This window comes from Ambystoma mexicanum, chromosome 3p, assembly GCF_040938575.1.
Source record: "Ambystoma mexicanum isolate Mex_15411 chromosome 3p, UKY_AmexF1_1, whole genome shotgun sequence".
Taxonomy (NCBI): domain Eukaryota; kingdom Metazoa; phylum Chordata; class Amphibia; order Caudata; family Ambystomatidae; genus Ambystoma; species Ambystoma mexicanum.
This window is the reverse complement of record NC_090925.1, coordinates 715299052-715443230: the sequence shown is the minus strand read 5'-3', so window position 1 is coordinate 715443230 and position 144179 is coordinate 715299052.

Sequence of the window (144179 nt, the reverse complement as noted above, 5' to 3'; positions counted from 1 at the left end):
CTGCATTGACTGTGTATGACCCGTCACAGGGGTGATGTTATATATGGGTACGAAGCATCGAGCACAGATTGTCTGTTTGTAGAGTAGTTTGTTGCTATGGGGCATGTTTGGTGTTGTGTTTTTGTGTAATTGGCACGTACAGGTTGTTGACTGTGGCTCTCTTTGCAGCATTGCAGTGCTCCTGTAACCGGACCTGAGAGTGCGCAAGCAGGAGGCCAGCACTCAAAACCAGAGCTAAGTGTCTTGTTGTTTTTCTTTCGAACCACTCTGCATAGGCTTGCTGGGGAGTGTACTGATGCATGGATGTATGTGTGGTTCAATTTGGTATGTTTTTTCTCCCTAATCACCCGTGATCCTATGCAATTTTGAAACCTGTACCCTCTACCCGGTGTTCTTGCTTCCCGTGCCTATCCAAGCAACGTTCCCTGACCCTCTTTCCCCACTGGGGTTGCGGATGCCTGTGTAAGCCTCGAACTTGCAGGCGCCAAAACCCTAGAGGGGGTGGTTGGTTCGTACCACTCCTGAGCCTTGACTACAGAAGGCCATGACAATGATGTCCAAGTTTGTTTGGATGTGTATGTGTTCATGCAGGTTGTACATTTTCGTGCATTCCCTAGTTTCATGTGTCATTCCTCCTCCCCTCTCCTGCCACTCATTCCAGTCATCCAGTGTGTCAACACCTGTCCCGACTGCATATCCCTGAACCTCATTCCCCACCAGGGTCTCAGGGCCCTGTGTGAGTTTGACCTTGCAGGCACCCGGGACATGGTGGGGGTGGTTGTTTCGTGACACTCCCACGCCTGTACAGGGGACCTGTGACAGTACACATCCATTCATGGTGCATCATCCTATGTCATGTACCACACGTCTCACATCCTGTCGTGACATTGTTTTGCTGTGCTACCTTGGTTGTTGCATCATTGTGGTAGTGCTTGGCCTTTGTGAGGTACTGCTACATCAAGTCATCTACTGGAGGGTGTTCCGGTTCGTTTTTATGCCTTGGATTTTGTGATTTTGGAAATGAGTGTGGATTCTGAGGGTTCAGGCATCTTTTTACACACAAGGTGGGAGATGGTGACGAAGGGTAAAGGTGATCCTGTGGCCAGGTGGAATTGAGGTTTGGAGGCTCCATGACCCAGGTGCAGCTGTTCAGTGGGTCATGGTCATTTGTGAGGGAGGGGGGGGTTGTTGTCGATAGTTGCCTTGCCCTGCAGTGTGATGGGAACTCTGACATAGGGCCTCATTACACGGAAGGCGGTAATGGTTAAGGCGTTAAAAACCAACCCGCTAAGGGACCTCGGAGCTGATTACGGCACCGCAAAATTGCGGTGCCGTAATTAGCGCCTTCCCCATTCCCATAGAGCCCTATGGGGCAGAAATGGGAATGGGGAAGGGCAATGGCGGAAGGGGGATTTACCGCCCCACCAACCTTGGAATGGGGCGGTAAATCCCCTTTCCGCCAAGGCGGTGCCGGTATTTTACCGTCATGAGCCATGGCGCTAATAGCGCCATGGCTCACCGCCTTCCGTGTAATGAGGCCCATAGTAATGGTGGTATCCTATGTACATGTTGTGTTCTGCTGATCAATGCCTGTTCATGTGTTGTGTTTTCCTTTCAGGTGCGAGGGGATAGTTGTGGTTTGACATGCTGGGGTGTACACATGGTGGATGTTCACATGTGATGTGTAGGGAACACTGATGGTCACTTGAGTGCACATGCATTTGTGGAGTGCATGTCCTTGCAGAACCACACACTTGCACTCGGATGCACTACATGTACTCCCACCCTTGCATATCCATGTTTACACTGTTTGCCTTCTGGTGCCCACTGTGTCCCGGCAGCACATGTTCTGTGACCGATTATGGATCCAGTACATGCCTAATTTGATGTTTGATGTGGTCTGTCACTTAGATGTGATGCTCAGGGTGTGCATCACACACAATGGCTGTTCACTGTGCTGTGCGCTGAGCAGTGTGATGCAGGAGTAGGACACTGCACACATGAGTTGCAGTGTTGATTTTGCAATGCATACTGTGCATGTAGACAGGCATTCATTGTGATGTTACGTCTACGACTGTTGTAATGCATTTGGAAATGACTTATTTTGGGTGGGAGATTTTGTTTGTCTGTCATTTCATCTGATTCTGGGTCAGGCATCATTGTCCGATGCCACTGTACATTTAGGACATGGCAATGTGTACCTTATCGTTACTGCGTTGGTGTATGGGTATTGCTTGCCATGGCATGTTGATGTTTGGGAGGGTTTGAGTGACATGACAGTGATGGCCATGGCCTGTTTTGCAGGTGTGTGTGATGCACACCTTGCATGTCCGGGTCATCCGCTTCTCAGAGCAACTAGCTGGGGGTAGATTTCTCTCCGCAGCAGGGCCCTCCCCCTGGAACAGACTTCCTGCCTGACTTGAACTTGAGGGGAACCATCTCCAGTTCTGGAAGCACCTCAAGACCTTCCTCTTTGCTTCTGCTTACTCTCTGCCTCTCCCTTGCAGAATTCTTCACTGGAACTGCACAGGAGCTGCAACTGGGCCACTCTCACTGACCTCGGTCCCTGGCCCAGCCACTCTCCACTTGCACTGCCTCCCTGGAAACCCCTGCACTGCAGTACTGTCTCTCTATCCCTACAGCCCTCCCTTCCCAGCACTTGTCTGCACTTACCTTTGCAGTTGCCACCAGGCGACCTATGTATTATTTTTTTGGGCTACTTCCCCTGTACTGGACCCCCCCCCACCCTTCCCCTTGCACTTTTCCCTTCCCCCTACCCCTGCACTTGCATGATCTCAATGACACCTGGCCTAGTAGTACCGTTCTCTGTGTTCCCTTGTTCCCCCCTCCCTGCCTCATTGCGCCTTGGAATACTTGTGTATGGGCCATATCATGTCATATGTCATATGTGTGCCTTTTGGTCACACAGGATAGCTTGTGTTTAAGTAGCTAGGGATGCAGACGATGTGGCACTTCCATGGCAACTATCTCAGGGTGGTAGGGTTGTGACAGTTGACTGTCTCTTTGTCATCATTGATTGTCACCTGGTATGTGCCAGGCCTGTGTGCACTCCGCAGGGGTGGGAGTTTAGGTAAAAAATGTGGCCACAAGCTGGGTCCGGGCTTCCTCGCCACGTGCCCTGTCCCCTCCCATGGGCAGCACCTGTGCCTGTGGTTGGGGATGTGGGGGCACCACCATGTCCACCGGGACGCCCTGCCGTGTTGCAACATTGTGCAGGACACATGCTGCCACAATAATCCTGCACACTACTGGTGGTGCATAGAGTAGTGGCCCACCAGAGCGGTCAAGGGAGCGGAAACGTGACTTCAGCACTCCGAATGTGCGCTCCACTATGCCCCTGGTTGCAATATGGGCGCGTTGTATCTTACCTGGGGTGGTGTGGTGGGGTTCCAGATTGGCGTCATCATGTGGTTGCTCAAGGGTAGGCACTGTCCCCTGGGGAGGTGATAATAGTTGAGATTATTAGGGTTTGGATATTTGTCTGTGTGTGACTTGCATGCATGTGCAAGGGCATTTGTACTGACCTAGGAGCCATGTGTCGCCATGCTGCCCAGCTTCCAGGGCCCGGCTCAGGGCAGACATTCTGTATATGAAACTGTCATGGGTGGAGCCAGGGTAGGTTGCATAGACAGAGGTGATGATTCCCTTTGCATCACATACCACCTGTACATTGATGGAATGTCAGTGCTTGCGGTTTCGGTAGATGTGCTCAATGGCCCTAGGTGGCAGTAGGGCCACATGGGTGCAATCTATGGCACCGAGCACTTTGGGGAAGTGTGCCACCCTGAAAAAATCCAGGACAACGGCCTGCCTTTCTGCGGGTGTTCTGGGCATGTATATGTGCCTGCGGACTGAGGGGCGCGCTGTCATGATTGCCAGTACCTGGTGTAGGCAGCGTGACTGCGTGGCCTGTGAGACCCCCCCCACTATGGCAGTGGTCCGCTGAAATGACCCAGTGGCCAAAAAATGCAGGACATTGAGCAGCTTCTCCAAGGGGCTCAATGCTTGGGAGCAAAGGGTGGGGGATGTGAGGTCATCTTCCCACTCCCTGACCAGGTCTAGGATGATATGGGGTGGAAACCTATACCTGCCGTAGACCTGGTCGTCAGGCATCCCAAAAAGGCTTGTCCGTGGTGCAAAAATGCGTGCCCTGGCTATTCTCCTCCTCCTGCGGTGTCCCACGATCAGTGCAGCGACAAATGGGGCATTCATCGTAGCTGTATATACGCGTTTGTTGTTTGCGCGCACTTTTATGCTGTGCGAGGGGACGCCTCCGCCTGCCTTCGTGTGGGCGGACGCGTAGACGCCTGTGCACGTCTTTTGCCGTGCGCAGGTTTCCCATATTCGGATACGTGGGAAGACTGTAGGTCCGAGTGTCATCGCGTGTGATCGGAGGGAACTGAGAGTACACGCGATTGGCCTGGGTACTACTGTGTTTCGGGGTGCGCGGGAAGTTCCACACGCAATTAGCCTGGGTACGTGTGTTCCGGGGTGCCGGGAACTTTCAAACGCGATTGGTGGAAATCCACGTCTGTTCTGTCATCACGTGCAATGAGGGAAACACCCGCGCGTGTCACGTCACAGATGCGCTCACGCGCTAAGGGACTTTGGTCCAATGAAATCGCATATGCGTGCTGCCGTGCATACGCGCTAAGGGCCTTTCCTCGTAGTACACGCGGACGTGCAGTTTTCCATGCGCGCTTACGCGCATGGGCCCTTTCCTCGTATTACACGCGGACGTGCATTTTTTCACGCACTGAAATGCCCATGCACGTCTGTACACGTCACGTCACAGGGGCGCTTGCGCTTGAGGGGCTTTCTGTCCAATGAAAATGCGTATGCGTGCAGACGCGCTTACGCGCTAAGGGCCTTTCCTCGAATCACACGCTGACGTGCAGATTTTTCACGTGCCAAATCACTCCGTATCAAGCTGGCCACGCGTAAGCACACAGAAGACCACGCTCCTGCCCAGAAGGCCGAACTACTGCCCCCCAGAGCCCCGAGCACGCTCCCACCTGCCATCTGCTGCTGCCTGACTGCCTGCTGCCCACGTGCCCTGCCATTTGCTGCCTGCACATCAGCCAGGGGTGCTGTTGCTGTGACCACCCCTGCTGGAACCGAAGACTCCTGACTGGGATTCCATCGCTCCACAGCCCAGCCCCAGGACCCAGTTGCCCACCCACTCCTGCCTCTGGGGTTGTCATGTCGTGGCAAACACCATCTGAGACCACTGACAACCCCCGGCCAGAGAGGCACCAGCTTCAGTGCCACCGAAGTTGGTGTCCTGGTGGAGCAAGTCCTGGGGCAGTATGATGCCCTCTTCGGAAGTTCCCGCGCCGACAAGGAAGGACGGACTCGGATCTGGACTGACATCGTGACTGCCATCAACGCGGAGGCGGTGGCAGTCTGCGACTTACAACATGTCAAGAAGCGCTGGGAGGACTTCAGGTCCAGGACCCTGAACAAGGCCCGGCGCCTCTTGAAGGCAGCGGATGCCAAGGGGCGCCGGGGCCACTTGTCGGAAGAACAGATGAGGGTCCTGGAACGCATATCCCCAGCGCTCCACGTCCAGGTCCTTGAGTGGCAGACCCGTCTGGAGTCGAGCGGTGAGTGTACATGCATCCTGATTGTGAGCAGTGCGTGTGGTGATTATTCAGTAGTGTGCAGGTTGCACATCTGTTTGTATGGGGTCGAGTATGGGTGGGGGTGTACAGGGCCGTGGGGCTAACACATGCGAGGGCTGGAATGTGTGAGACATGGATGGTGCTTGTGTGTGTAGGCTTGCATGCCAAATGCAGTTGTGTGGGCACACATGTTTGGATGAATGTGTATGTAAGTAGACATGTCCGTGATGTCACGCATGTATGTTGTTTTCGGCTGCATGTATCAGCACTGTGTACATGTGCATGTGTGTGTATTTGACAAGGGTGCAACAGTGATGCAACATGGATGCATGTGACAGCGGTATGTGGAAGCCTGATTGGCAGATGTGACATGGACACCCGTCTGAACACTGCGACACTTGGCAGAGGTGTACACATGCATGCAAGTGTGGTGGTGTGTGTACATGTGTGGTGCACTTCCTGTGTTGCATGTGATGTCTGGCTCACCTTTGGCTGCTCATGCTGTTGTATGTGTATGGATGGTGGTGGCAGTTGCGATATGGCTGTGGTATGGCTCATGTGTGCGAGTTGTAATGACATGTGTGTTGGGGATTGTGATGACATGTCTGAGGTTTGCCAATGCCACTCATGTACAACTGGCATGTGTGTATGTGTCCATTGTACAGTGCCCTGATGCCTTGTTTTGTTTCTCCCTGTCTGCAGCGTCAACTGATGAAGAGGGCGGAGAAGGTGCTGTGGAGCACAGCGGCGGGGATCCCACCGCCAGCCGGAGACGCAAGGCCCGTCTCCCCTCCCATGTTGTGATCTCGTCAGAGAGTGAGGAGTCCGGTGCCGCGTCCCAGGCCGCAGCTGCCGGGGGGAGGTCCAAGAGGCGGAGGTTGGAGTTGGACTCCTCGGCAGCAGAAGGGGCAGCTGGGACCCCACAGGGCCCAACAGGGGAAGATGGCACTGAGTCATCCAGGTTGGTGGGGGGTTTGGTGGAGGAGGAGGCCGTGCAAGCACCAGAGACGGGGTCTGGAGGTGGGGATCCCACTGGTGCTAGTGGTGCAGTGCAGGACCAGGGACAGGAGGCAGCACAGGCCACCGCGGAGGTGCCTGTGTGCAATCCTGTCCCTGATCCTGTCCCTGCATCATCTTGCACCAGCAGGGATGCCTACATCCAGACCCGTTTTCAGGCAGGGGATGAGCTCACGTCAACTGGCCTTCCTCTGCCTGCAGACGTGGCTATCCGGGTCCGGGTTGAGCCTGTCCTGGCTGGTGTGGCGTTGCGTCAACGGGCCATGCGAGGTGACCTGCAGTCTTTTCATGAGGAGACTGCACGTCATCTCGAATGGCTCGTTGACCACGTCAGCCTGCTGGGACAGGTCACCCAGGCCGGATTCCTCCGTCTGATGGGGCTTGCTACGACCCCCTCCTCAACTGGACCCCCTACGCGCCAGTCGTCCTCCGTGCCATCTTCCCACCCATCAGTCACCTGGGTGCCCTGTGGAGCTGCCTCTGACGGTGCGGCCAGGCTGGTGGAGGAGGCATCCCTGCCACAGTCGGGAGTCAGACGTCCAGCAGGGGTGGCCACATCTACGACTGCACCCCAGCCGGCGGAGGTTGTGCAGGCAGCAGGAGGCAGTGCACGGGCAGAGGCACAGCAGCAGCAGCAACGTGGTGGGAGCCATGAAGGCTCGGTGCCTTCAACATCAGAGGGGCAGGCATCAGCCGGAGGGCAGGAGGACCCAGGACAGAGAGTGTCTTCCGTGTGGCAGCGGTTGGGCCACGCTATAGATGCGGAGCGGCAGCGAGCGGAAGAGGCACGGCTCACAATGGTCAGGGCGGAGAACTCCATGCGGAGGGCCCTGAGGCGGGCCGAGTGCCTCGAGGCAATCCGCAGGGGTTTGGAGGTGGACACGTCGACGGCCCTGTGGACCCTCGGGCCATGGAGGAGGACCGCCTCCGGGACATTGAGGAGTTCGATGATGCCCTGGCCCGGGACATCCACAAGTAAGCCGTGAAACTAGCCCGCTGCCCTTGTACATAGTTATGTAGGTAGTGTTAGGTTTCATTTTTATTTTGATTTTATTTGGACCTTTCGGACATTGGCCACATTTTTGTATATAGTTTATTTTATTAGTTAGTGTAGTTAGATAGGTTTCCTTTCTTTTGTTGGGATAATGGACCCTGGCTTGTTCCCATGTACATAGTTCACTGTTGGATTGTATTTTTTTTCACATTTTAACCATGGAGCAATGGCTTTCTTTTTTATTTCCCATTGGATTTTGTTTTTTGGACATTGACTTTGGACACCATTACTTTGGAATTTTATTTTTGGTTTTGCTTTTTTTCACGGACATGCTTCTTTTAATTTTTGTACATTCACATTTCTGTTTCTTCATTTTTGATTCTATTTATGTTTCTTTTAATACATATTTTTTTTGGTGAACTTCAATGTGTGGTATCTCATTGGTTTCATGCATTTCATGATATGTGTTTTGAAATTCACTGACACCCATTGGGTGTATGTGAGGGAAATGTGTTTGTTTCGGAACTTGCAATTGGTGTTCTGTGATGTAATTGCAAATTATGAGTGGGTGGATGCAATACTCGGGTGGGTGTTTTGCATTTGGAGGCTGACCATAGGGACCAGGGATCTAGATTGTGATGACATGTTGGCTGGGGAACATGAGTTGCACATGGGTGGGGGCCTGCTGGCAGGTGCCCCACAGTGCTGGGGGGTGGGGGTGGTGGGGAACATGAGTTGGACATGGGTGGGGGCCTGCTGGCAGGTGCCCCACAGTGCTGGGGGGTGGGGGTGGTGGGAGACATGGGTGGGGGCCTGGTGGAGGCTGCCCCTGGTGGCTGGGGGGTGGGGGTGCTGGGAGACATGGGTGGGGGCCTGGTAGAGGCTGCCCCTGCACTGCTGGGGGGGGTGGGGGTGGTGGGAGACATGGGTGGGGGCCTGGTGGAGGCTGCCCCTGGTTGCTGGGGGTGCTGGGAGACATGGGTGGGGGCCTGGTGGTGGGTGCCCCTGGTGGCTGGGTGGTGGGGGTGCTGTGAGACATGGGTGGGGGCCTGGTGGTGGGTGCCCCTGAACTGCTGGAGGGTGGGGGGGTGGGAGACATGGGTGGGGGCCTGGTGGAGGCCGCCCCTGGTGGCTGGGGGGTGGGGGTGCTGGGAGACATGGGTGGGGGCCTGGTGGAGGCTGCCCCTGCACTGCTGGGGGGTGGGGGTGGTGGGAGACATGGGTGGGGGCCTGGTGGAGGCTGCCCCTGGTGGCTGGGGGGGTGGGAGACATGGGTGGGGGGCCTGGTGGAGGCTGCCCCTGGTGACTGGGGGGTGGGGGTGGTGGGAGACATGGGTGGGGGCCTGGTGGAGGCTGCCCCTGGTGGCTGGGGGGTGGGGGTGCTGGGAGACATGGGTGGGGGCCTGGTGGAGGCTGCCCCTGGTGACTGGGGGGTGGGGGTGGTGGGAGACATGGGTGGGGGCCTAGTGGAGGCTTCCCCTGCACTGCTGGGGGGTGGGGGTGGTGGGAGACATGGGTGGGGGCCTGGTGGAGGCTGCTCCTGCACTGCTGGGGGGTGGGGGTGGTGGGAGATATGGGTGGGGGCCTGGTGGAGGCTGCCCCTGGTGGCTGGGGGGTGGGGGTGGTGGGGAACATGAGTTGGACATGGGTGGGGGCCTGCTGGCAGGTGCCCCACAGTGCTGGGGGGTGGGGGTGGTGGGAGACATGTGTGGGGGCCTGCTGGCAGGTGCCCCACAGTGCTGGGGGGTGGGGGCGGTGGGAGACATGGGTGGGGGCCTGGTGGAGGCTGCCCCTGGGGGGTGGGGGGTGGGGGTACTGGGAGACATGGGTGGGGGCCTGGTGGAGAGTGCCCCTGCACTGCTGGGGGGTGGGGGTGGTGGGAGACATGGGTGGGGGCCTGGTGGAGGCTGCCCCTGGTGGCTGGGGGGTGGGGGTGCTGGGAGACATGGGTGGGGGCCTGGTGGTGGGTGCCCCTGGTGGCTGGGGGTGGGGGTGCTGGGAGACATGGGTGGGGGCCTGGTGGTGGGTGCCCCTGCACTGCTGGCGGGTGGGGGGATGGGAGACATGGGTGGGGGCCTGGTGGAGGCTGCCCCTGGTGGCTGGGGGTGGGGGTGCTGGGAGACATGGGTGGGGGCCTGGTGGAAGCTGCCCCTGCACTGCTGGGGGGTGGGGGTGCTGGGAGACATGGGTGGGGGCCTGGTGGAGGCTGCCCCTGGTGGCTGGGGGTTGGGGGTGGTGGGAGACATGGGTGGGGGCCTGGTGGAGGCTGCCCCTGGTGGCTGGGGGGTGGGGGTGCTGGGAGACATGGGTGGGGGCCTGGTAGAGGCTGCCCCTGCACTGCTGGGGGGTGGGGGTGCTGGGAGACATGGGTGAGGGCCTGGTGGAGGCTGCCCCTGGTGGCTGGGGGTGGGGGTGGTGGGAGACATGGGTGGGGGCCTGGTGGAGGCTGCCCCTGGGGGGTGGGGGGTGGGGGTGCTGGGAGACATGGGTGGGGGCCTGGTGGAGGCTGCCCCTGCACTGCTGGGGGGTGGGGTTGGTGGGAGACATGGGTGAGGGCCTGGTGGAGGCTGCCCCTGGTGGCTGGGGGGTGGGGGTGCTGGGAGACATGGGTGGGGGCCTGGTGGAGGCTGCCCCTGGTGACTGGGGGGTGGGGGTGGTGGGAGACATGGGTGGGGGCCTGGTGGAGGCTGCCCCTGCACTGCCGGGGGGTGGGGGTGGTGGGAGACATGGGTGGGGGCCTGGTGGTGGGTGCCCCTGGTGGCTGGGGGGCGGGGGTGCTGGGAGACATGGGTGGGGGCCTGGTGGAGGCTACTCCTGCACTGCTGGGGTGTGGGGGTGGTGGGAGACATGGGTGGGGGCCTGGTGGAGGCTGCCCCTGGTGGCTGGGGGGTGGGGGTGGTGGGGAACATGAGTTGGACATGGGTGGGGGCCTGCTGGCAGGTGCCCCACAGTGCTGGGGGGTGGGGGTGGTGGGAGACATGGGTGGGGGCCTGGTGGAGGCTGCCCCTGGTGGCTGGGGGGTGGGGGTGCTGGGAGACATGGGTGGGGGCCTGGTGGAGGCTGCCCCTGGTGACTGGGGGGTGGGGGTGGTGGGAGACATGGGTGGGGGCCTGGTGGAGGCTTCCCCTGCACTGCTGGGGGGTGGGGGTGGTGGGAGACATGGGTGGGGGCCTGGTGGTGGGTGCCCCTGGTGGCTGGGGGGTGGGGGTGCTGGGAGACATGGGTGGGGGCCTGGTGGAGGCTGCCCCTGCACTGCTGGGGGGTGGGGGTGGTGGGAGACATGGGTGGGGGCCTGGTGGAGGCTGCCCCTGGTGGCTGGGGGGTGGGGGTGCTGGGAGACATGGGTGGGGGCCTGGTGGAGGCTGCCCCTGGTGGCTGGGGGTGGGGGTGCTGGGAGACATGGGTGGGGGCCTGGTGGAGGCTGCCCCTGCACTGCTGGGGGGTGGGGGTGCTGGGAGACATGGGTGGGGGCCTGGTGGAGGCTGCCCCTGGTGGCTGGGGGTTGGGGGTGGTGGGAGACATGGGTGGGGGCCTGGTGGAGGCTGCCCCTGGTGGCTGGGGGGTGGGGGTGCTGGGAGACATGGGTGGGGGCCTGGTAGAGGCTGCCCCTGCACTGCTGGGGGGTGGGGGTGCTGGGAGACATGGGTGGGGGCCTGGTGGAGGCTGCCCCTGGTGGCTGGGGGTGGGGGTGGTGGGAGACATGGGTGGGGGCCTGGTGGAGGCTGCCCCTGGGGGGTGGGGGGTGGGGGTGCTGGGAGACATGGGTGGGGGCCTGGTGGAGGCTGCCCCTGCACTGCTGGGGGGTGGGGTTGGTGGGAGACATGGGTGAGGGCCTGGTGGAGGCTGCCCCTGGTGGCTGGGGGGTGGGGGTGCTGGGAGACATGGGTGGGGGCCTGGTGGAGGCTGCCCCTGGTGACTGGGGGGTGGGGGTGGTGGGAGACATGGGTGGGGGCCTGGTGGAGGCTGCCCCTGCACTGCCGGGGGGTGGGGGTGGTGGGAGACATGGGTGGGGGCCTGGTGGTGGGTGCCCCTGGTGGCTGGGGGGCGGGGGTGCTGGGAGACATGGGTGGGGGCCTGGTGGAGGCTACTCCTGCACTGCTGGGGTGTGGGGGTGGTGGGAGACATGGGTGGGGGCCTGGTGGAGGCTGCCCCTGGTGGCTGGGGGGTGGGGGTGGTGGGGAACATGAGTTGGACATGGGTGGGGGCCTGCTGGCAGGTGCCCCACAGTGCTGGGGGGTGGGGGTGGTGGGAGACATGGGTGGGGGCCTGGTGGAGGCTGCCCCTGGTGGCTGGGGGGTGGGGGTGCTGGGAGACATGGGTGGGGGCCTGGTGGAGGCTGCCCCTGGTGACTGGGGGGTGGGGGTGGTGGGAGACATGGGTGGGGGCCTGGTGGAGGCTTCCCCTGCACTGCTGGGGGGTGGGGGTGGTGGGAGACATGGGTGGGGGCCTGGTGGTGGGTGCCCCTGGTGGCTGGGGGGTGGGGGTGCTGGGAGACATGGGTGGGGGCCTGGTGGAGGCTGCCCCTGCACTGCTGGGGGGTGGGGGTGGTGGGAGACATGGGTGGGGGCCTGGTGGAGGCTGCCCCTGGTGGCTGGGGGGTGGGGGTGCTGGGAGACATGGGTGGGGGCCTGGTGGTGGGTGCCCCTGGTGGCTGGGGGTGGGGGTGCTGGGAGACATGGGTGGGGGCCTGGTGGTGGGTGCCCCTGCACTGCTGGCGGGTGGGGGGGTGGGAGACATGGGTGGGGGCCTGGTGGAGGCTGCCCCTGGTGGCTGGGGGGTGGGGGTGCTGGGAGACATGGGTGGGGACCTGGTGGAGGCTGCCCCTGCACTGCTGGGTGGTGGGGGTGCTGGGTGACATGGGTTGGTGCCTGGTGGAGGCTGCCCCTGGTGGCTGGGGGTTGGGGGTGGTGGGAGACATGGGTGGGGGCCTGGTGGAGGCTGCCCCTGGTGGCTGGGGGGTGGGGGTGGTGGGAGACATGTGTGGGGGCCTGCTGGCAGGTGCCCCACAGTGCTGGGGGGTGGGGGCGGTGGGAGACATGGGTGGGGGCCTGGTGGAGGCTGCCCCTGCACTGCTGGGGGGTGGGGGTGGTGGGAGACATGGGTGGGGGCCTGGTGGAGGCTGCCCCTGGTGGCTGGGGGGTGGGGGTGCTGGGAGACATGGGTGGGGGCCTGGTGGTGGGTGCCCCTGGTGGCTGGGGGTGGGGGTGCTGGGAGACATGGGTGGGGGCCTGGTGGTGGGTGCCCCTGCACTGCTGGCGGGTGGGGGGGTGGGAGACATGGGTGGGGGCCTGGTGGAGGCTGCCCCTGGTGGCTGGGGGTGGGGGTGCTGGGAGACATGGGTGGGGGCCTGGTGGAGGCTGCCCCTGCACTGCTGGGGGGTGGGGGTGCTGGGAGACATGGGTGGGGGCCTGGTGGAGGCTGCCCCTGGTGGCTGGGGGTTGGGGGTGGTGGGAGACATGGGTGGGGGCCTGGTGGAGGCTGCCCCTGGTGGCTGGGGGGTGGGGGTGCTGGGAGACATGGGTGGGGGCCTGGTAGAGGCTGCCCCTGCACTGCTGGGGGGTGGGGGTGCTGGGAGACATGGGTGGGGGCCTGGTGGAGGCTGCCCCTGGTGGCTGGGGGTGGGGGTGGTGGGAGACATGGGTGGGGGCCTGGTGGAGGCTGCCCCTGGGGGGTGGGGGGTGGGGGTGCTGGGAGACATGGGTGGGGGCCTGGTGGAGGCTGCCCCTGCACTGCTGGGGGGTGGGGTTGGTGGGAGACATGGGTGAGGGCCTGGTGGAGGCTGCCCCTGGTGGCTGGGGGGTGGGGGTGCTGGGAGACATGGGTGGGGGCCTGGTGGAGGCTGCCCCTGGTGACTGGGGGGTGGGGGTGGTGGGAGACATGGGTTGGGGCCTGGTGGAGGCTGCCCCTGCACTGCCGGGGGGTGGGGGTGGTGGGAGACATGGGTGGGGGCCTGGTGGTGGGTGCCCCTGGTGGCTGGGGGGCGGGGGTGCTGGGAGACATGGGTGGGGGCCTGGTGGAGGCTACTCCTGCACTGCTGGGGTGTGGGGGTGGTGGGAGACATGGGTGGGGGCCTGGTGGAGGCTGCCCCTGGTGACTGGGGGGTGGGGGTGGTGGGGAACATGAGTTGGACATGGGTGGGGGCCTGCTGGCAGGTGCCCCACAGTGCTGGGGGGTGGGGGTGGTGGGAGACATGGGTGGGGGCCTGGTGGAGGCTGCCCCTGGTGGCTGGGGGGTGGGGGTGCTGGGAGACATGGGTGGGGGCCTGGTGGAGGCTGCCCCTGGTGACTGGGGGGTGGGGGTGGTGGGAGACATGGGTGGGGGCCTGGTGGAGGCTTACCCTGCACTGCTGGGGGGTGGGGGTGGTGGGAGACATGGGTGGGGGCCTGGTGGTGGGTGCCCCTGGTGGCTGGGGGGTGGGGGTGCTGGGAGACATGGGTGGGGGCCTGGTGGAGGCTGCCCCTGCACTGCTGGGGGGTGGGGGTGGTGGGAGACATGGGTGGGGGCCTGGTGGAGGCTGCCCCTGGTGGCTGGGGGGTGGGGGTGCTGGGAGACATGGGTGGGGGCCTGGTGGTGGGTGCCCCTGGTGGCTGGGGGTGGGGGTGCTGGGAGACATGGGTGGGGGCCTGGTGGTGGGTGCCCCTGCACTGCTGGCGGGTGGGGGGGTGGGAGACATGGGTGGGGGCCTGGTGGAGGCTGCCCCTGGTGGCTGGGGGGTGGGGGTGCTGGGAGACATGGGTGGGGGCCTGGTGGAGGCTGCCCCTGCACTGCTGGGGGGTGGGGGTGCTGGGAGACATGGGTGGGGGCCTGGTGGAGGCTGCCCCTGGTGGCTGGGGGTTGGGGGTGGTGGGAGACATGGGTGGGGGCCTGGTGGAGGCTGCCCCTGGTGGCTGGGGGGTGGGGGTGCTGGGAGACATGGGTGGGGGCCTGGTAGAGGCTGCCCCTGCACTGCTGGGGGGTGGGGGTGCTGGGAGACATGGGTGGGGGCCTGGTGGAGGCTGCCCCTGGTGGCTGGGGGGTGGGGGTGGTGGGAGACATGGGTGGGGGCCTGGTGGAGGCTGCCCCTGGGGGGTGGGGGGTGGGGGTGCTGGGAGACATGGGTGGGGGCCTGGTGGAGGCTGCCCCTGCACTGCTGGGGGGTGGGAGACATGGGTGGGGGCCTGGTGGAGGCTGCCCCTGGTGGCTGGGGGGTGGGGGTGCTGGGAGACATGGGTGGGGGCCTGGTGGAGGCTGCCCCTGGTGACTGGGGGGTGGGGGTGGTGGGAGACATGGGTGGGGGCCTGGTGGAAGCTGCCCCTGCACTGCTGGGGGGTGGGGGTAGTGGGAGACATGGGTGGGGGCCTGGTGGTGGGTGCCCCTGGTGGCTGGGGGGTGGGGGTGCTGGGAGACATGGGTGGGGGCCTGGTGGAGGCTACTCCTGCACTGCTGGGGTGTGGGGGTGGCGGGAGACATGGGTGGGGGCCTGGTGGAGGCTGCCCCTGGTGGCTGGGGGGTGGGGGTGGTGGGGAACATGTGTTGGACATGGGTGGGGGCCTGCTGGCAGGTGCCCCACAGTGCTGGGGGGTGGGGATGGTGGGAGACATGGGTGGGGGGTGCTGGGAGACATGGGTAGGGGCCTGGTGGAGGCTGCCCCTGGTGACTGGGGGGTGGGGGTGGTGGGAGACATGGGTGGGGGCCTGGTGGAGGCTTCCCCTGCACTGCTGGGGGGTGGGGGTGGTGGGAGACATGGGTGGGGGCCTGGTGGTGGGTGCCCCTGGTGGCTGGGGGGTGGGGGTGCTGGGAGACATGGGTGGGGGCCTGGTGGAGGCTGCCCCTGCACTGCTGGGGAGTGGGGGTGGTGGGAGACATGGGTGGGAGCCTGGTGGAGGCTGCCCCTGGTGGCTGGGGGGTGGGGGTGCTGGGAGACATGGGGGGGAGCCTGGTGGTGGGTGCCCCTGGTGGCTGGGGGTGGTGGGAGACATGGGTGGGGGCCTGGTGGTGGCTGCCCCTGGTGACTGGGGGGTGGGGTGCTTGGAGACATGGGTGGGGGCCTGGTGGAGGCTGCCCCTGGTGGCTGGGGGCTGGGGGTGCTGGGAGACATGGGTGGGGGCCTGGTGGTGGCTGCCCCTGCACTGCTGGGGGGTGGGGGTGGTGGGGGACATGGGTGGGGGCCTGGTGGAGGGTGCCCCTGGTGGCTGGGGGTGCAGGGGGACATGCGTTGGTGGGCAGTAGTGCAAGTTGACATGTGGGTTGGCTGGTGGGCATGGCCATGGTGGATGGGATGCCTGCAGGACATGTGCTGGGTAGGCCCCTGTGGTGTGAGCCACCTGCAGGGGCCGTGGAGGGTGTAGAGGGAACACCTGGGAGGACCCACACGTGCAATTCACGTGTGCTGCTCCCCGCGTACCCCTGTAATACACGTACCCTGATGAGATCACGTGTGGAACTTCCCGCGCACCCCTGTAATACACGTACCCTGATGGAATTGCGTGTGGAACTTCCCACGCACCCCTGGAATACACGTACCCTGCTGATGTTGCGTGGGATACTTCCCCCGCACCCCGAAATACACGTACCCTGATGAGATCGCGTGTGTGACTTCCCGCGCACCCCAGAAATACACGTACCCCGCTCAATTGCGTGTGTAACTTCCCGCGCACCCCCGAAATACACATACCCCGCTCAATCGCGTGTGTGACTTCCCGCACACCCCCGAAATACACGTACCCCGCTCAATCGCGTGTGTAACTTCCCGCGCACCCCCGAAATACACGTACCCCGCTCAATCGCGTGTGTGACTTCCCGCGCACCCCCGAAATACACGTACCCCGCTCAATCGCGTGTGTAACTTTCCGCCCACCCCCGAAATACACGTACCCCGTTCAATCGCATGTGGAACTTCCCGCGCACCCCTGTAATACACGTACCCTGATGGAATTGCGTGTGGAACTTCCCGCGCACCCCTGGAATACACGTACCCTGCTGATGTTGCGTGGGATACTTCCCCCGCACCCCGAAATACACGTACCCTGATGAGATCGCGTGTGTGACTTCCCGCGCACCCCAGAAATACACGTACCCTGCTGATGTTGCGTGGGATACTTCCCCCGCACCCCGAAATACACGTACCCTGATGAGATCGCGTGTGTGACTTCCCGCGCACCCCCGAAATACACGTACCCCGCTCAATCGCGTGTGCAACTTCCCGCCCGCCCCCGAAATACACATACCCCGCTCAATCGCGTGTGTAACTTCCCGCGCACCCCCGAAATACACGTACCCAGCTCAATCGCGTATCTAACTTCCCGCGCACCCCCGAAATACACATACCCCGCTCAATCGCGTGTGTAACTTCCCGCGCACCCCCGAAATACACGTACCCCACTCAATCGCATGTGTAACTTCCCGCGCACCCCAGAAATACACGTACCCCGCTCAATCGCGTGTGTAACTTCCCGCGCACCCCCGAAATACACGTACCCCGCTCAATCGCGTGTAACTTCCCGCGCGCCCCCGAAATACACGTACCCCGCTCGATCGCGTGTGTTGCTTCCCGCGCACCCCCGCAATACACGTGCCCCGCTCGCACAGGCCCAATTGCTGTATGTTGCCACTTTTGTGATGCGCTGGGACTCTACCGCCTGCCTTCGTGTGGCGGACGTGTTTCAGCTTGTGCGTGTCTTTGCCCTATTCGATTCCATGAATACGTGTGGTTCGAGTGCGTGAGGGCGTTCCGTCTGCTTCCAAGCAGTACATCCCCAGTTACACCCTTATTTTCGCGCGTTGTTCCCCATTCCGCGCGTTACGCCCCGTGTCCCGCCCACTTTCTGGTGTATGCGCCGAGGTTGTGCGCTTTCACTGTGCGCGTTGCGCACGCCTTTCGGGATGTTGCAGTGACTTGTGCGCCATGCACGTGTTTGGCGCACATCCCGAGGTGAACACGCGCAGGGACTTCCATGAATCACACGTGTTTTTTTCCGCTTGCGCCTGCTTGCGCCTCCTTGCGCGAAGATTTTCGGCGCACGTTTGTTCCATGAATCGGCCCTAAGATGTATACTGAAATTCACTGCTTTTCTGGCAAAGTTTCAACAGATGGTTGTGGCTCTATAAGGATAGGATAACTTCCATCAGTAGTTGGCTGTATGGTGAGTTCAAGTTTCAGCTGTCACAACATGTCTCAAAAGAGCTCGATTATTTTACTATCAAAAGACATTTGCTTGGAGGTGGTAACTAATCGCAGTATAGGATTCAGCTTAAGTATTTTAGATTTGTAAGAGGAAAAGAGGAACGGTTGCTAGTCTAAAGGGCGCAATCATCGTTTGACTTACCGTCACCGCGTCGGGACTTAAGGGACACAAACGGTTTTACCACAAAACCGGGACAGGGAGTTAAGGGACACAAACGGTTTTACCACAAAACCGGGACATAAGACAAACATACGGTTTACCATAAACCTAACCAACAACAAAAGTGCCAGTGAGGCAACTGGAATTTATAAAAAGAAATTTGTATAATTTAACTTGGTTGACCCTCAACCTAATCAACAACATAGCTCCAGTGAGGAAACTGGGGCCAACGAAACTGCAATTCAAGAGCATACAATAATCAATAAACCAAATCACAAGCTTAAATTGGAACAATAGTCCCAGTGACTTAACTGCGGATATCGAGCAAACTAAACCAGCTTGCAACAAAGTACTAGTATATCAACAATTGGAACAGTAATTCTCAGTGACGCAACTGCGACTACCCAGTACAAAAGTCATGCATAACAAAAAACCAAGCAAGAACTCACCTTCAAACAACTTCTGAATAAACCAGGACTTAAATAACACTCAGGTGAAACTAACAAAATAACAATAAAACATGCTGAATTAAATCATAATAAGATGGAGTGAGCAAGTCTCTAGAGGCCAAGAAGGGTAATGACACCCAATTCGATTGAATCAAATGGCAGTAAATAGACAAATTTGTGGTCTCCTCACACGTGATTCAGAATTTGAAAACAAGGGCTATTCGTTAAGCCCAAACGAAGATAATAGAGTGCCTACACTGCCTTGAATGTCCCAGAGCAGAGAACAGGTTTCGAGGTCAACTATAAAGGAGAAGCCTTGGCTTGAAACCTGACAGATGAGAGACAATGGACTAATTGGCAAAGTGGGGAGTAGTCTGACATTGCTTGCGGTACCTAAGTTTTGTTTTGCTTACGTGCTGCTAACAAGCCAAAAGTCTAATGTTTGGAAAGCATGCCAACTAATCAGAGGGTCTATGTAGCAGCATGCTATACAATGTTGCAAAGTCCAATCCTCCTGCGATTTATTTGCTATAATCAGTATTATACGTGTTTAGAGGTATTTTGAGGCGTGCCCACCAGACAAGGAGCAGCCAATGAAAATATGAACACTAATATGATATATAGGTACATATGTTCCCTAAACCAATCCATCCCTTAAATAGGTTTTAGTGTGCCACGCAGGTTGGCATCATAGATGACACATATCGAGGTATAAAGCCTTTATATAATCACATTTGAGCGTGAGTGTGTGAATTATTGCCAGTTATTCGGCAGATTGCCCTATTTTATTTCTATGCTGATAATAAAGTAGAACTTTGCCATATTCTTTGAGTCTGTACGGTTATTTGGGTCCGAGATCATTATTGGCAATTCCATCTAGCACATGAGATGCTTCAAGTCTCGACTTCTCTGCACTCGTTGCCACCCAGTCTTCCAGCACCACTGCCTGCCGTTCCAAGCGTCTTCGACCTGCAAGCTGTCACCGCTACTGAACAGCACCGCATGATTGGAACCATTGCTGTCGCTCCCTGAGTCAACCACGGCTCAGTGCCGTAAGTGCCCAGACTTCCAGTTAGACACAAAAAGCCTTGCTCAATGCTGTTGAGCCCTGAAAGACAAGAACTAAAGGTATTTGAAGTGGCCCTGTCGCTCTGGTCTGCCTTAAAGGGCCCTGATGACATTTAAGACCACTTACTACCTTTTTGAAAGACAAATCCAACAACTTTTAAATTTTGCTGCTTAAATATTCATCTCAGCACCCCTGTCTACTAATCCAGACTGCCCCTTAATGTAAAGTCTGCTTTTTGTGTTTTTATTGGTTGTATGCATTTTTGATAGTTTAATTAAAAACCTTTTTATTAGAGAACCTTAGTTGGACAATCTTTTATTCTGGGTCCACAGTACTATTGTAGTCTGGTCTGCTTCTGCGCCTGTTCACACCCCTCCTTGAGAGTATAGACTGGCCTTAGCCCGCGCTACCCTAAATGGCGAAGGAGGAATTCCGCCATCCGCATGTTGGGCGTGCACTCACCTGGGTTTTTTTAAAATGTTTAATTAAATGGAATGATGGTAGACCAACCTCAGGAAAATGTGTCGAGGTAATCCACCAAATGTTTCTATGCTCACAGCAGGACAAATGCACACACCTGTGTACTCTGGGTGGACATGGGGGTATATTTACCAGCCCCAACAGAAATCCCCTACAACAAAACCTGCATTTCAACAGTCACCCAAAAACAGCGTTGCTTTTGTCTGCTAAGCACATATGGGGCGAGATTGAACATAGCCACCCCAAGAATGGCTGCATTTTGTTTTCTTCATGTGAATCCAGAGAAAACAGCTTAAATGCAGAATGGCTCTGCACTGCTGTTCTGTCATTTCAAAAACCCAAGGCTCCACAAGAAAATGTCTTGCATTGCAGACTGCATCACACTGGTGCCTCCTTTCACTTCAAATATCACACAGTTTTGTAATATTTAAACACAGCCCTGCCATCTATTGCATGTGAATACCATCAAATAAGGCCATCCCTCACTGGACAATGCACTAGAGGGTATATCCCTACTCTGTCAAGGACCGGGAAATCACTAAACCACAAAACAAAAAAGTGTCCTGACAGGTTCACTAAACATATATATAAATTTAATTTATAATAAACTTCTCAATACCAGAAATATGGCACAAACTATCTAGTTTTCTGTGTCCACCTAAGTTTTCATAGGGATACATTTTACAAAAATCACCATTTCGTACTTCTGTTTAAGCATTATACAGAAGTGACTTTTTATTATTTCAATTATTACTCATAAGCAAGGTCTGTCAATTACCAAGCACTATTAACTCAACATAAATTCCAAATCAAGCACAATATGTACAAAAAAGAACCAATAAATATCCATGTTCATGTACACAGTATTTCATACAATGCAAAAGACAGTTATATACACACATTAGAAAAAAACATTTGAAAAAACTTTTTCTCAGAATAGTCAACACTATATAAATTTTGAAGTTGATAGGCCCCCACTCAGATGTTGAAACCATATGTCTCTGGATTATAAATGTTCAGTTCCATTGGGGGCATTTTCAATTGGTTAGCTAAACTCAAGGTCTACTAGCTAAACTCGGGGTCTGTATACTAGGGAAGAAAAAAGAGAAAGAAAAGGGAACAAAAAATGAACAATGGAAGAAAACCCTAAAGACAGCCCTGGCTGTCAGAAAGATAATGCACTAGAGGGTATATCCCTACTCTGTCAAGGACCGGGAAATCACTAAACCACAAAACAAAAAAGTGTCCTGACAGGTTCACTAAACATATATATAAATTTAATTTATAATAAACTTCTCAATACCAGAAATATGGCACAAGCTATCTAGTTTTCTGTGTCCACCTAAGTTTTCATAGGGATACATTTTACAAAAATCACCATTTCGTACTTCTGTTTAAGCATTATACAGAAGTGACTTTTTATTATTTCAATTATTACTCATAAGCAAGGTCTGTCAATTACCAAGCACTATTAACTCAACATAAATTCCAAATCAAGCACAATATGTACAAAAAAGAACCAATAAATATCCATGTTCATGTACACAGTATTTCATACAATGCAAAAGACAGTTATATACACACATTAGAAAAAAACATTTGAAAAAACTTTTTCTCAGAATAGTCAACACTATATAAATTTTGAAGTTGATAGGCCCCCACTCAGAGGTTGAAACCATATGTCTCTGGATTATAAATGTTCAGTTCCATTGGGGGCATTTTCAATTGGTTAGCTAAACTCAAGGTCTACTAGCTAAACTCGGGGTCTGTATACTAGGGAAGAAAAAAGAGAAAGAAAAGGGAACAAAAAATGAACAATGGAAGAAAACCCTAAAGACAGCCCTGGCTGTCAGAAAGATAATGCACTAGAGGGTATATCCCTACTCTGTCAAGGACCGGGAAATCACTAAACCACAAAACAAAAAAGTGTCCTGACAGGTTCACTAAACATATATATAAATTTAATTTATAATAAACTTCTCAATACCAGAAATATGGCACAAGCTATCTAGTTTTCTGTGTCCACCTAAGTTTTCATAGGGATACATTTTACAAAAATCACCATTTCGTACTTCTGTTTAAGCATTATACAGAAGTGACTTTTTATTATTTCAATTATTACTCATAAGCAAGGTCTGTCAATTACCAAGCACTATTAACTCAACATAAATTCCAAATCAAGCACAATATGTACAAAAAAGAACCAATAAATATCCATGTTCATGTACACAGTATTTCATACAATGCAAAAGACAGTTATATACACACATTAGAAAAAACATTTGAAAAAACTTTTTCTCAGAATAGTCAACACTATATAAATTTTGAAGTTGATAGGCCCCCACTCAGAGGTTGAAACCATATGTCTCTGGATTATAAATGTTCAGTTCCATTGGGGGCATTTTCAATTGGTTAGCTAAACTCAAGGTCTACTAGCTAAACTCGGGGTCTGTATACTAGGGAAGAAAAAAGAGAAAGAAAAGGGAACAAAAAATGAACAATGGAAGAAAACCCTAAAGACAGCCCTGGCTGTCAGAAAGATAATGCACTAGAGGGTATATCCCTACTCTGTCAAGGACCGGGAAATCACTAAACCACAAAACAAAAAAGTGTCCTGACAGGTTCACTAAACATATATATAAATTTAATTTATAATAAACTTCTCAATACCAGAAATATGGCACAAGCTATCTAGTTTTCTGTGTCCACCTAAGTTTTCATAGGGATACATTTTACAAAAATCACCATTTCGTACTTCTGTTTAAGCATTATACAGAAGTGACTTTTTATTATTTCAATTATTACTCATAAGCAAGGTCTGTCAATTACCAAGCACTATTAACTCAACATAAATTCCAAATCAAGCACAATATGTACAAAAAAGAACCAATAAATATCCATGTTCATGTACACAGTATTTCATACAATGCAAAAGACAGTTATATACACACATTAGAAAAAAACATTTGAAAAAACTTTTTCTCAGAATAGTCAACACTATATAAATTTTGAAGTTGATAGGCCCCCACTCAGAGGTTGAAACCATATGTCTCTGGATTATAAATGTTCAGTTCCATTGGGGGCATTTTCAATTGGTTAGCTAAACTCAAGGTCTACTAGCTAAACTCGGGGTCTGTATACTAGGGAAGAAAAAAGAGAAAGAAAAGGGAACAAAAAATGAACAATGGAAGAAAACCCTAAAGACAGCCCTGGCTGTCAGAAAGATAATGCACTAGAGGGTATATCCCTACTCTGTCAAGGACCGGGAAATCACTAAACCACAAAACAAAAAAGTGTCCTGACAGGTTCACTAAACATATATATAAATTTAATTTATAATAAACTTCTCAATACCAGAAATATGGCACAAGCTATCTAGTTTTCTGTGTCCACCTAAGTTTTCATAGGGATACATTTTACAAAAATCACCATTTCGTACTTCTGTTTAAGCATTATACAGAAGTGACTTTTTATTATTTCAATTATTACTCATAAGCAAGGTCTGTCAATTACCAAGCACTATTAACTCAACATAAATTCCAAATCAAGCACAATATGAACAAAAAAGAACCATTAAATATCCATGTTCATGTACACAGTATTTCATACAATGCAAAAGACAGTTATATACACACATTAGAAAAAAACATTTGAAAAAACTTTTTCTCAGAATAGTCAACACTATATAAATTTTGAAGTTGATAGGCCCCCACTCAGAGGTTGAAACCATATGTCTCTGGATTATAAATGTTCAGTTCCATTGGGGGCATTTTCAATTGGTTAGCTAAACTCAAGGTCTACTAGCTAAACTCGGGGTCTGTATACTAGGGAAGAAAAAAGAGAAAGAAAAGGGAACAAAAAATGAACAATGGAAGAAAACCCTAAAGACAGCCCTGGCTGTCAGAAAGATAATGCACTAGAGGGTATATCCCTACTCTGTCAAGGACCGGGAAATCACTAAACCACAAAACAAAAAAGTGTCCTGACAGGTTCACTAAACAAATATATAAATTTAATTTATAATAAACTTCTCAATACCAGAAATATGGCACAAGCTATCTAGTTTTCTGTGTCCACCTAAGTTTTCATAGGGATACATTTTACAAAAATCACCATTTCGTACTTCTGTTTAAGCATTGTACAGAAGTGACTTTTTATTATTTCAATTATTACTCATAAGCAAGGTCTGTCAATTACCAAGCACTATTAACTCAACATAAATTCCAAATCAAGCACAATATGTACAAAAAAGAACCAATAAATATCCATGTTCATGTACACAGTATTTCATACAATGCAAAAGACAGTTATATACACACATTAGAAAAAAACATTTGAAAAAACTTTTTCTCAGAATAGTCAACACTATATAAATTTTGAAGTTGATAGGTCCCCACTCAGAGGTTGAAACCATATGTCTCTGGATTATAAATGTTCAGTTCCATTGGGGGCATTTTCAATTGGTTAGCTAAACTCAAGGTCTACTAGCTAAACTCGGGGTCTGTATACTAGGGAAGAAAAAAGAGAAAGAAAAGGGAACAAAAAATGAACAATGGAAGAAAACCCTAAAGACAGCCCTGGCTGTCAGAAAGATAATGCACTAGAGGGTATATCCCTACTCTGTCAAGGACCGGGAAATCACTAAACCACAAAACAAAAAAGTGTCCTGACAGGTTCACTAAACATATATATAAATTTAATTTATAATAAACTTCTCAATACCAGAAATATGGCACAAGCTATCTAGTTTTCTGTGTCCACCTAAGTTTTCATAGGGATACATTTTACAAAAATCACCATTTCGTACTTCTGTTTAAGCATTATACAGAAGTGACTTTTTATTATTTCAATTATTACTCATAAGCAAGGTCTGTCAATTACCAAGCACTATTAACTCAACATAAATTCCAAATCAAGCACAATATGTACAAAAAAGAACCAATAAATATCCATGTTCATGTACACAGTATTTCATACAATGCAAAAGACAGTTATATACACACATTAGAAAAAAACATTTGAAAAAACTTTTTCTCAGAATAGTCAACACTATATAAATTTTGAAGTTGATAGGCCCCCACTCAGAGGTTGAAACCATATGTCTCTGGATTATAAATGTTCAGTTCCATTGGGGGCATTTTCAATTGGTTAGCTAAACTCAAGGTCTACTAGCTAAACTCGGGGTCTGTATACTAGGGAAGAAAAAAGAGAAAGAAAAGGGAACAAAAAATGAACAATGGAAGAAAACCCTAAAGACAGCCCTGGATGTCAGAAAGATAATGCACTAGAGGGTATATCCCTACTCTGTCAAGGACCGGGAAATCACTAAACCACAAAACAAAAAAGTGTCCTGACAGGTTCACTAAACATATATATAAATTTAATTTATAATAAACTTCTCAATACCAGAAATATGGCACAAGCTATCTAGTTTTCTGTGTCCACCTAAGTTTTCATAGGGATACATTTTACAAAAATCACCATTTCGTACTTCTGTTTAAGCATTATACAGAAGTGACTTTTTATTATTTCAATTATTACTCATAAGCAAGGTCTGTCAATTACCAAGCACTATTAACTCAACATAAATTCCAAATCAAGCACAATATGTACAAAAAAGAACCAATAAATATCCATGTTCATGTACACAGTATTTCATACAATGCAAAAGACAGTTATATACACACATTAGAAAAAAACATTTGAAAAAACTTTTTCTCAGAATAGTCAACACTATATAAATTTTGAAGTTGATAGGCCCCCACTCAGAGGTTGAAACCATATGTCTCTGGATTATAAATGTTCAGTTCCATTGGGGGCATTTTCAATTGGTTAGCTAAACTCAAGGTCTACTAGCTAAACTCGGGGTCTGTATACTAGGGAAGAAAAAAGAGAAAGAAAAGGGAACAAAAAATGAACAATGGAAGAAAACCCTAAAGACAGCCCTGGCTGTCAGAAAGATAATGCACTAGAGGGTATATCCCTACTCTGTCAAGGACCGGGAAATCACTAAACCACAAAACAAAAAAGTGTCCTGACAGGTTCACTAAACATATATATAAATTTAATTTATAATAAACTTCTCAATACCAGAAATATGGCACAAGCTATCTAGTTTTCTGTGTCCACCTAAGTTTTCATAGGGATACATTTTACAAAAATCACCATTTCGTACTTCTGTTTAAGCATTATACAGAAGTGACTTTTTATTATTTCAATTATTACTCATAAGCAAGGTCTGTCAATTACCAAGCACTATTAACTCAACATAAATTCCAAATCAAGCACAATATGTACAAAAAAGAACCAATAAATATCCATGTTCATGTACACAGTATTTCATACAATGCAAAAGACAGTTATATACACACATTAGAAAAAAACATTTGAAAAAACTTTTTCTCAGAATAGTCAACACTATATAAATTTTGAAGTTGATAGGCCCCCACTCAGAGGTTGAAACCAAATGTCTCTGGATTATAAATGTTCAGTTCCATTGGGGGCATTTTCAATTGGTTAGCTAAACTCAAGGTCTACTAGCTAAACTCGGGGTCTGTATACTAGGGAAGAAAAAAGAGAAAGAAAAGGGAACAAAAAATGAACAATGGAAGAAAACCCTAAAGACAGCCCTGGCTGTCAGAAAGATAATGCACTAGAGGGTATATCCCTACTCTGTCAAGGACCGGGAAATCACTAAACCACAAAACAAAAAAGTGTCCTGACAGGTTCACTAAACATATATATAAATTTAATTTATAATAAACTTCTCAATACCAGAAATATGGCACAAGCTATCTAGTTTTCTGTGTCCACCTAAGTTTTCATAGGGGTACATTTTACAAAAATCACCATTTCGTACTTCTGTTTAAGCATTATACAGAAGTGACTTTTTATTATTTCAATTATTACTCATAAGCAAGGTCTGTCAATTACCAAGCACTATTAACTCAACATAAATTCCATATCAAGCACAATATGTACAAAAAAGAACCAATAAATATCCATGTTCATGTACACAGTATTTCATACAATGCAAAAGACAGTTATATACACACATTAGAAAAAAACATTTGAAAAAACTTTTTCTCAGAATAGTCAACACTATATAAATTTTGAAGTTGATAGGCCCCCACTCAGAGGTTGAAACCATATGTCTCTGGATTATAAATGTTCAGTTCCATTGGGGGCATTTTCAATTGGTTAGCTAAACTCAAGGTCTACTAGCTAAACTCGGGGTCTGTATACTAGGGAAGAAAAAAGAGAAAGAAAAGGGAACAAAAAATGAACAATGGAAGAAAACCCTAAAGACAGCCCTGGCTGTCAGAAAGATAATGCACTAGAGGGTATATCCCTACTCTGTCAAGGACCGGGAAATCACTAAACCACAAAACAAAAAAGTGTCCTGACAGGTTCACTAAACATATATATAAATTTAATTTATAATAAACTTCTCAATACCAGAAATATGGCACAAGCTATCTAGTTTTCTGTGTCCACCTAAGTTTTCATAGGGATACATTTTACAAAAATCACCATTTCGTACTTCTGTTTAAGCATTATACAGAAGTGACTTTTTATTATTTCAATTATTACTCATAAGCAAGGTCTGTCAATTACCAAGCACTATTAACTCAACATAAATTCCAAATCAAGCACAATATGTACAAAAAAGAACCAATAAATATCCATGTTCATGTACACAGTATTTCATACAATGCAAAAGACAGTTATATACACACATTAGAAAAAAACATTTGAAAAAACTTTTTCTCAGAATAGTCAACACTATATAAATTTTGAAGTTGATAGGCCCCCACTCAGAGGTTGAAACCATATGTCTCTGGATTATAAATGTTCAGTTCCATTGGGGGCATTTTCAATTGGTTAGCTAAACTCAAGGTCTACTAGCTAAACTCGGGGTCTGTATACTAGGGAAGAAAAAAGAGAAAGAAAAGGGAACAAAAAATGAACAATGGAAGAAAACCCTAAAGACAGCCCTGGCTGTCAGAAAGATAATGCACTAGAGGGTATATCCCTACTCTGTCAAGGACCGGGAAATCACTAAACCACAAAACAAAAAAGTGTCCTGACAGGTTCACTAAACATATATATAAATTTAATTTATAATAAACTTCTCAATACCAGAAATATGGCACAAGCTATCTAGTTTTCTGTGTCCACCTAAGTTTTCATAGGGATACATTTTACAAAAATCACCATTTCGTACTTCTGTTTAAGCATTATACAGAAGTGACTTTTTATTATTTCAATTATTACTCATAAGCAAGGTCTGTCAATTACCAAGCACTATTAACTCAACATAAATTCCAAATCAAGCACAATATGTACAAAAAAGAACCAATAAATATCCATGTTCATGTACACAGTATTTCATACAATGCAAAAGACAGTTATATACACACATTAGAAAAAAACATTTGAAAAAACTTTTTCTCAGAATAGTCAACACTATATAAATTTTGAAGTTGATAGGCCCCCACTCAGAGGTTGAAACCATATGTCTCTGGATTATAAATGCTCAGTTCCATTGGGGGCATTTTCAATTGGTTAGCTAAACTCAAGGTCTACTAGCTAAACTCGGGGTCTGTATACTAGGGAAGAAAAAAGAGAAAGAAAAGGGAACAAAAAATGAACAATGGAAGAAAACCCTAAAGACAGCCCTGGCTGTCAGAAAGATAATGCACTAGAGGGTATATCCCTACTCTGTCAAGGACCGGGAAATCACTAAACCACAAAACAAAAAAGTGTCCTGACAGGTTCACTAAACATATATATAAATTTAATTTATAATAAACTTCTCAATACCAGAAATATGGCACAAGCTATCTAGTTTTCTGTGTCCACCTAAGTTTTCATAGGGATACATTTTACAAAAATCACCATTTCGTACTTCTGTTTAAGCATTATACAGAAGTGACTTTTTATTATTTCAATTATTACTCATAAGCAAGGTCTGTCAATTACCAAGCACTATTAACTCAACATAAATTCCAAATCAAGCACAATATGTACAAAAAAGAACCAATAAATATCCATGTTCATGTACACAGTATTTCATACAATGCAAAAGACAGTTATATACACACATTAGAAAAAACCATTTGAAAAAACTTTTTCTCAGAATAGTCAACACTATATAAATTTTGAAGTTGATAGGCCCCCACTCAGAGGTTGAAACCATATGTCTCTGGATTATAAATGTTCAGTTCCATTGGGGGCATTTTCAATTGGTTAGCTAAACTCAAGGTCTACTAGCTAAACTCGGGGTCTGTATACTAGGGAAGAAAAAAGAGAAAGAAAAGGGAACAAAAAATGAACAATGGAAGAAAACCCTAAAGACAGCCCTGGCTGTCAGAAAGATAATGCACTAGAGGGTATATCCCTACTCTGTCAAGGACCGGGAAATCACTAAACCACAAAACAAAAAAGTGTCCTGACAGGTTCACTAAACATATATATAAATTTAATTTATAATAAACTTCTCAATACCAGAAATATGGCACAAGCTATCTAGTTTTCTGTGTCCACCTAAGTTTTCATAGGGATACATTTTACAAAAATCACCATTTCGTACTTCTGTTTAAGCATTATACAGAAGTGACTTTTTATTATTTCAATTATTACTCATAAGCAAGGTCTGTCAATTACCAAGCACTATTAACTCAACATAAATTCCAAATCAAGCACAATATGTACAAAAAAGAACCAATAAATATCCATGTTCATGTACACAGTATTTCATACAATGCAAAAGACAGTTATATACACACATTAGAAAAAAACATTTAAAAAAACTTTTTCTCAGAATAGTCAACACTATATAAATTTTGAAGTTGATAGGCCCCCACTCAGAGGTTGAAACCATATGTCTCTGGATTATAAATGTTCAGTTCCATTGGGGGCATTTTCAATTGGTTAGCTAAACTCAAGGTCTACTAGCTAAACTCGGGGTCTGTATACTAGGGAAGAAAAAAGAGAAAGAAAAGGGAACAAAAAATGAACAATGGAAGAAAACCCTAAAGACAGCCCTGGCTGTCAGAAAGATAATGCACTAGAGGGTATATCCCTACTCTGTCAAGGACCGGGAAATCACTAAACCACAAAACAAAAAAGTGTCCTGACAGGTTCACTAAACATATATATAAATTTAATTTATAATAAACTTCTCAATACCAGAAATATGGCACAAGCTATCTAGTTTTCTGTGTCCACCTAAGTTTTCATAGGGATACATTTTACAAAAATCACCATTTCGTACTTCTGTTTAAGCATTATACAGAAGTGACTTTTTATTATTTCAATTATTACTCATAAGCAAGGTCTGTCAATTACCAAGCACTATTAACTCAACATAAATTCCAAATCAAGCACAATATGTACAAAAAAGAACCAATAAATATCCATGTTCATGTACACAGTATTTCATACAATGCAAAAGACAGTTATATACACACATTAGAAAAAAACATTTGAAAAAACTTTTTCTCAGAATAGTCAACACTATATAAATTTTGAAGTTGATAGGCCCCCACTCAGAGGTTGAAACCATATGTCTCTGGATTATAAATGTTCAGTTCCATTGGGGGCATTTTCAATTGGTTAGCTAAACTCAAGGTCTACTAGCTAAACTCGGGGTCTGTATACTAGGGAAGAAAAAAGAGAAAGAAAAGGGAACAAAAAATGAACAATGGAAGAAAACCCTAAAGACAGCCCTGGCTGTCAGAAAGATAATGCACTAGAGGGTATATCCCTACTCTGTCAAGGACCGGGAAATCACTAAACCACAAAACAAAAAAGTGTCCTGACAGGTTCACTAAACATATATATAAACATATATATAAATTTAATTTATAATAAACTTCTCAATACCAGAAATATGGCACTGGACGGCATTGTTTTCATCAAGTAAAGTCCATGAAAAGCAAAAGAATGCTGCTTTAAGTCTGCACGGATTGGATGTACTTTTTTTAATAAATCAACACACGCAAAGTACTTCAAAGGAAAGATGCTCTCTCTTGCTTCATGTCAATTACTAGGAAACCATTTTCAAACATATCTCTGTTTCCAGAAACTGACCAGATCTATAAAAAGCATTTAGAAAGTAACTGCAAAAGACGTTGTGTGCGGAAAAACCACATTTTGTGAAATAAACATGAGATAAAAAGAACACTTGTAAACCTGCTACTGCAAAGCAGGGAAATGATACTTTGAAACTAAATGTTAAATAATACCATTACTCACACAGAAACAGTATTATATATGTGGGTTGGGGTTTAGTTTAAATGTATATTATACTTATTCCCAAAAAGACTTGGTTTCTGTTGACAGAAAGGAAAAAAAAACGTTTGAAACCAGCAGAACAAGTTTGGCCTAAGCATGCACCTCAAAGATGCTCTGCCCCCATGGGAAAGGAATACCCACCACAAATATGAAAGGGCCACAGTGTGGAAATTTGCGACCTCGTCAGACTGGCCAGCATTTCTACAGCAAGGGACAATGGACCCAAGGGGAACTAGCACTGTCACAAAGAGGTGTGATTTCCTTTGACACCCCTCCTTAGCTTCAACTGCCTGGATCAAAGGGCACCATGGAAACCCTGTTGTTCAGACTGACACAGGGGGGCAGGTTGGCTGTGGAGATTTGAATGACTGCCCACACAGTGACAAATGCTTTCCATGGACTTTAGAGAACTTTTTACATTAAGACATTTCTATTAATACCCTGAATAAGCAGTAATGTGATATTATGACAGTGTTATGGGATTTTTAGACACACAGAATGAAACAAGGTGCGTCGTTTTCGCCGATGGTGAACTGGAATGACAGAAAAAAATGTATTTCGGTGTGAGTCATAAATGGCGCAGACATGAAACTTGAGTAAAATATGCCAAATGCTAGTATGCATATATAATGCCATTTTCAGAATTGTAGGTGTTTTGTTTCTCCTGAAAACAGCGAAATTGTTCCCAAGGGCGAAGCAGCATCACACAGAATTGCCTTTCGAACCAGCATATTCTTTGTGAAATATGGTATCTGCCTATCTGATTTTTATGATGGTGACTATTGTAAATAAAAAGTTGCATTCCATAACTCCTTTTATGAAAAATAATGGCTTGTGAGACAAAAGGCATCGTAAAATGCACACACCTAAGGTGAGGTCATTTCCTTCAAACCAATCAGCTCAGAGGGAGGAGGCGACACTAATAGCCGGGCCTATCCTATCCAGGGAGTATGTGCAGGGTATTTCCGCCCATATTGTAAAAGTCTCTGATGTCATTTTGTCTATATAAGAGGTAGACAGGGAGACACAGGGAGATTCAAATAGCCCTGCAAGATTCCAACCAAGACTCCAGAACCAGGTCCAGAGACAGATAACACAGATCCAGGCAGAACCATCTACATCCAGGCAGAACCACCCATCTAGATCCAGGCATACCCACTAATCCAGGGAGAAAAGAGGAGAGGAGCCAATCCCCTTTACGAGAATCCAGGGACCAGGCCCTTTTACCCAGCTGTTCCCATCAAGGAGTGCCCAGCCGCTGCCCAGTGACCAGATTCTTGGCACCGCTGTCCAGAGACCTGGCTAGCTGCCCAAATTACCCATCTCAAGTCCATTTTGTAAGTATCACCTTCCCAAGTACCCAAAAACTGCATACCCCTCTCTGTTACCTTGAATTCTGTTCAAATCCTATAAAAGTCCCATAAAAACCCTAGTCACATCCCAAATTGTCAGCATCCTCTGCTTATCCTTCCTCTAGAAGAATATGTGTTAGTTCATATTTGTTAGCATCTTACTTTTCCATTTCTTTCAATTAGTTGTGTTAGCACTTAGTATTATTTGAAATAAATTAATGAATTCCCCTATAAGGAGGTAGGCAGCGCAAGCTGGTTAAAATTGAAATGAACCCCTTGCGTGCAGTGTCTTTCTTTAATAATATAGCCATTAAAATATAGTCTTAGTAAAACTAGTCAGTTTGCATCCAAAACCGAATTTGCCCATGTTTTGTGCTTTTCTCTAAAAACCTATTTGCCTTTTTCTCATAAAAAAGCCAAACATAATCCCATAAAGAGTCATCTTTTTACCTCAGTACCCTTTCTATCATGTAAATACCTTTGTTTCCCATCCCAAAAACCTATTTCTGATTTTGATTGCTAAGCACATTTTCTTAGCTGTTTGCCAGTTTAAAGCCTGTGTGAAAAAAGGAAATTGCAAGTCTGCCACGTGTGATTTTTGCTGCATTGTTTTCCTTCCCAAAGTCGATTTCTCACCTGTGTTCACGTTGCTTCAGTGCCTTGCTCAGTAGTCTGTCAGCTTCCTTGCCTCTTTCGCACAGCCACACACATTTTAGTTCTAGCTATCCTACCACAAGTGTAAACTGATCCACAATCTGAGTATGCTATTTTCCTAATTTTGACGTTTTTAATTTTTGTTTTTGGCCTCCCATTCTGGGGTGATGGGTCGAAATTAAAAAACGATGTTTCCCTCTTCTTTCTGACTCCTTGCCACTGTTTTCCATTCACACAGAAATTAGTCAGCAGGTGTTATTTTGCTTCCGTTTGTATTAAAGGTGTCTCTAGTTAGTGTTAGAAGTTGAATTATTTGTATTATAACATTTTGCATTATATTGTTACCACACTGGTGATTCATGCTCTAACTTCTGTTTTGCTCTGATTTTTCACTTGAATTCTAAAAATAAATAAATATTTCATTGTTACACACCGGCCTCGTTCATGGTCCATTGCGACACATGGTATTTGTCAAGGTGGGTGTGAGACGGGTTGGGTGCCTTCTCAAAAAAGGACACAGGGTTCAAATAAAAATAAAAGGACGTGTTTTATTGTACGCCACGTTCAGTGTCAGTGGTAGAATTTTCTGGCTGGAGTGTGCCGTGTCTTATAATCAGTTACAGACATAGCCTACAGGCACTGTCGGCCCTGTCATATTTAGTTGTAATGTGACAGCGGAGTGCACTATGTCATTTCCAGGAAGGGGGAGTACCAAGCTTCCCCCTGCCATGGCCAGCATGATTAACTAACAAAGGCTCCATGGATCCGCCCAGCTTTTGTGTCAGACCCTGCAACTGGTGGCAGTGATTACCAATAGAGGGTACTACAAACAGACTCACGTGGGGCGTGGCTGCAGAGGTTAACAAAGGGGACAGTAAACCCAACAACCTTTCACATGAAACTGTGTCAATCTGAAGCCAGCTCCCAACCTCAGTATCATTGACAGTGAGCTGTCATGTCTGGGGCTTGCTGTTCACAGTAAGCCACCCCGCTAGGGGACCCCATTCATAAGGTACAAGAATGTGGTTTGCAGGAGCCTGAGAGTCTGGTCTCGCCAAGGTTCAAGGGTGACCTGCTGCTTTGATCAGGAACCACAGAGAGATCCATTAACCTGAGAGACTCTTTGATCAACAACAGACAGGAACATGAGTGTGATTTTGTATCACAAGGGAGTTTGGCCAGAGATCTTTCTGTTGAGAGACGGTTTCTCCCATTTTAGTTCTGGGGCAGACCTTATTCCTGTTTTCACCCCTTTACCTTTCCTGTTGCAAAGCACTCTGGTTATGACTTCACACATACAGGACATTGTTGGTAGGGACCCCAGGATTGGTTCATGAAGGTAGGGTTAGTCTACACCAATCACTGTGGCCCACTTGGCTTTAAAGGAGGGCTGTAGCCCCTCTTTAAGCAGATCATCTGAAGACTTCACTTGAAGTAAAAAAGAAGAACTCAACCTTGGACCCTGGCTGAAGGTACAGTCTGCCTTACATCTTCCGCCAGTGAAGGAAGGCCAGGATATCCAAAAAAGGAAGCAAGATCCCTCCCCTAAACATCTCACATGGAACAGAGGGAGAAAACCTTTACCCAGCCAGCACACAGCATGCCGTGCTAGGCTTTGAAGCAAGCTTCCTGGATTGGAAGTACCAGAAGGTCTTTGAACCTACAACCAAGGAAAAGGCAGCTGCCTGCAACACACTGCAGAGCTGTGAGCTGTCAGCCTCAAAGAATGGCACAAGCCCGAAAGAAGCTGGGAGAAGTGCCTCGACGAGCATCTACCGATGTCCACATTAAAGAACATTTTCGAGTCAGTTGTGTACCTCGATCTGTAACCGATGGCAACTCTGACCGTTATCAAGCCGCCGTTGCATAAAGACATCCAAGACATCTCGACCAGTGCTTCAGAAGTGCTGATCAGCACTGAGACAATGATTCCAGACCTGAGCCACCGTGTAGGCCAGCCTGCAGCCGTTCGTCCAGCTTGGCTCGCAGAACCGTCTTTCTGCCTGATACCCGCAGCTGACTCCCATCTTGAACTCTGTCACAAAAGCCTGTAAAGCGCCCTGAAACCGACTTGACCTTGTCGAGCACCAATAACACCTACAGCACAAGGTACATTGTGGTTCTGTCCGCCTGGTCCTTCCCAGATGGCCCCTAGAGACATTGTAATATGCATTACTCCCTTTTGTGCTGAAGCCAAGAAACCTTACACTGTTGTGGTTATTAACCATACCAGCTACCCTCCTGCCAGTATCCAGAGTGCATCCCTTTACCTTCCTTGAAACTGTCAGTCCTCTGCATTCCTTTACAGGGTGGGTTGTATTTCATAGTGTTGCTAGAATTGTCTGTTGTGATATAAATGAAGTAGATATTTTTTATACAACCTTCTTGACTGGACAGTCCCTTTTATCATTGGGCAATAATTGTATTTTTGCTGTTTCAACTAACCAACGATCTACAACATTTCGGATCCTGCCGTTCTGTCCACATTAACAAAATTGGACAATGAGGTTTATAATTTGCTTGTTTTTCCAATCTGTTTGAATTCCTTGTACAGTATTAGAGGTGTGGGGCTGATTGTGGTTTATTTATTTGTTTTTATCTATTGGGCTGTTATAAGGCGCACTTTACAACAAAAAGTGTTTCTAGGCGCCACAAGGGACACAAGGGGGAGGGGAGGACAGGGGATATAAAACAACAGTAACGGTCCTACTAGACCTTGTGACATTTGGATTGTGCAAGTGCAGGAAGAAGTGCTGGGGATAGAGGAGTGGCGGGAGGAATAATGCAAAGGAATAGGTGTTAGGTGTCTGTTACGCTCACCTGGTTCCCACAGGGGTGTCGGGCGGAACTGGACAGCCACGGTCTCCACCAACGTGATGCGTAGTGCAGAGATGACTGACTGGACTGGCCCACCTAGCTTCGTCTGCTTGACCCGTAGCAGTAGTCCCCTAAAGGCAGAGAAAGGGAATTAGCCACCCGTGGATTTGAGTAATAGCCCCTCACTGCGTCCCCATTTATCACCTCTGATATTCCCGTTCACAAAGCTCACCTTATAGTTTTGAATGATGAGCTCTCCATCCTGCGAGGAACGCAGGGGCGCGTTGATGGCCAGTTACTTCACTGGCTTGAGGGTATTGGAAGAGTTCTAGACAAATCTTGGCTCCAAAACTCCTGGCGAAGGACCGTAAGTATATAGTTCTTGAGAGTTCAAAAATGTCTGAATAATCACTCTTGTCCAATTCCTTTGTTTATCTTGCATCTTAGACCCAAAAGAAGATAGTTCTGTGGCAGCTGAAAGCGTTCAAATAAGAGTCTGCGCTATCCCACACTGTCCGTTAAATGATGCCAAAGTTTAACTCGCTACTTTCTCTTTTCGTACAGGTGCGGCGTAAGAAGATTTGGCGTGCTGGTGAATAATACCTCTGCCGGTAAAATCAGGTAAGTATATGGTGGCAAGAGATTGTTCTTGTTTGTTTCCCCTCGGCTCACCTTGTTGTTTTCTTGTCCCCCTTAGGTGCTGGAATGCGGCAACATAATGATGAAGACAGCGCCAGATCGTAGAGATGCTGCGAGGAACGGTCACGGGGGTAGACATCATGACAATAGGTGAAAGGGGAGGGATGGAGGAGGTGGGGATGGGCCAGGCCCAGGAGCCAGGCAAATGCTCAGGGGTGGGCCCTAACCCAGAGCCAGACAAGTGCTCAGGGAAGTGGGGGGCAGGGGAGGGCCATCGTCTAAGTGCGAGTGAGGGGGGGTGGTCAACCAACCAGGCTGGTCAGGGAAGAGACCAGGGGAGAGCAGTGCTGGTTAGGGGGTGCTAGTGGAGACTGGTCAGGGAGGGCCTGGTTCACTGTGTGACTCATAAGTGCACCAGGCCACCAGACGCAGAGGCAGGTGGGGGCACTTACCAAGGAAGGGGGAGGGGGAAGGAGGTAGAGAAAAGCAGAGTCTTGAGAAGCTTCCGGAACTTAAGGAGGTCCGGCTCAAGTCTAAGAAGGGCAGGGAGGCCATTCCAGAGGGAAGTGCCAGCCGAAGAGAGAGATCTACCCCCCACTCTCTCCTTGGAAAAACATCTGATCTGCAGAGAGTTGGAGCTAGAAGACCGAAGGACTCTAGCAGGGATGTATTTAAGGAGAGAGAGATGGATGTAGCAGAGTCCCAGGCCCGAGTAGGCCCTTTGGATGATGCAGAGGGTCTTGAATTTGATCCTTGCACCAACCGGGAGCCAGTGGAGAGATGTAAGGGCTGGAGAAATGCGGTCGGTGCCTGGGCTTGAGGCCTATTCTGGATAAGTTGAAGGGGGCAAAGAGTGGAAAGAGGTAGATTGAGGAGAAGGCTGTTGCAGTAGTCCAACCTAGAAAGAACCAGAGCTCTGGAGACATTGGGTTTCGGGGGGAATGTAAGGAAGAGGTGAATGACTCTGAGGTGAAGCTGAAAGTGGGCCTTCTTGGCAAGGTCCGTAATGTGAGGGGGAGAAGGAGAGAGCGGAATAAAAGATGACATCAAGGTTTTTTTTGCCTCACTAGATGGTGAGGCGAGGGGACCCAAGGAGGGCAGCCAGAGAGAGGGAGGCAAACAGGGAGCAGTGGATCCTGTTCCATTGAGAAAGATCTCAGTCTTAATGGAATTAAGACAGAGATCATTAGTCGAGCACCATGCCTAAATAGCAGTCAGACAGTCAGGAATGAGAGAGGAGGAAGAGGAGGTAGAGGGGGGAAGCTTGAAGAAAAGCTGAGTGCCATCAGCATAACCCTGGAAATGAGGAGAGAAAGAGGAAATCCAGTGGACCAAAAGGGAAAGGTAGATGTTGAAGAGCCATTGCGATAGGATGGAGCCCTGAGGGACGCTGCAGGTAGAGTGAGAGGTGGAAGAGAGGAAGGGGCCCAGTCGCACCTGGGAAACCAATATTCACCCCTGTACCACTGGTACCCCAGAAGTTGATTTGTCCTAGTATACCTGTCAGGCTGTGCCTGTTTCACCTTTACGATTGGGCTCACTGCTGGTTTAGCAGTATGGTGGGGCAGAGTAGGCACTTTAGCCACCCCTAATCCCTTTATTCCTGCAGAGCGGTAGTCATTTTGTCACTGTGAGGCAAAAAGACAACAGTGACTCAGCCGCACTACCTGTGCCTGGCTACGCTGCATCTCCTCTGCCACTGCGAGCTACGTTATGCTGGCTGCATTTATATAAGGTTACTCTGCTCTAGGTACATTTCATAGGTCTGGGGGTAAGGAGAGAGCAGGAGGAGAAGTAGGCTAGGGACGATAGGGCTGTTCACCCCGACAGAAGCAGGAGGAAAACCATGCCAACTGTGACACAGTTAAAGTTTTAGGAGGCTTTATATGTGCTTGCAAGAGCCAGAGTATCTTAGACATATCTCGTTAGGCCTCATCGGTGTTCACGCTGTGGAGGTGAACCTCCTAGGATGGCCAAAGGATGTCGAGGGAGTGCGCCAGGCTCTTTAAAAAGTGATTAGAGTGACGCCCCCTGGACATATTACGGCGCTGCAAGCCCCGCAGCGGTGAAGCCCGCGGTGGGGCAAGGGCGCGGTGTTTGGCGCCGCTGGTGTTGGGTCCCTGGAGGGACGTTCCCCTTCCTGGCGGAGGCCACGCCCCCTGGACATAATACGGCGCTGCAAGCCCCGCAGCGGTGAAGCCCGCGGCGGGGCAAGGGCGCGGTGTTTGGCGCCGCTGGTGTTGGGTCCCTGGAGGGACGTTCCCCTTCCTGGCGGAGGCCACGCCCCCTGGACATATTACGGCACTGCAAGCCCCGCAGCGGTGAAGCCCGCGGCGGGGCAAGGGCGCGGTGTTTGGCGCCGCTGGTGTTGGGTCCCTGGAGGGACGTTCCCCTTCCTGGCGGAGGCCACGCCCCCTGGACATATTACGGCGCTGCAAGCCCCGCAGCGGTGAAGCCCGCGGCGGGGCAAGGGCGCGGTGTTTGGCGCCGCTGGTGTTCGGCGTACGTGGAGGGAGGCACTCCTTGTGTTGGCCATCGGACGGGGGCGATAAGAAAAGTAAGTGCAGACAAGTGTTTTGCACCTGGGACTGCTGGTGTCTTCTTATCTAACGGCGTAGAGCCCGTGAAAACCTGCTGGGAGCCGGACCCGGACCCGGGACCTCAGTACAGCCCTCTACTGGTCAGCTCTGAGGGGCTCCGTCATGTCCCTAATAAAGTCCCTGAGGTCCTTTAGGGGCCATGCTGCGCCAAGGAAACTGGCCACGAAACCGGCTGGCTCTCTGCCATCTACCACGCCATCTACCCCGCCCACGTTTTGCTTTGAGTCTACTGAGTCCCTGTCCAAAGCCCCTGAGCATACACTAGCAAGAAAACTCCTGGTCATCAAGACAAGTAGCATCAGGGTGTAACCGAAAAATCTAGGCCCAAAGCAAAGTCCCATACCACGGCCTCCTTATGTTCTGATACTGACCCTGTATACCGAGAGCCTATATATGCCGTGGAGGGTACGAAAGCACCCACCCCAGGAACCGAATGCGGGGGGGGGGGCTTCCAGTAATCTGGCTAACTTCCCAATGCAGAGCTGTAAAGGAACCCTCCCAACTCAGAAGCTCGAAGACATTGTCTGTCAAGAATCTCTGCCCACCGATTCTGGGAACTCTGAAGCCATGCCTCTGGCTAATGCCTCTGGCACAGGCATAGGGGGGATTGGTGATGTGTCAGTTCTTCCTTTTGCATCCCTGGCACCTGTTGTTTCTGTCACCCCCCAACCCAGTTCACCCATTGTAAGTCTACACCTGCCACCTGTTCTCCCACCTACCTCTGGCCCTATTTTCGTCTGCTCACCCCCAGCCACAGCTGCTACCACTTTGGATCTATTGGACACAGAAACCACTGGAGCAACCGAAGATAATCTCCCGCCTATCTCCACTAGTAGCTCATGGAGCGAGACCTTACTAGCATCGATCTGAGGGTCCTGCTCCTTTTCTCATCTAACCCCCTTCAGGGCTCTCAAACCCGTTACCCACGGTAGCTACTCCTCCACCGCTCCACTACAGAAGGAGGTGCATACTGTCGGCTGTTGCTCCTGTGCACAAGTGCTCTCTGAAATTGCAATCATCAAGAAACTGCTTTTGGTACTGATTGATGCCCGGGGAATAAGAGGGGAGGGGAAGGGTGGAGTGGACCCGCCGGGGGAGTCTTCCAGTATGCCCCCAGTTGGCAAGGGACTCAACCCCCCTCAGCTACCTTCAATTATTCCACCCTGCGAAAGGACCGCCAATGCATCAATGAGCCCTACTCGGGTTGTCCAGCTGATGCATCCTAACGCAGAGAGGGGCCACCCTACTGGGAGCATCGAACTAAGTGTGATGGGGGAGAGTCCCCCAAGCGGCCTGACAATCAATCCTGCTAGGGAGGGAGGGAGCCGAGCACGTGGCTTCTGTCCAAGGGGGCGCAGCCCCAAGAGTCCTGTACATGGGGGGAAAAGTACTGCTACGGTTTTCCTGCATGGGGTACCTAAGTTGCCTTTGGGCAGGCGAGAACCAAGGGATGCCCTCTCAAACAAATGTCTCCACTGGCTGCGTTCTGTTGGGAACTGTCCCTTTGTGACCGGGGAAGCGTTGGTGGGGTGCGTCAGACTGGCAGGCGAAGGTATAAACCCCTCTGACTCTGTTAAAATTGTCTTCAGGAATGGCCAAATGGTCAGGGAAGTTTTGAGAAGATCTGGGGGTTATGTGCGGGCCCCATATAGTGGGATTACAATTAGCTTGTGCCCCTATTTGGGAGCCGTTGCCCTACCTGGAACTGTCACACATTGTACTGTCCTGTCGGGAGCGAACTGTACTCCTCTGGGTAAAAGGCCTGTGGGGGGCCGCGTCTGAGTGACTAGGGCGGACAACTAGTTTTGTGACCATTTGGTCAAGTTAAGGGACCATGTGTAACGTAATAGGGTCCTTGGGGTTGACTCCCTTTTCCACTCTAAATATTTTCTGATCTATGGTGTAGGGTAATGGTGCAAAGATTGCACTTCCTTTTACGTGTTCTGATCTTGTTTATCTTGGGTTTGATGGATTCTTCAAACTGTTACTTGGATTTGTGCTACAATGTGTATTTTGTTGTTTAATGGTTGTTTTTATACATCCGAATAAACTTGTTTGACTTGACTTGATAAAAAGAATAAGCAGTTATAGCTTGTGGGGTGTGGGGTGCTGGAAACAATATTTTTATGGAAGGGGTGCTCAGTGTCAATCAGTTTGAATACAAATGGTTTAGAAAATACCCCCAACTTGTGACACTATCGGGCCTATGTTCAGCCCATTACGCATACATGGGCAGGTGTGCGCCCAGAGGCACATGTGTAAACCTGTGTTACTGGCACAGTGAGCTTGAAGGCTCCCGTTGCTGCCACATTTGAAATACATTTCCATGTTGAAACCTCTGTAGGCGCATCCAAGTGATTTCTGAACACAATTGTTAAAAATGTGCAGTTTGCCTAATCTGGAGCCAAAAGCATCTGTCTGGACTATTGCACCTGACTCGTTTGAACCACCCTACCAAATTACTTCATAGCTGTAGCCACTGATTTGTTCATTATTGTAAATGGCTGAACTCGACATCTGTCGTTCACTTTTCTCTCAGGTGCTGTTGCCTCTCTTACAAGTAACGGTATACACCAAAATGTTTGTTTACAATTGTTCAAATGAACAATTGACAGATTTTGAAGGGTCACAATTGACCTTTTCAGAATTGACTATATATATATCAATTACATTTGTGATGTCATCTTTGATGCCCTGGGTGTTAGTGTTAGCAGTGCACATTGGTGGGGAAAGTTATGGGTGCTTAGCCTACCTTTCAGGGTTTTTTTTGTTTTACTTCGAACCAAAATTTCTTGTTTATAAAGGTTTTTTTAGTAAATTTCACAGGTTTTTGGTAGTGCAACTTAACCATAATGTCTCTTTAACAAAGTTTTTTTTAGTGAATTTCACAGGCTTTTAGTAGGGCAACTTAACCATAACATCCCTTTAACAAAGTTTTTTTTCCTGAATTTCATAGTTTTTTAGTAGGTCAACTTAACTTTAACATCCCTTTAGCAAAGTTTGTTTACTGAATATACACTTTCATCATGTGAATTTGGCAGGTATGTACTGTAATTCCCTTACTTTATGTACATGTAACATAGAACATACTGAACCCCCGCGCTAATGGTATTTGAAGGGCACGGACTGAGCGCCTGTCCGCGGACGGGCGCGGACGAGATCAACACTACCCATACATTCAGGGGGTATCTGAAATTGTTCTATCATGCCATATAAAAAATGCACAAGTTTAAAAAGCAGCACATAAACACATTATGAGGAGTAATAAATAACCACTGGAACCTAGACGTCTCACACATAACCCATCCATTTAATTAGCATGTAGAATGAAATGGATTATACTATAACAGAAAAAGAAATGCCTCCAACGTAATTACCTCACAGAACCTGTACAGGTAGGAGCGACAGTAGAGGAACACAACACAAAGAGTAGAAATTACAAGAAAGTAGTACGTGAACTTCATTTTTCTCATATGTTTGTATACTTTTTGTATGAGGTGCAGAACAAGTAATGTATTTCTGCTGTTTTCTCTCAGAAGTGTGCAGTAATTTGGATTGGCTGGAGGAGAATTTTCCATATGGCGAAATGTCGGAAGATAGCGATAATAATGGTACACACTTCTGTACTTAAGCAAAATAATAGTCAGTACTTTACGGGTACTTAACATATATATATTTATTTTTAACAGACCAGGTAAAAAATGAAGAAACTCCACCAAAGGACACAGAGCAAGACACATTGAAACGTATAGAAGAGAAAGTGAACATGCTTAAAGAGAATTTTATTGGGTTAAGGCAATTTGTGGAGGAGTACGTGAAAGGAAAAATCAGATATCACTGTCCCACCTGTGCCTGTCCCCCTTCTCCATTTCCCAGGGAACTATCCCCAAACCACCAAGAACAACATAAACGTTTTGACGAAACCTCCATCCATTCCTCCCCTCACAACCAGCCTGTGGAAAACCCTAGTTACCCTATATTTGTTTCAGTGTCTGTTTCCCCCTCTCTCTCTTAAGTCCTGTTTGTGTGTATAATAAATAAAATGTTATGTTAGTTGTAGAGGAATTGTTTGGGTCTATTTTTTTATTTTAAAAAGAGTTCAAATGTCCACGGACAGCGCACCTGTTTGACCTGTCTGTAATTAATGAAATATGGATGTTCTAAGGACAATACACCAAACCGTACCAATCGCAACCAAGATGGAACTGTTATTGGAACACACCAGCCGTCCAAGTTGTCTGTAAATCATCAGAATAGGAGCGTACTAACGACATTATACCTCTCCATACTGTTCACAACCAAGATGAAAATGTTCTTAGAACACACCAGGTGTCCGGGATGTCCGTAAATGAACAAAATGGGAGTGTCCTTAGGACACTATATCTGTCTGTACCGTCCGCAGCCAAGTTGGAACTGTCTGTAGAACAGGCGCGGTGTTCGGCATGTCCGTAGTGAAACAAAATGGAGGTGTCCTTAGGACACTGTACCTGGCCGTATAGTCGCCAGAACATCTACGCACATGCACACCACACCCGTAAGTCTTGCGAACATCGCGCCTGTCCGCAACTGTCCATCTCACTTGTGTCGCACTTTTAATTAAAATCAGGACCCGAACACTGTCCGTAGAACATCCGCGCGCATGCGTATGACCGTTCCTGTGCATTTGGTGTCCTACAGGCACCCATTTCTTTTGCGAATGTGTTTACGACGTCATCATGTGACCGCACCCACGCTGAGCGTGTGTTCTTATTTGCGCACTTTGTCCGCTTCCGCAACATTTCAAAAGAACTTATGCAGATATGCCAAATTATTTTACAATACAAAATCACAATTTCACATGTCCCATACAATGGGCCTAGCTTTCAGCATATTGTTTGGAATTTTTTCAATGCTTTTGAGTGATTGATATGGTCACGAGGTGCACCCCTCCTCCCTTATAAAAGGCCACACACCCGAGCTCATCTTCATTGTACTTCTGGCGATTGTAGATTGAGTTTTGTTGCCTTTAGTGCTGTAGGGGAGATTGTCTCGCCAACCCCAATGGCATCCATGGTTGCTGTAGCTACATCAGCCTCAGCACCACCCCCAAACCCTCCACCGCCACCACCTCCCCAAGGGCCTGCAAAGGGAAATACACGTGAGGATGTAGAGAGCGAGGAAGAAGAGGATGAAGAGAATGAGATGGAGGAACCCCCTACTACCAGCAATCACCGGGAGTCGTGGGTGTGGCAGTTGTTTACTGTTTTGGTAACGTACCAAAAGCACGTGCGAACCTGGTCACCTGTAAAAAGTGCCAGTTGGTGCTGAGTCGTGGGAGCCCTGGTGCGTACAGCTTTGGTAAGACAACCATGAAGCAACACCTAACTTCTTTCCACAGTGCGGACATTCGCAAGGTGGTACCATGTAAGGAACATAGTAGGTTGAGTTCCTCCGCAGTATCCTCCGAGTCCGATCCTCTCACCACAAGAGACACTCCTGTGGGTGAGCGCATCCCTCCAGCTGCCTCACAAGCCATTCGCGATGCTGTTGACCCTTATCTTTCGAGTGTCACAATATTGTGTTTGTACTGCAATGCAGTAATCTGCAGGGGGGAGAGTCTTCGAAGTGCTTTCCAGGCTACGGTCACGGAGCACTCAAATAACTGCTACCTACCTAAATAAGGCCCACCCTAAATCTTTCTCGCTCCACCTGCCCTTTCTTATCCCTGTGGTTGGTGTCTCTTCCTTACCTTCTTTTTCCCTCCTCTCCTAGTGTGTCGTGTGTAAAAAAGCCAAAAAAATGTAAAACAACAAAATTTATTAATAAAAGGCTCTTTTCAGAGCTGCCTTTCTCAGTATAAAAATGGAACTATCAAGTGAAAGGTGTAGGGCCCTGCGCATTTTTCAAAAGTCTGCGGACAGTCCTAGGACACACAAAATTGTAGGGTGCAACCATAGCAAAACCAATGCACTTTTCTCTGGGAGTAAGTGGTGGCTCTGAAAAGAGCCTTTTGGTGGTGTATTGTGGGTTTGGAAAACTTGGATTCGTCCAAATGTAATGGGAAATAGGTGACTATGAGTCCAAAAAAGATTGCAATGCATTTTGTACATTTCGAAGAAAAATCTGATTGCCAGCATATGTAAAATGGTCTCCATCTCGGCGAAAAATTAATGTGCTATGAAACATAATATTTTCATTGTGGAAAGAGGACATGCCAACATCTCTTAGAAAGGCACAAACAGCCTTATTGAAATGCGCCTCTCTTTCTCCATTTGTGGACCAAATGAAGAAGAATGCAGCCACATTTGTCTTTGGGCAATACGAGAAAAAATGACGTGGCAATTCGGATACATGTCCATGACCGTCTCAAGTCCTTCCTTCAATGCAAATTGCAAAGAAATTCCAAAAACATGTCCTAAACTGTTTCTCCCACAATGAATGAGAATTATGTCAGGATGGCGCTCTGTCTGTAAAGTAGCACAGAGAGGTACCAAGTCCAGCAACTTCATTCCACTCAGTCCATGCCAGTACACTTCCACATGAGGGAATCCAAGATCTGCAGATATACCGCAACGTTCTGCATGGACCTTCAACCAATGTATCCATGAGTCTCCCAAAATCCAGATAATCTGTTTTCGCGCACATAGCTGTCTGTTCTCCTCTCAGGAAAAAGACGTTCTCACTAAATATCTCTGTTTACAACTGACCCACAGAACTTTACTGACCAATCTCTACCTTCGCTCATTCTCATTGGCATGCCTCTCCACCCCAGAATCCCCGTATGTAATACGCGCCGCCTGCAGACTACCGCCTTGTCTGCAGACATGTAGAGGATCTGAGCGTGATGACTATACATTTAAATAGTATTCCCCTTTTCCCCTTTAAGGTGGGCTCTGAAAAGAGCCATGTATTTGGTTTTTTTGCAGATGCCTGAGAGACACCTGTTATTTTGTATTTTTTGGGGGTTTTTTTTCTTCTAAGTGTACTCCTACAATCATCACAGAACCTTCTCCAAAGCAAGCCTTACATTCCAAAAGAACCTGGCATTTCTCAAAAAAGATAAAGAAACACCATCTGCTTCAAAATAAGCCGCATTAGTGGAAACATTGTTCTTGTGGCTGCAGAAAAACATACCAGCTCTTAACATGAAAGCTTGCATGCCGCGATTGATGGCACACCTACCAATACTTTGATCAGGACAAAAAACAGAACTGTTGTCCCATTTTGGTCCAGGGAGTAAGCCAGAAAAAATAACTTTCGCAGTTGGAAAGATGTTAATGACTGCTTGAACCAAATGTTCCAAATCTCCCAACAAAGTAGGTGAAGTCACGTAGCCCAAATGGCAGGCACCATAGTGCAAAACTACCACATGGGCACTGGTCATCCTACGCATATCTCTGCAAACTTGGAGAATTGCTGCTACATTGCAATCAGTCGCAGTGCTCCACACCACCTCCACTCCTCTGACATCGAAATTGTTTGCCACATGCCTACATTCTGAATAGTGCTGTAAACCATGGACAAAAATATCACCAACACCCTCACTGTCTCCACCTGTGCCATCTTCACTACAAACACTCTCTTTCTGCACAAATGAACAATGTCAACATCTGATTGACTGATGCCTACAGTCCCCTGTCCATGCTCGATTTTCTGTAAAACCCTGTATGTGGCAAGCCCTACCCGCGATCAAGAGCAGTGTCCGTTCGGCACGTAACTCTTAGCCAGTCCTTCTACCCTTTCCACATCGCTCGCGAATCCATTCCCTCATTGGACACACCTAAGCAGTCACACAACCATCCACCAATCACATCCAAGACCTCTACATTTAACTCCGTCATCAGAGTTCCACACTTCAAATGTACTGTTGATCACTCTGAATAGAAGTCTCATATCATTGGAAAGCACCTACTACAAAAAACTACTGTGCAAGTGTCGCGGATTTCTACTTACAGCTCCATGCATACCCACATGCATGATTACAAAGTACAGGTATGCATCTTTTATTCCGACTACATGTACAACTCTTCTGATTCCATTTAAAGAAATTAATGCCACTAAATACGCTCCCGCTTTAAGGGTGAGACTTCTGATTTTTCATTGAAAAATCGTACTACTTCTTACTATTTCCTACATAACCTATACATACGTACCAACCCTCCCGATTTGCGCACGAAACTCGATTTTCCATTAAAAAATGTCGCAATTTTTTACTGTCTTCCGCCTAAATTAATGCTACTTCAAATGCGATAGTATGAGAAAAGTAAACATTCCCGATTGCTGTGGTGACATCTCCCTCTCAGGTGGTCCGGATTGTTCGCATTCCTACTTATAATATAAAAGTATTCAAATTTTTCCCATGTACTATAATGACCTATCACTTCCCGAACCTCTCTGCTATGTAGAGCACAGCTGAAACAAAACTAGGGAATTTCATGAACTTAAAACTGTACTCATTTGCTAAGCAGTTTCAACTAACATACTGCAAATAATATATATAAAGGCTGCACATAGTCAAATGAAATGTACGCATACACTGTGTTCACATATGGAATGAGAATATCCCTACGAAAGCTGAAAAATGAACGTGTACATTAACAGCACTGCTTTAAACACACAAAATTACTAACTTCTTCATTTTACAATTGCAGTAAAGACCACCCTCCTGAAAATCAAGAGCATCTACTCTGCAAACAACATATCCGAAGAAACCTGGTCATTCCCCAAAATAAAGTAAGTACAGTAATAACTTTATATTCTTACTGTTCCTCAAAGAGACTGTGTGGGTTATTTATGTATTTTGCGCACCAAAAAAACATCGATTTCTGAACCATTCTGCCAAAAATCACCATTTAGTAAACAAAGATTAACAGATCCCTGTGTTTTGGAACGCAAATGACATCCACAAGCCTTAGATTGGTAGTACTACAAAACAAATAGCTATTTTAATTTTATACCATTACGTTTACTATTCATGCTTCTCCTCACCACTAGCTCACTTCCTACTCTCATCTGAAGCACAGTGTAGTAACATACAAACAGAAAAATAGCCTTCCCAACTCATTGTAACTGCCCAATGCACATTCACACACCACCACAAACATCTTACCCATCAAACTCATGCATGCATGCACAGAGCACACATACATTGTAAAACAGACCAACCCATACCTTCTTTTTTTCCAACAGATCCCAAAGAATGCCTACCAAGAAGCAAGTCCATAGAAAGGAACGCAGAAATAGAGCAAATGAAAATATAAGTGTCCAAAGTAAGCATCCACCTCTACCAGAGTTTGTACAAAACGTTGAAACAAAACAGCTAATGCAGTCATTTAGCGAAACAAAGGAAGCTTCAACTACAGAAACTTTGCCTCCTCTATCAAAATGTGGCACGAAACAAAAAATGCTTTACAAGAATTCAGCTACCACTACTGCTAACAATGCTCCTATAAATCCTGATATACTAGCAAGACACCATAATAAAAAAAGTATTGTAGCAAAAATGTTCCGCCACAGAATCCTTCAGAATCTAATAAGAAGAGGAGCGAAATCATCCTCAACCCTTAAAACCTACCGTAGAAAATTAATCCTAGAAGCTCTCGTAGTGCAATCCTTCTCAAAAGGAAGTTATTTATTTTAGTGTTAAATAGGATGAAACCACTAACAAAACTAAGTACTAAACTACAAAAGAAACTTCTCAATAAACGGAATGTCAAAAAAAATAACTTCTTAAATATTTGTGGAGGTGAATGGAGTCACACAACGACTACAGAACCATATTTTAATGAAGAAGCATACAAACAAAATCAAACAAACACAATTGCCATCCATAGCAGTGGATATAAATATATCAAATCAATAATACCATCATGGAACAAGAAACACTGCTTACAAAAGTATCCCCAGAAAACTCGGAATTACCTCTCCATTACCTCTCTATTCGACTGAACCAGACCGTCCAGTATACAAATGGCCATGCACGTCAATGTGTAACATTTCCAACAAATCTTTCAAATCTTTACGCCAGTTCGACAATCAGTATGTGAAAGGTAAAGACAAAATGAAAATGTAAATGCTGCAAAATATGGATACCTGTCCAGTGTGCAAATATACAGGACTACGGACATTCATTAGCCTGCATTTCAGGACCTATTTGCAAAAGCACCTTCCATGATATCAAAATGATATCAACACATCATTTAAATGTAAGAAATCTAGTGTATAAACTATACTATGCTAAAAGTCCAGCTTTAGAACTAGCCAATTTAAATAACACTCTTCTGCATGGTACACCCAAATACCTACAAGAAGAAATCGACCGTATCCAGAGGAAATATTTTGGAAGTGAAAGCCACTTACAAAATGCAATAGTGTTAGAACAGACTAGCAACAATTCTGCACATGGCAACCTTTTACTACACACATACAAAAAGAAATACTGAAATTTAAAAGTACATCCGCTGAAGTACCAGACCATGTGTATGTGTGTTGCTGCAGAACTTTTTACAAAAGAAACACAAAAACTATAGACGTAACATACGAAACAGAAGACAATGAAGATTCCAATGGTTTGAATTAGCTCTCTACCTTTTAGCTGAAAACAAATACGAAATAAGGGAAAACCTAATATGTTGCAGGTACTGCACTACAAAACTTGACAACATCCAAACTCCTTCACGAGCTGTCACAAATAATTTGGAATTATTCCCACTACCAAAATCCCTGCAACAACTCAATTTGTATGAGAGCATCATAATTCAAACAGTACACCCATTTCAAGCACTAATACGCCTTCAACCAAAAACAGCAAAATTACCTCCCACTGAATTGGTGAAAGGCATTTGTGGCAAAGTAGTTTATTTGCCATTAGATGTGACAGAAAATGTGCACACTCTAGGAATGCAACGTTCAATTGAGCATTCTTTAATTGTCGTAGTAAATGGTGTAACAACAAAAGACAAAAATATTTGGCAACAACTCGTGGACTTACATAAAGTTAGACAAGCCTTGCATTATCTGAAAGATAATAATGAATACTACAAAGAAATAAATATGGAAGAGCTGAAATAATTCAGGAGTCATCAGAAACTGGTCCATTTGAACTTCTGGATTCTGCTGCAGTATCCATTCTTTTGGACCATTATACAATTCATCCATTGCACTCTAATGAGAGCATAGATGATGCACTAGAAACTTACCAAATGCGACAAACCAAAGGGTCACCAATGAGCATATGGGAAAAATGTATAGAAGCACGTGCTTTTCCACTGCTATTCCCTACTGGCAAAGGAGGAAGATACGTTGATAGACCCACTCAGATAACAGCATCAGAATAACGCTCATTACGAATGTATTCTGAAGATCCCATATTTAGACAAAATGTGGAATACACATTCCACCTACTCTTTGAAAGTGATCTAGCAACCCTATGTTATGGAGTTGCACACATATTGAAATCTGGAACCCACTTTCAAAATATGTCAGCTACGCAATTAATAGAATATGTGCAAGAAAAAGATGAGGTTTTACAATCAAGCATAACAAATCTGTTTGCAAACATGCGTGGTATGAAAGAATACTGGTTCCGACGGCACAGAGATGTACGTTGTATGATCAGAAACCTTGGACCACCCACTTGGTTTGTTAACTTAAGTTCTGCAGAATATGCATGGGAAGATTTACATGATTTCCTATGCATATCAAACAACAACAAAACCAACATAGATATACTAACACCTGGAGAACTTTGCTCTCTAGATCCTGTTAATGTTTCGAGATATTTCCACCATCGTTTCATTGCTATGCTACACTTTATTTGTAATAAAACTGTTCCTCCCCTCGGAGAAGTGCAACATTTCTTTTGGAGAAAAGAATACCAAGCCAGAGGAGCACCACATATCCACATGCTTTTATGGATTAAAGGTGTACCTAGATTTGGTCAGGACAGTGATGGCACTGTTTTGCAGTTTATCCAAAAATATGTCACTTGTGAAATCCGTTCACATAGGACACATATTGACCTTCATGGACAGATTGTACAATTTCAAAGACACAAATGTGGCAAATATTGTTGTCGCAAATACAAAAGCAAAGGGAAATACTATACCAAATGCCGCTTTGGTTTCCCTAGACCAGTTACAGAAACAAGTGAAGTGAACAACTTAATGTCTTCAGTTTGACATAGTGTTAAAGGTAAATCACCTAAGAACACGTATTACACAAAAAGAACAGAGGAATCAGGAGTAGCACTTTTGGAAACCATGTGTCTATACCACATAGCCCAAAACTTTGCATACAAAAATAATATAAAACCCTATGAAAAAAAGGTAGATATAGAGTGACAGATTGTGAAGGTAGCTTAGTGAAACTTGCCAAATGAAGCTTAATTAATCATGTGAAATTGTCATTAAAAACTCCTCAACAGAAAGAACTATATTACATGTCCCTTCTACAACTTTTTAAACCATGGAGAAAAGAGGAAGAGATACTAGAGAACTATGACTGCTATGAAGACGCTTTCAAAGCAAATGAAAGTGCTATCACCAATATGAACTTTACGCAGTACAAAACAATGTTGCACAATGAACAGCAACACAAAGAAGAACTCCAGGCCCAACTAGATAAGGACACTTCCGACAGTAGTCAACCTTCTGTAACAGGAATTCAAGAACCACTAAGACAGCCACTAATAGCAAATGAGGCAGAAGTAGCTATGACAGAAGTGGAAAACACTATGTGACACTATGAAGAAGATATGGAAGACTTAACTGTACTACAATCAAAACTTAACAAAGATCAGCGTACCATTTTTGAAGAAGTAACAAAAGAAATTGCACTTGGAGTGCAACACGAAAATAAAGAATGTACCTGCCAAAATTACAAACCTATACTGCTGTATGTCAGTGGTGAAGCTGGGTCAGGCAAAACATTCTTAATCAAAATCATCAGCAAATTCCTTCAACAATTGACAAACAACAAACTGTCAGCTGTTGTAACTGCCCCCACAGGTTTAGCTGTCGACAACATAGGCGGTGTGACTTTACACCGATTACTACTCCTTCCAGTAGAACATCAAAACAAATTAGACTATTACAAACTTTCTACAGAAGCTGCAATGGAACTACGCAGAGTATTGAAACAAATGAAAATGCTACTAATAGATGAAGTGAGATGGTCTCCAACCTATTGTTGGCTTTGATTACTTCAGATTGCAAGAAGTACTGAAAACAAACTACGAAGAACTCTTTGCAGGAAAACACATTATCGTTTTCGGAGATGTTCTACAATTGACACCAGTGAAAGGTGAACCTATTTTTAAAACCTTGGGACACAGACTCTGCCGTAAAACTGTTGGCAGCATAGGAAATGTCAACCTTTGGCAACATTTCCAATACAGAGAATTAACAGAAAACATGCGTCAATCTGCAGACCTCACTTAGGCCAACATTTTAAAAAGTATTAGAATCGGTGTACTATCGCAAGAAGCACAAGCAACATTGAAAAACCGGCACATCCATGCACTTTATGGCGATAACGCATGTGCTACTGATGTTATGGAAAAATTAGCGCACAAAAATGTCAATTGTATGGCCTTAATGCCAACTCTTGCAAGCTGTTTCAAATTCAATGAAATAATGTTAAAAAAAGAAATGCAACCAATAATTGAAATTTGCTCCACAGATAAACTGGACGTACATGGTACGACACTACCCATGTGTCAGCAAGCCACAACAAGACTAAATACCTTAGAAAATTCAATCTCCAACACAGCTGGTTTTGAAAAAATATTAAAAGTAGCCTTAAATTGTAGAGTAATGCGTAAACATAACCTTGACGTAGAGCAAGGACTAGTTAATGGGGCACTGGGTACAGTTGTTGGCTTTCAAACATACCCAAGTGACAACAACATTCAGTTTGTCAATATTCACTTTGACAAACTTTCGGAAGTGAAAAGGCTAGGACGCTCAACAGCTCGATTCCTTCTCTTCAAAAACATGTATGTACGTAGAGAACAATTTTTCCTAACTCTTGCATATGCAGTCACCATTCATAAATCCCAAGGTCTTACCCTAGACAAAGCATTGATAGATATTGGAAACACAGTCTTTAAAGAAGGCATGAGCTACGTAGCACTATCACGCTTACGTACACTTGATGGTCTGTTTCTAATCAACTTTGATGCAAGTAAAGTAAACGCTGATATTCCTTGCATTTTAGAATACAATGGACTGCGTTCACTGTACCCCCCCCCCATCTAAAATCATATCCTGTTCCAGAAAAAGGAAAATGTTGTAAAAGAAAACTAAATCAAACAGAAATGCCACAGGATCTTACTGGAAATCCTGCAAAGAAAGCAAAAGAAGCTAACACTTCATCAATTACCACAAGCAAAGAAGAACCTATCAGTGAAAGGAAATCAGGTACTTCTTCAAAGAAGGAACAGAAACTCTGAAAAAATCGCTCAGACACAGAACTATCTGGTCCATTCAAATTTTCAAATGAAACTGGTGTAAGTTGCTACACAAATGTAGCAATGAATATTCTATTTCAATTGCCACCAATTGTTAACAACATTTACTTACACAGTACAGACCAATTGTGTTTGCAAATGTTAGTCCTTCATAGAAATGCAACAAATAATCCTGACAACACGTATAGTGTTCATGGAATAAGACAAGAATTGGACTACTTTGCTGGAATGGTGAGATTCAATATAAACTCAAAAGAAGATCCACAAGAATTTCTGATGTACTTACTACAAGTACTCGAAAACAAAAACATACCTATAAATGCAATCTTCCAGATTTCATACACGTGGAAACATACATGCACTCTCTGTAACAATGTGACACAGGAACAAATCCCTAATGAGCGATTTGTGTATGTATCCATACCTAATTGTGAATTCATTCCATTTCAGCAACTTCTACAAAATGCAAACCATGGCAGATTATGTACTATATGCAGTTCAGATAATCGCTCCACCTTACTCATACAAACACATAGTAACTACGTAATAGTAATGCTTCTACGTTACAATGCAGATGGTACGAAAAACAACTGTAAGCTGACTGGATTCACAAACGGTCAAGTGTCACTTGGTAAGAAAACCTTCACAACAATAGGTATAATCTACCACGCAGGAGCCACAACCAATGCAGGTCACTACACTGCATATATTTAAAAAAAATATGGATGGGTCGAATGTAATGATAGTAGCATTACTCTAAAGCAGAGATTACCAGCCAATCTTACAAATGTGTATTTAATCTTCTTAAAGCCAAAATTTAATAACTAATGCTTACTTCAACATTAACAAAAATGCAATTAAAAGACTATAAACAGTTAGAATACGCCAACGGGTATCTAAACCGCCCAAGAATGTATAACAACCACACAGATACATGAATACCACTGATTTGTGACAAAAAAGACACAGTTAGAATACGCCAACAGGTATCTAACTGGTTAAAAAATCTGCAACAAGCCAACATACAGAACATTAATCAGAAACAACAAGTGAACACTCAAAGGAAACAAAGAAATAGTTTATAGCATAGCAAAGAAAGTTTTTTTTAATCCAACAAGGATTTTTTTCCCCAACTCAATGATTTGAAAAACAAACACAGAAACTGAGCAAGATGCACAGTACACTGGTTTGTAAACTAAATATGAGGGTAAAAAAAAAGCTAAAATGTCTATTGTACAATGTAATAAGTCTTTAGACAATACAAACATTAACATGCTCTTTTCTTTTATCACAGAAAATGAAAAAGAATACTTCCTCCAACTATTACAGTTATGGTAAAAATATATTGAATCTCAACAAATTAAACAGTAAGTATAATTTCACACATTTCATACATAATCAAATCTATACGTCTGATCTATAGCTGTAATATAGTACAGTGGCTGTAGGCAAGGCCTAGAGTCTTGGATGTATAGCCTATGGCCTACACCCTGCTGCCATGCAACCAAGACTGTAGGTCCTACCCACAACCACCGCAGCATATCAAAACCATGGTGGCTTATAACATCACTTCGTATAGCTTTGGTCTTGGGTGCATGGCCTGCGGCCATGCACCTCAGACTGTAGGTCGTGCACACAACCACCGCACCACATCACACCCATGCTGATTTATAACTTCAGTGCTTATAACTTGAGTCTTGGGTGCATGGCCTTTGGCCTTTGGCCATGCACCCAAGACTATTGGGCCTGGCCACAACCACTACACCATATCACACGCATTGTGGCTTATAACTGCAGTGCTTATAACTTTGTTCTTGGGTGTATGGCCTTCGGCCATGCACCCAAGACTCTAGGTCCTGCCCACAACCATCACAGCATATCACACCCATTGTGGCTTTTAGGTACACTACATATAAATGTGGTCTTGGGTGCATGCCCTTCGGGACCCCCCTATAACTTTTTCCCCACTGGACCAAACATCACCAAACTTTCCTCTGGAAACAGCAACTTAACCATAACTACACAGCCACTACTGTGGCTGTGTAACATATATATATATGTTTTGACGTTTTGACCTTGGAATGACTGCCCCAGCCAGACCATCCTGCCAGAAGTGGCAATCAGTTGGAATTAAAAGACAGTCATTCTTCTTCAAAAGAAGGTGCCCCAGGCGCTCGCTCTTTCTGCAGCCGGATCATTTACTGCGTGGCACTGGGTTTAGAGAGCTTTCTCTTGTCTGCTGCTGGGCACTTTTTTTATTTATTCATAAAGGATTAAACAACCTGCGGCCACGAATCTCTCAAACAAGCATGCATTTAGCCTCATTCTCTGTCGGCCAGTCCTGTAAAAAAGTGCCGGTATGCATGGATAGCAGCACTTTACCAGACCGGCCGACTGTGGGTGGTATCCCAGACGCCCCACCGTCAGAAAAACCCTAATGCCGGTGCCAGTAATGGCGGCAAATCCCCTCATGGAGTCCATGAATGGGGATTTACACCGTCACTCCAGCACCCATAAATCTGGCGGCAATGCCGCCGGACCGGGGCCGGAACGGTAACAACTTTTGCCAGTATCCTGACGGCTCCACCGCCAGGATACTGGCATAGTTAAAATGAGGCCCGTTGGTAACGGTGCTAATCTTAAACGCATGGACCGCAGGGCCCATTAATGTGCGTGGCCCGGGTACAATGTGTGCCCTCTGAACGCGGGCTTCATATGTAACATATATAAGATACAGGTCCTAAATTGTTTCTAGCATGCCCCTCCCACGTTAAGGCGGACAGCTTCCTGCCCACTGTTGCTCCTCCCCACAGGGAGGTGATGGATGCATTGCCTGTGGCACACGTGCGATTTACAAACACCAATCAACATAACATAAAATAACATGCAAGTAGTGCCTTAAAATGAGATGACAACTGTTTAGGAGCTTCACCATTGTCCACATTGAGCCCTGTTTATACAGGCAGCAGGTGGAACATGTTGACCATCTAACCGCAAAAAAGAGCTTTCTTCCTATGGTAAATGAATGGACAAATGCAGGGGAAATCGAGGAATTACCCAGTCAAGCACTGCAGCCAGCGCCCCTTGCATAGGCCGGCACTCCGCACAGGCACTCCTGCTCGGCACTTGTCTTCCTCAAGCCTTGCCCATGCGGTGGTGCTGCTGGCTGGTGACTGTCCTCTGTGTGCTGGATGCCCCACCAATGCCACCGGCAACCCCATTCGTTACGTGCTCGAAGTGGGCGGGAGTGGTTGGGAGCGGGGCTCCTCTACTATTTTCTATTCAGTTTTACCGTTCCTATACTTTGATTTTAACAAGAAACCCTTCCCGGAATTGTTTCATTTTAAAATAAAAGTATAGGAAGAATTTGAAACGTGCACTTTCAGTGCACTGTACTAAACGTTCCCTTAAACCGCAGGCGCATGTGTTTGGGGGTTTGTATTGTGCGTGGAAGGGGGCATGGCAATGGGGGTTGTTGGGAGCAGGGCAGGCCAGTGGGCAGTAGGATGTAGGTTAATATAACAAAAACCGAAATCTCGAACTACAAAATCACAAACACATTAGGTTCGCATTTTGTAATTACAGATTTTTTTTTGGGTCCCCCAAACCACATGGTTTGTATGCAGGGGAAACCAGCATACAGCATTTTCGTTGAATGTTGGCCAGTAGGGAACATAGCTCCACTACTTCTGTTCATACACTTCGACCACTGGACTTAGTGAGTCAGTAGCTGGTATGCGTCTGTCTATTGCAGTACACCCCATGTTAGCTGCATACCAGAAGAGGGAGGGCAGTGCCCAGCTTAACAAGGCCTTCTCTGCGCCAGCTGAGTGCCCCCTGCCTGCCGTGGCACACTAGAGTCAGAGCCGCGAGTACCACTTGCCAGCCGTACAACTGGCACATGGATGGGTCTGACCGTTACCTGCTTAACTATCTAAACGCTTCTGGTACTCCTGCTGCCTAGACCACATGTCTGAGCCACAAAACCCTGCTGCCACAGATCTGCAGGTTATTACAGTAGCAGAGCTCCACCAATGTAATGCAGGCTGACTAGAGTAGTGCGCAGGCATGGCCAGCACGAGTGCCCAGCATTGTTACCGTCCAACGTATTGTTTTTCCTGCAAATGGCAAACCAGCCTGGCTCATCAGGTTCATGAATAACAATGAGCCGGACCAGTGAGGTGGAGACACGTAGTCCATGCATGCTGTTGCTGCTTGTTCTGTGACTACTACTGATTAACAATTAAAATATGCGGACAAATGATGTTATGTAGATGATATGATATGTTATTTATAACGCGCTTAATACCCAGAGGTTTCTGAACGCGGACCGGGGATAGAACCCATGTTGCTTTGTGCCGTCTTGTTGCCTATGCAAGCATGTTCGCCCTGAGCTATTCTCCCGAGATGTTATGTAGATCAATTTGACTTGATTGTTTTTTTATTAGATACATTTATTATATTTCTTCTTCTTCTGAGTGAGAGAGCAAGGTAAAGGATTGGTATAAACTGATGCTTAGTAATGGAACTAAACTTGTATAGACTTGAAGGCATCTCCCAATTCCTTAGGAAGGGTATTCAATCTCTTATATTGAAAAGCTTACAGTGGCAGTGCTGGCATATATTGTGAACAGAGGCATAGTGAAAAGGTGCTTTTAAATGCTCCGGTCTACTGTTGGTGAAATGGCATCCAGTTCTCAGAGGTTTCACTCGCAACTAGCCAATGGCGAGTGATAATTGTCCCTTGGCAAGTAAGAAATGGTATGCTTTGTGCGGAGAACCCCGCGATGGAGCCACATTTGATGCCTGACTAGTAGCTTGCAATTTGTAATAGTTGCCTGTGTGGCATCTGTTGTATTAGCTTGTGACAACGTCACCTATGGGAAGCAGCTAGAGGGGGCTGGAGAAACCAGTGCTATGCAGTTGGACCACTGCAGAAAGTCTGTGGGATCCCCTAGAGCAGTGGTCTTCAATCTGCATGGCATCTCGGGGGCCCGGCAACACTATTTTCACTCAAGCGGGGACTCGAAAATATTTTACTCAATATTTTAGTTCACTATTTTACTCACCATAAAAAAAGTCTGAATAATACTGCCCTCTCATCTCATCCCTGGTCCAAACCCCAGCAGCCCATGACCAATTGCCTGCATTGCACTTGAAAGATAGTAGGTGGACTCCACTGACTCTCCCCCATACTCCACTCAAGCACTAGCACTCTGAAAGCAACCTTTTGTGTTGGGTTATTATACAACATGGAAAGAACTAAGCCCTGAGAAAACATCCTAAAACTTCTGCTAAAGCGTGCACCTGCTGAGAAAATCAACATTGGAATTCACGCTCTTGCGGGAAAGACTTCCCGCTCAAAGTGCAGGCACACCTACCCTTCTTGCATGTGGAACGTTCCACGGGCGTGAAAAGGTTTAGCGATGCAGAACACGTGCTGCAAGGCTGCCCAGACCTAGCCACATTCTTAGCCACATGCTTGGAGTGCACCCCCCCTCCATATTGTGAAAACAAGGAAATAATATGAGGCAGGGTAACCAAAAAGGAAACACACCAAACACAGGTTACAAAGGAACATACAAAGTACTTTATTTTATACTGAATCCAGTTACAAAAGAACAGAACAAAATTCAGATAGCTATCGACCCTCAGTACAACACAGCGAACTCCGGCGTGGTTCGGTGTGCTCAGTGAGTGCAAATATTCATTGAAACAGTCAGGCTTTTATACATTTCTCCAGCCTGTTGTCCAGCCTTTCTGCAGGTTAACCATTCCATAAATAAGTTACTGCTCTAGGGTCCCTTGCCAGGTCAAATCTAGTTCATCTTAGGTTTATACATTAACAAGAAGAAATGGTAATAATGTATGCTCTAGGCCTAACATTACAATGCAGGACTTAGTTTATACAATGTAGTTAAGCAGGTGTTCTCATTCAATTTTAGATCAGTTTCGGTGATACAGGTCTCAGCTCATGACCATAACAAGTGGCCTGCAGGCAAGTTATACATTAGCTGTACAGAGGTCATGACAATCGAGTTCTATTCTGAATAACATAGGCTACCATTTTAGCTCACATGGTGACTTTATAGAGCAAGAAAACCTAAAATGGTGGCTTGACCCAAAATGACAGTTTACATGGTTTCTAAGGTCAGGACCTTGCAATGCGAGTTTATTCACATGTAGTTTATAAGCAGCTTGTTAGCAGCTTGGCGTAGGCCAATATACATATATTCATAGCAATAGGAGGCACAATATAATTTCTAGTTTGACAAACCCTCCTTTTGGCCTATGCTAAGTGCTAAACTACTTCTGATCTCCCTGCAAATAACTCCATGTGTCATCGTCCATACACCCTGAATAGCTGTCAGAAATATCTATCGCCATTAGATCTTTTACTAAGATCTCTTTCAGTACATACTCCTTAGAGGTTTTATCCGGGGCATACACTTTATGTCCTATTGTACCTATCGCCTGAGCGCAACATCCCCCTAGCATTGAACATATACTTGGTACTTGGTAGACATTGGATACAACAACAAAGAAATAGCAGAATTCCCAAAATAATCAGCAAGACTGAAAGCACTTTCCAACCCCAAGACCGCAAGAAGTCCCAGAACCAAGCGCTAAGATCCCAATTTCCCTCGGGAACATGCACTTCTGAACTAAGAATGTGCAGATTCTGTATTGCCTTAAAAATAGTTGGGGAGGAATCCGGTACGAAAACACAGCAAGCGGACCCCACTAGTTTACATACTCCACCACGTTCAGCCAGAATGACATCTAATGCCATCCGGTTCTGAAGCGCTACCAATCTGATCGCTTTCTGCTCTAAAGTCATACTATAGAGTATATCTGTGGTCCGGTTGATGGTTCGCTCCAGTACTCTCGCTAGTTTCCTGATATCCTCGGAATTCGCTATCTTCCCAAAGAATGGAAGGAATGATTTTGCTACATCTCCTAAAACCTGTGCTGGAGTGTCGCCATTCTTGTCCCGCCGTGGACGAGCCTTCGAAACCTCTACAGTACTTGCTATAAACACCCCAGGTAACAGGATTCCTAGTTAACAAGTTCCCTGCCAATCCCTGGGCAACCATGGAAATGCTACATTACCGCAAACAAAATAGATAGGTTCGCCTACATACAAAGGTCTGTCTTCCCCAGTCAAATTTGCAACGTTGGCACAACCTTTAAAATCTCCCATTGACCGGGTGCCATTCTTCTGTATGCAGAAAGAAACTGAATCGGGGCTATGGTTAACAGTATAAGAAGGAGGGACGGCATCCTTATTGCCTATCAGAGCCATTTTAAAGGAAATCAAAGATTGGAAAGGACGAGACAGTCTATCAGAAGGCCTAATAGAAGCAATATTGAGCTTACTCCTATTTGCAAAAAGCGAGCATCCCAGGGGAGTCAGAACACTATTCAAATTAGTGCCATCAAAGTTCCCCGAGATGCTATCGTTCCATCGGCCAAAGAACAGTGCTCTAAGTGAAGCATAACAAGCAGTTGTCAAAGGTAAAGGGTGAATATACCAACCTAGCCCCTTATCCCCATGTTGCGGTAAATGCGAGCAGATCCAACAATTGGTTCTGTTAAAGATTGCATGGGTAGCATTCATAATTAGAAGTAGAGTGTTATTTTGATAATTCCGTCTATGCAAAAGATCTCTAGGTGACAAGGTATGTAGTTGAACAGAAGGAGTGGGAACAACAGTTATATTTTCAACAGGTAGGAAATCATTCAAAGGGTACATTCTCTCCAAATACCAAAACCCACAACCAACAGTTACTAAAAGTCCCGTGATTATCACCAGTAGACAACAAAACGTTTTCGGGGCCCCCATACATATCTCTTCATTGTCTCTCCTAGTCACATTTTTGTCCAAAAGTTCAGTACGAACGGTAGCGGATGCGGGCATTGTCGTCTTCAATCGAAAAACACCAATTGTTTGTTTGCTGGCGACTCCGGTTGCGTGTCTTCTTAATGTCTTTTCCCACAACCCTTAGCCAGCAGAACCCTTTATGCAATTGGGCCAAAAAAAGGCAAGCCCTCAAATTCTTTCAATTGTACAGCAAGAGCCGTATTGCAAACCTATCTCCTTGGGCGGAGATTATACTTCACAGTTTCCGGTGCAAAAGAATCAGCAGACAGGATGTCGTCACTTCCCACAGGAGGTGGCGAGTGAACGGAAGTTGGATCATAAGATGGATGATCCACAAACGATGCAGTGGGAGAGCAAGGAGGCAAGATGGCCGTTTTGTCGGGCCTTACAACTTCCGGAACGGCCTCAGATACTCTCTCTCCACCGTCTGCCATTTCGGGTACGTTGGTTTCAATGTCAGAAAGGGGTTCTGCGTCTTCTGTATTGTATGGCACTGGGTGTGGGATCTGTTTAGTGTGGCTTCCGTGGATCCAGTGGCGACGTCCTCCTACCCGCACCGCAGTCTGAGTGACCAGGAGCACCTGGTAGGGGCCCCTCCAACGTGGTGCGAGGCAAGACGCTCTATCGAAGGATTTAACAAGGATCCAATCCCCTGGTCGTAGACTGTGACCGGAGCCCTCGTACCTCACAGTCAATGCCTCTCGCACCTGGTGATAAATTGAAAACAGGTTTTTAGTCAATTGGTTACAATAGTCGGAGAGAAGTACATTTTCTACATCGCGCAATGCGCAGCTTTTAGGCAAACCCCAAATATTAGCAGGTCTCCCCATTACCACCTCAAAGGGAGAGAGCCCAGTCTTAGTTTGAGGGGTTGTCCCCATTGAAAGTAACACAATCGGTAAGCCGTCCGGCCATTTTAGTTTGGTGCCGGCACACGTTTTAGCGAGCTTGTTTTTTATGATACCATTGTGTCTTTCCACTAATCTGGCGCTCTGAGCATGTCTGGCCGAATGGAATCGTTTGTCAATTTGCAATGCCGTACATATCTGTAGAATTACAGCAGCGATAAAATGCGGACCATTATCCGACCAGATAACTCTCGGCAAACCGAACCGTGGGAAGAATTCCTTTAACATGGTCTTTGCAGTGGTCATGGCTGTAGCGTCTTTAACAGGGAAAGCCTCGACCCACTTACTAAAGGCGCAAATGACCACAAGGACATATTTTAGATTGTTACATCGCTCCATTTCAATAAAGTCAAAGTGAATCACTTCAAACGGGACAGAAGGAGGCCCAAAGCTACCTCTTGGAGTTGCTGTCCCCTTTCCCACATTGTGTTGTAGGCAAATCATGCAATTTTGGACATAATGCTGGGCAATTTTTGAACTCTTATCATTTACCCAGACTTTCTCTAACATTCTCGTGATCTGTTGAGCGCACACATGTGTGGGACCGTGTGCCATGGTAACCATCATTACTATATAGGATTAGGAAGCAACCATTTCCCTTCAACCATGTCCACCCAACACCCATCATCATCGAGTTTCCCCAAGCCCTCAGCCCACCTCTTGGATTCTTCTAATGTGGCATCGGCTTGGATATCCCGTACAGACCCAACACCCTTATCCATTGCATAGGCATCTACAGTCTCCCTTGAAACAGACATCTCCGTGAAGAGATCAGAGGCAGTTTGTCTAGCTATTTGATCAGCGAAAGCATTCCCTTTGCCTACATCATCTATAATCTTGCGATGTGCTGCGCACTTAATGATTGCTAACTGACTAGGGAGCGCAAGCGCTGAAAGCAATTGTACTATCAGGGAGCCATGTTGGATCTTGGTGCCATGCGAAGTTAAAAACCCTCTCTCTGACCAAAGTCTCCCAAAGTTGTGAGCCACCCCAAAGGCATACTGGCTATCAGTATATATGTTTACTGTTAGCCCTCGGAAAGCTCACAAGCTCGAGTCAATGCTATAATCTCTGCGGCCTGCGCAGAGTTATGCGTAATTCTCTTGGTCTCCACAACCGTACTCAATGTAGTGACTGCATAAGCAGCTGTGGATGTACCATCCAGTAGTTTGAAGCAGGAGCCATCACAAAACAGCTCCCCTTGTGGGTTATCCAAAGGAGTGTCCCTCAAATCAACTCTGCCTTTTGTATCTTGTTCAGTAGTATACAGGCAGTCATGTGACTCTTCATCACCGCAAACAGTATTTTGCGGGAAAGGTAGGAGTTCAGCCGGATTAAGAACGCAGCACCTCCTAATTTGAATGTGGGGAGCAAACAAGATTAATTAATATCTTGTCAGTCGTGCGGAAGTGAGGTGTTGTGTTTGGGTTTTGTTCAATAGAATATCTACAGAGTGAGGCACCATCAGGATTAAATCATGGCCTAGGACCATTCCCTCACTCTGTTTTACAGACGCAGCAGCAGCAGCGACAGCGCGCAAACATCTTGGCAAAGCGCATGCAACAGGATCAAGGGCGGAAGAGTAGTAACCGCATGGCCTATTCTTCCCTCCATGTTCCTGCGTTAATACAGCCAAAGCACATCCATCACATTCATGCACAAACAACACAAAGGCCTTCTCATAGTTCGGTGTGCCCAAAACTGGCGCCGAACATAATGCAGTCTTGAGCAACTCGAATGAATGTTGATGCTCCGTATTCCATGGCAATGGCGAAGAAATACCCTTCTTCGTCAAGGCCAACATTGGTTTTATCACTAGTGAGAAGTTTGGGATCCATAACCTACAGTAAGAAGCCATACCTATCAAGGCTCTAACTTCCTTTTGTGTATTTGGGACAGACATGCCAGAAATGTGTTTTATTCTTTCAGGTGTCAATCTTCTTCCCTCCTTTGACAGGAGATAGCCTAAACAGGCGACCTCCTGGCAACAATATTGAAACTTTTTGAGCGAAGCTTTGTGACCATGCTTTGCTAGATGGATGAGCAACAACACAGTGCCCTCTTTACAAGAGCTCTCAGAGTCAGCGGCTAAAAGCAAATCATCAACATATTGAAGCACTGTACAAGTAGGGGGTAATCCAAGGGTATCAAGCTGCTCTTTCAAAGCCCTACTATAAATACTAGGACTCTCAGTATAACCTTGAGGTGCACAAGTAAATGTGAATGAGCATCCCCCTAAGGTGAACGCGAACAAGTATCTACTATCCTCATGTATAGGAATACTGAAGAAAGCATTCTTTAGGTCCACAACACTGAAGTGAGTAGCCGTAGCTGGAATCATGGTTAATATTGTCGTCACATCAGGCACAATTGGAAATTGCGGAGCGACGACTTTATTAATGGCACGTAAATCAATTATAAAACGAAATGGAATTGCATTATCACCTTTTTTGTACACGGGTAAAATCGGACTATTGCACAAACTTCCTGCAATCTCCTCAATCACCCCACGATGCACAAAATCGGAAACAATGCTCTTCAAAGCTCGCTCGCCTTCAACTGAGATCTTATACTGTGGAATACGGGGCAGCTTAATTCCATGTTTCAAAACTATTTTAACAGGCTCAATCTGCAAAACACCAACATCATTGTCATCAACTGCCCACAAACACTCTGGTACATTACTGAATTCTGGCGGCAAAGGTCTAGTCAAGAATTGCGAAACAGAACATTGCTGTGGTGAAATCGTCAAACGCACTCCATCAGAAGAACAATGAATTACTGCATTTAATTCCTTCAACAGATTCAACCCCAGCAAATTCTCCCCACAATTCGAAGTCAAGAGAAATGGGCAGTGGTCTGTAAAGGGACCCAAAGAAATAGGTACCGGTGAAGAAACCGGACAGACAACTGGTGTGCATACCTGCCTAACCTCCGGAATTTTTCCGGAGACTCCGGAATTTTAAGCATTTCTCCGGGTCTCCGGAAAAGTCCCGTGAATCTCAGGAATTTTGAGATTCTTTCCGGGTCCCGTCAAATTCTCCACCTGATTGGCTGCCGCCGGTAGCCAATCGGGTGGAGAAGTGGCCGTGACCCGGAAACGGCTCTCAATGCGGCCCCTGAGCCCCGTAATAGTGCTTTCAATCCATATCATTGGATTCAAAGCAGTATTATTACGGCGGCGGTGCCACGTTCATTTTGCTTACCAAAATCATTCATTCAATGCTATAGTAAGCAAAATGAAGGGGGCGCCGCAGCAGAAATAATGCTGCTTTCAATCCAATTACATGGATTGAAAGCAGCATTATTTCGGCGCGGCGGCGTCTTCAGTTTGCTTACCATTGCATTGAATGAATGTTTTTCAGTGCTATAGTAAGAAAACTGAAGGCGCCGCCGCCGTAATTATAGTGCTTTCAATCCAATGGCATAGATTGAAAGCACTATTATGAAGGCGGCAGCGCCTTCAACCTGCTTCAGTTTTGCTTACTATAGCATTGAATGAATTATTTTCAATGCTATAGTAAGGAAACTGAAGCCTACAACAACCGTGTTTACCTTTTGGGCGTGTGGGCGGAGCCGTGTGCAGATGGGCGGAGTCTTGTGTGGCTGTGGGCGGGGCATAAATCTCAGGAATTTTGATTTTGAAATGTAGGCAGGTATGCTGGTGTGCCAGAAAACCCTACAGAAACATTGGTTTGCCCTGACAGTGGAATGTTTGTGCTCCAGTGTCTATCAAAAATTGATGTTTCCTATTTCCCACTACCATTTCAACGTAGGGACCTTTCTGATTAACGGGAATAGGTGTAGGTTCCAAACCCTGCTTCGGGCAATCCTAACGAAAGAAAATATCATCAAAAGGAAGCTCTTCAGATAGATATGCAGCAGAAGGATGATCAAATATGTTTCTAGTATCCACGCTCGAAGTCTGATTATCCTGTGAAAAAGGTTGTTGGGGATCCTGCGAAAACTGGCCTCTACCAGGGCCCCCTACACCCGGGCGACCTCTGGATCGTCTACCCATATTTCCAAATGTGTTATTCGACCTCTGTCGAAGGACGGGGCATTGTGCACGCCAATGACCCTCCTGGCGACAATAGGCACACTGGTTAATATTCACAGGACCCAAGGGCACATTCCCTTGTGGAACATACTGACCTCTAATCTGCGAACTACCCCCTCTGGGGCCTCTAACAATTTGCTGTAACAATACTTTAGTCTTCAAATCACCTTTTCTCTTCTCAACTCTATCTTTTTCATTATTGACACGGTTCTCGTAGTACTGAGCCATGTGCAGTACTTCTGATTGGGATTTCACCTGCCAAGCGCTCTCAGAAGACATCATTTGTGACTGGATGTCAGGCAGCAATCCACGTACAAATTTGTCCACAAATAATGTTTTCCCAGACTCTGTGCCTAAGTCTTGTCCACTGAAATCCGAGAATACCTGTTCGAACCGATTAAAGAACTCGATAGCACCCTCAGATTTTCCTTGGACACAGGCCGTAAGCTTGTCCCAAATAATTCTCTTTTCGGGGATTATAGTTTTCAGTTTTGCAATGATTCTGTCCGGCAAAGTTAGTATCACCTGAGGTGGTCTCTCACCAGCTGGCCTTTCCCCATCAAGCCTAACTATGTTAGCCCATGTATCTCCCAACCCTGGTACATCGTCTATAGTTCTAACTTGTTTCCACAAATCTACAGGCAGGAGTACAGGGAATAGCAAATCAATGTCGCCTAGGGTAAACACTGAGGACTGCAAAACGGACTCTATCTCTTTATAGAACCCTGTCGGATTTTTCCTAATGTCAGGAATAGTTTGGGCCTCATTACGACCCTGGCGCTAAGTGAAAAACGATGGCGGTAAATGGTTACCGCCATCGTTTTCCGCCAGGTCCGATCATGACCCGTGACCGTTAACTACGATGCCATTAGCGGCATCGTAGTTAACGCTACCGCTAACTGCGCTAAGGGTGTGCGCATGCGGCCGGCCACACCGTACTTAGCGCCATGGCGGAAAGGTACGCAAATGCTGACCCAAGCGGACATGCACCTAACGCCATCACCCAGCCCGTTAAGTACCTTACCGCCATGGTGCTAAGTACGCCATCGCGAACCAACCGTAAAGGGCCATGTAAAGTGAATGCAGCTGCCACAGGTGCACAGAAACAGCACAGGTGAAGGCAATACAGACTCAGGAAGTACAAAAAGAGCACACCCCACCCCTTCCCACACCCAGTCACACTCCACAATGATACCAATACGACTAGCAATGTTGGGGCTGGAGAACCTGATAGCAATGCAAGTGCTACTACAACAACAACAACAACAACAACAACAGGCTGCACAGAGGAGACGCAGGAGGAGAAGGAGGGCAAGGCAGGCCCAGCAAGCCCCACCAGCACAGCCAGTGCCACCACGCAGGCATCCCCCAATCCCACGCATCAGAGCCAATCCATTCAACCTCACTGCTGAGCAGATCCACACCCTGTACCGTATGGACCGGGACACCATCACCGCCATCGTACACATGATACACAACGACATCGTCAGCATGATAGAAACTCCAACCGCCATCCCACCCCTACTGAAGGTAGTGTCTGTACTCCACTTCCTGGCCACAGGCACCTACCAGCACACAGTGGGGCACTTGCATGGCATTTCACAACCATTATTCTCACGAACCCTCATCCAAGTGCTCGATGCCCTCCTCAAGCACACAGATGACCACATCTCATTACCACGGACTGCCCAGGACATTGCAAACACCAAAGTGGGTTTCCATGCACTAGCCAGCATACCCGGTTGCATTGGTGCCATCGACTGCACCCATGTGGAATTGGTGGTTCCACGTGCCATGGAGGTACCGTACTGCAACCGAAACAGTTCCACTCAATCAACGTGCAAATGGTCTGTGACTCCAACAAGATCATCACACATTGTTGTGCCCGATTCCCCGGATCAACCCATGATTCTATGGTCCTGAGGAACTCCACAATACCGCGCTACATGGAGCGACATGCAGGCCCAAGATCCTGGCTACTCAGTGAGTCCAATGTCATGGAAGTGGGCAGGTGAATGACGTACCGATGCATACTCCACCTGGCTGAAGGGGGGGGGAATGATGCATACTCCACCTGGCTGAAGGGGGGGGGGAATGATGCATACTCCACCTGGCTGAAGGGGGGGGGGAATGATGCATACTCCACCTGGCTGAAGGGGGGGGGGGATGATGCATACTCCACCTGGCTGAAGGGGGGGGGGAATGATGCATACTCCACCTGGCTGAAGGGGGGGGGAATGATGCATACTCCACCTGGCTGTGAGCAACACAGAGAACGGAGACAGAGGATGGGCACTCACAATGCACTCAACCCCTCAGCATACATTGGGTGATGGCATGCAAAACAGGCCAGGGGAGCCATGAGCATATACTGGTTGCATTGTGTGAATCAATTAGTGCATGTAGAAGTGAGCCGAAGTAACAGTTGGATGCAGGCCATGGTGGCACATCATGTTCTTGATCAGACGACATGACTGACACATACATTCTCGCCTACATACAGGTGATGCAGGCTACCCCCTGAAGAGGTGGCTCCTTACACCAGTCCGGAACCCGCAGAACCAGCACGAGGAGGACTTCAACCGTGCACATACACGTACTCGTTTGGTCATAGAGCAAACATTCGGCCTATTGAAGGCACGGTTCCGAAGCCTCAGCAGGTCTGGAGGGGCACTCCTGTACCACCATGAGAAGGTGGCAAAGATCGTCATGGCATGTGTCATGCTACACAATATGTGCGTCAGACGGAATGTGCCCCTGCCCCCTGACGCAGGACTGCAACCACCTGACGATGAGGATGAGGAGGGTGCAGATGGGGCACCACCCCATGGAGGAGGCGACGCACAGGAGGGGCGTGTAATGCGCCAAAGTATCATCGACCACTGCTTCTAGCACACACGGCTGGTGTGAATCACATGGAGACTGCACTTGGGGCACTGTGTGTCTCTGGGACATGCACACTGTGGACTGTACACCAATAAAGCACACATATGCAATGAAAATGTCCACACATTTCATTTTGTGAAAGAAAACTGTGTATTCAAACAATGAAACGTCGTGACACACCCCCTCCCCCCTCCCCCCTGAACACCCCAACACACCCCCTCCCCCCTCCCCCCTGAACACCCCAACACACCCCCTCCCCCCTCCCCCTGAACACCCCAACACACCCCCTCCCCCCTCCACCCTGGAATCCCTACGAAGGTGCGGTAGTGTCTGTGCAGCAGGGTGTGCAGTAGTCCTGCTCGACTGTCAAGCCACTAATGTGATTCCCCTCCCCTGGCCCCCGGGGCACCCCTGCCCGTGCTGCGTAGATTGCGCCCTGATCTGCGGATGGGGCTGCTCTGTGCCGAGCTGGCTGATGAGGATGGTCCGGCCTGCACATCTGGACGCATTTCCCTGATGGTCTGGACAAGTTCTGTGAGGACATTGCGCACAGCCGCGAGTTCCGTGCATATGTCCTTTGTGGAGGACTCTATGGCAGCTGTGACTCGGTCTGCCAAACTCTCCATGCCATCCCTTGGCACCCCACACTGTGCAACATGTTCGTTGAGGAGGGCGGATAGCTGCTGCTGGCGGGTAACCATTTCCTCAAGTGTCTGCTGGTTCTGCTGGGCCATGCCAAGTGGCATTTGCATGTGCATTGGGCTGCTCACCTCAGGCTGGGGGGATGGGGTGGCCGGCCAATCCTCGGCCTCCGACTGCCCCTGTGTGGCATCCGCCTGCAGGGGGCTTAGGGATATGCAGGGGGAATGTGGCTGGGCAGTGGGCATTTCCTCATCGATGAGCTCGATGCTGCCTGCCTCACTGTCGGAGGTTGCCGCTATGGCAGCGATTTCTCCCAGGGTGCTGCTTGCAGCAGAGCCTGTCCCTTCAGTGGGCACGAGTAGTGACATGTGCGGTGTTGCTGCTGGGTCTGTGTCTGCTGTTGTGGGGGCTGGCATTTGCCTGTCCTCTTCCCCAGGCAGGGTTTGCGGCTGGTGGTGTGTTTCCTTTCGGATGGCTGGGGTGGATGCCTGTGGCCTGGCCCTCTTGGTGGATGTGGATGCAGTGTTGTCCTCTTCCTGGAGGTCTGTGTCAGATCCTGTGGTGGAGCAAAGGAGGGAAAGTGTTATTGATGGGTACGCGGACATTGGCCGTGCATTGTGAGGGATGACATCTATACAGTGGGTACATGCAGCACATTTCAGGCAGGGGCATACAGGTTTTGTGCCTTTTGTGTGGAGGTAGCATGGTGGTATGTGTGTGCCAGCAGTTAGGTTGTGCATGCTGCATGTGTACAGGGTGGAGTCTGGATGTGTCTGTGGACATTCACCTGCCGATGTGTTGCATATGCGCTATGGGGCTAAATGGTACTTCACATGATAGGACTTTGTTGAGTTTTGCATGGCTTGCTCTGGCCACCTACCTGCATCTCCTGAGGTCGGCGCTCCTCTCTCCATCCCTCCGACACCTTGGATGCTCTCCATCCCGATGGTGGATGCACATATTTCCTCCCATGCTTGCAGCTTAATGGGCGAATCCGATCCACCCCCAGTTGACGTGGCTAGGTTGCGGTTGGCTGAGAGGATGCTTCGGACACGGAGCCTCAAGTCGTCCCAGCGCTTTCTGCACTGCTGGGCTGTGCGGGGTACGGCCCCCACTGCACTCACACGCTGTGCCACTAGGGCCCATATGGCCTTTTTTTTTGCTATTGCCGGCCTTGTCATCTGCGCGGAGAATACAGCTGCAGCATTTTCTTGCAGGGTCTCTGCGAGCATGGTTAGTTCCTCCCTTGAGAAACGGTCTTGGCGCTGCCGGTCACATGCTTTTTTAACAACTTTGGGCATTTTTACTTGGCTAATTGGGTGGGTGATGGGTGTGGATAGGTGTCAGGGTTGGATCAGGTATGGTTGTGGAGGATGGCAATGGATTGTGTTTTTCAAGATGGCCGTCGTGCAGTTTCCCGTTCCGCCGCGATGACGCTATTTCCGGTTCCGCCTATTTACGGTGACCGCTAATTACGCTGACCGCTAATTACGGTGACCGCTAATTGCGGTCGCCGCTATGGTGTGTGTGGCGGTAGTGCTCCTTGCGCGGCATGCGATGGCGGTAAGGGCCGTTTCTGGCCCATTTACGCCATGCCGTACTTTACATTAACGCCATGGCGTAATGCACGTGCCCGATGGGTCGGAATATGCCGCACTTTACGCCATCGACCCACGGCGTAAACGTTGATTACGCCATGGCGGTAATGTTCGGTACTTACCGCCAGGGTCGTAATGAGGCCCTTTGTCTAATAGTATTCACTTCCTGCCGTGAAAACTAGACGTGAACAAACTGCGATACATAATGTGCAGGAATGTCCACAGCAGGTGCACCTGCTGCAGCATTAGCAGGAATCTCAACCTTTGGGACAAATGTCGGAGGAACCTCTCTCATAGGCAACTGAGATGTAGGCAACTCCGAACGCTTACTAAGCAACAGAGCTAAGTCGAGCACTAAAGCAGTTGAAGAAGTGTCAAGTGAAAAAGCTCTCTTATAAATGCTCAATAACTCTGTGGGACAACTAACCTTTCTCTTTAAACATTCATCCTGCAGGTACTCTACCATTACCTGCATCACTTTCCTCTGCATTTCTAGCGTATATTGACTGTATGTGTCATATACCTCAACTGGAGTTATCGATATGTCTGAAATCCATCTAATCGCATCTTTTGTACAAATTCGCGCCTCCTCAGATGTCGATTTACGACACGGAAGAAATCGTTTCTGTACATACATACTTTCTTCTTCGTCATCCTCATTCCGTAACCTTTCCAACTCCTTTCTATACTCAAATATCCTCTCAACATGCTCATGTACCTTCTCCACAGTGTCTCTTGAAAACGCTAAAGTATTCAGGTCCCTCAACCCTTGTGGGAGGTCTGCATTATTTAATTTACCCCACATTACACATAAATGAATCCCTAAACCTTCAATGAAAACATTTTTCTCAGGAAAATTATCCATATTAGAAAGTGTGGCAAGAACATTAGCTCGATCATCTCTCTCCATACAATGCTTAGCCCATGCAAACAAATCCTGTTTCTTTTTTGTAGGAACAGTATTACGAGTAACAATCCTCGACCCCGCACCCTAATCAACTACAAGCGGTACAGAACTACTTGGGAGTGAGGGTGCAGGCAAATTCAATGGAGGTACTATTACTGGTGCAATGGGAAGAGGCAGAGGAGCAGGTGGAGGAACAACAACCGGAGGAATAGGAACAACAGGTTGAGCAGGAAGAGCAGGAATAACAGCAGGAAGAGGTACAGCAGGAGGAAGAGGAACATACTGAGGTGGTGCAGAGGCACCAGGCCTTCGTTCATTTAACAATTTGTCGATAAACTCATCAGAAACATGAAGATCTTTAGAAGGATAGATTTTCTGAATACCGAGTGAGAAAGCCCTGTCCATATTCCTAACCGACTCAGACTGTTTGCCCTGATCATATAACAACGCCTTTTCAGCATTTGTTTTATGACAGCGCACATGTTTTTCCCTACTTTTGAGCTGCTGCAACGCTTCTCTTTTCCAATTTTGCAAAACATCAAATGCTGCAGGTCTGGCCTTCTTTTTTAACAAGACTGACTCTAAATATTCAATACGAGGGATCTCAAAACTACCATTGACTGGCCACTGAAGTTCGGAGGCATGTCTGATTTGTCTGTGCCAAATTTTATTAAATACTACACTTCCAATGCCATGCTTACAGTACATAGTACATGCCGGTGACCCCTCCTGTGGTGCCGGACGGCTAAATTCCAAAGATTGTCTATCGCTGCGGAATAATGCCCTAAAGCAGCTAGACAATTTCCCAGGCATTTCTCAAATACTCGGTGTTACCTGGTCAATAATTGTGTCTGCAAATACAATGCGCCAAATTCAAATTGTCAGGGTTGAATTAAGAGTCGGGTAACGACTCACCTGACCAAACCTAAAGAGAACCGATCGGTTTACAAAGGACTTACCTAACGAATTTTACCTTGTGTATGGTGATTTCGGCAAATCTGCCCGCCTCAAAAAATTGACCCTCGTCAAGATGCCGTCTCAGACCACACGGCTATCGTCCAGGGAACGGATCGTGCAGCGCTGTTGAGGTGTCGCGTCCCCTTCAGTCGGGCCCGTTATGTCACACCTTCCGATCCCGGTCCGATAGCGTGCGTCAACCTTCAATAATCCGGCATCAATCTTGAGGGTCCCTATTCCGGGCGCCAACTGTGAAAACAAGGAAATAATATGAGGCAGGGTAACCAAAAAGGAAACACACCAAACAGAGGTTACAAAGGAACATACAAAGTACTTTATTTTATACTGAATCCAGTTACAAAAGAACAGAACAAAATTCAGATAGCTATCGACCCTCAGTACAACACAGCGAACTCCGGCATGGTTCGGTGTGCTCAGTGAGTGCAAATATTCATTGCAACAGTCAGGCTTTTATACATTTCTCCAGCCTGTTGTCCAGCCTTTCTGCAGGTTAACCATTCCATAAATAAGTTACTGCTCTAGGGTCCCTTGCCAGGTCAAATCTAGTTCATCTTAGGTTTATACATTAACAAGAAGAAATGGTAATAATGTATGCTCTAGGCCTAACATTACAATGCAGGACTTAGTTTATACAATGTAGTTAAGCAGGTGTTCTCATTCAATTATAGATCAGTTTCGGTGATACAGGTAATACATTGCACACAGGTCAGCAGAAGGACATGGTCTCAACTCATGACCCTAACAAGTTACCTGCAGGCAAGTTATACATTAGCTGTACAGAGGTCATGACAATCGAGTTCTATTCTGAATAACATAGGCTACCATTTTAGCTCACATGGTGACTTTATAGAGCAAGAAAACCTAAAATGGCGGCTTGACCCAAAATGACAGTTTATATGGTTTCTAAGGTCAGGACCTTGCAATGCGAGTTTATTCACATGTAGTTTATAAGCAGCTTGTTAGCAGCTTGGCGTAGGCCAATATACATATATTCATAGCAATAGGAGGCACGATATAATTTCTAGTTTGACAATATAGAATATCCCACTCTGGAATATTATTGGACTTAGGTGCTCATTATAGGGAAATGTTTTTTTTAAAGGGTGCCGCATGGCTTTGCTTTACTTTTAGGCTTTAGAATGTATTCAAATATACCACCTTTGCTCACCATGTGATATGCCCCCCTCCCTTTCTCTCTCTCTCTCTCTCTCTCTCTCTCTCTCTCCCCCCCTCATTATTTTCAGGATATTACGGGTGGCGGGGTAACGGTAAGCACCCATTCCCATGCAGTCCCAAAGGACTCCATGCTATGGGAACTACTTAATCACCAGCATCAGCATTAACTGTGCCAGTGATTCAGTCATGTTTCTGTCGTTAGGGGAGTGATCTACCGGCAGGTCAGGTCTGCCGGGAGATCCGTGGCCTTCACCAGCAGACTTGTACTTTGCCGGTCCGGAAAAATGCTGGTTCCAGAATTACCAGCATTTTTACTGCATTTTTTCCAGACCAGCAAATTTGTAATGACGCTCTATGTCTCTCTGTTGGTTGCGCATTTGCTAGAGCCACCACAGCTTTTGCAGTCGGCAGAATGACCAAAGGAAATAAAAAAAGATTTATTGAACAGGGGTGCTGTGTTTTTTTTTGCAAAGTAATCTTTCAAAATAATTTCTTTTTTTCAATAGATCAACAACACTGCAACTCCAGAGGTGAGTGAAAGATCATTTATTTTTCTTTCACAAAAAACAAAGTAAAATCACAAAACAGTAGTGTATTGAGACCAATACATATTTTCATATCACAGATAATTTTTCATTGTACACTACTGACTCTAGCCCCTTGTAACGATATATTGGGGAGACCACGCTCAACATAGGGAGTACCCCACAAATAAGATGGCCCACAATATTTCATTTATGTTGGGTTCAGCAAGCCCTCTCTGACTCATATTGTTCCATAGAGATCCCTCCCCTGTGCCAACAATGAGCCAGGATCCAGGCCGGCATATAGAGAATATATTTTTATTTAAAGTATTTGCTCAATTAATTTCCTTTAATGGTTACACGCGCCACCTTCTCTGGGGCACAAAACAAAGCTTCAACACAAAAGCACTTCTTCCCTTTTTTGTACTAAACAGGTAAATATTATTTGATACATTTAGATTGAAAACAAAGCACAGTTTTGTTTTTCACAAAAATAAAAATTACACTCGCAGTTCTTGAAACATGGAGTTTCCCTGCACAATTGAAAATGCTAGCAGTTTTGAAAACACACAGACTTGGAAGATACTTTTCTGATTGATAGAACCTTTCTTTCTGCACCCCAAAGGCAATACCAAAATCGTTCACTTACGCACTCTCAGGAAAGAGTGTATATTTTTCAATGGAGAAATACACTGGATTTAACTTTTGCAAAGTACTTCTCGCCCCAAACACCAAAAACACAGGCATCAGTTATATGCAAAACCCCTGTTTAAAGGCCAGGTCTAGGGAATGGGGACAGTGTAGCAATTTCGTTTTGGGCCAAGGGCACACCTTTATTTAAAGACAATGTTTAAGGAGTGGGGACAATTGGTAATTTTGTTTTGGGACAAAAACACCTTTTGTCTAAAGGCAGGATTTGGGGAAGTGGTAACATTGGGAATTTTGTTTTGGTACTAAAACACCTTTTGTTTAAAGTTAAGTATGTATTTTTGAGAAAGACTGTTAACAGTAAAAACATTTTTAACTATGGCACAATAAATAAAACCATTTTTTTTAAGTTACGTTTTGGGAAGTGTTAACAGTTAGGAATTTCATTTTGGGACAAATACACCCCTGTTCTTGGGTTGAGAGGTAAAATAAATGCACCCAATTACTTAAATGACAATAACTTACTTTCTGCTAGGGAAAAGGGCAGAGGTTTCAAATCCCTCCCAGCTCCCCCCTGCCTCAATCAATTTGGGAGTTAATTAAATTAATATTCAGTCAAATATACTAGGGGTCTACACCATTTTCCCCCTACCCACTATTAAGGAAATATATTAAGCTAGATCACCCACACATTTATTGTCATTTGGATACAACTACTTACATTGCAAACCATTGAGTTGGGCACTCAGGAAAGATCAACAAAGCTCCTCTTTAGGGACAGCACATGTCTGGTCAAAAGGCTTCTGTCAAAGATAGTCACCGGCATCCATCCCTCATTTGGCTCTCCTTAAGAATCAGAGTGCAGTCAGCTATTGGCTTTCCCAGTTTCTCTCTCCCATGCAAAGTTAAGGCTCCATCACTTTGAGACCTCTCCACCCAAGTAAGGCCAGGCAGCTGTTTCATGATACCCCCAGGTGGATTAAGAGCAATTCTCCCTTAAGTTGTTTAGCATCTCTCCCTCCAAGATGGTTTTAGGTAGGATTTTTCTGTGTCCCTCCCTTTCTCCATAGAGCAAATCCTTTATAATGCCTGAGCACCTCTCACCAAATACTAAGATCAGGAGGTATCAACTTATTAGCCTTGAATTTTCTGCTGCAGTTCTCTCCTGTTCCCAAGGTTCAACCCCTATCTGTCGATAGGCCCTTGGAGTTCTATGATTGAAGTGAAAATGTACACCTGTAATTTACAGTTTTTTTAACATGACAGCTTTTTCTCTGAAAAAGTCCCTACATGGGAAAAATGTGTAATTGGCCAATAAATGCCATAATATATAGATATTAATGTTCCCCAAATCACAATGGATAGGTGGAATTGACTTTCATTTCAGAAATGTCATTGCATGTGCGAATTATGTTTTTTTCCCTTTATGCCCAAACTAACATAGTTGGGGATGTGAAATTTCCAAATCAGATATCTAACTTAATAAGCCATTAGCTGCCCGATTTTCAGATTTATAATATTTTTGGGGGGACTAGAAACACTGTTGAGGTTGCAACAGGTTTAAAAGAAATTGAATTCAGATACAAATGACATCAACACAATCGCCTTAAAACAGCTTCAAAAGGACATCTGTCCCAAACAGGTAAGTATCACGGTCTAAAATGTATTGAATAAAATGGCATTTGTGATGTAAGTCAATGGCCACATGATTAATATATAAATGTTACAGTTTCATTTTTGGTTCTTGGACCCATTTCCCTGAAAACACGTGGTTCAGAGCATCTCCAATCTCTTGACTTAATGTTGATTCAGCCTGCATTACAATGATCAATCACTCTTGAGGAGCCCATAGTTGAATTAATGGACACAGCAGAGACTGTTTCTCTGTCACCAGATAGCCTCTGACAACATGAGGCCATGATGATGTTTACCATTTTGTCCTTGTAATCTTGAATGTACCACAAATAATGCATATTATTAAGCATTTCACCCATCCAGGCTGGCTCTGTGCTGATCTGCCCCATCATAAATACCTGGAATTCTCGAGCCGCAAAGAGATCCCCCTTCTAGATAAGGAACCCACCAGACCTGCAATGGAGGGAAGGCATTTGAGAAATCTGCCCAGCAACCCACATGGCCGTGTCTTTCTTGGGCTCATAAGTGATGTACATGTTGCATCTGAAAACAAAATAGCCATTTCAATTATTGCATTTGTTTTCCCAGTACAGCACTGTACTTATTTTAACAACTTGCATCTTTCTGTTATTGCTCAATGCACTTTTGAATCAGTGTATGTTCTTCTTGCTATGCACAGCATTGGTTTATTAATGGGGCAACGGAAAATTAAACCCTGCTGTGCATTTTGTCATTTACCATGTGCATTCTTATCCTTAGCAACATTTTTAACTCCATGTATTTGTGACTTCAACTGCGAAATGCACGTGCCTTCCCATTAACTATGATGTCTGTTTATGTGTTGCTTAATTTTCAGGGTGGACAGCATATTGATGTGTGGTAGTTAATGACAAATGCCACTTTTTGTCTCTGAACCAACAATGTGCCTTTTCCATCTTCACCTATTCCTTGTGTCAACTGCAGAAATACCTGTAATTGGATTTGCTAGGCACATTTAGAAGTATTGAAGTTTTAAGGCAGGCTTTTCATTCACCATATGAACCATGTATTTCAAATTGGAGGCCTAGCCTGGCCTTTCCTTTTGTGTGCTGGGGCTGTAATTAACCCACACCCTGAACAAGATCCTACAGCAACCTTTCAGATTTAAACATGTCAGGCGTGGTATTTCTATAACCATGAAGAACGTCGGCATAATATGTTGTTGTGATCTTTGTTACAATCGCAACTGAAAGTGTAATTAATTGTAATATTTGTGCTGTGTCTATTTAGCATTTTTTGTTTATAAGCACTTTTTAAGATATGACTGAACATAGTCTTCTGTTCGAACTGTTTACAAGCACTACATCATATAGCACTGAATGGCTCTGTATTAAATTGGTGGTTGCAATCCATAAGCAGTTAATGATTTGGGATCAATACAATATGGAATCAATACATTTTTAACATGATAAACGGGACCCTGCATATTATAATTAATGCGTGTTTCTAAAAATGTATTTTACCAAGTCTCAAAGACCTATGACATATAGGCCTCTCTGTAGAGTCATACTGACAGTGCCCCCCTTTTGTTGTTAATTGAAAAATCATTTTGCCCAGTTTGACCCTGTCCAGTATAACTAAGCCTTCCAGCTTTCTGTTTTTACTGATTTCTACACATAAATACAAACGGAAATCAATCTGCATTCTGTCTGCATTTAACAAAAATTGAAAAAAACTGAAAAACAGGTCTTTCTGTCTGGTTCTTTATGATGTCACTCATACATCGCAGACCAATCACATTGCAGATTGGCGGCATGGAGAGTGTAAAAGTTGTATAAAAATAGCAATGAAGTTCTTCAAATTGCTGACAGCATCTATCTTAAGGCAGCACCAGTCACAGGAGCAACCGTTTGTTATGGAAAACATTGAGCTAGCATTTCTTTCTTATATGGCTGCATGTGTGCTTTAATAAATGTATTGTTTTATTAGAATAAATGTAGAAAAATACTGGTTGCGAATTATCTTTTTATATGACAAAAAATAAATGTGGATAAATACAGAAAAAAGGCCCAAAAATAAATATGGACAAATACAGACGGAAATGTCAGAAAAATAAATACCATAAAACGGGAACCCTTAAGTATAACCAGACCTACCTTCTCTTAGTCTAGTAGCTTGAAGTCAAAAAAACTACAAGCAAAGCTATAAATAAACCTGAACCCAAAACATGGCTTCCCCAATTGACCAATGTGTGATCCTGTGCAAATCACTCTACGTAATGGATCTTATTTTACTTGGCTGTCAAAATTTAGATCACACAGAAGTAATTCTGTGAAATGGGCACTGTACAAAAGGCTTCAGGTAAACACCGGTTAATAGGCTACATGGAATATAAATCATGCTAATGTATGCAGTGCATACCACTGGCATACTTGCCTCTTGCTTACTCATTGCACTGACACTTGTGAACCTGGTTCTCACCTGACAGACAAGCAAAATGAATATTGGTGGGAGAGGGGTCCTGCCTGTGGCTTGTCACTGACTGGGAATTTTTTACTTTATTTACATATGAGACTGCTGATAATGTTCTAAGAAATCCCCAATCCTATCTTCATTTTATTTTAACTCACATAAACTAGTAGCATTCAAGAATCATGTTAAAAAAGAGGTTATGTCCAGTTTAATGTAGCCATATTTTATTTGTATTTATTGGTTATTTGTAATGCTTACTGTACAGCAGAATTCTGTTTCAACCATGTATCCAGGACAACCCCTTTCTTGTTCTGTACTGCCATTTAACAAAGAAAGGCATTCTTGAATTTGTAGTCTTTGTTACTTTTAAGTGATTTCTTTTGACTTCAGCACTTCATTATCTCTTGATACCAATGATGTGTAAAAGAAAAGCTCTGGACCGGAAAGTGGTGTCCCAGTGGCATATATTCAACTGGGCACCCTAGTTACTCCCTCCACACTGTCCCCAGTGACGCACGATCTCAACTATGTAATCACAATCACTGTGTAATACTGTGCGTACACATTAAAAGTGATCAAAAGCTTTGAAGGGGATTCTGGTTGCGGGAGGCACAGGCTAACAAAAGATGATGTTCAGTGCAGCACAGGCCTGATTATTGCAAGTAGATCTGTCAGCCCCCACCCTCCCCAGAAGGGAAATGCAAGCTTTGCTCATACTGAATAGGTACAGCAGTTGCATGTTCTATACACACACACACACACCCTCACTCACGCTCCTACGCTCCTATTGTAGTTTCAAGCTTGAGCCAAGTTTTTTTTGTATCTAGGCGGCTAGACAATCTCTACCCAAGCCTTTGTCTCCCAAAGGTTTAGGCTTCAATGGTGCTGAAGTGATCTTTCCTTCCCATGTGCCTCTCAGACTGCAGTTTCCATGGGGATTTGGAATTCTAAAGCCAGTATTCACCAAGAGTTAGTCAAGCACAAAGTTTGAAAGATGGGTCTGAGATGAAAATATATTTTTCTATTAAGCGAAATCGAAAAAGATTGATTTAGGTAGATTGGTCTTAGACCCCTCCGAGCGGTCTTTCTAAATCAAACTGTCATGCCCCCAGATCCTCGCAAGGGCCGGCAGGCACGGCGGGGCCAGAAGAGGGAAGTCGCGGGAATCCCAGGGACCAGGTACGTTCTTGTATTGGGTGTGTGTGAGTGTGTGTATGTATTTGAATGTTTGTGTGGGGGAGGAGGGGCAATGTTTGCGATGGGAAAGGAGGCGGGCAGGGGAGCGGGGAAATGTAGAAATCTCAAGAGTGGGAGTGGGATCACATTCACAGGGGGCACCCCATTTCCCCTGGCCCCAGAATGTGGTAATTCGGCTTTTTGAAGACCGCACAAAATCAGCCAAAATAAATCTGTCTTTTTTGTGTTTGCCCTTCAAAATGTGGAAAAATCCCGTAGAACTGAAAGAGGGTCCCTCGCTTCATCCGGAGGCAGGAAGGGGATCGCAGAGCAGGAGTGGTGTGGTCACATTTCTTCAAGCTAAAATAAGCCTGCCTGCATTCTTTTCGACTAATTAAGCTCTGCTCTCTGGCATCGGTCTGTCAACTGCAGTCACAAATCTGAATTCTAGCAGGCTGGGTAGTAATAGCACGTGTTACAGCTCTTAGAAGAAGGGATACGCCTTGAAGCACTGGAGGAAAAGGTGAAAATATTATTGTTAAACTTGTAACAACATGGAAGCGTTTAATGCAGCCATGGTTATGGGTTATTTGCATACTGGAAGGCACCTGTAAGGCAGTGTAAGTAAGACTGCTAAACGGCCATGTTGTGTTTGAGTTGTAATGTATGAGTGTGTTTTAGATTAAATGCAGGGTTTGTGAAAGGTGGGCCTCGAGGTACCTGATTAAGAGAAAGAGCTGGCAAAATCATTTAATTATTTTTGAAGGGCTTTTGGCAACCACTTACCTAACGACATGCATGGTATATAGACCTTTTATGTTCTTAAGCCCATTCTGAACTTGATAATGTCAAACAGCATGATAAAATCTATGCTTACGTTAAACCAATGTGGTTGTTTCTTGCCCTTATTTGTTTGTGCCACCGATAGCTCGATGCGTGCCTCCGGAAGTGCCCTACAGATATTGGTTTCTAGAGACACCGCTGCAAGAGCTTTGCCTTAAGCTAGCAACCAGAGAGGGCTGCCTTTCTGGAGCTCATTTTCCTTCCTAGTGAAGGAGTGCATGAACATGATTTGGTTGGAAATGTGGCCTGGTGCAGTCTTGCCCCAGTGTAGACCAAAAGCCCCACTTACTGAAGACTGACTTTCCCCACTTACTGAAGACTGACTTTCCCCACTTACTGAAGACTGACTTTCCCCACTTACTGAAGACTGACTTTCCCCACTTACTGAAGACTGACTTTAACCACACACAGTTGCACCATCTTGGGCCCATGGACAGGGGAGGACTGGGAACCAAAAGAGGCCCTGGAAATACTTTTCAAAGTGGCCCCATATTACACATTTTCAGCAAGTCCAACCATTGTCATACGAGAATTTTATGTGGGCTTTTGGGGGAAAGTGTCTGGCCACAGAATTGGAAGACCTGGGTGCGAATCCTGGCGTTGGCATTGTCCCAATGGCCGAACACTCACTGAGCCATTCATTTAATTGAGAAAACTACAACTACAGAAACATGTGAGGGTGGGTCTACCCTCTTTAAAAAAAAAAGTGGGCTGATCACGTGTACCATTGACTTGTGGCCTGTCTGTGATAGGGCCACATGCGCCCCCTGGATCAACTTCTGTGACAGGGACACCATTTTAAGATTGGGCTTTGAGAGCAGCAAAGGCCGCACTCTGGAGTAGCATCAGCCGGAGGAGCCGCGGGGGGAGGGGGGCTGGCTGCCTGGTCGATGCCTGCCCGCCCTCTTCACTGGGCTCTGGAGGCTGCCTGTTAGAGTCATTGGTGCCGATAACAACCTTTATCTGAAGTGGGCCATTATCTTTATTAAATACAGACCACAGAGGTCGCTCCACGACACTATCACCCCAGTGAGTAATGGCGCCTGTCCGCCCGCCCTGGGGGCCCCGAGGTTCATCTGGCATTGGCGTGGAGGATGGCGGAGGTCGAATTATTTCGGGGAGAGGAAGGCGGACTGTGAGCGACGGAGTTCTCAAATGGGCCCGGGCAAAGGCTGTCAGCGGCAAGGTCAGGGGGTGGCGCCGGCTGGAGGCCGAAGGGGCAGGTGTGACTCAGTGCGGAGGGAGGGACACTCGCGGCTTTCTCGAGGGACTGAACCAGCACAGGTTGACAGAAATTGTGGGTCGAGCGCGAAGGGTCCTGACACAGAGCGATAAATTAGGATTAACATCTGCCTGGATGTTTACTTTTGTTTCAAGTAGTCCCGTTTGCAAGTATGAATTGTGTGGTTTTTGTTCATGGGGAGTGAGTAGATAGGGACACTGACAGCTGAGCTTCACCTGTGGCGAATAATGGGAGTCGCCCCAAACAATAAGCAGGACCTTTGTATGTGTCTTGGTGGCAGCAGTCTGGGGGGGGAGGGGGAGGGGGACTCATCACAATCAACATGCCTCCTTTAGTTTGTGTTAAGGCACTAGAAATTATTTAGAGAGATGCAATGTTAAACCCAAGGGCAATGGTAAAGAGAGGTAGAAAGCTGAAGGAGGACAGCAGGGGGACGCTGGGGGTCAGAAACGGGAACCAGTGGAAACAGAAGAGGATGGGCTGGAAAGCAGAGAGGAGGCATGAATATTAAGAGGGGCATATACAGGAAGTGGGAAAAGGCTGGCTACACCCAAAAAGGAGGGAGTGAGGCTCCTGGGTATCTGAGAATGTGGACTATGTCATGTGTTCAGAACTACTTGTAAATACTGTTTTTAATTGTGCAACTTCTCCTGAAAAATTTGCTTTAAATTGCATCATTTGGACACATTATTGAAACTAATTTCCCTCGCCTCAAACCATGGTTCGAAGCTCAGGCTCTCATGCACCCTACACTAAATTGAGACTGTTCAATAGGTGGAGCAAACCAGGCCTAGATGTAGCCCCAATGCCAATAGTTGACAAAATTGGTTAACTTGGACAAGTCGACTTTGCGTTTCCGGTCAGTGATAATGAAATGAAATGAAAATGTATTTATATAGCGCACAATGGACCCGTATGGGTGACGGCGCATACAGACAAATAGAACACAATTCAACATAGAACACGAAACATAGAGCCTAGTAAAACTCCAGCCTAAAAACCAAGTAACCCGCGTGAGATGCTAGTCGTCCCCGTACTATAGTAATAACCTCAACAGATGAAATTATTGGGGAGAGCAGGTTAAAGTATTAGTTTACAGTTTGAGGCCCCTCTAGGGAAGTATTTACAGATACTAAGATAGTGTGGTAGTGTACTAGACCCACAGCCCACTATAACACAGTCACTATTTGGTACAGAACACCACTCGCTCAAGTCAATTCTGTGAATAATCTTCAGGTCGGGCAGTCTAATCACCCCATGTACTGTACATTGTCACAATCAGGCGAGTACCTTATTTCTCAGGGAGTCTCTGGTCTCTCTTCCTGCTGCCTTCCCAATGTTAGAAATGGCAACGTTTCGGTGATACAAAATCCGGGCTTGAGTGCTGGTATCATTAATGTTTGGCATGCGGGATTTCCTCATTCGCACATTTCGTACAGGCCCCTGTTTGAGTAGAGTATTACCATCTACAGCTTGAGCTTTAGGAGTTTGGTCAGGTTTGAAATCAGATACAGGAGTTAGAGGGGTGTTTCCATGGCTTGACCCTTGAGGTAAATGTTGGGGGGTTTAACCTGTTCATTAATAGCGGCTGTAGAATTGGAAGGTGCCGAGGGACTACCCCTTATGGGAGTAGTTTGAGATGCTTGATTGAGCCTCACCCTTTGGAAATTTACTTGGCAGCAGTTATCAGACTTTAGCGGCTGACTAAGAGTGGCAGCGGTGGCTTGTACCTCAGTCTGTGTTGCGATATTTTCTCTGTATAGACAAGGGACAGAGACAAGTTCATTCAACTTGTCCATCAGGGAACAGAGATCCGTCAGACTATAGCATTGGAGAAGCTCTTTAGAGATGCTCGTCTTAAGGTGCAGAAACTGAGTGGAAGCAATATCAGCAGTTTGAGGTGCAATCTGCCTAAGATCTCTTATTGAGTTGGATCGTAATGGTGTTAAAAGGTCACACTCCCATCTGGCATATTTCTTTACCCCTCCCATTAGCAAAGCCACAGTTGTGGAGAAGTTTAACTCTGTGTGATCGGTAGTACTCCTTCCCAGTGAGCGTTCTGGGGTAGCTAAACCTATTGTATCAGAAGTTAGTGAAAATCCATCCAAGTACTTTTACAGGAGAAATCATACGCTTTAATCTGGTCGATGGAGGCAGTGGAATTGCCCCCTTGCAGCCTCTGTCTTCTGCGGGAGCCCAAGGCGAGGACCTCAGAAACACGATCCCTATTAAACAGCGGGGAGGCGGCTGCAAGGCCGACTCCAGTTCAAAGAGAAACCTCCATTGGCCCAGAGATGGAGTTTTTTCCACCTGGGTACCGGACAGTGAACTTGTCACGTCATCCTTCTTGATTCCCGCCATGGTGTGGCCCAGGAGTCGTTAACCAAGCCTACGATGTAGAGAGCACACCAAGTGAAAAACACTAGTTCATACAAGGTTTATAGAGGGTACACAGTGGTCAATCATTCACTTTTATCCAATTCGAACTCAAACTCATCGAGTTAAAGTAGGGCAACGACAGAGATACATTTTAGACATAGCAGAGTGACGATTAGCTCGCTGTAAAGCAGTGGCAGCTTCTAAAATCTCCAACCTTCTGAGTTTAATTGTAAAGTCTTCCATCACAATTACACGCAATAAAAATGGTTGATCAAAAAAAGGCCTTCTCTTTTTACGCTAAGCAGTTTCCACTGAGTTTTCTAAAAGCAACAGGATTACAGGAAGTACCCATGACACACTAATGTGAAAATTACCATAAAAAAGAGTCACCTCTATCATCTGAACGCTATCGATGAAAGACACAGTACAAAAAAACTGGGCTGGGGAGTCAGTTGGGGATTGTGACAAAGGGACCCCCAATCATCGTTTGATAACACAAGGTCCCCGAAGTCAGTAGTACCAGTAAAGACTCCAAAGAGCATCTCCCTAAGCTAACTCAGATCAAGCTATGACATTCGTCTAGAACCATAACCATACAATAAAAGAACATTTAAAGGAGCATCTTTCTCACACCTGGCTCCTAAAACATGGAATTCCCTGACAAAAAACATACGCAATACAAGGGATCACCTGGAATTTAGAAAACACCTAAAAACTTGGCTCTTCACCCCAGAATCAGAAGGAACGAGTAGGAATAATACATTCTGGCAGAACCTGGAAGCCCAGGGAGGGACCTACAATCCATTGCCTAACCATCCCGAACTGGTGGGCGTAGGGAGGACATTTTGGACCTCTCATGCACACACACCGCCAATCTTACAGAGGAATTTCAAAGTAGGCAGGGACCCCCACTAGAAGTCAAGGGAGCGACCCATAACCTTCCTAACTTAACCATCTCTAACCCTAGGGTGGGGGGTCACACCTACATGACCCATGTAGACTTCTACAGAAGATAATTACCACACTGCAACATACCTACCGACTAGGATGCCAAACAATATCAAAGCACACAGGATGGTCATATATGCCAAACACAGAAACCAAAGGAAAGAGGTAAGAACCCCCCCACCTGCTAACCCAATACTAAAACCTAATTTTTCTGCAAACTCTTCTCCTACAGAAACTCAGACGACCACATCTCTGCACAGCAAACCGCACGTATTTCACCACACTGCAACAATACGACAATACCGCATTCCGGGTCCGGGTTTCCGAAATAGGGACTTACCGGGTCATTCCAACCTTGGAGGACCCGGTAAGTCCCCATTCCGGGAACCATTCCCCATTCCCATTTGAGCTCTCATAGGGCTCAATGGGAATGGGCATGGAGCTAATAACGGTACCATAAATTGCGGTACCGTTATTATCTCTAAATTCCCTTAACGGGTCCCGTCCATAACGCCTAGTAAAACCAGGCGTTGAGGAAGGGACCCGCTAAGGGACCTCGGAATAGGGTGGTAAGGGATTACCGGCACTGATGCCCTTACTGGTGCCGGTAATCCCTTACCACCTACCTCGTAATGAGGCCCATAGCTATGCACAACAGCACATGGGAATCTATCAGACTCGAAAATCGCACCTAAGCTCAGCGAACGGTGCAAACCGAACTGAAGCTGCCAACAGAAAATCATATCTCACTTTCCTATTCCCACTGCACTCTACTAACTGCTCCCAAAGCCTCCCTGTTTCACACAGTCCTTTTTCAGATCTGTCAGAGCACCAGGGGACCACTCCGGTGGTGATAGTGTGACGGACAATTTACCTTTAACATTAACATTAACATTAACATTAACATTAACATTAACAGCACAGACACTGGGCCTCATTACAAGTATGGAGGTAGCCATGGTGCTATTAGCGCTATGGCTGCCTCCATACCGCAATCCGGGCCCGGGTTCCTCGAATGAGTAATTACCGGGCCATCGCAACCTTGGCGGACCCAGTTATTCCCCGTCCGAGGAACCCGGACCGGTCCATCCCCATTCCCATTCGAGCCCCGATAGGGCTGAATGGGAATGGGGATGGAGCTAACAACGTGCCCGTTAATGACGGGCCCATTGTTAGCTCCCAGGTCCCCTCGCGGGACCCGGTAAGGACGCCTGGTTTTTGCAGGCGCCCATTGCGGGTCCCGCGAGAAGACCTCGTAATAGGACGGAACGGGTTTACCGGCAACGGCACCTTTACCGGTGCCGGTAAACCCGTTCCGCCAACCTTATAGTGAGGGCCACTGTGATCCACCAAAGGTTTCCAGTTTGATGTCACTGAGGGTCATCACGAGTTGGGCGGTATCCCGGCGTTGTATCCGCCGAGTGCTATTTGCGTTATTGCCGCGATGTGTGGCCTAAACAACGCCAGATCAAGAGTTGGCGTGCACGCACACACGGCCTTGGCGTTAACGCAAATAGTGCCGGCAGAAACATTGGCTGTGAACCGGAAAATCCAGCGCGCATTGTGCTAACGTCGGGTTACCGTGCTATTAGCGCGGTAACAGCGCCACTGGAAATGCGTTACTGCCGGAAGGGCAAATAAAACAGCAACCATTTTGGAAATCCCAATCCGCCGTAAATCGCAGCCCCTAGAAGCCATCCACTACTGCAAATCCTGCAAAATGTCCCAGTGGCGTATCAGGGACACGTCTGCCTTGGACAGGGTCAGAAAACCAAGTTCTCTGACCAAGAACTAAAAATACTTGTGGCGGAAGTAATGGCCCATCAAGATGAGCTGTATGGGCCACAGCAGCAGAAGACCAGCGCACAGCAACACACTCAAATCTGGAGAGCAGTGAGGCAGAAGGTGACAGCGGTGGGCCGTGTGCCCAGCGATGGGGAGGACTGCCGGAAGCGGGTCAATGACTTGCGGGTCCGTGTCCGTGGGCTCCTGGCCCAGCACAGGAGTGAGACCATGGGGACTGGAGGAGGGCCACCACCACCAGCACCGGAGCTCACACCGTGGGAGGAACAGATGACCACCCTCATTGACATGGGTATAATTGAGGGAATTGGAGGAGTGGAGGCAGGCACTGACACCCAGGAGGATGTAGGTGGGAACCCCCCCCTTGAAAACGCATTATTGTGACGGGCCAGCCCTCCATACCCAGTGTGAATGTATGTGGTTGCAATGCGTGTGATGCACCGCAGCCACCCATGAGAGGTCCCTTGTACAACCGTACAGTAGCCCCCCAGGTATCCAGAGTTGCCTGAAGTAGCGTCAATGTATCAATGTTAGACCCAAGGCAAATATATCCATGGCCTGGCCACAGCAACGTGATGTGTGCATGCGTATCAAAGCCCCCCGCACGTACAGTGCCATGGGAGCTGTACATTCACATCAGACATCTGAAGATGCCACACCACCATGTCCAAGCAGTGTCCCTCCCCTGTAGCACGTTCCAGCAATCCCAACATATTTAATAACAAACATGTAATGGCCATGCAAGATACAAAATGTGCCCTCACCCCCTGTAAAGCATGAAATGCATGATACAAATGTAGGTTACCATCTCCTCATACCAGGCCCTCTGTACCCTACAGGCACGCAGCAATCATCGCAGGGAAACGTTGCCGAAGAGAAAGCAGGCCCAACCACACGCACGCCCAGACGCGCATCGACCAGCACCACCACCACGAGAAGGGACCGGCCTGAGAAATCAGGGCACAGGACACACCCCATTTGACCCACCACAGCCCAGTCAGACTGGCTCAACGTCCCCAAGCCACCAAGGTGTCACCGCCACTAACGCCCGAAGCCAACAGGGGGTTGCAGGATGTGGAGGTAGCCACCAGTGGGACAAACACTGAGGACGGCCACACATCAACTGATGAAGTACATGGTGCACCAGTGTTCTCACCTAGCCGGAGTGGCAATCAGGAAATTGCCACACACCAAGGGACCCCGGAGCAAGTGGCAGTAGAAATGCACACTCCCCATGTCCCTGCACGTGGATGTTGTACCCACACACCATTGCCCGATGTGGACACTCCCTCATATGGGACACCTGAAGGCAGCCCCTCCATCCACCACAGCCCCACCAGACAGGCTGCACTGTCCAACGACAGCACCCTTACCACCCTGCGTAGACCTGGCAGGCCGATGAACACCACACCTGACAGACCCATAGTCACGGGAGCGGCAGTAATGGGATGGCTGGATGTCATTGAGGAACGTCAGAGGAGAATTGAGGCCATGGCGGGTGAGCACAACCGCCACATAAAGGCGATATGCCGTGCTATCCGGGGTGCAGCCAAGACCATGGTGCGGGACAATGCCTACACCCGTAAAGTGGTTGAGGGGTGTACTGTAGCCCTCACTGGATTTGGACAGAGAGTATGTGAGCTCTGTGAGGTCCAATCTGCTCATGCCAAGCAGATGCAGGAGGCCAACAATCTCCTCTGCCAGCAGCTGCAGTTGGCGGGATCAATACCATCGACCTCCACCACACCCACAGAGGGATCCCTGCAGAGTTCGCCCAGGTAATGTTCCTTGCGCCATCCCCAACCTCGCTCACCAGAGAGACCCGGACGTGGGAAGTGTGGGAAGTGTCAACGTCCATCATAGATGGACAGTGCACAGTTGGACTGAGCCAGACCACATGATTCCACATGCACTGTTTTGGGGTGTTGGAGGGGCAGGGGGGAATGTGTGTTGAGGTGTTGGCGGGGGCATGGGGGAATGTGTGTTGGGGCGTTGGAGGCGGGGACGGGGAATGTGTGTTGGGGTGTTGGTGTGGGGAGGGTGGTTGTTCCACGAAACATAAATCCAGTTCATACTGCATAGAAAGCTTGGACATTCATGATTGTGTTCAAGTGCTCTTTATTTGACAAGTGATGTATGTGGCATGTACCCATTCACCAGATCAGAAGACATTGTCACCCAACACCTGTCTGGCCACCCTCCCCTTCTTCACCCCATCCCTGTGTGCATTTGGCCCGGCTAAGGGCACATGCTCATCGTCACTCACATCCCCTGATGGCTGGCCATCAGCATCCGGGGGCAGTGGCACATGCCGACGGCAGCAGAAGTTGTGCAGCAAGACACAGGTCAGGTGAGTACAATTTTCCCCACTTTATCTGGTGCATACATCAGTGCCCCCCCGTACGGTGTAAGCACCTGAAACGTTCCTTCAGCAATCCAAATGCAATTTCCACAAAGATGCGAGTGCACCTATGGGCAATGTTATATGCCAGCTCTGCTGGTGTCTGTGGATAATGCACAGGGGTCATGAGCCATGTGTACTGCGGGTATCCGGAATCACCTGCAGGGGACAAAACATGTACATTAGGCCTAGGTAGGTTCGGTGGATGTGCAAGGGTTACACATCATTTAACTAGGCAATACGGTCAAGTATGTGTGCAACAGGTACATGCTATCTCATTGTAATGTTGGTATACACCCATCATCTTTAGGGACGTGCATAGGCTGACCTATACATGCAGCCTGTGTAATTTAGTGAGGTGTTATGTGGCAGGTTCAATTTGCATGCATTTGGTGTCAATGTACATGCAACAGTGGATCTGAGACTATGTTTATGGTTATGTGGGTGAAACTCATGCTGAACAGGTACAGTCATTTTTACATTTCACCTTTGATTAGGGAGTCTTCATGTGCACTGCAATGTTCGCCGTTTACTTTAGGGGAACCTACTGCATGCACCACCCCTGTGTCTCATTGCCACCGTGGTGCATCCCTTAATATATTGTAAGGTGATGTGTTGTGGCGGTCTATATGGCTGGTGTCACGTTTGTACTTAGCAAATTTGTCAACATTTGGCCAGGCATGTGAATGACCATTCAGGGGTAACTATCTCAGGGATGTTCATGGTCGTGACTCCACCCGCTCATCTACAGTGGTTTTGTGGATGTGCTTATAATTGGGCTCACTTGGCATTCCTGTGTGGGGCCCAGGGTGAGATTGCTCTTGGGTGTTAGGGTGAGTAGCAGCACTACAACACAGACAAGATGCATTGTGGTTGTTGTGTTCCATATGTGATCGTGCTTTCACAAGTGTGTGGCATTCAACTTCTGTGTGTTCTGCTGTGGGGAATGTGTGCAGGGGTTCTTGTGTGACACACAGGTATGGCAATGGTGCTGTGCTAGTGCTGGCTGTGCCTCCTGGTGGCATGCAGGATTCCTGTGTGCCTACCCCCCCCACATCAGCTGAACATTGGCATGCATTTCATGCAGGAATTCTACTCATCCAATATCCATGTGTGTTGGCCTCGGTGCATCTCCATGTAGGCTGTTGCGCAGTACCATGGAGTCGTGGGTAGATCCTGGGTAGCGGGCGCAACAGTGGCTGAAAGTTAGGTCGGGGCTACAGGTCATCTGCACATTGAGGGACTGGAAACTCTTCCAGTTCCTGTAGGCTACCTCATGGTCCCGGGGTGCTACCAGTGCAACATGTGTGCCGTCTAGGGCTGCAATGACGTTCAGGACTTGGGAAATGGCATGGAAGTGTGCCTTGACTTGGTTGGCCTGTGCCTGTGTGGCTGGCAATGCAATTTGCTCATTGACATGGAGCAGCAGTGCATCCAGCACCTGTCCCAGCATGGCACTGAAGGTGGACTGGGCCATGCCATGCATCATGGCAATGGTGTGTTGGAAGCTGCCAGTCCCGAGGTACTGTAGGACGGACACAAGCTCCACAAGTGGGGGCACAGCAGTACTGAGGGATATCCGGATGGCTATGTCACCCTGGATAGTGTCCAGCAACTGGGTGATGGTTTCCCTGTCCAGCCTGTACTCAGACACCAACTGGCCATCAGTCAGGGCCCAGGGTGTTGGCCTGGCCCTGGGGATGGCTGGCCACCTTGCTGGTGCTGGTCTCCTCCTACTCCTCCTACTCCTCCTCCTCCTCCAGACCACCACCCCCTGTACTCCCAGGGCCATGGGCTGGTTGTCAGGCCTCTGTAGCTCCAGGCGCAGCATGTGCATGTCCACATCATGGCTCCCGGCTCCAAATTGAAACATGGTGTTGGAGAGGGTGTGTGGTGCATGGGCGGGTCTTTTGTAGGCCTCTTGTGTGCACTGTTTGCACCTGGGCCCTTATTGCTGTCTCATGAGTTCTTTTATCTCCAACATTTGGCTGGGGTATCTTCAGCGGTATTAGCGTCAGTTTTCCTGCGCTATGTGCGCCAACGCTGCACTTGTGATAGCTCTGTAATTGCGCGTTTGGTTGCCGGCGCTATTACAGCCGGCTGTTTCAGCGCCAGCTGTGATAGCGCCGGCAGGATTTACAGTCGTGATCCTGTGGAGCGGTATTGGTGGCGTTAATACCATTTCGGCCGGATTTAACTCATGATGACCCCCACTATTTTATCTGGAGAAACCTTTGACCTTGCAGAAAACCGCAAAGTCTCAAAGCGCTCAGAAGCAGCCGCAAAAGAGCATGTTAGACTATACAAAACACCAAATCAAACAGGCTGTGTATCGCAGATCTGTTGTTGCAGGGGCAAGGGAGGTTGGGTGTTACTCTACTGAAGATCCTGAGGGGCTGCACCCGGCATTTGGGCTCTGTGCAAAAACTCACTCCCGTGGCCGTTTCTCACGAATGTCTGGGAGAAAAAAAAAACATGTGTATGAATATATTTTCATGTTGGTGGAGATCTCTAAGGGAACGGCGGGCGAATGCGCCGCGGGACGTGGCATGGCAGGCGCCGCCCCTTAGTGGGGGTTGCCGGGCCAGAGACTCCACCCCCCCCCGGTGCCTCGTCTTCCTGGCGGCTCACGGGGGCGCGGGAGGAGGGGCTAACTCACGACCACGGGGGGGGGTCGGAGGGGGAGGGGGCCGCCCCGGAAGTGGCTGGGGTACCTGGGATTGGTTGGGGGGGCTGGGGGGAGCAGGAAGCCGGGGGGGGGAAGACCCTACAAGCCTACGATGTAGAGAGCACACCAAGTGAAAAACACTAGTTCATACAAGGTTTATAGAGGGTACACAGTGGTCAATCATTCACTTTTATCCAATTCGAACTCAAACTCATCGAGTTAAAGTAGGGCAACGACAGAGATACATTTTAGACATAGCAGAGTGACGATTAGCTCGCTGTAAAGCAGTGGCAGCTTCTAAAATCTCCAACCTTCTGAGTTTAATTGTAAAGTCTTCCATCACAATTACACGCAATAAAAATGGTTGATCAAAAAAAGGCCTTCTCTTTTTACGCTAAGCAGTTTCCACTGAGTTTTCTAAAAGCAACAGGATTACAGGAAGTACCCATGACACACTAATGTGAAAATTACCATAAAAAAGAGTCACCTCTATCATCTGAACGCTATCGATGAAAGACACAGTACAAAAAAACTGGGCTGGGGAGTCAGTTGGGGATTGTGACAAAGGGACCCCCAATCATCGTTTGATAACACAAGGTCCCCGAAGTCAGTAGTACCAGTAAAGACTCCAAAGAGCATCTCCCTTAGCTAACTCAGATCAAGCTATGACATTCGTCTAGAACCATAACCATACAATAAAAGAACATTTAAAGGAGCATCTTTCTCACACCTGGCTCCTAAAACATGGAATTCCCTGACAAAAAACATACGCAATACAAGGGATCACCTGGAATTTAGAAAACACCTAAAAACTTGGCTCTTCACCCCAGAATCAGAAGGAACGAGTAGGAATAATACATTCTGGCAGAACCTGGAAGCCCAGGGAGGGACCTACAATCCATTGCCTAACCATCCCGAACTGGTGGGCGTAGGGAGGACATTTTGGACCTCTCATGCACACACACCGCCAATCTTACAGAGGAATTTCAAAGTAGGCAGGGACCCCCACTAGAAGTCAAGGGAGCGACCCATAACCTTCCTAACTTAACCATCTCTAAACCTAGGGTGGGGGGTCACACCTACATGACCCATGTAGACTTCTACAGAAGATAATTACCACACTGCAACATACCTACCGACTAGGATGCCAAACAATATCAAAGCACACAGGATGGTCATATATGCCAAACACAGAAACCAAAGGAAAGAGGTAAGAACCCCCCCACCTGCTAACCCAATACTAAAACCTAATTTTTCTGCAAACTCTTCTCCTACAGAAACTCAGACGACCACATCTCTGCACAGCAAACCGCACGTATTTCACCACACTGCAACAATACAACAATACCGCATTCCGGGTCCGGGTTTCCGAAATAGGGACTTACCGGGTCATTCCAACCTTGGAGGACCCGGTAAGTCCCCATTCCGGGAACCATTCCCCATTCCCATTCGAGCTCCCATAGGGCTCAATGGGAATGGGCATGGAGCTAATAACGGTACCATAAATTGCGGTACCGTTATTATCTCTAAATTCCCTTAACGGGTCCCGTCCATAACGCCTAGTAAAACCAGGCGTTGAGGAAGGGACCCGCTAAGGGACCTCGGAATAGGGTGGTAAGGGATTACCGGCACTGATGCCCTTACTGGTGCCGGTAATCCCTTACCACCTACCTCGTAATAAGGCCCATAGCTATGCACAACAGCACATGGGAATCTATCAGACTCGAAAATCGCACCTAAGCTCAGCGAACGGTGCAAACCGAACTGAAGCTGCCAACAGAAAATCATATCTCACTTTCCTATTCCCACTGCACTCTACTAACTGCTCCCAAAGCCTCCCTGTTTCACACAGTCCTTTTTCAGATCTGTCAGAGCACCAGGGGACCACTCCGGTGGTGATAGTGTGACGGACAATTTACCTTTAACATTAACATTAACATTAACATTAACAGCACAGACACTGGGCCTCATTACAAGTATGGAGGTAGCCATGGTGCTATTAGCGCTATGGCTGCCTCCATACCGCAATCCGGGCCCGGGTTCCTCGAATGAGTAATTACCGGGCCATCGCAACCTTGGCGGACCCGGTAATTCCCCGTCCGAGGAACCCGGACCGGTCCATCCCCATTCCCATTCGAGCCCCGATAGGGCTGAATGGGAATGGGGATGGAGCTAACAACGGGCCCGTTAATGACGGGCCCATTGTTAGCTCCCAGGTCCCCTCGCGGGACCCGGTAAGGACGCCTGGTTTTTGCAGGCGCCCATTGCGGGTCCCGCGAGAAGACCTCGTAATAGGACGGAACGGGTTTACCGGCAACGGCACTTTTACCGGTGCCGGTAAACCCGTTCCGCCAACCTTATAGTGAGGGCCACTGTGATCCACCAAAGGTTTCCAGTTTGATGTCACTGAGGGTCATCACGAGTTGGGCGGTATCCCGGCGTTGTATCCGCCGAGTGCTATTTGCGTTATTGCCGCGATGTGTGGCCTAAACAACGCCAGATCAAGAGTTGGCGTGCACGCACACACGGCCTTGGCGTTAACGCAAATAGTGCCGGCAGAAACATTGGCTGTGAACCGGAAAATCCAGCGCGCATTGTGCTAACGTCGGGTTACCGTGCTATTAGCGCGGTAACAGCGCCACTGGAAATGCGTTACTGCCGGAAGGGCAAATAAAACAGCAACCATTTTGGAAATCCCAATCCGCCGTAAATCGCAGCCCCTAGAAGCCATCCACTACTGCAAATCCTGCAAAATGTCCCAGTGGCGTATCAGGGACACGTCTGCCTTGGACAGGGTCAGAAAACCAAGTTCTCTGACCAAGAACTAAAAATACTTGTGGCGGAAGTAATGGCCCATCAAGATGAGCTGTATGGGCCACAGCAGCAGAAGACCAGCGCACAGCAACGCACTCAAATCTGGAGAGCAGTGAGGCAGAAGGTGACAGTGGTGGGCCGTGTGCCCAGCGATGGGGAGGACTGCCGGAAGCGGGTCAATGACTTGCGGGTCCGTGTCCGTGGGCTCCTGGCCCAGCACAGGAGTGAGACCATGGGGACTGGAGGAGGGCCACCACCACCAGCACCGGAGCTCACACCGTGGGAGGAACAGATGACCACCCTCATTGACATGGGTATAATTGAGGGAATTGGAGGAGTGGAGGCAGGCACTGGCACCCAGGAGGATGCAGGTGGGAACCCCCCCCCTTGAAAACGCATTATTGTGACGGGCCAGCCCTCCATACCCAGTGTGAATGTATGTGGTTGCAATGCGTGTGATGCACCGCAGCCACCCATGAGAGGTCCCTTGTACAACCGTACAGTAGCCCCCCAGGTATCCAGAGTTGCCTGAAGTAGCGTCAATGTATCAATGTTAGACCCAAGGCAAATATATCCATGGCCTGGCCACAGCAACGTGATGTGTGCATGCGTATCAAAGCCCCCCGCACGTACAGTGCCATGGGAGCTGTACATTCACATCAGACATCTGAAGATGCCACACCACCATGTCCAAGCAGTGTCCTGTGGGTGCGATTTCTCGCCGTCGCCAAAACCAGTACAAAAGGGACCCTATAAAAACTCAAACAGAAAAGAGTTGAGTAAACATTGCTTTATTAACACACAAGCATTCGCGAATGGGCCACAAGTTCAACCGTCTCGCAAAGCAAGTCGTCAAAGTGCCGCCCTTTGCCCTGCACATCGTGGTCCTTTTATACCCATCTGTTTTACATTGTCATACATTGCTGCACATAGATTATGTCCACCACAAGGCGGTTCCTCCCAGTCATGACTTTGCATCAACGGTCAACAGTTCAACATCTGCTATTGTGGTTTCCTGTTATCTGTTATTCGCTCTCTCTCGTGCCCTTCTGTGTCCTTATCTCTGTGCACGAGGCTGTGCTTACTCATTCCTTCCCCACCCGTAATCTGCAGATAGTTTTAGCAGGCTCAACATGCTTCGACATACAGTGACCAAACACAATTCTTCTGTTAAAACAAGTTCTTGCCAGGTCAGCAGGTCTTAAATGTCGCTGTATAAAGAGAAGGCCTCTTCTTTTAACAAAGGGTACATTCTTTTAACACATATGGTGATTAGTACAAACTCCAAGTGTGAGCACAACATTACATATGTATGCGTACCTTCAATCCACCCTTTGCTCACACTTGAGCATCAATCTAAACAGTCCTAGCATAAGCAGATGGCAGGAAAGCAACATCATCACATACTGTATGTACCATAATCTTCTCCAGGCCTCCCATGTCAAAAAATTCCTGTTGTACATGGCTTTTATCCATAGGATTTAGGCGCGTTATGCTGGAAGAACACATGGAAACACAGCACGACACACATACCGGGAAACATTGGATGCAGAGACAAATTCCTACAACTATTGCCGCTAGAACCAGTATAGGCGTAAGAAGTTGCCATCCAATTTCTTTCAGGAGCTTCATCCACCAGCTATCTCCTGACCCTTCCTCCTGGTGGATGCTATCCGCCACTTTATGCAGTTTGTTTACTCCATCCAGGATTCCTGTACTCCCTTCTGGTATGTAAACACAGCATTGGGATCCCACCAAAAAACAGACTCCGCCCCTTTCTGCAGTGAGTATGTCTAAGACATACCTATTTTGGAGAGCCACTAGCCGAATTGCTTTCATTTCATAAGTGATGTTTTCCATTAGGTCTGCAGATTCTTCGATTACGAACTCAAGGGCCCTGTTTAGCTTTTGGATTTCTTGACTGTTCATAAAGATGCCCGCTGGAGGAACCAGGACCCCCATCAGATCTATAAACGTTTCCCATCCTGTAGGTTGATACGTAGGAATTTTTGGGTTTACTGCTCGTTTATTTCTGCTGTGTATTTCTTTATGCAGAGTAGACGGGGCATATACCATCACAGCCGGCATTATTCTGGCTATGTAACATACCCCAACAAAATCTTTGGCTAACCACAAATAAGCCCTCTTGTTACAGACGTAGGCATGTCCTTCAATCTGTAACAATCCCTTCGTGTAGTTATTTAGATTCACCATTTGACTGCACCCCGAGATCATTCTTTGATTACCTCTTGCGCTCCTCTTAAAACATATATTCTTTGGCCTAAACTCTTGTGTGATGGTGATAGGGGGAGGAGGTTCTCTTACTATCTGTACCATAGCAGGTGCAAGCCCGATTCCCTCAGTTTTGATTTTATAGCGTATCTTTTCCTTTAGAAGGGTTTTGTTCTCTCCTCTAACATAACAAGCGGTATTCGGTATCATGTATTGCTGTGCTGACACTATTCTCATGTAAATTAATGTACACCCGGCATCCTCAGTAACTGGCGATGCGTACACTGGGATGCCTTCACTGCTATGTCGGGGCATGTGGGTGCAGATCCAGCAATCAGTTTTATTCACTACCCCATATGTTGTGTTTATTATCTTCACGTATTCATTTTTAGCATAGTCTTCCGGGTCGTGTTGGTCATAGGCATCTCGATTCCTGCTCTTGACCCAATCTGTTCTCCCTGTTTCATTTGACTCGGGCAACAGGTTCTTTAATTCATATCTAGATGGATGTTCCAGATACCAGAATATTATGGCAAATGCTATTAGTACTACTATCGTGCATACAGAAAACAAAATTTTGCCTCTTGTGGTACAAACTGGTATTTTCCTCTTACCTTCTGTGTTTGAGGAGCATACACTTATCCGTTCAGGGACTAAACCAGCATACACGGGTGTAGACATAGTTCAGTATATGGCTCAGTATACAGCGTATATCAGTTGCAACCTAGCGATATAGCAATATCCCCTATTTAAAGCACCAGTGTCCTTATTACTCTAATAGTGGTAGGTCTCACTGAAAACCTTCATCCGATCTGTCCCACGTCTCGTAGTGCCTGTCCCAGGAGGGGAACGCCGAAGGCCCTTCAGGCCACAAGCCCGTCGTCTTCAGTAAGGCACAATTCTGCTAAAACCAACAAGAGAGTCCAAATGTTCATCTCCCTAATGATCAAAGTTCAAAACAGTGTCCTTACACGTTGCTTGGCACATACACGTCACGGGATCGGAGGCGATGGGCACACCTACTAGTGGCATCTGGCAGTACTGTTGCAACCTGGGGTTGGTTGGTTCCCTTTTCTGGATCCACGTGGTACCAGTGCGATTTGCCATCAACTTTTACCGCAGTTTGTGTTGCGAGGAGCACCTGAAACGGGCCCCTCCATCTGGGTTGCAGTCCGCTGGTGCGATCGAAGGCTTTTATAACAACCCAGTCACCGGGCTGCACGTCGTGACCTTCTCCTATGAGAGGAGATGGAGCTACTGCGTTCACCTGTGCATTAATAGAAATCAGTCTATTAGTTAACCCAATACAGTACTGTTGTAATGCAGGCCATGCTTGCTCAGACAATCTCTTAGGTGATATGGGGGTCCCAATACTTGGTGGGCGCCCCATAACAATTTCGAAAGGAGATAAACCATGTGTACGCTTAGGCATAGTACGCATACTCAATAATGCAATAGACAATGCATCCGGCCATTTCAGTCAAGGGCATCCAGTGTTTCAATATGCATTGTGCTGTGGAGGTGGCACTATTGTCCCGCAGGGGATATGCTTCCACCCATCCTGAGAACCCACATCTCATCACCAAACAGTAGGAATGTTTATTTACAGGCTCCAGCTGTATAAAGTCCATATACACCACCTCAAAAGGACAGGTGGGTAACTTACTGTGGCCCGCCGGGGCCGGTACACCTTTCCCCACATTATATAAAACACATATTTGACATTGTTTTGCCCATTGGCGACAATACATTCCCAATCTTTTGTTGTACCACACAGTACTTAAAACTTCTTCCATAGTTCTTGCGTTAACGTGGGTTGGACCATGAGCCACGCTCACTATCACAGGTAAGTATGCGTCAGGTAGTACCCAGGTGTTCGTTTTGGTATGTGCCCATAGCCCATCTACCGTCTCCTCATATTGATCATCCTTGTGCCAAGATAGTCTTTCTTCAATGGTTGCATCTGCTTGGATTTCCTTTACGCGCTCCTTCGTCCCTTCCATAGTCACATCCCTCCCCACTATGAGCTGTCGGGCTTCCCACCGAGTGTCCCTAGTGGCAGCTAGTTTAGCCATCTGGTCAGCCAAAGAATTTCCCTGCGTGACATAATCCAGTGTTTTTTATGTGCTGAGCACTTCACTACGGCCACCATTTTGGGCAGCGTAAGGGCTTGCAATAATTCAGCAATCAATCGGGCATGTTTAATAGTATCACCTTGGGAGGTTAAAAACCCACGCTCTCCCCAGAGTTTACCAAAACTGGAAACCACCCCATGAGCGTAGGCTGAATCAGTATAAATTGTCACTTTCATACCGCTGCTTAACACTAATGCTCTCGTTAGCGCAATTAATTCTGCTGCCTGGGCCGATTTTTCACACACTTTCCCACTCTCAATCAACCGTTCCCCTGTAGTTACTGCATACCCTGCTGTTGTCTCCCCATTTGGCAGTTTGAAACAGGAACCATCACAGAATAATATACCCTCATTATCAACCAGCGGGGTGTCTTGCAGGTCTGCTCTACCCTTAGTGTGTTCTTCCATTTGAATCACACAATCATGCCTAATGTCATCAGGTGAGGTGGGCAAAGGAAGCAGTGTCGCTGGATTCAAAGTGTTACACCGTTCAATTTTTACATTACTGGCAAACAGGATCATCTCATACTGTGTGAGTCTAGCTGTAGTCAAATGCTGTGTATGCACTCTATTCAGAAGAACATCTACCGTATGTGGAACCTTTACTGTTACTTCACTCCCTAGGATGATACCTGCACTTTGTTTTAGGGCTGTCGCTGCTGCAGCTACTGCTCTCATGCATGGGGGTAGGCCTCGAGCTACTGAGTCCAGAGTGCTAGAAAAATATGCACATGGTCTCTGTTTACCCCCTTGTTCCTGTGTCAAGACTGACACAGCGCAACCTTCCTGTTCATCAACAAAAAGGCAAAATCTCTTAGTATAATCAGGTGTGCCTGTTTCCAGCTCCCGTGTCTACCAGACATCTCAAGTTTCGGTGGGGGCCGATCCTAATAGAGGCATAAGGCCCCCTTTGGTCTATAGGAACCTGCACCACTCCCGCTATCTCATTCCGGCATCCTCAGGACATATCGCTTGTGTTATCCTGAAAATCATCGTTATAGTATACCCCTTCTCCACATTCTTCACCCTGGCATACACCTTGTACTTGTGTCGTTTGTTGTGGCTGATACAGTAGATTGGGGGGAGGCGGGGCCGGCCAGGGAACATCCCCTCTTGCTTGTCCGTCAAAGGCATTGGGTTGAGGGGGTTTAAACATTCTATTGTCTTGGTTGCCGTACCCACCAGTCCTATTTCCTGGGGCAAATGTTGTCTGTGAAGGGGGCCGTACGCCCCTTCCTCTCCCACCACTCTGGGGACACTGGGATTTCCAGTGTCCGGGTCTCTTGCAGAAGGCACATACATCTTGGGGTAGCCCATCCCTCCTCCCATATAGCGCACCTTCTTGCACTGTACCTCTTCCTGTCCCTTGGCCCCCTATCATGTTGCTACTATAGCCCTGTGACGGGCCGTTATAATTGTGGTTATACCTGCCTTGGGGCCCTTGATGCAACTGTTGCATCAACACTTTGGTTTTTAAATCCTTCTCTTGTCGTGCCTTTTGTTGTCCCTTCACTCTTTCCCCTCTTTCGTAATACCTAGCCATTTCGAGGAGATCCCGGGGGTTCCTAGTCATCCATGTACTTTCTGCCCTCCTAATGTTCTCCTGAATTGGCCCGTGGAGCCCCTCTACAAAGTTTGTGGCAAAGTACCGTTGGCCCGTTTCAGACCCTATCTCTAGCCCACTGTGCACTTTGAATGCTGCTTCATAACGCAGAAAGTACTGTGCTACCTCCTCACTTGCACCCTGTATCACAGCGGACAGTTTCTCCACATTCACATCAAATGGGGGTAACACCTTTTCTAGAGCCCTCAGGACTGCCATGCCATGCCCCCTTAGGGGTTCAGGATATTCCTCATGCAGTTTTCTATTTTTGCTCGCATCCATTACATCTTTCCATTTTATTGTTTCATTGTCTTTGGCACGAAAGGGGGTCCATATTTCTTCTGGGACAATGGCTAACAATATGTTATCTACATCCTCTACGGTAAATAACCCTGGTCTGAATAACTTTCCTACTTCCTTGTAGAATCCTGCCGGGTCTATACGGGGGTCGGGGATGGACTTGGTGATATGCATTAATTCAATTCGGGATAAAGGGACATACACATAGGTGCGCATCATGTTACCAGTGGCTGCCTCTATGGTGGGTTGGCACTCTCTCATTGGCATTAATAGTAACTTTTCCATGTCTGTTTGTTCACTTACAAGGGCCTGCGCTGGTGGCGAAACAGAGGATTGATGACTAAGAGCTTTCTCTTTTATTTTTTTATAATCTTTTAATAGTTTCTCCACCTTAGCCATCCTCCATTCTTCCGCCCCTGAATCATCCACTCTTATATTAGATAGCAGTTTCTTATCCAATTCCGTCCTAATCCTATTCCACTGGGACACATATCTAGGCTCCTTTTCCTCTTCTATATCATCCACCCTAATAAGAAGATATTTAATTACGTTTACTTGTATAGGCCAGCCAAGGCCCTCCATCAGACTCACCAGGGTGGACATGGACTGCGAGTGTATGGATGCTATCATACGATTAGCTACGTTTTGGCCCGCCTGGTCTGCATCTTTGAGTTTAGCCTCTCTTTCCCTCACCTCTCTTTCCCATGCCCTCTTTTCCTTCTCCCATTCAACACCGCCCCTTATGACTTCCGCTATTATGTCGGACATACATCCCCATAACTGAACACTGGACGCAGTCACTGGTAGTAACGCGACAGCGTCCTGATATGCTGAGGGCAGATCCGCAGTACTCTGTCCTCTCAATTTACAGTTACCCTCATAAAAGGTATATAGTTTAGTGGCCACTGTCCTAAATTCCAAAGGTGTCAAACGCCCCAATTGGTCCCGTAGGCTGTCATTGAGGGGTGTGCCATACAGCCCGGTCATAAGGATTTGCAAGTCTCCATCTCTATCCTTTTCTACAGTAGTCGTTCTCCTATGGTCTATCAACCTATCTGGGTCTCCATACTTCATTGGGAATTCCACCCTTTCACCCTCACTGTCTGCCGGTGGAGCTGTAGCTCCTGGAAACAATAATTCAGTCGTTGTTTGTTCTGCTTCTAGCCCTATCACATCTTCATATCGAGGCACCGGCACGGCAGGATACATACCCCCACTGTTCTTAATCATCATATGTCTATCCAACTGATCTAGCCTCTCACCCTTCTCTTTTATCTCTAGATCATGTAATTTTTGATTTACCGTTCTCTTCTGCTCCTTTGCTTTTTGTTTATTCTGAGCATTGCGCCTGCGCATTGCTTCTACCCTCCATAGTCGTATAGCCTCAAACTGTGCGGGTCTAACCCGTCTTTTTACTAATTCTATTTCTACTTTGGATATGCGGTCCACATCAAAGGACCCGGTGTCTGGCCATTTATGCTCAATCAAATCTTTTGTGTATTCGGACCATTCTTTTAAGAACAATGTTGAATTCAATCCATGTTTAATCAACATATCAAATGCAGGGGTTCCTTCAAGAGGGGCATAGTGTCTCTTGCCTATACCACTCTTGCTGGAAGCCGCTTGACCCATTTTGTTGGTATACCACAATTGCCTAAAACACTCACCTTTCCCAAATATGCACCTATTGGCTAACAATAATAATACATCCTCCTGGCGTATCTAACATATCATATCATCATTTCAACATTACTTCTTCATAGACGGACTTACCACCGTCCTCTTCACAAACCCTGAATCATTATTTCCTTATTCCATCATGCATCCGTCCATACCACTTATCTTAAGGGTCCCGCCAGAGTGTTCCGGACCCGAAGGGCGACAGCCTGCTGTTCCACCGCCAACGGAGCCGGAAAAACAAGGATGACGCGTTGGTTGCAATCAAAGGTGCGGATTCAGTTGTTGGGGCCCCGTGATCAATTCCTTCTCCGGTTCCGCCGCGGCGTTCCTCACCCAGTGACGGACTGTCGCTCCTTCGCGTCCCACTTCTGACACCAAAATTGTGGGTGCGATTTCTCGCCGTCGCCAAAACCAGTACAAAAGGGACCCTATAAAAACTCAAACAGAAAAGAGTTGAGTAAACATTGCTTTATTAACACACAAGCATTCGCGAATGGGCCACAAGTTCAACCGTCTCGCAAAGCAAGTCGTCAAAGTGCCGCCCTTTGCCCTGCACATCGTGGTCCTTTTATACCCATCTGTTTTACATTGTCATACATTGCTGCACATAGATTATGTCCACCACAAGGCGGTTCCTCCCAGTCATGACTTTGCATCAACGGTCAACAGTTCAACATCTGCTATTGTGGTTTCCTGTTATCTGTTATTCGCTCTCTCTCGTGCCCTTCTGTGTCCTTATCTCTGTGCACGAGGCTGTGCTTACTCATTCCTTCCCCACCCGTAATCTGCAGATAGTTTTAGCAGGCTCAACATGCTTCGACATACAGTGACCAAACACAATTCTTCTGTTAAAACAAGTTCTTGCCAGGTCAGCAGGTCTTAAATGTCGCTGTATAAAGAGAAGGCCTCTTCTTTTAACAAAGGGTACATTCTTTTAACACATATGGTGATTAGTACAAACTCCAAGTGTGAGCACAACATTACATATGTATGCGTACCTTCAGTCCCTCCCCTGTAGCACGTTCCAGCAATCCCAACATATTTAATAACAAACATGTAATGGCCATGCAAGATACAAAATGTGCCCTCACCCCCTGTAAAGCATGAAATGCATGATACAAATGTAGGTTACCATCTCCTCATACCAGGCCCTCTGTACCCTACAGGCACGCAGCAATCATCGCAGGGAAACGTTGCCGAAGAGAAAGCAGGCCCAACCACACGCACGCCCAGACGCGCATCGACCAGCACCACCACCACGAGAAGGGACCGGCCTGAGAAATCAGGGCACAGGACACACCCCATTTGACCCACCACAGCCCAGTCAGACTGGCTCAACGTCCCCAAGCCACCAGGGTGTCACCGCCACTAACGCCCGAAGCCAACAGGGGGTTGCAGGATGTGGAGGTAGCCACCAGTGGGACAAACACTGAGGACGGCCACACATCAACTGATGAAGTACATGGTGCACCAGTGTTCTCACCTAGCCGGAGTGGCAATCAGGAAATTGCCACACACCAAGGGACCCCGGAGCAAGTGGCAGTAGAAATGCACACTCCCCATGTCCCTGCACGTGGATGTTGTACCCACACACCATTGCCCGATGTGGACACTCCCTCATATGGGACACCTGAAGGCAGCCCCTCCATCCACCACAGCCCCACCAGACAGGCTGCACTGTCCAACGACAGCACCCTTACCACCCTGCGTAGACCTGGCAGGCGGATGAACACCACACCTGACAGACCCATAGTCACGGGAGAGGCAGTAATGGGATGGCTGGATGTCATTGAGGAACGTCAGAGGAGAATTGAGGCCATGGCGGGTGAGCACAACCGCCACATAAAGGCGATTTGCCGTGCTATCCGGGGTGCAGCCAAGACCATGGTGCGGGACAATGCCTACACCCGTAAAGTGGTTGAGGGGTGTACTGTAGCCCTCACTGGATTTGGACAGAGAGTATGTGAGCTCTGTGAGGTCCAATCTGCTCATGCCAAGCAGATGCAGGAGGCCAACAATCTCCTCTGCCAGCAGCTGCAGTTGGCGGGATCAATACCATCGACCTCCACCACACCCACAGAGGGATCCCTGCAGAGTTCGCCCAGGTAATGTTCCTTGCGCCATCCCCAACCTCGCTCACCAGAGAGACCCGGACGTGGGAAGTGTGGGAAGTGTCAACGTCCATCATAGATGGACAGTGCACAGTTGGCCTGAGCCAGACCACATGACTCCACATGCACTGTTTTGGGGTGTTGGAGGGGCAGGGGGGAATGTGTGTTGAGGTGTTGGCGGGGGCATGGGGGAATGTGTGTTGGGGCGTTGGAGGCGGGGACGGGGAATGTGTGTTGGGGTGTTGGTGTGGGGAGGGTGGTTGTTCCACGAAACATAAATCCAGTTCATACTGCATAGAAAGCTTGGACATTCATGATTGTGTTCAAGTGCTCTTTATTTGACAAGTGATGTATGTGGCATGTACCCATCCACCAGATCAGAAGACATTGTCACCCAACACCTGTCTGGCCACCCTCCCCTTCTTCACCCCATCCCTGTGTGCATTTGGCCCGGCTAAGGGCACATGCTCATCGTCACTCACATCCCCTGATGGCTGGCCATCAGCATCCGGGGGCAGTGGCACATGCCGACGGCAGCAGAAGTTGTGCAGCAAGACACAGGTCAGGTGAGTACAATTTTCCCCACTTTATCTGGTGCATACATCAGTGCCCCCCCGTACGGTGTAAGCACCTGAAACGTTCCTTCAGCAATCCAAATGCAATTTCCACAAAGATGCGAGTGCACCTATGGGCAATGTTATATGCCAGCTCTGCTGGTGTCTGTGGATAATGCACAGGGGTCATGAGCCATGTGTACTGCGGGTATCCGGAATCACCTGCAGGGGACAAAACATGTACATTAGGCCTAGGTAGGTTCGGTGGATGTGCAAGGGTTACACATCATTTAACTAGGCAATACGGTCAAGTATGTGTGCAACAGGTACATGCTATCTCATTGTAATGTTGGTATACACCCATCATCTTTAGGGACGTGCATAGGCTGACCTATACATGCAGCCTGTGTAATTTAGTGAGGTGTTATGTGGCAGGTTCAATTTGCATGCATTTGGTGTCAATGTACATGCAACAGTGGATCTGAGACTATGTTTATGGTTATGTGGGTGAAACTCATGCTGAACAGGTACAGTCATTTTTACATTTCACCTTTGATTAGGGAGTCTTCATGTGCACTGCAATGTTCGCCGTTTACTTTAGGGGAACCTACTGCATGCACCACCCCTGTGTCTCATTGCCACCGTGGTGCATCCCTTAATATATTGTAAGGTGATGTGTTGTGGCGGTCTATATGGCTGGTGTCACGTTTGTACTTAGCAAATTTGTCAACATTTGGCCAGGCATGTGAATGACCATTCAGGGGTAACTATCTCAGGGATGTTCATGGTCGTGACTCCACCCGCTCATCTACAGTGGTTTTGTGGATGTGCTTATAATTGGGCTCACTTGGCATTCCTGTGTGGGGCCCAGGGTGAGATTGCTCTTGGGTGTTAGGGTGAGTAGCAGCACTACAACACAGACAAGATGCATTGTGGTTGTTGTGTTCCATATGTGATCGTGCTTTCACAAGTGTGTGGCATTCAACTTCTGTGTGTTCTGCTGTGGGGAATGTGTGCAGGGGTTCTTGTGTGACACACAGGTATGGCAATGGTGCTGTGCTAGTGCTGGCTGTGCCTCCTGGTGGCATGCAGGATTCCTGTGTGCCTACCCCCCCCACATCAGCTGAACATTGGCATGCATTTCATGCAGGAATTCTACTCATCCAATATCCATGTGTGTTGGCCTCGGTGCATCTCCATGTAGGCTGTTGCGCAGTACCATGGAGTCGTGGGTAGATCCTGGGTAGCGGGCGCAACAGTGGCTGAAAGTTAAGTCGGGGCTACAGGTCATCTGCACATTGAGGGACTGGAAACTCTTCCAGTTCCTGTAGGCTACCTCATGGTCCCGGGGTGCTACCAGTGCAACATGTGTGCCGTCTAGGGCTGCAATGACGTTCAGGACTTGGGAAATGGCATGGAAGTGTGCCTTGACTTGGTTGGCCTGTGCCTGTGTGGCTGGCAATGCAATTTGCTCATTGACATGGAGCAGCAGTGCATCCAGCACCTGTCCCAGCATGGCACTGAAGGTGGACTGGGCCATGCCATGCATCATGGCAATGGTGTGTTGGAAGCTGCCAGTCCCGAGGTACTGTAGGACGGACACAAGCTCCACAAGTGGGGGCACAGCAGTACTGAGGGATATCCGGATGGCTATGTCACCCTGGATAGTGTCCAGCAACTGGGTGATGGTTTCCCTGTCCAGCCTGTACTCAGACACCAACTGGCCATCAGTCAGGGCCCAGGGTGTTGGCCTGGCCCTGGGGATGGCTGGCCACCTTGCTGGTGCTGGTCTCCTCCTCCTCCTCCTACTCCTCCTCCTCCTCCAGACCACCACCCCCTGTACTCCCAGGGCCATGGGCTGGTTGTCAGGCCTCTGTAGCTCCAGGCGCAGCATGTACATGTCCACATCATGGCTCCCGGCTCCAAATTGAAACATGGTGTTGGAGAGGGTGTGTGGTGCATGGGCGGGTCTTTTGTAGGCCTCTTGTGTGCACTGTTTGCACCTGGGCCCTTATTGCTGTCTCATGAGTTCTTTTATCTCCAACATTTGGCTGGGGTATCTTCAGCGGTATTAGCGTCAGTTTTCCTGCGCTATGTGCGCCAACGCTGCACTTGTGATAGCTCTGTAATTGCGCGTTTGGTTGCCGGCGCTATTACAGCCGGCTGTTTCAGCGCCAGCTGTGATAGCGCCGGCAGGATTTACAGTCGTGATCCTGTGGAGCGGTATTGGTGGCGTTAATACCATTTCGGCCGGATTTAACTCATGATGACCCCCACTATTTTATCTGGAGAAACCTTTGACCTTGCAGAAAACCGCAAAGTCTCAAAGCGCTCAGAAGCAGCCGCAAAAGAGCATGTTAGACTATACAAAACACCAAATCAAACAGGCTGTGTATCGCAGATCTGTTGTTGCAGGGGCAAGGGAGGTTGGGTGTTACTCTACTGAAGATCCTGAGGGGCTGCACCCGGCATTTGGGCTCTGTGCAAAAACTCACTCCCGTGGCCGTTTCTCACGAATGTCTGGGAGAAAAAAAAAACATGTGTATGAATATATTTTCATGTTGGTGGAGATCTCTAAGGGAACGGCGGGCGAATGCGCCGCGGGACGTGGCATGGCAGGCGCCGCCCCTTAGTGGGGGTTGCCGGGCCAGAGACTCCATCCCCCCCGGTGCCTCGTCTTCCTGGCGGCTCACGGGGGCGCGGGAGGAGGGGCTAACTCACGACCACGGGGGGGGTCAGAGGGGGAGGGGGCCGCCCCGGAAGTGGCTGGGGTACCTGGGATTGGTTGGGGGGGGGCTGGGGGGAGCAGGAAGCCGGGGGGGGGAGACCCTACAAAAGGGTAGGATTGTCTCACGAACGATCTCTTCCCCCGGTTTCCTGCCCCTGCCACGTGTGGTCCACGAAGAAGCATGGACCCTGATGACTCGCCGTGCCAGTGGAAGGATTTCGTTTTGTTTCCAGTGTCTTTAGCTTCCAGCTCCTGGTTCGTTTGATTGTGAAGGAAACGGTCGGCAGGAGCGGTTCCAGAATATCCGGCCCAGGAAGAAGTCAGGTCGTTGGTGAAACCGGAAGAGAAGTGGTATATTCGGGAAATCTACAGTCCTGGATAAGGTAGGCGTGGAGTTGATGGGTGGCGCAGGCATTTCCTCCACCGGACTAGGAGAGGTTAGAAGCAAAGGGCGGTGCGGGGCGCCGGCCTTTGCCGCGAGATCTATGTGCTGCAGGCATTTCCGCCTAACAGCACATCAAGGCATGGGGGACCACCAGCGCGGACCTGACCTAGGTTGCGGTTGCGGTTACGACCGCATGGCTGCGAGGCACCAGGGTGCGCAAGAGACGGCCCTGGGGCAGGGGTCTGACGGCCCAAAAAAATTGTGGAATGGAATGATGTAATTAAAGCAGGGGCTAACAGTAAAACGCTATAAGTACGTTTTACGGGCCAGTTTGGTTTGACCGAAGCGGTCATTGAGAATTTCACATGCTGGGCGGGCAGTTTGCCCAATTGCATTATGGTAGTTGCAATTTCGGCTACCCCGAAGGGGTGTAGCTCAGTGGTGGAGCGCAAGCGCAGGTATGAGGTCTCGGGTCCAATCCCCAGCATCTCCATTTTTTAGGGCACCGGGTAATTTTGTTGGATGCAAACGGGGTGATCAGCTTTAAGAGGTCGGAGGTGGATAAGCAGGCACAACAACACATCGTGGGAGTAATGAACAGCGCTCGGGTACCCGAGGGTGTGTAGCGCGATAGAAATGCTAAGTTATCGGCTGGTATGCGCAGGGGCCCGCACAAGGCAAGGCGACATTGGTTAGAGTTCTGACCCCGGTGGGGTACTCAGGGGAACGAGCTGAAAGTTGGGCACCACAGTGCCCTAGGGGCTTTGTCACGGAACACCGCTCTATCTGTCGAGCTCTAGGCACGGGTGAAAAGTGCAGAGAGTGTAAAGGGTGTTATATTGGGTGAGAACGCAAGAAGCTTGAGTATTGCGTGTGACCAGGAGAGACACAGGCATGCAGCAGACGGTTAGTCACATGAGGCACAGCGGGGGGGGGGGGCCCACCCTGCAGGGCCCTGCCTTTGGACGGGCCCAATATGTAACACGGAAGTGCACTTTAGAGGCTGGGGCCGTTTATCGTATGGCCAGATATGTTGTTAGAAAGGGGCTTCTGGGTCACAACTGAGGACGAGGATAGTGAGGGAAATCACCTTTCAGCCAATTAGGGAATGTCCTCATATTAGCCACGATTGACCACAGCGAGACTCATAAAGGAAGGGGAACAGCTCTGTGCATTCTCTAATCGCAGCAGAGAGAGGCCAAGAAGTGAATGGACACGGAACGGGATTGTGTATTCCAGTGGTGATACCCGAACCCAAGGCAGTCTGTAAAGGGGCATCCAGGGAGGTGTACGATCCTGCCCTGTGCAGCGCAAGGTGCTGTGAGGAGTTGGCTGCAGGTTACAGCAAAAGCTGCAGGTGCTCAAAAGCGGCTGCACCGGAGGGCCGAGGGCAGGGGCTGTCTCGGTACCGTGCCTCCTTTTAGGGACAAACGGTAGAAAACAGAGACAGCCCGCTTATATTCATATTATACTATCATAATTAACGTAATATTTAACATAATATAAAGTAGTTTTACAAAGGTAGCGGGCGCCCCTCTCTCGCAAGAACAGACATGATAACCTGTTCAGTGGTTATTAACCACTTGAGAGTTCGCAGCCACTGCTTTTACTCACTGTGCCTTTCACAGATGGGTAATATCCATTTGCATATCAGTCTTTGTCCTGCCCAGGGGCAGTCCAGCACCGAAATACAATGGCAATTCCAATCTGAACGAGAGTACCACCAGCAAACTTGCTGGTGGTACTCTCGTTCAGATTGGAATTGCCATTGTATTTCGGTGCTGGACTGCCCCTGGGCAGGACAAAGACTGATATGCAAATGGATATTACCCATCTGTGAAAGGCACAGTGAGTAAAAGCAGTGGCTGCGAACTCTCAAGTGGTTAATAACCACTGAACAGGTTATCATGTCTGTTCTTGCGAGAGAGGGGCGCCCGCTACCTTTGTAAAACTATTTTTTAAGGAACCTGGGATTGGTAACCCTAGGTCTCCTGGGGGCAACCAGACGTGGTCTCCCTCTCACTGTGCTTAGAGAGGCATCAGCTTCACCTCACTGATGATCCCCAACAAGGGTGAAACACGTGTATGGGGTTGCTGGTGGTACTCTCGTTCAGATTGGAATTGCCATTGTATTTCGGTGCTGGACTGCCCCTGGGCAGGAGAAAGACTGATATGCAAATGGATATTACCCATCTGTGAAAGGCACAGTGAGTAAAAGCAGTGGCTGCGAACTCTCAAGTGGTTAATAACCACTGAACAGGTTATCATGTCTGTTCTTGCGAGAGAGGGGCGCCCGCTACCTTTGTAAAACGATTTTTTAAGGAACCTGGGATTGGTAACCCTAGGTCTCCTGGGGGCAACCAGACGTGGTCTCCCTCTCACTGTGCTTAGAGAGGCATCAGCTTCACCTCACTGATGATCCCCAACAAGGGTGAAACACGTGTATGGGGTTGCTGGTGGTACTCTCGTTCAGATTGGAATTGCCATTGTATTTCGGTGCTGGACTGCCCCTGGGCAGGACAAAGACTGATATGCAAATGGATATTACCCATCTGTGAAAGGCACAGTGAGTAAAAGCAGTGGCTGCGAACTCTCAAGTGGTTAATAACCACTGAACAGGTTATCATGTCTGTTCTTGCGAGAGAGGGGCGCCCGCTACCTTTGTAAAACGATTTTTTAAGGAACCTGGGATTGGTAACCCTAGGTCTCCTGGGGGCAACCAGACGTGGTCTCCCTCTCACTGTGCTTAGAGAGGCATCAGCTTCACCTCACTGATGATCCCCAACAAGGGTGAAACACGTGTATGGGGTTGCTGGTGGTACTCTCGTTCAGATTGGAATTGCCATTGTATTTCGGTGCTGGACTGCCCCTGGGCAGGACAAAGACTGATATGCAAATGGATATTACCCATCTGTGAAAGGCACAGTGAGTAAAAGCAGTGGCTGCGAACTCTCAAGTGGTTAATAACCACTGAACAGGTTATCATGTCTGTTCTTGCGAGAGAGGGGCGCCCGCTACCTTTGTAAAACGATTTTTTAAGGAACCTGGGATTGGTAACCCTAGGTCTCCTGGGGGCAACCAGACGTGGTCTCCCTCTCACTGTGCTTAGAGAGGCATCAGCTTCACCTCACTGATGATCCCCAACAAGGGTGAAACACGTGTATGGGGTTGCTGGTGGTACTCTCGTTCAGATTGGAATTGCCATTGTATTTCGGTGCTGGACTGCCCCTGGGCAGGACAAAGACTGATATGCAAATGGATATTACCCATCTGTGAAAGGCACAGTGAGTAAAAGCAGTGGCTGCGAACTCTCAAGTGGTTAATAACCACTGAACAGGTTATCATGTCTGTTCTTGCGAGAGAGGAGCGCCCGCTACCTTTGTAAAACGATTTTTTAAGGAACCTGGGATTGGTAACCCTAGGTCTCCTGGGGGCAACCAGACGTAGTCTCCCTCTCACTGTGCTTAGAGAGGCATCAGCTTCACCTCACTGATGATCCCCAACAAGGGTGAAACACGTGTATGGGGTTGCTGGTGGTACTCTCGTTCAGATTGGAATTGCCATTGTATTTCGGTGCTGGACTGCCCCTGGGCAGGACAAAGACTGATATGCAAATGGATATTACCCATCTGTGAAAGGCACAGTGAGTAAAAGCAGTGGCTGCGAACTCTCAAGTGGTTAATAACCACTGAACAGGTTATCATGTCTGTTCTTGCGAGAGAGGGGCGCCCGCTACCTTTGTAAAACGATTTTTTAAGGAACCTGGGATTGGTAACCCTAGGTCTCCTGGGGGCAACCAGACGTGGTCTCCCTCTCACTGTGCTTAGAGAGGCATCAGCTTCAACTCACTGATGATCCCCAACAAGGGTGAAACACGTGTATGGGGTTGCTGGTGGTACTCTCGTTCAGATTGGAATTGCCATTGTATTTCGGTGCTGGACTGCCCCTGGGCAGGACAAAGACTGATATGCAAATGGATATTACCCATCTGTGAAAGGCACAGTGAGTAAAAGCAGTGGCTGCGAACTCTCAAGTGGTTAATAACCACTGAACAGGTTATCATGTCTGTTCTTGCGAGAGAGGGGCGCCCGCTACCTTTGTAAAACGATTTTTTAAGGAACCTGGGATTGGTAACCCTAGGTCTCCTGGGGGCAACCAGACGTGGTCTCCCTCTCACTGTGCTTAGAGAGGCATCAGCTTCACCTCACTGATGATCCCCAACAAGGGTGAAACACGTGTATGGGGTTGCTGGTGGTACTCTCGTTCAGATTGGAATTGCCATTGTATTTCGGTGCTGGACTGCCCCTGGGCAGGACAAAGACTGATATGCAAATGGATATTACCCATCTGTGAAAGGCACAGTGAGTAAAAGCAGTGGCTGCGAACTCTCAAGTGGTTAATAACCACTGAACAGGTTATCATGTCTGTTCTTGAGAGAGAGGGGCGCCCACTACCTTTGTAAAACGATTTTTTAAGGAACCTGGGATTGGTAACCCTAGGTCTCCTGGGGGCAACCAGACGTGGTCTCCCTCTCACTGTGCTTAGAGAGGCATCAGCTTCACCTCACTGATGATCCCCAACAAGGGTGAAACACGTGTATGGGGTTGCTGGTGGTACTCTCGTTCAGATTGGAATTGCCATTGTATTTCGGTGCTGGACTGCCCCTGGGCAGGACAAAGACTGATATGCAAATGGATATTACCCATCTGTGAAAGGCACAGTGAGTAAAAGCAGTGGCTGCGAACTCTCAAGTGGTTAATAACCACTGAACAGGTTATCATGTCTGTTCTTGCGAGAGAGGGGCGCCCGCTACCTTTGTAAAACGATTTTTTAAGGAACCTGGGATTGGTAACCCTAGGTCTCCTGGGGGCAACCAGACGTGGTCTCCCTCTCACTGTGCTTAGAGAGGCATCAGCTTCACCTCACTGATGATCCCCAACAAGGGTGAAACACGTGTATGGGGTTGCTGGTGGTACTCTCGTTCAGATTGGAATTGCCATTGTATTTCGGTGCTGGACTGCCCCTGGGCAGGACAAAGACTGATATGCAAATGGATATTACCCATCTGTGAAAGGCACAGTGAGTAAAAGCAGTGGCTGCGAACTCTCAAGTGGTTAATAACCACTGAACAGGTTATCATGTCTGTTCTTGCGAGAGAGGGGCGCCCGCTACCTTTGTAAAACGATTTTTTAAGGAACCTGGGATTGGTAACCCTAGGTCTCCTGGGGGCAACCAGACGTGGTCTCCCTCTCACTGTGCTTAGAGAGGCATCAGCTTCACCTCACTGATGATCCCCAACAAGGGTGAAACACGTGTATGGGGTTGCTGGTGGTACTCTCGTTCAGATTGGAATTGCCATTGTATTTCGGTGCTGGACTGCCCCTGGGCAGGACAAAGACTGATATGCAAATGGATATTACCCATCTGTGAAAGGCACAGTGAGTAAAAGCAGTGGCTGCGAACTCTCAAGTGGTTAATAACCACTGAACAGGTTATCATGTCTGTTCTTGCGAGAGAAGGGCGCCCGCTACCTTTGTAAAACCATAATATAAAGTACTTGTAATCACCGCAAATGCATATCTCGGGCGTATGGGCCAACAACTGGTCCGGTAGAACAGCGGGTAGAGCGCTCACTTTGACATCTGTACGGGGCCTGCTGATGCGGATGCGAACCCCGGCAGGGCCAAACTCAGCCGTTCAGTCTTCCAAGTCGTTAAATGGCCACCACACACCTGGGATAAGCAGCGCTCAGAGGTCTAAGGGTTCGTAACGCTATATATATGCTAAATTATTAATGTGGCCCGTGGCTGGCACTGTGCATCAGTGAAGAGGAGTGTTCGCTGTTAAGCTGGAGGGGGTGGCCCGGCTACGGTGGTAGCCAGGCAGATGGTACATATATGGTTTAACAGGTGTTATAAGCAGGTATATAAGTAATGGGCTTGGCTGTGAGTGGATCTATGTTGAAGGGAAATTGTTTGCTGCACCGGTGGGGGAAAAGGAGTGTTTTCGATGGTATGGACGGCTATCGGGGGGTTGTTTCGTGACGGAACCATGCAGAGTGTAAAGGTGCTGTTCAGTAGCAGTGAAGTTGGTGCCAGATTACATGGGGTGGTTTGGGGCAGAGATATGGGGAAAGAGAATGGTTCATAGCGGTAATTTTGATTTTGTTGCCCGGTTGCAGGCTATTGTGAGTCCAAATGGTGAGGTAATTTTGGTGATTCAGGCAAAGGAGTAAATTGTCTGCAAGGTAGAACAGGTCAGCATGCTGCAGAAAGAGTGTAATTGTGTGAGAGATCAAGGTGTAGCAATGGATTAACATATGAATTGCGTGGGCGTCGGCAACGCATGCTCTTGTAAAGATGAAGGGTGCGTTTCACCCACATAGGGCCTTTTGGGGAGGAAGAGTAGGTGCTTTGGCGCCTCGTTTCTGAGCGTAATATGGGTACGGTTGGGAACAGGCAGTTACTGGCAAGGCTACACCGGCCGGCGGCATGTTGCAGTTACAAACGGACTGTGGGCGGATGGAAACAGCATAGCGCCAGGGGGACGCTTTGAAGTGTGCAACACTTTTGGGAAGCGTTTTGGCGGACGAATGCGCCGCGGGACGCGGCATGGCAGGCGCCGCACTGTTTGCCACTCGGTAGTATGAGCGTTTGCATTTGGCGTTCGTTGGCCACAGTGCAAAAGTGTACAGTGGTGTGATTGGTCTAGCAATACTGGAGACCCGTCCGGTAGGCTTGAGTATGTGTAGGGAACACATGCAGGTGGGCATGTAATGGCGGGCGAATGCGCCGCGGGACGCGGCATGGCAGGCGCCGCCCCTTAGTGTCGAAGGGCTCTGAATGCGCTACTTGGGAAAGCTTGGTTTAGCTCCTCTTTTACAAGCCGCGACCTACTTGGTTGGGGCACATGGGGCCGCTGGGCGGGCGGAGGGCGGTGCGTGGGTCGCCACATGTCGAAATTCGGCAAACAGCATTCTATTGGTTGGAGGAGGGTGCGGGGGTTAAGAGTATGGTGGCTGCCTGATAATGGGGGGGGGGCATTTACGGAAATGCAATCTCTCTGGGGAAGGAGTGGTTTGGCAATCTATAATAATTTGTACATGTTTGGTGTTACATGAAGTTGATTGCTTTACTGTCCGTGAGTTGGAAAGGCGTTTTGCATTCGTTTAAATTCTACATTGTATTTTAAGGTGCGGGATGGTCTCGTTTTGCTAGTCGTTATGCCATTGGTGTGAGTTTTTCTGGAAGTTGGATGCACGCTGGGGGGAGGTGGCAGCAACTTCGCGATGTTACGTGCCTAATGTTGAGAAGGTGCAATTTGTGAAAGGCCTCGTGTCCTTGGCATCAGTGGGGGGTCAAATTCTTCGTTCAACAGGCATGGCCTACTTGATTTGGACTAATATGGGTGTTGGGCGTGCTGTGCGTTGGTCGCCACATGTCGGGATTCGGATACAGAGCTTTATTCAAGTCTAGAGCTTCGGGGAATGTCTAGGCATTTACGGAAATGTAATAAACCCAGCAGAGGGGCCAAACAGGGAATGGGGAGGGGAGGCCAGTGGCACGGCACAGGGTGTGTTTCAGAAAGGGAAAAAAAAAAAAAAAAAAAAAAAATTCACGGAAAGGGTGGGAGGGGTGCGGGGGGATTAACATGTGGAGCTCTCTGGGGGAGCGAGTGGTTTTGCAATGCATATAATTGTGCATGTTTGGTATGCCATTGGTTTGAGCTTTTCTGGAAGTTGGTTTCACGCTGGGGGGAGGTGGTGGTAACCTGGCGATGTGTTTTATTCAAGGCTGGGGGCAACGACCTGGTCGCAAGGGGCCGAAAGGACCTATCCGCTCTATTAAGGGCCCTGTTTACCAGAATTGGCAGGGAATTCCAGGCGGCCGAAGTCATGTGGTCGGAAATAATTCCTAGAATGGAAGGGAGGGGGGCGGCACGACACGGGGCGATAGAGGAATCCAGGCGGAAGACCAACGGGAGGATGGGGGGATTCTTGAAAAGCAGGGGAATGGTTTGGGTAAGACACCCTTTGTTAACATTAAAGGTACCCGGGTACTTTGAATCCGACAGAACACACCTTTCAGAAGTGGGGACAGCACTGATGTGCTTGGAATGGATGGAAGCATTAAGGAAGGTGGGTTGCACATAAGGGGCGGCCAGGGTGGAGGTACGGGTAATGAGGTGGGGAGGGGCATGGGGGGGTGGTGGGGTTGAGCAGGAGATTAACAGGGGAGGGTATGAGATGCGGGAAGGAAAAAAATGGGGGAACTCTCTGCCGCCGGCAGCCCGCAGAGAGTCTTGGAGGAGTTACATTGCGATCCCTGTAGCAAAGCGCTGTCAGGCCCATAGGGGAATGCACAGCCAACAGATTAGATCTTACGGTGCCCCAGGAGTACTAGACTCAGGGGAGGCCCTGGGAAAAAGGGGAGGGAGATAGGGGTCTTGGAAACCATTCCAAACCCAAAAGAGAGGGGCGGGGGGGGATCAAAAGAACGAAGCTCAAAAATACAACAAAGGTATACAAGGGGAAGCCCTCCGGGGGGGGAAGGAATTTGGGGATGAGGGTCTCGAGTAGAGGCTGTGCTAGAGAAGAAGGTGGGACTGTGAGTCAAAGTAGTATGGGACACTAGTACATATGGACATCGCAGGACGATGACTTTTTAGGCAGGGAGAAAGTGGTGGGTCGGCGCCGGAGGTCGGGGCCGGCCTGGTGTATGTATGGGAAGTATGAGATGCATTGGGACACTGTCGGTGGTGTCTGTATAGGAATTTGCCAGTTGCAAGGCGCCAAGGGGCGGCCTGCGGTAGATAGAAGGGGACCTTGGGGACGCAGAGAGGGGAGGGGGCGGGCAGAGCTGCATTTGGGTCAATGGACCAAAGTTAAGAGGAGAACTAAACGATATGGATGGGGGCAAGTGGCAATCAACGACAGATGAACACGGGGTAGAGAGAAGATAGACAGGGCCGGGGTACCCCGGAGGCGTCCGCACGACGCCAACGGAGAGGGGGGGGGCGACCCTAGGTAACCTCACACGGAGTAGAAGAACCTGTGGTGTGGTGAATTACGGATCGTATGTAAGATAACTCCAAGACTTTATGCAAAATAAAGCTGCTGTGGCATTAACACTTCCAATCGTACAATTTGTCTCTGCCTATTATTGCTTGCACAGGGAATGTGGAGAAGGGAAGGCCGGCACGGCAGAAAGGGTGGGGGGTGCGGGGGGAGGGGCAGGGGGGAGGTGCCGGCCTATACGACACCTGGACTAGGGGTTGGTTGGGTGGTGGGTGTGCAGTGGGGGGGAGGTGAATGGCGCTAGGATGCCCCCGCTAAGTCACTCTCCGCTTTAGGGGTTGCGCGAGGTGGCACCCCGAGGTCAGCGAGACAGTGCAGACTGTGTGGTTTGTGGAGTTCTTAGAAACACCAGAGGGCGGTTTATTGGTTTGAGAAAACCTACACAAAATTCAAAGAGCCCTGATCGCACCTCTGTCTCGAACGTACATTTAAGTGTGTACATAATGTTCACAGTCTGCACAGAGTGGGCCAAATCTGATTGGTATTCATTTAAATTGTCTGGCTTTTGAAATCATTCTTTGGAAGGGGTCAGGGTTTAAACATAGGTCATGCCTCATTACTTACATGGGTCATGCTCATATTGTGATGTTACATGTGTTTTATATGTTTGCATGGTTTGTAAAACAAAGCTATAGAGCAGTGTAATGAGCCTAACCCTGATGCTTTGAGGACCAGGCGTGCTGGGTAAGGACCGAGACTTTCTTTTTTGCGTCCCATGGTCCCTTGTCCCAGCAAGCTTCGGCCAAATGGCCAAAGGCGGCGCTTTTCAGAAGAGGCTTTGAAGCCAGGGCCCTGTCAATGCGTGTCTTTGATGAGGGGGTGAACCCGGGACAGGCTAGAGCTGCTGCGAAGGCATGCAGTGAAGGCGGGCAGTGTAAAGGAAAGCATTTAGTGTTGCTGCCAGAGGATGAGATCGGTCAAAAAATAAAGAGAGGACTAAACAAAAGACAGCGGTTGGGGTGGACAAGAAGGAAGGCCGTTGTAATGGAAAGAGTGGGGAATGGAGAATGGAGTGTAAATAGAAAGAGGGAATTGTGGAACGAAGTTATATAAGTGAAATATGCGTAAACACTCAGAGCAAAAACTAAGCCGTGATGATGGCTCGAAGGTTTTAAATTAATCATAATCATAGGCATTGTTCTGGGCACCCCTCAGAAAAATGTTTTTCTGCCTGTTAGGCCATTTTACAAGGGTAAAGTGTCAGGATTTCAGGCGCAGCTTAGGTTCCTGATGCAACTATTCACACCCGTAGTTTGACGTCTCACCCTAGTTCCAGAACTATGTCCAGGGTAAACACTTAATTTTCATTTTCGGTGACCGCTGCACAGCTGTGGAACTCTCTGCCCTCTCCATTGAGATCTACTGATAATCCTTTAGCTTTTCGTCAATTGTTGAAAACGTATCTGTTCTAAATCTATTCTCTTATTTCTTTGATGATGGTTCTTCTCTCCGGTCTCTGATAGCGCCAAGATGCTTCGGCGAGCGTGCGCTTTATAAAATAAATTAACATAAGATAACAAACACACTTTATCTGAATCACCTCCCTTTAGTATGATGCCTTCCACATGAACACAAATAATGAGCAAGATTGTCTTTACTGTTGAAGTTCGAGGCCTCCCGCCCTGGCTGGGGACAAGCAATGCTTGCTGGATACTTATATTTACCATTGGAACATTTGCAGTCATCCAAACACTTCAGGCAAAGGCTGATCTAGGGCCCACAACAGAGCAAAGTTGCTATTGTCACACTGCATCATTGATGACATCCTACACACTCAGTAAACTGATGTCCGCGACTTCTAGAACTGAAGCATGGTCGCCGGGCGGCATGACGGCTGCTGCAACAGCTTTGAGTTTTGACCCCCTCCACTCTACTCTTTGCTCTATAGGCTTTAAGAACACCATACCCAACTGTGTGACCTCCTATCTCTCGGACCACTCCTTCTCCATCACCTGGAACTCTAACAATTCTTCTCCTGCTCCCTACCAGCGGCCACCCCTCTAGGTGCAGTCCTCAGCCCACTCCTCTTAGCCCTCTACAACTGCGCTCGGGGCTCGACGTATTTCATCCTTTGGTTTCCAGTACCACATCTTTTCTGATACACTCAGGTCATCGTCTCTGTGCCTTCCTTCACCCCGGACCTTTCTGAACCATCGTTGACTCTCTCCTCGCCACCCATCGCTAATCACCTCTGCGCTGCCTTATGCTTAACTCCTCCAAGATGGAAGGCCTTTTTCTTCCAGCCGACCCTGCGCGCTCCCATTCCCGATCTCCCTTTGTCCTGATTTCTTCACTCATTCACCCCAGGCATGAAACTTTAGGGATCGCTTTGGCAGCAAACTCAAACTCAGTTACTTCATCATTGCCACTAGAGTCAGGATTAACTTCCTAAACATTATGAAACCCCTAATTCAAAACTATAATCTCTATCCAGGTCCTCAGTCAACTTGATGATGGCCATATCTTGCTTCTTGGCCTCCCTCTCATCCCTGCCATATCTTGATTCTGGGCCTCCCTCTCAACCTGCCATACCTTGCTTCCGGGCCTCCCTCTCTTCCCTGCCATACCTTGATTTTGGGCCTCCCTCTCTTCCCTGCCATACCTTGCTTCTGGGCCTCCCTTTCCTCCCTGCCATACCTTGCTTCTGGGCTCCTCTCCTCCCTGCCATACCTTGCTTCTGGGCCTCCCTTCTCTTCCCTGCCATACCTTGCCTCTGGGCCTCCCTCTCTTCCCTGCCATACCTTGCCTCTGGGCCTCCCACTCTTCCGTGCTATAACTTGCTTCTGGGCCCCCCTCTCTTCCCTGCCATACCTTGATTCTGGGCCTCACGCTCTTCCCTGCCATACCTTGCTTCTGGGCCTCCCTCTCTTCCCTGCCATACCTTACTTCTGGGCCTCCCTCTCTTCCCTACCATACCTTGCCTCTGGGCCTCCCTCTCTTCCCTGCCATACCTTGATTCTGGGCCTTCCTCTCTTCCCTGCCATACCTTGATTCTGGGCCTCCCTCTCTTCCCTGCCATACCTTGCTTCTGGGCCTCCCTCTCTTCCCTGCCATACCTTGATTCTGGGCCTCCCTCTCTTCCCTGCCATATATTGCTTCTGGGCCTCACGCTCTTCCCTTTTGCTCCCCACAAAGAAGTAGTTTGTTTTCCCACATTCACCCTCTACCTGGACCTTCTGCCGCCATTGTTGTACCAATGCCATGGCGAATGGCTTTAGTGAAAAGTGGCTCGCTCTTCGGGTTTCTACGCCTCGTCTTGAAATCTATTCACGTCCCCCACTACCTTACTGAGTGCACGACTCTTCCCTCTCCATCTCGAGGCCTACGCTGCTCAACTCTCAGCATCCTATCTGCCTCCCACACCTGTTGTGCCGCCTCCTACTTCTGCTCCTTCTCTCTACTGGCCCGGCATCGCTAGACGACTCCCCCTCCCGCCGCCATCAAAGTAATTCAATCAATGGAACTATTGGACCGAAGCGCCACATCCTTAGCCCCCCCCAAGATTTCCAACCCCCAACCGCAATGCCTGCTCTACCCAGATGCAAAACTAAGACTCCTTCAATTTGTTTCCAGGACGCATTCTTTTCTTTATTATGCCCTTATCAGGTGCACCTTATCGGGAAATTGGACCTAGGAGTGGGGTGATGAAGCGGTTCTATGTTTATTCATCCCCAGTATATTTTTGTGGCTTTTTATGCGGAACATATTTTGTCAAAAAAATTCATCAAATTCTTTATTTGGGGGGTCCTCAATCCCCTCCCACACCTGTTGTGCCGCCTCCTACTTCTGCTCCTTCTCACTACTGGCCCGGCATCGCTAGACGACTCCCCCTTCCGCCGCCATCAAAGTAATTCAATCAATGGAACTATTGGACCGAAGCGCCACATCCTTAGACCCCCCCCCAGATTTCCAACCCCCAACCACAATGCCTGCTCTACCCAGATGCAAAACTAAGTCTCCTTCAATTTGCTTCCAGGACGCATTCTTTTCTTTATTATGCCCTTATCAGGTGCACCTTATCGGGAAATTGGACCTAGGAGTGGGGTGATGAAGCGGTTCTATGTTTATTCATCCCCAGTATATTTTTGTGGCTTTTTTTGCGGAAAATATTTTGTCGAAAAAAATCATCAATTTCTTTATTTGGGGGGTCCTCAATCCCCCCTACCCTATTATTTATTCCATATACCCTAGCCCATGCTACCCCTATATGCCCTTACCCACCTCTCCCACCTCCATATTTTTCAATTCTTTTTTCAGCAAAAAAAGGTTTGGCAAAAAGTGCCACTAAAAAAAACTGGCGATGGATGAACATCATAGTATTAGCATAATTGACCTGAAAACGATTTGTAAAAAATGTGCGTCTGTAAAACAACGCGATACCCGCCCAGACTTCCACCAGCAAACCTGAACCGGCACAGGTGAGGTTACCTGAGCGTGAGCACATGCTCATTCAAGTAGGTATTTCTCATTATAAATGAGAAGCATTTTGGGTCTTTTTTTTTATTTTTTATTTTTATTTTGTTGAATTTAATCAACTTTTAAAAACAAATTATTTACAAATTCGAAAACTCCACAATTTAACAATAAAAAGCGCAACATAAAATATTAAACAGTATTTTAAATCTTTAGTGATGAAATAAAATAAAAAAATAAAAAAGGAGAAAGTAACTCATCAAAAAGTTGTTAAAATTATGTTCAAACTCGATAAGTAACTGTTCATGATCACATTTTAAGCATTGATGGAGGACTTTCATTCAGTGCAAATTACCATGCCATGTATTATGATTAACAATTTATGTTACTCAATAATTTCATCAATGGGTTTATCTAATAATTTTAATTCATGCAAAAGTCGAATTACATTGATTCTTAAAGAGGTATTTTTACCCTCAAGTATCATCTGCAATAGCATATTTGGGGACAGTTCTATATGATGTCTAAGAGATGGTTTTAGAAATTGTATGCGCCTGTGAAGAAGAGACGTACATTCAGTGAGTAAATCTTGTAGAGTTTCTTTCTGATCTTTCTCTTGATACTGTCTACAATGACCATCTACCATCGTCAACAGCTTGTGCCATGTCAGTATTTCGCCAGTGGGGCAGAGATTAAATCTGAACCTGGAGTATTCTATTCTATGTGTCACTGAAGGTGATCTAATTAAGTATGGTTCCATTGTACCTTGTTTTTTATGCAGTTGAAGATAGTCCCTAAAATCATGTAAATGCAGACAGTGTGCTCGATTTCTTATCCAATCTGCAGAAAACATCTTGGTCTTAACTTTCATAGGGTTATCAAGTAAGGTCTGTAAAGATACATCAGCCTGAGCTAATGCATCAATGGGGATTCAACGCCATTTAGATACGTATGGTTCATTACTTTTAAGTAAGTGATTTGATAATGTGCCTATCAGCATGTGATCATCCGTGGTCATTACACATTTACGAAATAAACTGACAACAAGCGTCGTGTGTATAGAGAAATTAGGCCTAACTCGTGTCTTATCCAGCAAATTGATACACAATTCGGTAAACTTAAACAGCGCCTCCAATAAGTACTCTCTAGTCTACTCCAACAAAGCTCTGGCATTAATCCCTGAGTCTCAGATCCATAGAGTAAGATCGGAGTGACCTTTTGACAATAATAGGTTAAGACCGGAACAACTGAAAACTTCCCCAGCCTTGCTTGAATGATCTTAACCTTGGAAATCATTTGTCCAAGTTTCTCATTAATAGTTAACCAATGGGACTGTGATTTAACATTTGAAATGGTCACGCCCAAATAAGTATATTGATTAACAATTCCAATACGAGAGTCATCAATATGCCAATTAGAAAACGTTGTAGTATTTTTCCTCTAAGGTACAATAGTTATTTTAGTTTTCTGTAGATTTATGGTCAACAGATTTTGTCGGGTGTATGACGGGTGTCACTGCATTAAGTACATTTTGAAGACCACAGGGAGTTTTTGGGAGTAAAACAAGGTAATCCGCGTAAACCAAGGCTGGGGTAGATTTATGGAGAAGTTTTGGAGGATCTCCCAAAGCTTGCGCAAGAACAGGGCCGATGTCAGGGAAAAAGAAATTAAAGACTGACGAGGCTAACACACATCCTTGTTTTAGACCTCTACGAGTGTTGATGGGACAAGTTAGAACACCCTCAGTGGTAAGTCTGATTCGGACAGTAGTGATAGTGTATAATGAGTGAATTAGTGCCATCAGATAGGTAGGGCATCCTGCAACTTTAAGCTTTTCTAGTAAGCTTACCCGCAAGATGGAGTCAAAAGTGGCTCATAGATCCATAAAGACTAGATAAAGTGGTTGTCTGGTTGTATATTGAGAGTTAATGACAGCCGTCAATGTCAAAAGATTTATTGAGGTGCCCAAACCCTGGATAAATCTTGTGTGGCAAGGATCGCGTTTGAGTTGTTTTAGAGTCCATAAGTTGAAATCTCGTAAAATAAAGTGAGCAAACAACTTCCCAGGAGCATCAAGAAGGGATATTGGTCTGTAATTTGATGGATCAGATCGATCACCCCTCTTGAAGATCGGAACAATAATCGACTGCCGCCAAGATTCAGGAATGACATTTGATCCAAGGATTTGCGCAAAAAGGTGGTATAGTATAGTATAGCAGCCCATAGTTGAGGATTCTGTTTAAATGCATGGTTTGAGAGGCCATCAGGGCCTGGGGCTCTCGAAGAACTGGATTTCTGAATAAAATACAATATATCCTCTTCCAGTATTTTTTATTGTTCAAAGTGCCCTATTGGTGGTGTGACAGGCTGTCTAGAAAACAACAGGGAAAGCTTATAAAGCTAAAGTGCACGGTACAACCGTGTTTGTCCTTTTAACCGTTAACAAAATCACATATGGTAACACAAAAACAACGGTTTTGTAGGAGAGAAGGTATTCAGGGTGCATCAAATGTATGCGAAAACAAATAGGTGAGTTAAAATGCTCACACTCGAATACATGAGAAGGAGGGCCACCTGGCTCGGCGTACCTTGCCCTAAGGGCAAGGTACGCCGAGCCAGGTGGCCCTCCTTCTCATGTATTCGGGTGTGACAGGCTGTTCAGACTCCTTTGGTAAGGCATACAAAATTGGATAATGTGCAATCCACGCACTCTCCAAAACACCATTCACTTGAACAGGAGTTTGTGAGTCATGATTGACAATGTTCAAAAGAGACCATATACCAGACAGATTTTTTGATGTTATTGTAGAAAGCATGGCTTCACCATCATGTTGTAATTGTGTTACCTTGTGGCATTAAGCCAATTTCTATGTTTAGATTTAAGCGCTCTCAATGTAGTTAGTCTTGCGCTGGGTGGTAAGTGAGCGGCACTGCTTTTTTGATAGTTTAACCAAGTCTTTTGATCTTGAACCTCTCGATCAAAGGTGTGTTTATGTAAATTGTGCAAATGTGAATTTATGCCAACCTTAGTTCGAAATAATAATAAATGTGATGTATAGGGTTCATGCGGCCACCGAGAATTTTCATTATTAGTGATAAGCTGCTTGAGACGTTCTAACGATTTGTTCGTCCACCGCAATCTAGTTCTTGCATTACTGACCACCACAGATGTGTTATAAGAGGACTCTTTTTTTAAATGAACAGCAGAACTAGGCTGCCAGAATATGGATAGAAGTTCGTGGTCACTTGATTCACGCTCAACAATTTCTAACTTCTTTATTTCTAAAAAAGTGTGCGCATTAACTAATGCTAAGTCAATTGTTGAGGTTGTGATGCCTGGACGCCATGTGTAATGCGAGGGAATATCGCCCTCACAGGCACCATTCAGCATAATGAGATTACGGTACTCCACTAAAGTCTTCCATTTACAAAATGCTAGCGTGGATTTATTTTTAGAACTGGGAAGACAATCTATGTTAAAGTCACCAACTATAAGTAAGTTGGTCATTTCTGCATCCTGCGTGATTATGGGCCTCATCACAAGTTTGGCTGTAACCCTTAAATCAGGCGGTAGCGCTATTACCGCCGGATTTAAGGGTCCGCCAAATCAGGGCTTCGGCGGATTTCTGCCCAGCTCTGAGCTGGGGGGAAATTCGCCGAAAATGTGCACTATTACCGCCGGCGGGAAATCCGCTGGTGGTAGGAGCGAAAATTCCCCATTGAGCCCAATGGAGAATGGGGAATTCCCGAATGGGTCAGTGGGGAATGGGCAATACCCGTTCCGCCAAACCCGTGATCCCGCGCTATTAGCGCCGGGGGGGTTTGGCGCTAGGGCTATTAACGCCGGCGCTAATATCGCTGGCATTACCGCCCAACTCGTGATGAGGCCCTATATCTAAGAGTGCTTCCAATTCAGGGAAAAATATTGGATCAGTCATAGCTGCTGGATTTTGATGAAGATTTATGAGAGCGATTGCTCCCCCCAGCGAATGTGATTCTTACAAGTTGAAGATGATGATTTGGGGCGAGCCAAGGACTGATTTGTAGCCCTAGTCCACATCTGACACCAACTAAAAGACCTGAGGATGGACGACCCATTAATCCAGATTTAGCAGGATTGAGGATTAAGTCATATCCACTCCACACAGGCTTTTGTAATATACCAGGTTTCTTGAAATGCCATGATGTTGTGGCTTAATATTACAGGATCTATAGAAGTCATTAAATGTGAGTGACCACGTGTGTTCCAGCTACCAATTCCATAATGGGTCGAGTTAAATTGCAATAATGGTTACTTCTGATGATTATAGAGTCATGACTCTGTGTGATTGTTTTCATTGAGCAAAGTGGTTATGTGAGAATGCATTTGAGTTTTAGAGGAGGAGTATAACCTTAACTTCTTTGTCATCGGAGTTGCAAAAGATGCAGAATGAAGAGTCGCGTCAAAAGGGTCATCATGGTCAAGTGGATCAAGGGCCAGAAGGAAACCCATTGAAAAGAGTTCCATTTTGGCTTGCCATAAGGCATTGCTAACCAAAGACGATGATAGCCAAATACGAACTACAGGCCAGTCTTCTTCATCCAAAGACTCAACTTGAATGATATCTCGTGTGGATATGTCACGTAGTAGGTCATAAGCTGGAAAAGGAGCAGCTCAACACTTAAGAATGAATAGATGATATTTGTTGATTGGTAAAGCATATCTGGATTTCGAAGGGGCGCTCAAATTACGTGGGCGCTCCTTTCTGTTGTTGTTGTGTGTCTTTTGTATATGGTGAAGCTTGTGAGTTTCTTCATTCATTTCTGATTGTTGACAAGCTAGAGGTCTAGAACAAGAGGATGAAGAGATCACTGGGGTCGGTAAAGTGAGCTGGTCAGAAGACAGTTTGAATTTCAGATATTCATACATTGATCTCTTGATTTCTGCTTGAACAACTAGTAAAATAGCTTCAGTTTGTGAGAACATTCCTTAGAGATAGAGGGTAAAGGTACTGGTCATGAAGCAGAAGGTAAAGGCACTAATGAAGATAGAGTAGGAGTTTTGTTAGAAGATGAATCAGTTTTCATGGTGGCATGAGCCGTTGAAGAATCATTTGTTGCTGAACCTGTTGTTTGAACAGCAATAGCTTGAATTAAATCATTCAGTGGCTCATGATCATCAGTTTGTGTCACAGCCTGAGCACGATTTTGTCCCTTAGGTTCAGTAGTGTTTCTGTGTTTGATTTTGATAGTTTTGTGAGCATTATTATTAAGACTCTGAGCAAATCGTATCCGTTTGACAAATTGTCTAATATTGGATCTTGTGCCCATTGATTGATCAATCTGATTTTTTTGTTGTTTTTTTTTAAAGAGAGTTGTGTGATGGCACCTGTGTAAGGATGAGAGCTAAAGATGTTATACGTTGGAGCTTTAGCCTTGTCCTCCATTAATTTAACAACAGGAATAGTTGATTTATTATGATCGGGAGAAGCAGGAAGGCTTGGAATTGGCGTGTTCGTTGATTCAACTGGGCAAATGACCTCTGGAGACAAAGGCAAAGGAATAAGAACAGGAAGACTTGGAGTTGGTGTATTTGTCGGTTCAACTGGGCAAATGACCTCTGGAAACGAAGGCAAAGGGATGAAAGCAGAGTTCATCGACCGTCTGGAGTTAGGAGGAGTTATAGTTGGATTCACAAGGAAGCAACTAGAATTCACGTCAAGAGGTGATAGAGGGAAGTCTATCGTTTGGGTGCCTTGCAATATCTTTTTTGTATTGATAGTAGATACAAGGATAACCAACTACGTTGAGTGATGTTGACTTCGACTGTCCAGAGTTTCAAATAACTTAAGCATGGAATTAACAGAGCAATTAATCACATTTAATGTGATTTCGACTAGCGTGTTTGACTGACTAGAGGCCACAGGATCTAGCGAAGGCAGAACAGGATTAAAAGACGATCTCCGAGGATTAGGGTGAATAAAAGAGGCCGATAAGGCAATGGAGTTGTCATATTCTGGTTCAAATAAGCTGGGGGAATGATATAAACTATCATCACTATCCTTGGAAGTCTCTAAGTTTACAAAAGAATGAGACGCAATTTGCTCAGAAGCTGTTTTAGCTGAAGGGCTACAGGGGGGAGTTGGAGCAATCGGAACAGCGATTTCATTAACCCGAGAAGCCCCTGGTTCAGCTATTAGGTTATCTGAAGAGTGAGGTGGTTGATCACTAATATTATCAGCAGAAATCACGATTGGTGTAATTGCGTGATTAGTGTTTACAGCAGGGGATAACATCAGGAGTTTTCCTTTGATAAACTCCAAAGTCCACAAAACAGCGTTCTCAGCAGGTAACAGCAGACTTAGTAAGCGACTTCATGAAGCGCGCGCTCGAGAAGCGCTGCGTTGACGTAGATGTAGGGTTCCTGGGTAAATGGGAGGAGTTTTCCTTTGACAAATTCCAAAGTCCACAAAAGAGCGTTCTCAGCAGGTAACAGCAGACTTAGTCAGCGACTTCGGATCTTCTGACTATTTGTAATTCTGTGCTAGAGATACTTTCCAGCCTGTCAGGGATATATAGGGGATGCCTAGGTTGGGGTTTAGGGCCCACAGGAAAAGTGGTGTGAAAGTGGTAGTGTGCATGGGTAATTCTACCATACCAAGGTTCCTTAACTAGACATCATCCCAAGTAGGCAACATGTTACTAGCCACTGCCCCATAAGTTTGGTGAGGTAGGGTAAGGCAGGGAATGCTCTCCACACCCTCCAAGGGCCCAACATCACTTATCAGGGTGTGGCACCCTTACCCCATGGATCACACACCCGAGAGTCAGGCAGGAGACGTTGGCAGCACAGCCAGTGCACATAAAGATCTCTATACATGAGACTGTACCCTCCTGAAATGCAGCATACTCCCCCTTTACTTCACCCAGAAAACTCTGTCTGCCCTTACCTCAACTACATTCACGTTGCAAGATATTTACTTCTTCATGCCTTTGCCGCGTCTGCGTCTTCACATTGTAAAGGTAGCTGTGGAAGTGGGTAGATTTAGCTTAAGGTAAGGTTAGGGTTGGGGCCAAAGGGTGGCATGGAGGAAGAATATGGGGTAGAAAAGAAGGAGGGATACAGGGGGTCTGCCCCGTAATGATGATGTGGATGCTAGGAGAAGTTAAAGACATGAGATGTAACAGTATAGACAAGAAAATGTGACTCGGTAAATGTATGGCAAAATGAATGCAGGCAAAATAAAGACATACATCCTTCAAATGGGAGTTGCAGGCTGTAGTAACCAAGAGGACAGATGGTAGTCCAGCACAGACCAGCTGCGAGCCCCCTAGTAGAAAAGTCCAGGTAGCTTTATTATGCATACATACAATTACTTTAGGGTTCGAGTTATTCTTAAGCTTTACACAGGAGAGAGATCGCCCACCTGCCATCCTCGTGCACTCCAGCTCAGGCCTTCAATTGACACATTCAGAACATTCACACATCAAGCACTACTCAACATTTTCCTGTGCTGTCAGTCACAGGCTTGCATAATCATTCTATCAGCATTTATTGATGGCTAGCACGACAAGACAACATTCAGCCAGACACTAAATCTGCCTTTATTGCAAATAACACACAAACACATCATCGTCATTACCACAAAAGCATCCGCACGGGGTGTGTGCACTCGCCTGGGCTTTTTAAAAGAATGTTGTAATGAAATTGAATGATGGGAGATCAACCTCCGGAAAATGTGTTTGGGCTAATCCGCACACATTTTTCTCTGCTCGCCGCACAACAGACACATAGTGACGTGCACTCTCGGTGGACACAGCCTATATGTGCAGTCCTCCTGTCAGGTTCAGCTGGAATGTGACAGCCACGGGTACATCAAAGCATCTCAAAAAGGGGGAAGGCAAAACCTTCCTAGCGACATGGCCAGCCTCATTAACTGACAAAGGCTACATGGATCCGCCCTAACCTTTGTTTGCCCTGCTGGTGTCAGCGCATACTGTTGAGAAGTTAATTGGAGCAGGCCTGCAAGAAGCCTGGTCGCAGGAGTGACAAAGGGCAGGATTCCCAACTCCCTTTTTATATGCATCTGTGTCAACCTGAAGTCAGCACTTGCCTCTTAGTAGCAAGGGCAGTGAAATGTCATGTCTGGGAAAACTGTTTAGAGTGGTCATCCCCGCAGGGAGACCCCATTCAGGGAGGTACGAGTATGTGATTTGATGGAGACAGAAAGTGTATTCTCGCCGCAACTTCAAGGGAGACCTGCCTTTAGTCAGGAACCACAGAGAGCTTGATTAACCAGAGAGACACTTTGATCCACAACAGACAGGAGGATGTGTGGGACTTAGTAGTACATGTTGTCACCCCTTTATCTTTCCTGTTACAAAGCACTCTGGTGAATGACCTCACGCACAACAGAAGATTGTTGGTGGGGACCCCGGATTGGTTCCTTAGGTAGGATTAGCCTACACCAATCAGCGGGGCCCATTTCGCTTTACAAGAGGGTCAAGCCACTCTTTTGCCAGATCATCTGATGACTTTGAAAGGAGTAAGAAGAAGGACTCATTTAGACCCTGGCTGAAGGTACAGTATGCCTTACAGCTTCCGCAAGTGAAGGAAGACCGGGATTTCCAAGAGGGGAGCAAGATCCCTCCCTCAAACATCTCTCAGGGAACAGAGGGAGATACCAAACTCAAAGGACACATCCAGCAGCTCCAGAATCGGTACCGAGCCAGCACACAGGTTCTGCCAGCAAGCTTCCTACGTGGGAAGTGCCCAGAGAGTCTCTGAACAAAGGACAAGGCTGTTGCCTGCAAACACTCTCCTCAGCTTTGGGCAGTCTGCCTTGAAGGATGACACAAGCCCAGAGAAGAAGATAGGAGGAGATCCAAAACATGCATCAACCAGGATCCATCTTTTAAGGACGTTAAACTACTTGCCAAACTGCCTGCCACCTGATACCCGCAGCTGACGTTCATCTTGAACTCTGTCACAGGAGCTGCAAAGTGTCCTGGAACAGACTCGACCCTGTAGAGTGTAGAACATCCCAAGCACCAGGTACATTGGGGTTATTTCCCCCTGGTCCTTGGCCCCTTGGTGCTGAAACCAAATAACCTTGGACAGTGAGATTAATTACTTTACCAACTACCCTCCTGTCAGTATGATATGATATGATAGGTTATTTATAACGCACTTAATATCCAGAGGTTTCTAAGCACGGACCGGGGATCAAACCTGTGGTGCTCCGTGTCGTCTTGCTTCCAAGGCGAGCACGTAGCCGCTGAGCTATCCTCCCGAGACTATCCAGAGTGCACCTCCAGGAAGTCTATGGGCAGTGGGTCAGAGAATAAGTGTTTTTACACTGCTCCCACAGAGTGACCTAAATGATGGGTACAATGAACCCCCCACTGGTCTCCAATCCTTTATTGTCCTAATTTATGGCAGGGAAATTGAGACCCCCCCCCCCGATTCTTTATTATGGGGGGAGGCTGGGGAGGCTGGGGGGAGATAATTCGACTCCCTGGGGCCATTCCAGAATCCACCTGTGGAGGCGTCCTCTCAGATCGATGAGGGATGCATGCGTTGTTATTATTCATGGGGAGACGTGAGGGTCATTGTGTCCGCTCCCGTCGGGACCTCGGTGATGCTGGCCATGTGTCCAGGAGAATCCACGGCTTTCTGGAAGGCCCGCTCTCTGAGAGGCCATGAGCCGCAGTGCGGGGCAGCAAGCTGTGGGTGTGTGGCGGGCATCGGCAAACCACGCACCCCGCTCGCTCGCCCAGCACATGTATTTACCCAACGCTTTTAAACAAAGTGCTGCATTAATTATAGAAAGGGCGCGAGCGGAGTAATACCGTGAAAAGGAGAAACAGAGCGAACAGGAGATGGAGAAATGCAAAACGAATTAGACAAAGCCATTAGGAGATGTAATGTCTGTGGGGGGGGCGGTGGGGGGTGGAAACCGGGAAACCTGGGGGGTGGGGGCGCAGGGGGAGGCAGCTGTGCGCACCGTCTGCAGCCGCTCCATCCAGCGCCAGAGATGTGCAAGTCGGGATTAGTAGGTATTATTTATCAGGAATTTCGACTGTTCATTGAAGTCTTTTACTTGGAGTAGCCGCGTTACACTTACTAACGTGTTCATGATGTTTTCTTCAATAGTCACACACATCTGGATGGCAGGTCTGCTCATTGCGCCGCCTACAGGGCATAGCTTATCACGTCCGTCCTTGCTCCGGGAAAATGGACCTTCAGGAAGAGAAGCTCGTTCCCAGAAACGCCGCGCCTGCTCGGGGAGAGGGATCCACGAAGAAGGGGCTGGGCAGGAGTATCAGAGCAAGACTCAGAGGGAGACCCTACAGGGCCTGCGGGCATATATGTCCCGGGAGGATAGCTCAGCGGCAACCTGCTCGACTTGGAAGCAAGACAACACGAAGCAACACAAGTTCGACCCCCGGGTCCGCGTTTAGAAACCTCTGGGTATTTAAGCGCGTTATAAATACGCAACTGGTTCGGGTTGTGTGAGCGCTTAAAAAATATAAATAAATATAGATTCAACGCACCCAAGGCAGGGCTACGTTATTCAGCGTTTGCATTTTCCATAGATCCTTCGGGGAACAGTACGAGCCTCTGGTTTGCCCAGTGATCCCCATCCCCAACGTGTCACAGCACCCTAAAATGTTGCTGCTCTGGGATACAGTATGGAGGCCAAGAAGGAGGAGGTGCTACTGGCAGTGTAGGATGAACTAGGGAAGCGAGGGAAAGCATCAGATAGATGGCATATTACATACTGTGGAGCCATCATCACGATAAGCTGAAGGGCAGGGGCTGGGGGGCACATGGGTTTGCATGGCACAGAGAGCATGGTAGAAAACAGAGCATGGTAGAAAACGCGAGATCTGTTAAAATCAGAAGCCGTAACCACCCCCTGCTGCACCCACACTGCCTGGGCCTTTTGGGTGTGCAGTTTGCATTGACCCAATGAGGTGGTTACCTGGTGGCGGCCAAACTGATGCCAACCTGGCAAGACAGGGATGAACAGCGCTGCTGCTGCTGTAATCATCAGCCATTTACAAGGGCTTCCTATGTTGGCAACTCTCTACCATGGCCACATCACTTGGAACAGGAGCACTGGCTGTCCAGTAAGCAGTGTAAACAACTGGGCCTCTCCTTTCAGTGCCCCGTTATGGTGAAGTAGGGATGATAACAGAAGCTGGGCAAGCGCTTAATGAACACATGGGTGAAAATGACACAAGTTCCAATTGGCATTTTTGTACATGCAAGTTTTGGGTTGGTATCGATCATGCACATCATTTGTTAGAAATGTTCCATACTCCTATGAAATGGTGTGGTTGTTGTATGATAATTGCTTTTTATACAGCCAGTGTGCGCTTTGCAAAGGCATCTTGTCATTGTAAAAAAACTGCAAACTGCAAACATTTGGGGAGCCATACAATCCTAGGATGGAAAAAGCAGGCAAGGTTTCCAGTGAAAAACTCTAAGAAACATCATCCTCTGTAACATCGTCTGAATTTTGTCTTTTTAAAGGCTTTTGACCCTTTTGCCCTTCATGTGGTGGGCTACCCGCCGCTCACATACTACTTGCTGCCTTTCACCTTTTCCTTCTCACCATTCTTAATGTTTATGTAAACCCTTTAAGCCTTTCCCCTTTGTCAAAATCGTTTTTGGGTTGATATTATACAGAAATGTGTTTTTTTACAGGTTGCCGGTTTCACAGGACACCACTGGCCTGACAAACCTGAAAGGACTCTGCCAGGTCGGCGCCATTTGTAGGCTCTGGATGGTCAGGAGAAGTTGCGATTGAACCCCCTCAAGACCTCTTCCTGCCCTACATATACACTCTGTATGAGTACATTTAGTGGATAATAAAATAAAAGCCCGGCATGTGGTAGGGCTCAAATACCACTTCCAACTACACAATTAATCACAGTCTTGAATGCCGAATATATGGTTCCAGTCGTAACGACGTTCACAGGAGTAACTCCGAGTTACTCGTACATGCCATTTCTTCATTATATGCCCGGGCTACAAGTCCCAGAGTGCAAATTTAAACCATGACTGGACAAGCATCTCCCGAATACAATAGGACATGTTGGCATGTATGGATACTATTGTATGTAGGATTGTCTGTAAACATTCTACATTCTAAGAATATAGAAAGTAGAATCTAGCGACTGTGGAAGGAGACAGTTGGGAGGATGAGTGAGACATAAGGAAGATGGTACTTGTCGCAGGTGTGTATGTCGAAATAGAATAAATTGACCTGTACAAACGTCAGAGCAATTTAATATTTAATCAGATGCAACAAATTGGCAACTGGTTCGCCTGTGATATAGAGCTCACATGAGTCGATATCCGTATCACGGAAGAACAATGAAAAGATGCAAAGCAAGGTCGATGGAAGGCCGTCTAGCATTGCATCGCGTTGCCTGTGAACGTTGCATCAAATTGAGTTAATGCATAAGGCCTAAAAGGACACAAGTTCACAGAGATTGCAGTAGACCGTTGCACAATGGCATTAAAGAAAAGAACCTTATGTTTTGCCATGAACAGCGCAGAAAAAGAAAAGACTGCAACGTTGATCTCCGGTTACTGAGGCAACCAGTAAACAAAACACGCAGCAACAGAATAACTAAAGAAAAGCAGAATTAATCGTTCTAAAAAATAAAATACACTCACCAAGAAAAGGCAGAACTGAAAGTTATGAATACATACAATGTTCAAGAAATTGCGAAAAAAAACTATATATAAAGAGTCATGTAGTCAATAACAGTCCACCCTCAAGAAAATGCTTTGTCAAACCCAGGACAGCCATCCATATGTTGTTAGAATGGAAATAATATTGGTAAAACTACCTTAAAGCAGTGGAACTTGATAACTTGACAGCAGAAAAAAAAAATCTTCTACTTCATGCTTTATGTCTGGAAGGACCACAGAAGTATGGAGAATTACCTGAGTTGAGCACAGTGGAAGCAGGAGATATGAATATGAAAAAGCGATTCGACAAATGGATGCATATTACGCTCCTGAAATAAACATAGCAATAAATAGGTTACATTTTTATTACAAAGCACAAAAGGCAGATGGAAACATAGAAGAGTATGCGCCGAGGGGGCGTGGCTTGGAGCCATGGCGGTCGGACGTGCTCTGTGAGAGCTCCCGGCTGGTGCCACGTCGCCATCGAAAATGCCCGTGTGAACACCAGATTTAATCGATCTACCCGACCGCGACCGAGAGCTGAGTCGCTGCTGCATGCCTGGGCTGCATATCGAAGCCCCACTGATGCGGATCGCATAGATCCATCGACCGCGACGCACCGAGAGGGTGCGGGGAACAAGATGGCGGCCTCCTCTCAAGCCCGGCACTGATCTCGGGGCCCGGAGGTTGGAGGCGGAGCATTCCGGGTGCGGGACTCGGTCTGCGGGAGACAGCGACTTGGCTCCGGTGTCGCCCCTGAGGCTCGCCGGCATCCTCCTGGGGCCTTTCTGCACTTGACGAGTGGTCCGGCTCCCGGGGCCCCTCCCCCACCTCCCCTGCTCCGGAGTCCAGCGGAATCGGCGGTCCTCCCTTCCATCCCAGCCCCGCACTCCAACTACTCCACCGGGTCTGGCGTGCCCGGGACGTGGCCGTGGGCCTCCTCGCTTCCCCCCTCCCTCCTTCCGGACAATTTCAGCGGCGTCTCCCGTCTGCCTCCTGTCTTCGGCGGGGGCGGTACCCGCGGCCGCCGCATCCACCAGCAGGCCGAGCCGGCCCGGAGGAAGGCCAGCCACGGCGGGCCAGCGTGGACCCAGCCCCCAAGCCAGCAACCCTACGAGACGTTCCGGGAAGCCTCCAGCTTCGAACCCGGACAGGGGCCTTAATTTAACAGCCGCCCAGGGGCTGCAACGTGGACGCTCCCCACCGAGCCCCCTCCGGCTGCACCCCCCCTGCCCCTGTCAATGGAGGGAGACGGTCCGAAGCCTGCTCCTCCCCCTCAACGGCCCCCATCCTCTCCCCGCCAACTCACAGCTTCAGCGGGCGAACGGCGCCTGGAGCCGCCCGCTCTGGGGTGAACGGGGCCGGCCCGCCTCGGGGCCCACGGAGACCGCATCTTCCAACATAGCTCCCAGGGGGGGGCCATCTCCGGAACCAAGGTGATCCTCTCACTTGACGACCCCTCCTCCGCATCAGCAGCACATCTAAGACTCTCCCTCCTTCGTTGCCCGCTGCGGCCCATGCGACCCATGCGGTGGCCCTTGAGCCCCTCAATAACCTCGGCACTCCCCCTCTCAATGCATTGAAGCCGCAGTCAGGGGACTCGGCCTGAGGCCCTGGGGCCCCACTGCTCGAAGGACTCTCCACGCTCCCAACCCTGCAGGTTGCGCCCGCATCGGGGAACCCATCAGCGTCTGCCCCGCACCCCCGGGCTCCTGGACTTCCTCTCGCAAAAACACGCTTCTGGCTTACTTCCAGAGGGGGGAGGCAGCCTTTCTAAACCACTGCCACAAGGTAAGGCGGCACCTGCCGCATCTAATCCCACCTGGACGCTCTGCTGCCCTCCGGGCCTGGCTGGTTGCCCCCCCCGCCTCTGTCCTGGCTGCAGGGGCTGCTCCAGGGCGTAAAGTCCAAATCGGGAAAAGCCGCCAAGCAGTCTGACATCTCCACACTTTTAACCATGCCTACTGGGGGGGGGGGGGAAGCAAGAAGGGTGAGCGTAATGAGGCTGGGGCGGGGAATGGCCACCCTGAGGACCAAGCATCACAAGCGGTCACGAAGGCAGATCTCCAGAACCTTCTATCGGCCCTCACCAGGGAATTCCATAAGGGCACTGAAGAAGTCAAGACCCAAATTGTCCAGCTGGACAAGAGAGTGGGGGAGGTGGAGGCAAGAGCCGAGGAGATTGAGACCACATTATGCGAGCAGAACTTTGAGATCGGAGAGGGGGCGGACAGGATTAGGGCCCTGGAGTGCAGGTGTGAGGCGCTGGAAGCTAGACAAGAGGATGCCGAAAACCGCTCGAGGCGGAACAACATCAGAATCCGGGGAATCCCGTCGGCAGTCTCGGAGAATGAGCTCCCATCCTATGTTTCCGATCTTCTCCGCCACATCATCACCCTCCCAGATGACTCCCCCCTGGAGCTGGACAGAGTACACAGGGCTAGACCCAGGCAGAGACCCAGCGGGGCGACCGATGTCCTGGTCAGGGTCCATTTCTATAAACTCAAGGAGGAGATTATGCAGGAGGCCAGGGCCATGGGTCAGATCCACTTCCGCGACTCAGAGATAGCCCTTTTTCAAGATTTAGCCGCATCTACCCTAGCCAAACGAAGAGCTCTGAAACCCATGGCTGACTGGCTACGGGAACGCAAGATCCCCTATCGCTGGAGCTTCCCTTCGGGCCTCTCCTTCACTTGGGAGGGAAAACCTCAGCAAATCCCATCTCCACGTGAAGCAGCAGCGTTTATGGACCCGGACATGGAGGAGGAGGTCCCAAAGGGCCCGGCCCGCTCCCCCGAGGGGGCTGTGGGGGGATCTCTCCGCCCCTGGTCCCGGGTGGTCGGTCGACGTAGGATACGCGGCCCTCCGGCAAGGGGGAAAAATACCAATACTCACTGAGAACCCGAACGGCCCAGATCCAAGCTTATCCTCATCAAAGCCATACAGCAGCCGCCTGACCGCCCCCTGGGAGCCTAGTCTTTAAACCTAGAGCCTTACAACCTCCTAGCCCAGCCGGGTCGCTACGGAGTGATCCTCCAACTTCACAAGCCGACTGGCCTGGGCACGATCTCTCAATCTGCAAGATCTTCACCACTATAGCATGAGACCTCCAGGTCTCCGACACGAATGGCGTCCGTGGCCCAGCCGACAGCCCTGTTGGTAGAAGGCTGGCCTGGATACCTGTATTTGTTTGTTGTTTTAGGTTCTGTTCTAGTTTATGTTTGTGGTTCTCCTTGGTCAGGGGGAAATGGGCTGGAGCCCGGGCGGGTGGCGAGAAGGAAAGGACGGACAAAATTCAAGCTGACGATGCGTGCTCCTCTCTGCCTGTCATCTCCAGGGCAGCAGCGAAGGGGCCAGCGGGATCTGAGGGGTCCCCAGCTCCGCAATCCAAAATTCGCAGGGTAAAGTCTCTATCAATCCCACCCAATAATGTCTCAGCCGGATAGGGAACTTTCGCTCCTGACCTGGAACGTTCAGGGTCTGAATTCCCCCAGGAAAAGGAAGTCCGTGGAGCATAGGCTCACCCGACTGGCACCCGACATCATTTGCTTGCAAGAGACTCATCTCCTCAGGAGCGACGAACGCCGCATAACCTTTCAACGCTACACCAAAAGATTCTTCGCCTCTGCGGACCTCAAGAAGAGAGGGGTGGCCATTCTGCTAAGCCGGGACTTACCCTTATCCAATATCACCACCAAGCGGGACCCCGAGGGTCGTTATCTCCTGCTAAAAGGCCTCCTGTTAGAACTCCCCATCACGATAGCTGCTATATACTGCCCAAACACCGGGCAAAGCACATTCCTCCGGAATCTCCTACCAATACTTACCGCCTTCACAGAAGGTCGCGTATTTATAGGGGGCGATTTCAACCTGGCTCCCGACCCAAACCTAGACAAATCGCTCCCTCCATCGAAAGAGGATTTCAGCAAAGCCCTTGCCATGGCGGAATTCCTAAGAGAAACTGACACTATAGATGTATGGAGACTGGCCAACGAGGGAGAAAGGGACTATACTTTCTTCTCCCACATTCACCTGGGTCACTCACGGATCGATCTGCTTCTAATCTCAAGCATCCTCATACCCTGCGTCGAATCCATCCAAATCGGGCTCAGAGCCCTCTCGGATCATGCTCCAGTCATGTTGAACCTGAGGGTATCAGGCCTCCCGGAACCTCCCCAGAGACAATGGAAACTGCAAGACCACATCCTATCTGACATCGCAATCAGAACAGAAATAGCAGAAGCCCTCAAAAATTATTTCAGGGAAAACACTACCAAGGACTCCTCGCTGGCCACGATATGGGACACCATGAAACCTGTCATCAGGGGCACGGCGAACGACTGCACAGCTCGACTCAGACGACTTGGCAAGCTGCAACAAGACGCACTTGAAGCGGAGGTGGCAGAAGCGGAAAATATCCTTAAACGAGGCCCGAACAGGAAAGCGAGCCGCATGCTACAGAGGGCGAAACGCTCCCTAGAAATGCACCTGGCCGACAAAGCGGCCAGGGCGCTAACATACACTAAACAGTTTTACTATGTTCATAGCAACAAAGCAAACCGGCTCCTGGTCCACAAATTAAAAAAGCTACGAACGAGAAACCTCATCCATAGCCTCGCGGATGCGCAAGGGACCCTCCGCTACTCCATTAAAGAGAAAATTGAAATCATGGCTTCCCATCACAGATCAATCATGTCGGGTGCTCCCACGGCCGAAACAGCACAAGCCAAATATCTGGCAGAAGCACATATTGCCGCCCCATCCCCACAACTTGAGGCCCTGGAGGCCCTCTTCTCGGCAGAAGAAGATAGTGAAACCATATCTAAATTGAAAAATTCAACCCCTGGCCCAGATGGGCTTACAGCTCAATTCTACAAAAATTTTTCATACATCCTATCTCCCCACCTGGCTACCTTATTTAACTCATTCCTCCTCTCAGGCACGACCACCCCCTCAATGGAAGAATCAATAACCGTACTCCTGCCGAAGCCTGGAAAGGATCGGAGCCAGTGTGCCTCCTATAGACCTATCACCCTTCTGAACTATGACGCAAAAATCTTCACCAAAACCCTCGCGAACAGGTTGGCCCCCCTGCTTCCATCAATCATCCACCCGGATCAGACGGGATTCATACCCGGCCGCTGCACCCATGATAATATAAGAAGAACCATCAATGTCATTGAATCTGCCAACAGGAGGGGGCAGGCATTGATGGTACTATCATTGGATGCACACAAAGCCTTCGATATGCTCGACTGGGGCTACATCCGAAACTCACTCACACACTTTGGCTTCGGCCCACACTTCATAAAATGGACACTAGCAAATTACCAACATCCAACCACCAGCCTCAGAATGAATGGAGCTAAGTCCGACCCGATCATAATCTCAAGAGGCACTAGGCAGGGGTGCCCCCTGTCCCCCCTTGTATTCGCCCTCTCCATGGAGCCATTCGCGATCAGGGTTCGCCACAATGCAGGGATCCAGGGTCTGGCAGTCAAGTCCCAAACATATAAAGCCGCCCTGTACGCCGACGATGTCCTCCTCACCTTAACCAAGCCAGAGGAATCCATGAAAGCCCTATGGAAGGAACTGCTAGATTTCGGGGAAGCCTCGGGTTTTAAGGTTAACCTTACCAAGTCCACAGCATTAAGCATCAACCTTCCTAGCCAGCTACTATTGGACCTGGAGAAGGAATATCAGATCCCCTGGGCCAGAAAGAACCTCCCGTATCTGGGGGTCCAGCTCCCCGTCGCTTTAAGCAGACTATACAGAGCCAACTTCCCGGCACTCCTGAAAGAACTTAAAGCCGACCTCTCACGCTGGCAAAAACAGGAGATCTCCTGGTTTGGAAGAATCACGGCCGTGAAGATGAACCTCATCCCTAGACTCCTGTACCAGTGTGCCGCCATACCCACTACAATCCCGAAGCAAGAGATCCAGAAGTTACAAAAGAACATCATGAGCTTTATCTGGGAGGGGAAACAGCCGCGCATCCCGCGAAAGATCATGCTCCGGGGTCGGGAGACGGGAGGTCTGGGAGCACCCGATGTTGCAAGATATGCTCTGGCCGCTCAGCTCTCGTCGGCGTTCGCTTGGCTCCCCGCCGCCTCCAAGCCCCGCTGGCTGGAGCTGGAGGAGGCCTGGAGTCCAAGCCCAATAACCTCACTGCCACACCTGAAGGAACCCAACGGAATGGGTCCTCTGTCGGCAACTGAAAACACAGTAAGGAGCTGGAAGAAAGCGGCGCAACTATGGAACATCCGCGGCACGACAGGCCCACTCACCCCGGTTTGGGGAAACCCAGAATTCACCCCAGGCTGTAACCTCAGTAACTTCAAGAGATGGAAAGATGGAGGACTGGAGAGGATACAAGATTTTTACGAGGAAGGAATCCCCCTAAACTTCGAGGCCTGCAAGGCAAAGTTCGACGTGCCGGAGAGCGAAAGATTCAGATACACCCAGCTCCGCCACTGGCTCTCGAGCAGAGAGATGAAGCGTCACGGAAGCAGGGCCCTCACAGCCCTGGAACTCACCCTCACAGGCTCCCCGCCAAAGGGCAGAATCTCCACCCTCTACAAGCTCTTGGACAGAACAGACCCATCCCGCAAAGAACCATATATGCTGAAGTGGGAAAATGACATCGGGAGGCCTATCGATGTGGAGGAGTGGAACCACATCTGGACAAGAGCAAACAGAAGCTCGAAGTGTGTTTCCAACAAGGAAGGGGCATTCAAGGTATGCTTCAGGTGGTATCGGACCCCAGAGACACTCAATAAATGCAACCCCACGATTCCCGCGGCTTGCTGGAGAGGATGCCCAGACAAAGGCACACTCTTCCATCTGTTTTGGTCATGTCCCAAGTCCACCCAATTCTGGAAATCAGTGCTGGATCACATCAAGAAAATCACAGGTCTCTCCATCCCATGGGACCCGGGCATCGCTCTATTGGGATCAAGCGGGGAGGGCCAATTCCCCCTCTCCGGGCACAGAGCAGAGTTATGCTCCCACCTGTTGACAGCCGCGAAAATCTCCATAGCTAGGCTGTGGAAAAACCCAGAGGGCCCAGCGGTACAAATGTGGTGGACGAAATGCTGGGACATAATCGCAGCAGAAAAGATAACTGCCCTCCGGTTCGGAAACAGAGACAAATTCTCCCAAACATGGGCTCCCTTTTTGGACTACACCCAGAAATTCCCAGGGTTGGCACGACAACCCCCCTCCCTACGATGGATGGACAAAACTGAATAAAATCAGAGGGGACAACGCAGTAGCAGAGGTTCAGATTGGCCCAAGATCCCGCCGGCTATTAAACCCAGGAATAACGCATCAAGGCCCAGACAATCTGACGCTCGCCGCCACCCACTCATGACCCAGCGCCTAAAGAACTTTCAAGGATCCCTTCTCGCCCACTTGTAACCTATAACTGCCCACTAGGGCTAAACTAACCGCTTGCCCTTCCCCTTGAACTGTCCCCTGACCTGTTATTACTGTTGTTTTGTTATGAAGGACATTGTCCTTGTTGTTTTACTACTTGTATCTCAAATGCTCAACGTCGCTGCTCGTAGCGATCTTTATGTATTCACTACCACTCGATGCAATGTTTGTACAAAAACCAATAAATACATATTTTGAAAAAAAAAAAAAGAAGAGTATGCGCCAGCATTAAAGACATTAGCCCTGTCCTTGCAGGTTTGGTACAGGAATAAGAACAGAAGAGCTATTTAGAGATCAAATAATTATACACACAAACATTCAAATAGTGCAAGATAGACTGTGGATGTGTGGTGATCCATAAATAGCAGAAACAATAGCTAGAACGAAAAAATAGAACTCACAAAAATACTCAAAGGAGATTAAAAAGAAGAAAAAATAAGTTTTGCAAGAAAAATATGAACAGACATCTTCAGT